Source organism: Bufo bufo, chromosome 3 (assembly GCF_905171765.1).
Source record: "Bufo bufo chromosome 3, aBufBuf1.1, whole genome shotgun sequence".
NCBI lineage: Eukaryota > Metazoa > Chordata > Amphibia > Anura > Bufonidae > Bufo > Bufo bufo.
The window spans coordinates 320,487,614-320,631,792 of record NC_053391.1 but is presented as its reverse complement, the minus strand read 5'-3'; the positions used below and the strand labels follow the sequence as shown (position 1 = coordinate 320,631,792).

General features: G+C 45.2%; 1 protein-coding gene across 3 annotated transcripts; it reads left to right on the top strand.

Annotated features, from left to right (window-relative positions):
• The first annotated feature begins 47,605 nt into the window (after positions 1-47,605).
• L3MBTL3 (L3MBTL histone methyl-lysine binding protein 3) lies at positions 47,606-141,623 on the top strand. 3 transcript variants are annotated; one of them, XM_040424355.1, is made up of 22 exons: positions 47,606-47,698; positions 48,961-49,063; positions 49,260-49,386; positions 49,467-49,527; positions 65,904-66,075; positions 77,055-77,109; positions 78,734-78,822; positions 80,080-80,184; positions 81,852-81,987; positions 83,522-83,613; positions 83,728-83,879; positions 84,689-84,765; positions 89,101-89,186; positions 89,525-89,635; positions 113,365-113,479; positions 117,210-117,309; positions 117,404-117,568; positions 120,350-120,445; positions 131,283-131,338; positions 132,783-132,949; positions 140,447-140,509; positions 141,202-141,623. In XM_040424355.1, the coding sequence occupies exons 2-22, from the start codon at positions 48,974-48,976 to the stop codon at positions 141,328-141,330; spliced, it is 2,244 nt and encodes a 747-aa protein (XP_040280289.1). In that variant the 5' UTR covers positions 47,606-47,698; positions 48,961-48,973; the 3' UTR covers positions 141,331-141,623. The 3 variants fall into 3 exon arrangements, with proteins under 3 accessions (XP_040280289.1, XP_040280290.1, XP_040280291.1); XM_040424356.1 differs by having other exon boundaries at positions 47,634-47,669; XM_040424357.1 differs by lacking the exon at positions 47,606-47,698 and adding an exon at positions 47,730-47,811.
• Positions 141,624-144,179: the final 2,556 nt, after the last annotated feature.

Here is a 144,179-nt window from a genome sequence, read left to right as displayed (position 1 = left end):
ATTAACCCCTCAGGTGCCGCACCTGAGGGGTTAATTGTGCGTATCATGGCCCCCTGTAAGAGATCGGGTGCTGCCAGGCAGCAGGGGGCAGACCCCCCCTCCCTCCCCTGTATTTAACTCATTGGTGGCCAGTGCGGCCCCCCCCCCCCTCCCCTGTATTTAACTCATTGTGGCCAGTGCGGCCCCCCTCCCTCCCCTGTATTTAACTCATTGGTGGCCAGTGTGGCCGGCCCCCCTCCCTCCCCTGTATTTAACTCATTGGTGGCCAGTGCGGCCCCCCTCCCTCCCCTGTATTTAACTCATGGTGGCCAGTGCGGCCGGCCCCCCCCTCCCTCCTCTGTATTTAACTCATTGGTGGCCAAGTGCGGCCGACCCCTCTCCCTCCCTCCCCTGTATTTAACTCATTGGTGGCCAGTGCGGCCTCCCCTCTCCCCCCTAATTAAAATGACCGACCCCCCATCATTGGTGGCAGCGGAGATTCCGATCGGAGTCCCAGTTTAATCGCTGGGGCTCCGATCGGTTACCGTGGCAGCCAAGAAGCTACTGCAGTCCTGGCTGCCATGGTTACTTAGCAATTTTAGAAGCATTATACTTACCTGCGATGTCTGTGACTGGCCGGGCGCTCCTCCTACTGGTAAGTGAAAGGTCTGTGCTATAAGAAATGCGCCGCACAGACCTTTCAGGTACCGCACCTGAAGGGTTGACTGCCGCTGATCGCAGCTCCCTGTCATAGAGGTCGTGTGCCGGCTATTTGATTCCGGCACCCGCCTCCTGTATTCGTATTAACAGGTCAGTTATCTTCATTGGTGGCGCAGTGGCCACAGCCCCTCCCCTCCTCCTCCTGTCTCTCTTCTTACTGGCGGAGGCGGCGGCAGCAGCACAGAGGGGAGGGAGAGACTCCTTCTCCACTGCGCTGCTGAGACGAACATTGGCGGCGGGGCAGAGAACTATCAGCTCCGGTGCCCCGCCGCTGTATTCAACGGCAGAGCTGCGGCGGCGGGTATAGTCGCAAATGGCGACAAGACTAAAAAGTCTTGTCGCCATTTGTAAATTCTAAGTAGCATTCTAAGCCCCATTTTGGTCGCCATCTGGAGCCCTGGCTACTGGCACATGATGGGGGGCACTCTGGCTACTGGCACATGATGGTGGGGGGCTCTTATTACTGGCACATGATTGGGGCATCTATGGGGCTCTTATTACTGGCACATGATAGGGGGGCATCTATGGGGGCATATCTTACTGGCACATGATTAGGGGCATCTATTGGGGCACTTATTACTGGCACATTATTGGGTGGCACTATAGGGGCATCTACTGAGGCTAAAAAGAAGGGGTATTTTATATGAGGGGCTCTGTATAGGGGCATTTTATACTGGGACACATTATGGTGAGTACTATGGGGAAGGGGGAGAGGAGCACTATGGGTCATCTACGGGGGGCACTGAGAAGGGGTATTTGATATTGGCACATTATGGGAACATTAGCTCAACTGGGGGCATTACAAGGGGGTATGTTTTGCAGTTTATAAGGAGAATTATTTCTACTGGGGGGGCATTATGGTGGGCTTTATTACTCCCCCATTGTATGACCCCCTAGTAGCAGCACCAGCCTCTCCCTGCTCTGCTATCCCTCTGCCCTTTCTCCAAATCCTTATTATTAAATCTTTCTCATTAGGATAAAGCACAACATCAGTTCCACCGAGCCCCCGGCCAAAGTGTTGAAGTGGTGTCAGCGATCCCCAGGGCCAAGCCAAGTAATTGTAAGTTTTCATGTGGAGTATGTTTATGTTATACACATATAGCCTACACTGTGCCACACAATATACAGTATACCTCTACACTGTGTAGGGGTTATACTGTTTATTGTACAGCATGGCACAGAGGTTATATTGTCCGGCATGATGTAACCTCCATACATTTATGTACAGTATACAGTAATTATGATTTTTTTTTGCTCTCAATAAATCTTGTGTTAAGCATAAAAAAAAGATTTTTACCAAGAAACTGCACTGAATCTGACTTAGTTCGATGGGTGACATATACCCATTTTTGGTGTGAGATACACGTGCACTTTATATGTGACAAGGAAATTAATATAGTTAATCTGTCTATTAGTTCGATGGGTGACATATACCCATTTTTGGTGTGAGATACACGTGCACTTTATTCGTGACAGGGAAATTAATATAGTTCATCTGACTGTTAGTTCGGTGGGTGACATATTCCCATTTTTGGTGTGACGTACACCTGCACAGCATATGTGACAGGAAAATTAATATAGTTAATCTGTCTCTATTAGTTCGGTGGGTGACCTCAAAGAATGAGGAGAGCATCAAATAAGGGACATGTCCCTGGTCGTGGTGCTGCTGGTGCTGGTGGAGCTCCTGTTGCAGGGAGAGGACGTGGTCGATCTCTGCCAGCTACACGCCCAAATGAAACACCTTCCTCAGGTGCACGTAGGCGACAGGACATTCAGCGTCATTTTGTAGGCCTGAATACCGGTGTACGAATGGTGAGGCCAGAACAAGTAGAGGCGTAGAGATTGGATGGCTGACAGTTGCCTCCAGTTCCTTCACATTGTCTCCCCACCCGGTCTCTGCTGAAACCGCAGAGTTGGCACCTGCAGCCCATGGGCATCTGTCTTTCACCTCACCCCCTTGCGAATCAGCCAAGCAGTCTGATCCCCAAGTCATGCAGCAGTCTCTTATGCTTTTTGATGACTCTGTTGACTCTGTTTCCGTGGCCATCCACCTATCCTTGCCCCAGAAGTATAAAAGATTGAGTACACTGATGCCCAACCACTTATGTTTCAGAATGTGGACATGGAGGACCACCGCAGCACGTCTTTGATGATGATGACAAAACACAGTGCCAACTACTGCGGCTTTCTGCCATGTGCAGACTTGCAAGGAGGGCAGGGATGAAGAGTGAGTGGAAGATAATGTGGAGGATAATGAGGTCCCCACATGAAATCAAGGTAATGCAGTGACGTGTGCAGTCGGAGGAAGATGTGGTGGTCACATAGCGCCAGCCGCACAGCAAAAGAGGGAGCAGGGTGCAAAAGCAGAGTGGCCCGTCCCCTAGCCAGTATGCCTGCTACTGCCCACCGCACCCAGGTACTGAGCACACCAAAGCCAGCTCCAAGGAGTTCCCTGGCGTGGCAGTTCTTCAGACAATGTGCGCGAGTGGTTTGCACGCTGTGCAATCAGAGCCTGAAGCGAGGTATAAATGTTCTAAACCTGAGCACCACCTGCATGACCAGTCATCTCAATGCAAAGCATGAGCTGTAAGTGGAGTACACACCTGAAAAACCTCAAAAGATCTCGAGTTCCTTTTGCTCCCCTCTTCTGCTGCAGTCTTGGCCTCTTCCTCCCCCTCTGGAGTGACCGTGGCACCTGCCACCCCGCAAACAGAGGATGTGGCAGCAACACCAACCACCGTAACCCAGCCTGTCCACACTGTCCAGGGGCGTACATAGAAATCCTTGGGCCCCATAGCAAGAATCTTAATGGGCCCCACTAACTCCGTCCACTGGCCCATCCCACCACCTGCCCTGGCTTCTCCCCTGCCATACCCCCAGCAGTTGCAGCCGTGTAGACATTAGGAGCTACTTTCACACTTGCGTTTCTATTTTCCGGTATTGAGATCCGTCATAGGGTCTCAATACCGGGAAAAAACCTGCTTTGATTGTCCCCATTCATTGTCTGAGGGCACTGTCCACTATAAGCAGCACACAGGCACAGCTCATTGGGGTGCTATGGTGGTGCTGGCATAATAGTATACCAGTGCCACCATAGCCCCCCTTGCCTTATGAACTGTCAGAACCTCCTAATGCATACCTCAGCTGCTGCAGAACATATAAAGCTTCGTTCACATCTGTGTTGGGCCTCATTCGTGGATCAGGTCATATATGCTGGACACAATTTTATAGCCTGGAAGATGGAAACCTGACAGATCTCATCATAGTCAGCGGGATCCGTCAGGTGTTGTCGTCCATGAAGTGCCAGATCCGGAACTGCAGTGATTTTCGTTGTTGTGCTCCTATGATGGCAGAACAGCGACCGTCACCAGCACAGAAGTGAACAAGTAATATACACCTCAGGCTGCTGCAGAACATTATAATAGTGACAAGGGAACTACAAGTCTCATCATCACCAGATTATTATTGGAAATTAGGGAGCAACACAGGGAGAGGTGAAAGTGGAGAGAACTACAACTCCCAGCATGTCCAGCTGTTATGATCAGATACAAGTAGATATTACACAGAGTATAAGGCCGGGTTCATATCACCGTTTAGTTTCAGTTCTCTGATCCGTCAGATAAACAGAAAAAATAAAGAAAAAAAAATGATCCTGTATTTCAGAGCATCAGTTCTGCACATTTGGCATCCGTTTATGCCATTTCTGTCGAGATCCGTTATTTAGACAGAAAAAAGTCCTGCATGCAAAACGGAAAACTAAACTGTGATGAGAATCCAGCCTAAGAAAAGAGAACTACAACTCTCAGCATGTCCAGATTATAGGACATCATCTAGTTGTACCAGGTAAGAGCTTTAAAAAGAAATAACTATAACCCCCAGTATGGCCAGACTTATTATGGGTCATCAGTATACATTCCAAAGAGGGGGTATAAGAGGAGAGAACTACAACTCCCAGCATTACCAGCCTGTACTAGGGCATACGTTTAAATTACATTGAGAAACATATAATACGACAAAACTACAACTCCCAGCTTTTCTAGGATGTTATGTTATCCCAGAACACCACTAACCTCTCCTTCAGGCACCACACAGAAGCTCCGCCCCCTCACAGCGATATGCCACAGGTCTTTCACCAGTCCTCTGCACTGGTCACATGATGATGACATCACCAAAGGTCCTTTAGACTTCTGCTGCTCTGCTATTCATTGGCTTCCTGCACTGGTCACATGGTTGATGACATCACCAAAGGTCCTTTAGACTTCTGCTGCTCTGCTATTCATTGGCTTCCTGCACTGGTCACATGGTTGATGACATCACCAAAGGTCCTTCGCCACCTCTTACTTTCTCAGGTAGCCATACAAGTGTAATTAGTGGGCGGGGCCTATCCTCCACTGCGGGCCCCCTTCCCCCAGGGGCCCCATAGCAGCTGCGTGGTCTGCCTCTATTGGAGGTACGCCACTGACACTGTCCCATGGAAGCATTCAGCTGTCCATCCCCCAAACACTGGAGAGAAACAGGAAGTACCCCCCTACCCACCCGCGATCCCTGGCCCTGAATGCCAGCATTTAAAAATTCCTCGCCTTTGAAATGCTGTCATTCTGTCTGCTGGAGACAGAAACTTTTAAAAACCTTATGGCGGTGGCTGTCCCACAGTATGTAGTTCCCAGTCACCACTACTTTTCCAGGCGAGCCATCCCTGCCCTGCACAACCAAGTGGTGGACAAAATCAGGTGTGCACTGCGCAATGCCATCTGTGGCAAGGTCCACATAACTACCGATACGTGGACCAGTAAGCACGGGCAGGGACGTTATACCTCCCTAACTGCACACTGGGTAAATGCAGTGGCGGCTGGGCCTGAGGCGGATAGCAGTTTGGCGCATGTCCTACCACCACTGAGGATTGCAGGACATTTCTCATTACCTCCTGTTGCATCCTCCTCCTACTCAGCTTCCTCCTCTGCCGCCTCCTCATCCGGTCAGCGTAACACCTTCACCACCAACTTCAGCACAGCCAGGGGGAAATGACAGCAGGCTGCTTTGAAACTCATCTGTTTGAGGGAAAAACCCTACACCACGCAGGAGCTGTGGACGGGCATGGAACAACAAACTGACGAGTGGTTGGTGCCGCTGAGCCTCAAGCCTGGCCTGGTGGTGTGCTATAACGGGTGAAATCTCATAGCAGCTCTGGGGATAGCCGGTTTGACGCACATCCCTTGCCTGGCGCATGTGCTGAATTTGGTGGTGCAGAGGTTCCTGAAAAATGACCCCGATATGTCAGAGCTGCTGCAGAAAGTGCAGGCCGTCTGTGCGCGCTTTAGGCGTTCTCACCCTGCTGCTGCTCGCCTGTCAGCGCTGCAGCGTAACTTCAGCCTTCCCGCTCACCGCCTCATATGCGACATACCCACAAGGTGGAACTCCACCTTGCACATGCTGGAGACAATGTGCGAGTAGCAGCAGGCGATAGTGGAGTTACAGCTGAAGCACGCACGGGTGAGTCACTCTGCGGAACAGCACCACTTCACCACCGAGTGGGCATCCATGCAGGACGTGTGTGCCGTGTTGCGCTGTTTCGAGTACTCCACCAACATGGCCAGTGCCGCTGACGTAGTCCTCAGCGTTACTATCCAACTTCTATTGTAAGAAATTATTATATATAAATATATATTAAATATATACTATATACAATACACCCTCTTACTGGGTCTGATTCGAAGTTGGATGCGAGTGAACGTATAAAAAAAATATATATTGTATAGTGTGGAAAATTGATATAACAATATTATTGATGACTATGGAGTTACAGTGGAACAAAAAGAAATATTACATATAGAGAGACTTACACACACATAACAATAATTACAATTACAAGAAGAAAAAGAGAAGGACAGCACTACCTGTTGAGATGTTTTCACTCAGTCCATTTAGTGGCGTTGCCAGCAGTGTCGGATCCTGACCTTGGGTCCCCAAAGTACCAAATTAGAAGAAGAAAACCGCAGCATTCCAGCTTCTCAATATATTTTGGTGTTTATTCCTCAACCAACATGCATGTTGGGTGAGGAATAAACACTGAAATATATTCAGAAGCTGGAATGCTGCGGTTTTCTTCTAATTTAATAATTACAATTACTTCACCAATCAAGATGACAAAACGTATGCAACAGACAACTCCTTAAATCTTACAGTACATGTTTACCACACATGGCCTTTTTAGGTCTGTCCACCAGTTTCCTCTCCTGTCCCCTTCCAAGTTTCTCCCAGCCTCCTCCAGATTTTCCTTCAGCTTCCCTCCATATACCCCAAAGCATGGATCTTTTATTCCTTAAAAGCTCTCAACCCCAACCTTGCCAATGCCCCATATCGGTTATCTGAGAGTCTGTGGGCCTGCCCAGAAACTGAATCTTGGTCAGCCAGTTATTTTAGCATTTTATGTTTCAAAGAACATTTATTGTTTTTTTGCATAAGTAAGCGAAAACTTACAATGATGATTGACAGAATATGTTACATAGAACAATTACATCTCTTGGAGGTATGCATATCATTTATCACAATTTGTAATATATCAGGATAGCAATGATTTACTTCCGAACTTGAGGAATAAGCACATTAATCCATCGAACCTGCATTAGATTTTAGCATTTTATGACACTCTGCTCTTATTCACAACATTTTGGGTGCCTTTTGTAATCAGCATATGTAAGAGATACAGGATATTCCAGGACCTTTATCTGTGAGAATCAGAGTAAGACAAAAGGAGCTAGATACATACTAATGAAGAATACACATGTACAGTCACCTACCCGTCTTTGATTCACACAAATAAATCCCTCAGAATCTATAAAATGTAATGCATATATTATTTCCAAAACTTGTATTTCTTACAGATTCCCCCACTAGAGGGCGAAAAAACTCATAGAGGAAGGAGCCTTCTAAATACATAAAATATAATCCATAAAGATAAATTGACATGTGCGTTTGTTGTAATGGGGTTGCACTGATATTTTGGGATTGGGCTGATACTGTTGGAAGTGATAAGAATTACTGAGACAGACTTAACCTGACAACCATCAATATACAGTAATATCATGTCCTGTGAAGTTACATTTGTACCTATTAATATTATTCACAGACACTTCAATGTATTATTTGCTCCATCTGTGACCTCATAAGACCTCATACCACACAACAAAGTCCACACTCTCTTTAATACACTTGTGACCACCACCACCATTAGGTGAGCTCACACTGTTCCTTTAAGGCTCCTTCCGGTCATCTGCTAGGATCTCACTTGACTGTGCTTGTTCCTTTATTCGGTGCCACTCACACCGTTAAGTCCATTTCACAGTCTTTAGTCCATCACAGCCGTCTTATCGGACATATTTTTGCTCACTGACGCACTCATGTTGGAGCAGTCACTATTCAGGTTGGAGCAGAAATGCAAACATATTCACATACGAAACATCACCTGTGGTACAAGATAACTGGATACTGGTGGCTTCATAAATTATTACTAATCTAACCCAAATTAGGGTATTGTATTACCAGCCAAGTTCTACTATAAAGACACAAAACAATTTATTAAATAAAAAGAGCTCACTTTCAGAAAAGACCTTTTGAAGAGACCTTGCGAAATTTAGAGAACCCATAATATAGTGTAAGTGTACCATATAATATTGTGTATGACGTTTCATATACTTGATTAACAAACTACTGTGTAATTATAGCTCTTGTGTGACCTACAGACAACCAGACAATTAATGTTGATAAGTGCAAGATAATGCACCTGGGGCGTAAAAACCCAAGAGCAGAATATAAAATCAGTGATACAGTCCTAACCTCAGTATCTGAGGAAAGGGATTTAGGGGTCATTATTTCAGAAGACTTAAAGGTAGGCAGACAATGTCACAGAGCAGCAGGAAATGCTAGCAGAATGCTTGAGTGTATAGGGAGAGGCATTACCAGTAGAAAGAGGGAGGTGCTCATGCCGCTCTACAGAGCACTAGTGAGACCTCATTTGGAGTATTGTGCTCAGTACTGGAGACCATATCTCCAGAAGGATATTGATACTTTGGAGAGAGTTCAGAGAAGAGCTACTAAACTAGTACATGGATTGCAGGATAAAACTTACCAGAAAAGATTAAAGGACCTTAACATGTATAGCTTGGAAGAAAGAAGAGACAGAGGGGATATGATAGAAACTTTTAAATACATAAAGGGAATCAACTCGGTAAAGGAGGAGAGCATATTTAAAAGAAGAAAAACTGCTACAAGAGGACATAGTTTTAAATTAGAGGGGCAAAGGTTTAAAAGTAATATCAGGAAGTATTACTTTACTGAGAGAGTAGTGGATGCATGGAATAGCCTTCCTGCAGAAGTGGTAGCTGCAAATACAGTGAAGGGGTTTAAGCATGCATGGGATAGGCATAAGGCCATCCTTCATATAAGATAAAGCCAGGGGCTATCCATAGTATTTAGTATATTGGGCAGACTAGATGGGCCAAATGGTTCTTATCTGCCGACACATTCTATGTTTCTATGTGTTTGTTGAGACAGACCTTCCAAAACACATATAGACGACCAAACAACAACAGTTAAAATAAAAATACCAGATTGAATGCTGTTTCCTATACCCTTATTTTTATCATGGATGACTTTGCTGGTATCTTATTAAAGGAGCATGCCAGTGAGACCAATGCACAAAATGTAAAAGATATGCAAACTAGTGCATAATCAGAATGCGTGAATGAGACTAAACTCTGATTACAGCCAGCCACATTCTAGAGAGGAGTGATTGTCCCCAAATACAATTCTCTCCATCATATTTGTCTCACAATAGCAGATATTTTCTTTCTATACAGTACAGGCTTTTGGGCAAAAACAAAACAGCAAAAGTAAATTTAGAATTTAGCATACCTGACTGCACATTATATTAGTAAATTTAGAGGCTTCTGCTTAAAGAAAAAAAAGTACAAAAACAATACAGAAAGGTCCTCTAAAATCTAGTTATTGCCTGCAAGGAAAAATACTATTAAAAAAGCACATCTCCAGGTTCTTCTGTAAATCTCTAAGTTTCCTTAAAAGACAAAACTAGTAAAATATTAATAACAACAGACAGAACCTCCTCAAGAGAGTTCCAAATTAAGAGGCCCCTCTTCTGCTCTCTTAACACAATTTGGTGATTTTAAACCTTCACTTTCTGCTGGTCTTATCTGCAATTTAAGTTGCCTTATTTCACTCTAGTTTTTCATTTTGGGCCCTGACCACATGAAATGGAACCCAGTGAGGAGGTCTTTGGCAGCCATATTGCCATTGTCTATACTTCCACCATGAGGAAGTATTTTCCCGCTCTTTTCCCTCCATTTTAGGTTCACTCTCTTAACCTTTTGTGACCCTTGCTGCACCCTTTATAGTGTAGCAATTTCTTGAAATATGACCAGTTCTACCACAATTCCTTTCTTTTTGTGCTGGGCAATACTTTGCAAAGCACTTAACCTTATTGTCCTTTTCCTGTGACTCCCTAACAGAAAAGCGACAATACTTCACAATAGGACCCAGCCGACCATAAGAAAAGCATTTTACTGGCTTATACTGAATATAAGGCTTAAATCTACTATTTGTATCAACAGTTCTGACAGAAGACACTTGGACCCTGTTCTTCTGTGTCTCACACCTTTCTCTTTAAGATTGATCAGCCTGATTCATGCTGGAGGAAGCAGTTGGCCCAACAATATGGCTTCCTGCTGCCTTCAGCCTCTCTGTAAGCTCTTCAGTTTCAATTTTAAAACACTTGTTCTCTGCTACCATTAGCTGATTACTAACAGACATAGCAGCAGCACTTTTAGCAGAAACAGTTAATGCTTCAATATCTCTAGTTAGTACTTTCACGCGATCTTCTACATTTTCTTTTTGATCTCTCATACCTCCATATAACTCATCCAGAAACTCAACTTTGTTATGTAGAATTAAAGTTCCCCGCTATGCAATATTATATTCACAAATGTACCTCACAACTACACTCCAACCTCCAACCTGGGGCTCGCCAATTATGTAAGAAATTATGATATATAAATATATATTAAATATATACTATATACAATACACCCTCTAACTGTGTCTGATTTGAGGTTGGATGCAATAAATGAGACACAAGAGGGAACGTATAAAAAAAGATATATTGTATATTGTGGAAAATTGATATTACAATATTATTAATGACTATGGAGTTACAGTGGAACAAAAAGAAATAAATATTACATATAGAGAGACTTACACACACATAACAATAATTACAATTACAAGAAGAAAAAGAGAAGGACAGCACTACCTATTGAGATGTTTTCACTCAGTCCATTTAGTGGCGGTGCCAGCAGTGTCGTATCCTGACCTTGGGTCCCCAAAGTACCAAATTAGAAGAAGAAAACCGCAGCATTCCAGCTTCTCAATATATTTTGGTGTTTATTCCTCAACCAACATGCATGTTGGGTGAGGAATAAACACTGAAATATATTGAGAAGCTGGAGTGCTGCGGTTTTCTTCTAATTTAATAATTTGAGATTTTCCTAGCCTGTGACGGAAAATATTGATTATATGAAGACAGGAGGCGAGTATCTTATGCATTAATCCTTCTTTATTAATGCTCACAGCAGAAAAAGTATTGTTCAATTTTAACGTAAATAAACAGAAAAGAAAACTGTAGGGACTACACTTCCCAGCAGCCCTTGGTCGTAGCCACTCCCATCCTAGACTCTATAAAAGGACTGCTCTCACTTATCTCTTCCTCTTTCTTCGTGTAAGTCCCAGATATCGAAACCAGGTCTATCTCTGAACTTCGTCGTTATCTGACAAACTCTTCGGCCAGCCGGCCTAACATCTCCGTATCGGAAAATGGTTGTGTCGACAGCAACTGGTCCCAACGGGGACAAACCAACAGAACCAATTCGACCAACTGGTCGTCCGGAAGGTTGAGCATCATTCGATCAACAGGTCGTCTGCATGCCGCTGTCGTGACCTTGTTCAATAACCTGAAATAAAATGTAGAATCGTGAAAAGGGTTGGGTAGGGAGGGAAGATACTCGCCTCCTGTCTTCATATAATCAATATTTTCCGTCACAGGCTAGGAAAATCTCAAATTATATATCAGACAGGAGGCTCATATCTTATGCAAGTTCAAAGCTTAACACATTAGCATCTTAACAAGATTATAATAATAAATAAATGTAATCATCCTAAGACTGACATGGAGACATGGTCCTCCGGTCTGAAATAGAAGAGGCGAAAGACTGTCTCGGAAGACCAGTCGGCCGCCATTAAAAGGTCTGTGAGAGAGCCCCCTGTCATGACCACCTTAGTAGCCATGGCACCTCTGGAGGAGTGTGCCCCAAACGGGTAAATGTCTATGCCCGCCATTGCCATGGCCGATCTAACCCACCGCGCCAGAGTGGCGGGGATGACGGGTGATGTGGTCTTACGTAGGATATCAGAAGTTGAGACAGCCCCTGGGGTCGTAGTTCCGTAAGTGCGAGTCTCGTAGGCCTGTAGGCATCTAACCCACGCAGAGCCGTGGATGTGCAGGAAAATAGGGATTAAAACACCGATTGTAGGCCCGTCTGGTTCTACGGACCACCGTGAATTTCACGCCCTGCGGTGAGAACTGGCGTCTGGAAATGTCCTATGCCCTAACGTCTGAGACGCGTTTGATGGATATTAGGCATAGGAGGACTGTTAGCTTAAACGACAATAATTTGAGGGGCAAGGTATCATTGTCCTCCCAGCTTGAGAACATATCTAAACCTTGGAGACATCCCAGGTAGACTGGTACTTAGGGCGAGGGGGTCGTTTGAATCTAATGCCTCGTAAGAGTCTACAAATCAGCGGATGTCTGCGATTGGGAGAGAATTTACAGGGTAGTGGTAAGCTGATATGGCTGACCTGTAAATATTTAGCGAGCTATATGATTTGCCGGATCGAAAGAATCCGCCAAGTAGTTCACTATGACCGTCACAGGGGCATGTATGGGATCAACCTGCCGTTGATCACACCAACGTACCCAGAGCCTCCAGGCTGATCGATATGCCGATCGAGTCCCGGGGGCCCAGGCCAGGGCGAGGAGATCTCTAGCCGAGTTTGAAAGGTCATCGTGTGCTCTTGGCACCCCGAAACCAACCACGCCAGGAGAATCAGTGTGCCCTCCTCTACCAGAGGATGTAAGCCTTTGGTCGGGTGGGAGAGAATGTGTGGGAGCGGAGGCAGAAGCCTGGGGTAGTCCAAGGCTAGTTCCAGCAGGAGAGGGAACCATGGTTGCGCTGGCCACCATGGGGTGATCAATACGACCGTCGCCCTCTGGTTCGCAATCTGCAGCAGTACCTTGGGGATCATGGAGAATGGGGGAAACGCGTAATGCGTCTCCCCCGTCCAGGAGTGTCGGAAAGCGTCCACCGCTGCTGACCCTGGGTCCGGCCTCCAACTGAAGAATCGGGGTAGTTGGTGATTGAGGCGAGAAGCGAACAGATCTATGCCCAGGGGACCCCAAAGTAAGTTCAGCCTGACGAAGGTTGGACGGTACAAGCGCCAATCGCTGGAGTCGATGAGGTAGCGGGAATTCCAGTCTGCTACAGAGTTGGAAATGCCCGGAATGTACTCCGCCATGGGGGTGATGTTGCGAGACAGACAGAAGTGCCAAATCTCTGAGGCAATATCTGCTAGAATTTTGGATCTGGTGCCTCCCAAGCGGTTGATGTATTGTACCGCTGCAATATTGTCCATGCGTAGTAAGACGCAACAATTGGATCTTTCCGCCAGAAAGCTCTGTACAGCAAATAGGCCGCTGAAAGTTCAGCGCGTTGATGTGTAAGAGGGTTTCGTCCCTGGACCAGGTCCCTCCCGTCGAGGTCTCTCCCAAGCGAGCTCCCAGCCTCGGCGACTCGCGTCCGACTCTATGATGATGTCCGGGCGGGAGTTGAAAAATCGTTTTGCCATTCCACTCGACGGCGTGTCGAAGCCACCATTGCAGTTCGACTTTGGCCTCTGTAGAGAGCAGTATCACGTCCGCGTACGGAGACCCTGACGCAGATGGAGGATCTTCAGTCTCTGGAGGGCTCTGTAATGGAGAGGGGCCGGAAAGATGGCTTGAATGGAGGCCGCCAGCAGGCCTACCAGACGTGCCAGGATGCGTAACGATAAGTAACCCTTGCGTAGTATCGCTCTGATCTCTTTGCGGATCCGAGCCAACTTTGCGTTGGGCAGGCGGAGAACAGCCTGGTTGGTGTCTACCAGGAAGCCTAGGAATTCCATCTCTTGCGCCGGAATAAGAACCGACTTTTCTTGATTGATCAAGAAGCCTAGACTCTGTAATAGGTTGATCGTCCAATCCATGTGACGATAAGCTAGAGTTTTGGAGCATGCTATGACGAGAATATCGTCTAAGTAAATAATCAGCCTTACGCCCCTGCTCCTCAGTGATGCCACTACTGGTTTCAGGATTTTTGTGAAACACCATGGGGCGGATGAAAGGCCGAACGGCAGGCATGAAAATGCCAAGTGCGCCCCCACCATCTGAAACGGAGTAGGTGTTGGAGTCCTGATGCATGGGGACGGTGAGATATGCGTCTTTCAGATCCACCTTTACCAGCCAGTCCCCCGGCTGGAGGAGATCTCGGAGGCAAAGAATCCCCTCCATCTTGAAATGTCGATAAGCGACATGTTGGTTTAAATCCCGCAGATTTATGACGGGGCGGTAGCCCCCTCCCTTCTTCTTGACTAAGAAGAGATTGCTGATAAAGCCTGGGGAGGAAGGGTCGACTTCGATCACTGCTCGTTTGGATATCAATTCTCGGAGTTCGTTGTCTATCAGAGCAACGTTTTCTTCCGCAAATCGAATCGGGGTTGTAGGATACCTAGGTTTGGTGGTGACATAAGTTCTATGTGGAACCCTGCAACTGTGTTTAATATCCATGTATCTGCCGTAATCGCAGACCAAGAGTGGATAAAAAACATTAGACGTCCCCCAACAGGTGTGTGAGGTAGTGGAGTGTATGCGGTACTCACCGGAGTATGGGCGGGAGCGAGGGTATCCTCTGTGGCCGCGTCCTCTCCACGGTCTACCACGGGGTGGGAAAAAAGGTGCTGCTTGCGCCGTTGTGGTATATGGAGGGGGAGCCTGAGCATATTGTGGTTGGGCCGGTCTGTGGAACGGTTTGCCGTTGTTATTGCGGCCGGTAGAACGACCCCTACTTCTACCGGCCCGGGGAAAAACTCTAGAATTTCCGGTTCTCTTAAGTGATGTCTGAGCCTTGTCGAGGCTGTTGAAAAGCCCCACAAAACTTGTTTATGTCCTTGACTAGGGACTCCCCAAACAGCATCCCCTCGGCCGCGGGCCTGGCTCTGTTTCGGCCTAAATGTGCTAATTGCGGGTCAAGCCGCATTAGGATGGAACGTCTGCGTTCGATGGAGCAGGCGAGTGTTGGCGCTGCCCCCAAGCAGATGGCCCTTTGGGCCCACCCACGTAGTTGGGTTAAGTCGACCGTGTCCTGGTCGTTTGTCACAGCCTGTTCTGACAAGTTGAGGATCTTAGTTAGTGGTCCAATAGGTCGAGGATCCGATCCTGTATGACTTAAAACGATCGGTCTATCCCCTTTTTGGGGAATTTTCCCGTCTTCATTAAATATTTGGAAAGAATGGGGTCAATGTCTGGTTGTCATGACCACTTTCCTTGGGATATGCGGTCGAGGGCATTCCGCCCGTAATTTGTTACGGTTTGACCGCTCAAGTGACCTACGTGCCCAGAACTCCACGTACTGGGACACGTGGGGGTAACGGGGACCACTCTCCAGAACGGGGGTGGGAGATGGCATCTGGGTTGAACAAAGGTTCTCCCAGAGCATCAATAATTTCTTTGCCCTGGTTATCAGGGGTGGCGTCGTGTAGGATCGCCAATGCCCCAGCATCCTCTTCTTCGTCATATTCAGACTCGGAGACTCCGGATCCGTCCGACTCATCGGATGAATCCTCGTCTGACTCTATAACGTAAGAGTCTGGTTTGGCCCGTTTTAGCGGAGCCGTGCCTCTTGTTGACTCCCTGAGGCCCAGGGGTTGAAAAGAGTCTGCAGGATGCTTGGGGTGGCAGTCCGTGAGGGGAGCTGCTCTATGCATATTGTTTGCTTCCCCTGCCGGGGAGTCAATGTGCCAGCAATGCATGTTCCTTCTTATGCAAGGATTTGCCCGCCTTCATGCGCGGCTCACCGTCTTGTGGCGGCGGTAACGGGGGCAGGGATTCTGGCCTGCTGCGTATCGGGCTTTTGTGTAGCTGCAGCCCGTGCCGCTTGCACTGATTTATTAATAATGTCCTGCAATTGGACAGGGCTCAGAAGTTGAGCTGAGCCCAGCATCAACTCATCATCATGGGTAGTGATGGGGCCCCCCTTCTGCCATAGTGATACAGAGATATTTTAATGTTCTGGCACTGTCAGGTGAGGGAAATAGTTTGGTATATATTTTAATTTACCTAACTCAAAAGATAAGCAGCTCACTAGCTATCTAGATCAGGCTCCTACCTCCGACCACTGGCGTTGACTGGCCTGCGGTGGGAGGTGAAGCTAGTGAGATGGATTTCCTATTGGTTGTTGGCTGAGAGGGGGCGGTCCGGAGGTCCGCCCCTCCGTGTCCTGCTTAGCCGCGATTGGGCTGCGTGTCCGTCCGTCTGAGAAAAAGAGCTCGAAGGGAGCGGGAGCGCGCGCGCACGTAGTAGGTGCGGGCTCCTGTGAAGAGGAAGCCGCGCCCGAGTACAGCAGTCGAATGCCCCGAGCGAGATGACGCTTAGCAAGATGGCGTCATCTCGCGAGGAATGCGGGCTCCGTGAGGGGTTATAGGATCGGAACCCGGAGGGGAGAATAGCGTCCGCACGGTCCGGGTACCAATCAAAGGTTAGGACAACTGTAAGGGGGGGAACTGAACGGTCGTTTGGTGACAGTATCCGCCCTAATTCCGTAAACAGTGTGAGGCAGCTATGAAGTAGCAGCAAACGGGAGAGGGGGAAAATGAAAAAGGGGGGGGGGGGCCCCGCTTGCGAATCCCGAAATTAGGAATAAATTAAGGAATAAAGCATAGCAAGTAGTAGAACGATGTCTACTAGCATACAGTATAAACAATAGTGCTAAAATGAATCGTAGTACTTATCTGTCCTATGCCGTGAGCAGAAAGAAAGAGGAAGAGATAAGTGAGAGCAGTCCTTTTATAGAGTCTAGGATGGGAGTGGCTACGACCAAGGGCTGCTGGGAAGTGTAGTCCCTACAGTTTTCTTTTCTTTTCTGTTTATTTACGTTAAAATTGAACAATACTTTTTCTGCTGTGAGCATTAATAAAGAAGGATTAATGCATAAGATATGAGCCTCCTGTCTGATATATAATTACAATTACTTCACCAATCCAAGATGACAAAACGTATACAACAGACAACTCCTTAAGTCTTACAGTACATATTTACCACACATGGCCTTTTTAGGTCTGTCCACCAGTTTCCTCTCCTGTCCCCTTCCAAGTTTCTCCCAGCCTCCTCCAGATTTTCCTCCAGCTTCCCTCCATATAACCCAAAGCATGGATCTTTTATTCCTTGAAAGCTCTCAACCCCCATCCTTGCCAATGCCCCATATCGGTTATATGAGAGTCTGTGGGCCCTGCCCAGAAACTGAATCTTGGTCCAGCCAGTTATTTTAGCATTTTATAAAACTCTGCTCTTATTCACCACATTTTGGGTGCCTTTTGTTCTCTCTACCAATCAGTATATGTAAGAGATACTCTGATTCTCACAGATAAAGGTCCTGGAAAATCATGTCAGACAAAAGGAGCTAGATACATACTAATGAAGTATACACACGTACAGTCACCTACCCATCTCTGATTCACACAAATAAATCCCTCATAATCTATAAAATATAATGCAATATAATGCATATATTATTTCCAAAACCTGTATTTCTTACACTATGTCTCCTTGAAAAAACACTGGGCGATGATGGAAGAGGATGTGGCAGAGGGATCATTTCCACGGTTATCAGGCCAGTCATTCACAAGTGGCTCGTAGGATCGGTTCCTGCACCAACAGAGGCCAGGTAAACAACTGTCCAGCTGGGCACAGTTCTGTAGTGATGAGGAGGAGGAACCGTGTTCACAGCAGGGTGGCACCCAAAGCAGCTAATGGGCATCAATGGAGCATGGCTGGGGGATACAGAGGACACAGACGATACACCCTCCCACAGAGGACAGCTTGTCTTTGCCTCTGGGCCGCCTGGCACACATGAGCGACTACTTGCTGCAGTGCCTGCACAACGACCGCCGAGTTGCCCATATTATAACCAGTGCTGATTACTGGGTGGCCACCTGCTCGATCCCTGCTACAAGGACAACGTGCTGTCCTTAATTCCGTCACTGGAGCGTGATCAGAAGACAGCGGCGGACTCAGTGGAAGCACAAGGCGAAGGCAGAGGAGGAAGAAGTTTGCCAACGCAGCTGGGCACCGCCAGCACCTTAGAAGGGAGGGTTAGCATGGCCGAAATGTAGAAAAGCTTTGTCAGCTTCCACAACAACCAGCACCACCAGCTGATACGTAATGTATTAGCAGGAGGCAGCATTTCAGCAACATGGTGGAACAGTACATGTGCACACGCCTACACGTTACTGACTGATGGGTCTGCCCCATTCAACTTCTGGGTCTCCAAAATTGGGCACATGGCTTGAGCTTGCCCTCCTTTATGCCTTGGAGGTGCTGGCCTACCTGCAGCAAGTGTATTGTCCGAACATGTGTTCAGCATGGCAGGGGGGTAATCACAGACAGAGCAGCCACCTGTCCACAGCCAACGTGGTCAAGCTCACGTTCATTAAAATGAACCAGGCATGGATCCCACAGGACTTGTCCGTACCTTGTGCTGAGTAGACAAGTATACAGGTTGCACGCAGCCATTGTTATACTCCAGCGCACTTTCTCTTTGTATTCTCTTTTCTATTTCCCAATGTTTTGGGGTCTTCCCAAATGTATTAAAAAATGAAAAAAATAAAAATAAAGGGGGGGGGGGGGGAATAAATAAAAAAAAAACTGTGTTGGCTACTTCCACCTCCTCCAAAACCCATACCTTGTAGTGTACGCCAAAGATAATCCCACTCCACACTATCAAAGGCCTTAGCGGCATCAAGTGACAATATAGCTCTATCTCCCCTATTGTCCGCTGAGACCTGCATGCTGGTATAAACTCTGTGAATGTTAATAGAGGTGGATTTTTGAGGCATGAAACCCGTCTGATCTAGATGGATAATAGTAAGAATCACATCGGCCAACCGCTTTACTAAAACTTTGGCTAGTATTTTGACGTCTGACGTGAGAAGTGAATATGGGCCTATATGAGTCAGGGAATCTCCGGTCCTACCAGGCTTCGGTATCACTACAATGAGTGCCTCTTGCATAGAGTCTGGGAGGGTGCCCACCTTAAACCCGTCCAGCAGCTTTGGGGCAGCAATACTCCTTGGAATTTCTTTTAGGCCTCTACCGGAATGCCATCAGACCCTGGGGCCTTGTCATTGGCCATCTCTTTTAATGTCTCCTCCAATTCCTCCAGTTTATTGGAGCTTTCAACTGCTCCCTCGCCACCGCCGATAGTTTAGGCAAATTCGCTCCCCACAGAAATGTTTGCATCTCTCCCCTCACAGCAAGAGGTCTTAGAAGTATAAAGAGAGGAGGAAGAAGCCCTTCAGGACATTCTAGAATTTCCTCCATACTCCACAAGCCTTCCCCTGGGAATCCACAATTTAGTTATACATGTCGCTCCCTGTTGGGCCCTAGATATAACTGATAGCATATGGCCTACCCTTTCCCCTTCTATAAAGGTTGTTTATAAAAAAAAGGTGTTTTCTGTCTTCAGTCTGGAGCAAATGACATCTTAGGCTACTTTCACACTAGCGCTTGATCGGATCCGTTCTGAACGGATCTGATCATATTAATGCAGACGGAGGCTCCGTTCAGTACGGATCCGTCTGCATTAATAACTTAGAAAAATTCTAAGTGCGAAAGTAGCCTGAGCGGATCCGTTCAGACTTTCAATGTAAAGTCAATGGGGGACGGATCCGCTTGAAGATTGAGCCATATGGTGTCATCTTCAAGCGGATCCGTTCCCATTGACTTACATTGTAAGTCTGGACGGATCCGCACGCCTCCGCACGGCCAGGCGGACACCCGAACGCTGCAAGCAGCGTTCAGCTGTCCGCCTGCCGTGCGAGGCGAGCGGAGCGGAGGCTGAACGCCGCCAGACTGATGCAGTCCTGAGCGGATCCGCATCCATTCAGACTGCATCAGGGCTGGACGGAAGCGTTCTGCTCCGCTCGTGAGCCCCTTCAAACGGAGCTCACGAGCGGACAGCAGAACGCTAGTGTGAAAGTAGCCTTAATTGCTCCTGGGCTTTCCCTCAGTGCCATACTGGTGGACTGTGAGGGCACTGCAACAAAGGCCTCCTCCGCAGCCACAATAGCTTTATGGGTCCTAACATCTACTTCTCTAGATCAAGTTTTATGTCTACTAATGGCCTTAATCAAGATCCCTCTCAAGTATGCCTTCATAGCCTCCCAAACTGCATGTGGAGATGCCGAACCTGCGTTAAAAGTGAAATACTCCATATTACCTAAGATCTGCCAACCAAAATGCGTTGCATCTCCAAATCTGGGCCCCGACCTGCTCCCCCGGTCAAGACCAACTCCACCCTCAATAGGCAATGATCCGATAGAGCCTCTAGGCAGATAATCAGACGACCAAACTAACGGGAACATCACATCGCATGCTAGCGGTTTGCTCTCCGGTATGAGAACAGAACGGAATGTATTTTGGAGCATTCCGTTCTGTCAGCTTACATTTTGTATGACCCTATGACGGATCTCAATACCGGACAATATTAACACTAGTGTGAAAGTAGCCATATTCTTGAGGGGTCCGTGCCCGCCTATAGGTGAGGCGGGGTGCTTTAGGGATAATTTTGTTCAGAATCGGATCCTTCTTTAAGATGTACCAGAATTTTACCAGGACAGATTTAATTACATTGTATTTTGGTTATATGTCATTATAAAGTTCCATTGATATAATTTTCTTGTTTAGTATGTTTCGGTTTTGGTAGCAGGCATTCTGACCGTGTTAATTCGGCTGCTCTTATGTATGCACCAGTGATCACATTGTCAGGATAATCCCTTCTCATTGAACCTAGAGGATAAGGTTTTACTTTGCTCTCTAAAAAGCTCCTCGAGGGTACTACAATTGTGTCTGATTCGTTGAATTGACTGATGGAATGTTACATTTCAAATTTTTTGTATTGTGTGCTCTATAATCCAGATAGCTGTTACCCATATGAGTACCACTTGTCTATATGAATGTACTCACCTGATGAAGATGACTTAAGTTTCCCCAAAATGCGTTGTTTTATTCTGGATATACAGGCCGTCTTTAACAAGGGGCAAAACGGGCAGCTGCCCCGGGCCCAGTTGCTCCTGGGAGGCCCAAGGCAGCTGCCTCTTGAGCCCTGCTAGCCACTGCCCTGGGTGTCAGGCTGTCAGCTACACAGGGGGTGCTGCCATGCCATGCCTACCGGCACTCCAGGCAGCGTACTGTGAGAGCTGTGATTCTCTAGGACCTTAGATGACATCATCACCATGTGACCAGTAACCTAGCAATATTACTGGTCACAGGGCTATAAGGTCATCAAGGTCCTTTCTACCAGGAGTGTTGCTGTAGAAGTTTGCCTTAACTGTGGAGCTTTTTTTGTGAAGATTGTGGAGTGCTATACTGCTGTACTGTATAGTGTGGGGGGCTGTATACTGTATACTGTGGGTGCTGTATATTGTGGAGTGCCATACTGCTGTACTGTATACTGTGGGGGGCTGTATACTGTGGGTGCTGTATATTGTGGAGTGCTATACTGCTGTACTGTATACTGTGGCGGGCTGTATACTGTGGGGGGCTGTACACTGTAATACCTGTGGGGGTGTATATTGTGGAGTGCTATACTGCTGTACTGTATACTGTGGGGGGCTGTAATACTGTGGAGGCTGTATACTGTGGGTGCTGTATATTGTGGAGTGCTTACTGCTGTACTGTATAGTGTGGGGGCTGTATAGTGTGGGGTGCTGTATCGTGTATAGTTGGGGTGCTGTATACGGTGAGGTGCATATACTGCTCTACTGTATACTGTGAGGTGTTGTATACTGTGGGGTGCTGTATACTGTGGGCTGCTATACTGTTCTACTATATACTGTGGGGTACTGTATAGTGTGGGGTGCTATACTGCATACTGTGTGGTGCTGTATACTATAGGGTTCTATACTGAATACTGTGGGTTGCTGTATACTATAGGGTGCTATACTGCATACTGTGGGGTGCTGGGGTGCACTGTAACAAAATAGGGTGAACCGAGCCCTGGTCTCTTTCCTGCAGAGTGGTGCCCACTTCCAGCCTGAGCCCAGCTGCCCAGAGCACTGATCCTGAGCTGCTGGAGTCTTCAGAATTGGAAGTATTTACAGTCATTCACTGTACTCTACCAGATGTGTGGATTTTTTGTGTGTGTGTTGTGGTGGAGGGCGTGATTGCCTGCTAAGGTGTGGGAAGGCGGGATCCAGGGGGCCCAAGTAAATTTTTGCCCAGGGTCCAATCAATATTAAAGACGGCCCTTTGCATATACTATACATTCTACAATAAAGAAGAATCATTTGATGCACAATCCATCTGTACCGATGTTCATTGCGCCAAAATCAGGATTACCAGCTTTCATTTTATCTCCTTGAGAGATTGGGCCTCTCTTCATCCTGCGGCAGCATACCCGGCATCCGGATTGTTTTCACCATACAAGCCTACAATAGGGTTGCGCCTATCTATAGCACAACCCTCCAAGGTGAGCTCCATTTTGCTTTAGCCATCTATAATATTGTCTAGAACATAATTGTATGCTTCTTTTTGTGTTCCAAACAGCTTGGACACGCCTATAATAATTATTACCGTACCCTTTAGACGTCCAGATTTATAGGAAACAGCAGCACATAGGGGATACAAACCCACTAGGTAACATCATCTAAAACCATGGATTACTTCATGAATAGATTGGAACAACCGGAACGATTGATCACTCAGTGCACCCAAAATCCATCCAAGTGCAACGTGGAACTAAATCCGGAGGAAACCGCAAGTATTGACAAAAAAAACTCTATTGAACATGTTTACTAGACTAGAAAAACTTATGCTAAATGAGATTCAACACCATCTCGACGCTACTTTTCTAGAAATATATCTGCAGGAAAAAATAGTTTTTTTGGCCGGCGATAAAACCATAGCATGCTGCGGTATTATCTCCTTCCTGATCAGTCAAAAAAACTGAACTGAAGACATCCTGATGCATCCTGAACAGAATGCTCTCCATTCAGAATGCATGGGGATAAAACTGATCAGTTATTTTCCGGTATAGAGCGGAACCGTCTTCCAAATGCTTTCAGTGTTACTATGGCACCCAGGACGCTATTAAAGTCCTGGTTGCCATAGTAGGAGCGGGGATCGGGGGAGCGGTATACTTACAGTCCGTGCGGCTCCCGGGGCGCTCCAGAATGACGTCAGAGCGCCCCATGCGCATGGATGACGTGATCCATGCGATCACATGATCCATGCGCTTGGGGCGCCCTGACGTCACTCTGGAGCGCCCGGGGAGCCGCACGGAAGGTAAGTACACTGCTCCCCCGCTACACTTTACCATGGCTGCCAGGACTTTAGCGTCCCGGCAGCCATGGTAACCATTCAGAAAAAGCTAAATGTCGGGTCCGGCAATGCGCCGAAACAACGTTTAGCTTAAGGCCGGATCCGGATCAATGCCTTTCAATGGGCATTAATTCCGGATCCGGCCTTGCGGCAAGTGTTCCGGATTTTTGGCCAGAGCAAAAAGCGCAGCGTGCGTTCACTCAAAGTGCTCCTGGCAAGGGTTATTGCCCAACATCTGCTGCCCTTCAATATTGTGGACTGCAATCCATTCCAGCAGATGTTGGAGCAGGCCCAACCCAGATGGTGTGTCCCCAGCCGCCATTTCTTTGCCAGGACCAGCGTCCCTTCCCTACACCAGCATATTGTGCAGCATGCAGTCAACAACAAGGTGCATATCAGCTTCACAGCCCATTGGGTGTCCCTCCGAGGCGCCGGGGAGGGATCATCAGATGTGGCGGCATCTCAGTTTGTGGTGCCGCCCCAGGGTGTCCAGGAGAGAACAGATGCTCTCCCTCAAGCCATTATTTCCTGCTGCTAAGCCCCCCAGCAAGCATCCCTGTAGCTACACAAGTGTGGGGCACGTTCGCTGCCAGGCCGTGTTCCAGCTTGTGAGCTTAGGGGAACAGAGACACACTGGACCTGATGTTCTGGCCGCCCTCCAGGCTCAGGTCCAGAAGTGGCTGACACCCCGAAGGCTCCAGGCAGGTATGGTTGTCTGTGACAACAGCAGCGACCTCCTTGCTGCCCTCCATGCTGAAAGTCTAACACACGTGCCCTGCATGGCATATGTCCTCAACCTTGTGGTACAGAAGTTCATATGCACATACCCAAGGTTCAGCGATATTGTGCAAAGGGTACGGAGGATAGCCAGCCACTTCCGACGCTCCCCAACTGCCACCCCGTCCCTGTCCAAACTGCAGCAGGACAACAGCCTGCCACTTCACAGGCTGATTGTGGACAGTGTGACGTCGGTGGACTCCACCTTCCACATGCTGGAGAGGTTGTGGGGAGCAGCGACGGGCGTTGGAGTACCTGCTGGACCTAGGCACTTCTGGGCCCATCACACCATCCCCTACATCACCAATGCGGAGTGGGGGCAGGATACACCAGGTCTGCCATGTGTTGGCCCCATTCGAGCAGGCAACGGGGAGCATGTCGGCCTCAAAGACGTGCTCCCCATAGTGTTCCTGCTGGACAGGACACTAGAACGCCTGCTCGATGCTGGGGAGAGTGCCTTGATGGAGCAAGAAGAGGCAACACTGCTCCATCAAGACCAAGCCCAGGACCACGAGGAGGAGGAAGAATATTTTGAGGAGGTTTTTGACGTCCAGGGTCTGGGCCTGGTCAGGGGGAAGAGCCGCTGCTGGGGGCACAGTTAGTCCGGGGGTGGGGCGACTCCCAGAGGAGAGCAGCAGCAGCAGGAGGACCAAGACGTCACGGTCATGGGCAGCCAAGAAGAGTCAGAGCGGCTGTACTCTTCCCCCATGGCTGTCCACATGCTGAGCTGCCTCCGGAGGACCACCCGGATCAGGAAATTAAGGAAAGGGATGATTTTTGGTTGGCCCACTCTTTTAGGACCCTCACTGCAAGGGGAGAAACTGGAGCAGTTCATCCCAGCCAGTCAGTGGGATGCTGTATGCAAAAACCTGCGGGCCTGTCTGCTCCTCTGGCTGCAGCAGGCCAACCCTCTGCCTCACGCTCCAGTTCTCCCCGCTCATCTCACCCAGCAGGTGGGGGGCCCAAGCAGCTCCCTCCAGCCGAGCAGGTGATCTTATGGGTGAGATGAGGCTGTTCTACCAGCCTGCGCGATCCAGTAGCAACAGCAGTCACCACCAGCGGCTGGCCCGCATGGTGGCTGACTACGTGGGGTCCGTTGGTGCTTCTGACAGTATGAGCACCGACGACCCCATGGAGTACTGGGTTGCCAGGCTGGACACCTGCCGTGAGTTCGCTCAGTATGCGCTGGAGGTACTGTCTTGCCCTCTCTCCAGCGTTCTATCTGAGCGGACATTCAGCGTGGCAGGTGGGGTGGTCCCGACAAGCGGACCCGTCTGTCCACAGACTCCGTAGATAGACTGACATTTATCAAAATGAATGAGTCCTGGATCGGCGGCGACTTCTTGGCCCCCGCCGTCGGTTCAGGGCGGTGAAGGTTCCGTTGTTAATCCCTCTCCTTGGCTCTCCCGCCAAAACATTGTTGTCTTTTAACTTCTGTATATATTTCTGGATGACTTTATTTATTTATTTATTTATTTAGGGATGAATTTATTTATATATTTATTTATTTATTGATGACTATATATATTTCTGTATTGATGAATTTATTTATGTATTTATTTATTGATAGATTTATTTATGTATTTATTTATTGATGACTTTATTTATATACACTGCTCAAAAAAATAAAGGGAACACTTAAACAACACAATGTAACTCCAAGTCAATCACACTTCTGTGAAATCAAACTGTCCACTTAGGAAGCAACACTGAGTGACAATCAATTTCACATGCTGTTGTGCAAATGGGATAGACAACAGGTGGAAATTATAGGCAATTAGCAAGACACCCCCAATAAAGGAGTGGTTCTGCAGGTGGTGACCACAGACCAATTCTCAGTTCCTATGCTTCCTGGCTGATGTTTTGGTCACTTTTGAATGCTGACGGTGCTTTCACTCTAGTGGTAGCATGAGACGGAGTCTACAACCCACACAAGTGGCTCAGGTAGTGCAGCTTATCCAGGATGGCACATCAATGCGAGCTGTGGCAAGAAGGTTTGCTGTGTCTGTCAGCGTAGTGTCCAGAGCATGGAAGCGCTACCAGGAGACAGGCCAGTACATCAGGAGACGCGGAGGAGGCCGTAGGAGGGCAACAACCCAGCAGCAGGACCGCTACCTCCGCCTTTGTGCAAGGAGGAACAGGAGGAGCACTGCCAGAGCCCAGCAAAATGACCTCCAGCAGGCCACAAATGTGCATGTGTCTGCTCAAACGGTCAGAACAGACTCATGAGGGTGACATGAGGGCCCGACGTAAAACAGGTGGGGGTTGTGCTTACAGCCCAAACCCGTGCGGACGTTTGACATTTGCAGAGAACACCAAGATTGGCAAATTCACCACTGGCGCCCTGTGCTCTCAACGATGGAAGCAGGTTCACACTGAGCACATGTGACAGACGTGACAGAGTCTTGAGACGCCGTGGAGAACGTTCTGCTGCCTGCACTCCCTCCAGCATGACCGGTTTGGCATTGGGTCAGTAATGGTGTGGGGTGGCATTTCTTTGGAGGGCTGCACAGCCCTCCATGTGCTCGCCAGAGGTAGCCTGACTGCCATTAGGTACCGAGATGAGATCCTCAGACCCCTTGAGAGACCATATGCTGGTGCGGTTGGCCCTGGGTTCCTCCTAATGCAAGACAATGCTAGACCTCATGTGGCTAGAGTGTGTCAGCAGTTCCTGCAAGACGAAGGCATTGATGCTATGGACTGGCCCGCCTGTTCCCCAGACCTGAATCCAATTGAGCACATCTGGGACATCATGTCTCGCTCTATCCACCAACGTCACGTTGCACCACAGACTTTGCAAATGCTTTAGTCCAGGTCTGGGAGGAGATCCCTCAGGAGACCGTCCTCCACCTCATCAGGAGCATGCACAGGCGTTGTAGGGAGGTCCTACAGGCACGTGGAGGCCACACACACTACTGAGCCTCATTTTGACTTGTTTTAAGGACATTACATCAAAGTTGGATCAGCCTGTAGTGTGTTTTTCCACTTTGATTTTGAGTGTGACTCCAAATCCAGACCTCCATGGGTTGAAAATTTGATTTCCATTTTTTTTATTTTTGTGTGATTTTGTTGTCAGCACATTTAACTATGTAATGAACAAAGTATTTCAGAAGAATATTTAATTAATTCAGATGTAGGATGTGTTATTTTTGTGTTCCCTTTATTTTTTTGAGCAGTGTATATATAAATAAAAAGAAAATATGAATACCGCAGCACTTCCAATAAAGTGACTGTCACGGCCATGGCTATGACCGTGACTCCTGAACCGCATGCGGTTGTCAGCGGTTTTCTTTGGTGTTCAATCACAGGTGAGGGCTGTGGTATTTGCCTCACCTGTGGTTGCCGCTGGCAACAGTGTGTATGTGGCAGCGTAGCAGGCTGAGCTGTGCCTCCCTCGAAAGAGGGTGAAGCATGTACCGCCCTCTGCGGAAGGGTTACATGCGCGCTCTTCGGAGGGAGAGCGTTCTGGGGGTTTCGCCTCTGACGGCGCGGTGAGTGGCGTTTCCCCGCCTTCCCTTCACCGTTGCCTCGTTTGGCGTCCCCCTGATTTTATAGCACTAGGGTGTTTGTTTGGTGTGCGAGTTGCACACCTTCGAAAGAGGGTGCAGCATGCAGTGCCATATCCTTGTGGCCTGCATGCGCGTTCTCCGGAGGGAGAGCGTATCCTGGGGGTTCTCCGTTAACGGCACGGTTGGTGGCTTATTCCCCGCCACCTTACCTTCCGTGTCCGTGTTGGGGATCCCTCGTCCCTCTCCATGTTCCCATCTCTGGTCGTCTGCTGGCAGCACTCCGTAAGTGGTCCGGCTGCGTGCTGGTTAGGAGTGTCTGCTGGCAGCGACTGGAGTGGGGACGTGAGTGGAGAGTCCCCTCGTCCACTCTCAGTGGTTCCATTTCCGTGTCGCTGGTGCGGGCTGCAGGCCTCGTCGGACTGGCTGTGTTGTGTGCTGGGAGAGGATGCAGCTGACAGCGACTTTCTGGAACCATGTCCTGAGAGTGGACGTCCCCTTCTCTCATCCCCTTGTGTGAGTCCCTCACGTGTCTTTTTTTTGGTGGGGGGCTTTGAGGGGTGGGAGTGTCACGGCCATGGCTATGACCGTGACTCCTGAACCGCATGCGGTTGTCAGCGGTTTTCTTTGGTGTTCAATCACAGGTGAGGGCTGTGGTATTTGCCTCACCTGTGGTTGCCGCTGGCAACAGTGTGTATGTGGCAGCGTAGCAGGCTGAGCTGTGCCATTGCAGCTCGCTACGTTGTGCATGCGGTTTTGAGTTGTGTGTATGTGTGCACTTCCTTTTTATGTTATTGTGTGCACGTCTCCTTTAAGTGGTGTTTTCCCTTCCCTGGTGTTGGAAGGGTTAATCTCCTTCCTAGTGTGTGTGTGCACTGGGTGTGTCCGACTGTGGGGTGTGGCTTCTTGGCCTATAAAGCCTCACTGCTTTTGCAGGCCTGCAGGTTGCTTCAGCCATGCTTAGCTGAGAGCAGCCTCATGTCTTTATTACCTGCCAGTAAGAGCCACCCCTGTGGTCATAACCATAATGTCGCTTTAAGTTATTTCTAGTTATGTGTGATGTCCGTGTGATGTTTTATATGTGATTCTGTGCAGCTATGGATCTGGGTCCCTGTGTGGGGATGCGTTTGTGATCTGCACCCTGCTAACACAGGGATCCAGTCAGCAAGGCTGTGGCAGGTAGGTGGAACTCTTTGTTCACCTGCCATATCCATAGAGCTGTTTATGTCTCCCCTTTTCCTGCAGCTTGGCCGTTGAGACTCCTGCTCCTCCGTGTCTAGGAGGAGTGGGCTTGTCTTACTCAGCTCCTAGGTGAGGGTCATCTTGAGGGCTAGCAGGGACTTTTAGGTTCGGAGCATGAGCCCTCCTACCATCAAGGTTGGCTCATGTAGCTAGGAGCCAGGGTCAGGTTAGGGATGCGTTTAGGAGGTGACCTGCTCCCTAATCCTGTCTTCATGGCCAAGCAGCCGTGACAGTGACATGTGCTTTATTCACCAATAAGGCGCAACGTTTCGGTTCACTCATGGAACCTTTTTCAAGCAGTGATAACAAACAATGGTGCCAGTACAGTATAAAAGGAAGTGCAATAATTAATTATTCAATGCATCCAATTAGTGCAAGATAATCCAAAGGTTATAAAAATACATTAAAAAACATGATCATATCGCATATACACTCACCTAAAGAATTATTAGGAACACCTGTTCTATTTCTCATTAATGCAATTATCTAGTCAACCAATCACATGGCAGTTGCTTCAATGCATTTAGGGGTGTGGTCCTGGTCAAGACAGTCTCCTGAACTCCAAACTGAATGTCAGAATGGGAAAGAAAGGTGATTTAAGCAATTTTGAGCATGGCATGGTTGTTGGTGCTAGACGGGCCGGTCTGAGTATTTCACAATCTGCTCAGTTACTGGGATTTTCACGCACAACCATTTCTAGGGTTTACAAAGAATGGTGTGAAAAGGAAAAACATCCAGTATGCGGCAGTCCTGTGGGCGAAAATGCCTTGTTGATGCTAGAGGTCAGAGGAGAATGGGCCGACTGATTCAAGCTGATAGAAGAGCAACGTTGACTGAAATAACCACTCGTTACAACCGAGGTATGCAGCAAAGCATTTGTGAAGCCACAACACGCACAACCTTGAGGCGGATGGGCTACAACAGCAGAAGACCCCACCGGGTACCACTCATCTCCACTACAAATAGGAAAAAGAGGCTATAATTTGCACAAGCTCACCAAAATTGGACTGTTGAAGACTGGAAAAATGTTGCCTGGTCTGATGAGTCTCGATTTCTGTTGAGACATTCAAATGGTAGAGTCTGAATTTGGCGTAAACAGAATGAGAACATGTATCCATCATGCCTTGTTACCACTGTGCAGGCTGGTGGTGGTGGTGTAATGGTGTGGGGGATGTTTTCTGGGCACACTTTAGGCCCCTTAGTGCCAATTGGGCATCGTTTAAATGCCATGGGCTACCTGAGCATTGTTTCTGACCATGTCCATCCCTTCATGACCACCATGTACACATCCTCTGATGGCTATTTCCAGCAGGATAATGCACCATGTCACAAAGCTCGAATCATTTCAAATTGGTTTCTTGAACATGACAATGAGTTCCACTGTACTAAAATGGCCCCCCACAGTCACCAGATCTCAACCCAATAGAGCATCTTTGGGATGTGGTGGAACGGGAGCTTCGTGCCCTGGATGTGCATCCCTCAAATCTCCATCAACTGCAAGATGCTATCCTATCAATATGGGCCAACATTTCTAAAGAATGCTATCAGCAATTTGTTGAATCAATGCCACGTAGAATTAAGGCAGTTCTGAAGGCAAAAGGGGGTCCAACACCATATTAGTATGGTGTTCCTAATAATTCTTTAGGTGAGTGTACATATTCCAGTATTATTAATTTAGCAAATCTGACATATCACTTTATGTGGTAATAACTTTGGAATACTTTTTCTTATCCAAGCCATTCAGAGATTGTTTTTTCGTGACACATTGTACTTCATGATAGTCATAAATTGAGTCAATATATTTCACCTTTATTAATGAAAAAATCCCAAATTTACCAAAAATTTAGAAAAATTCGCAGTTTTCAAAATTACAATTTCTCTGCTTTTAAAACAGAAAGTGATACCTCATAAAATATTTATTACTTAACATTCCCCATATGCCTACTTTATGTTGGCATCATTTTGGAAATGTCATTTTATTTTTTTAGGACGTTAGAAGGCTTAGAATTTTAGAAGCAGTTCTTAAAATTTTTAAGAAAATTGCCAAAACCCACTTTTTAAGGACCAGTTCAGGTCTGAAGTCACTTTGTGGGGCTTACATAGTGGATAGACCCATAAATGACCCCATTGTAGAAACTACACCCCTCAAGTTACTTAAAACTGATTTTACAAACTTTATTAACCCTTTTAGCGTTCCACAAGAATTAAAGCAAAATGGAGATCAAATTTTAAAATTTCACTTTTTTGGCAGATTTTCCATTTTAATCAATTTTTTTCTTTAACACATCGAGGGTTAACAGCCAAACAAAACTCAATATTTATTACCCTGATTTAGCGGTTTACAGAAACACCCCATATGTGGTCATAAACTGCTGTATGGGCAAACGGCAAGGCGCAGAAGAAAAGGAGCACCACACGGTTTTTGGAAGGCAGATTTTGCTGAACTGGTTTTTAGATGCCATGTCCCATTTGAAGCCCCCCTGATGCACCATTACAGTAGAAACTCCCAAAAAGTGACCCCATTTTGGAAACTAGGGGAGAAGGTGCCAGTTTTATTGGTACTATTTTTGGGTATATTTTTTGATCATTCGTTATAACACTTTATGGGGCAAGGTGACCAAAAAATTGGTTGTTTTAGCACAGTTTATATTTATTTTTACAGTGTTCACCTGAGGGGTTAGGTAATGTGACATTTTTATAGAGCAGATCGTTACGGATGTGGCGATACCTAATATGTATACTTTTTCTTATTTATTTAAGTTTTACACAATAATAGCATTTTTTAAACAAAACATGATGTTTTATTATGTCCATGTTCTGAGAGCTATATATATATATATATTTTTTTTTTGCGATTTTCTTATGTAAGGGCTCATTTTTCCCGCAATGAGGTGACGGTTTTATTGGTACCATTTTGTGTGACATATGCCTTTTTGGTCACTTGGTGTTGCACTTTTTGTGATGTAAGGTGACAAAAATTGCTTTTTTGACACTGTTTATTTTTATTTTTTTACGGTGTTCATCCGAGGGGTTAGGTCATATGATATTTTTATAGAGCTGGTTGTTACGGACGCGGCGATACCTAATATGTATACTTTTTTTTTATTTATTTCACTTTAACACAATAATAGCATTTTTTAAACAAAAAAATTATGTTTAAATGTGTCCATGTTCTCAGAGCTATAGTTTTTTTTATTTTTTGAGCGATTTTATTATGTAGGGGCTCATTTTTTGTAGAATGAGGTGACGGTTTTATTGGTACCATTTTGTGGGACATACGTCTTTTTGATCACTTGGTGTTGCACTTTTTGTGATGTAGGTATATCTCAATCAGTATTTTGTGGAAGCAGGTATATCACAGACCTCAATCAATATTTGGTAGAAACAGGTACCATATTTTTCTCCCCATAAGATGCACTTTTTCTCCCCCCAAAATGGGGGAAAAATGCCCCTGCGTCTTATGGGGCGAATGCTGTCAGTTTTACATCGCAAACTGCGATGTACGAGCGAGCGGGGGAGGGACTGGGAGGAGGAACTTGGGGCCGGCAATAGCGGCGGGGCGGGGCGGGTGCAGTCAGTGTACTATAGCCCCGCCGCTCCGGTATACTAATATAAAATGTCTTATTCAATTAATAGTTATTAAACATGCCCCCAACTCCTAATAGTACCGTATATCCTAACCGCTTCTGTAGAATGCAGGCAGGCCGGGCGGGCGGCAGCGTAACTCCCTGATGTCACGTGCCTGCGCCACCTACTTTATGAATGAAGCAGGCGGCGCAGGCAAGTGACGTCAGTGAGGGACGCGCCGGCCGCCCACCCGGCCTGCCTGCCGGCATTGTACAGAAGCGGTTAGGATGTAAGGTACTATTAGGAGTTGGGGGGCATGTTTAATAACTATTAATTGAATAAAACATTTTATATTAGTATACTGGAGCGGCGGGGATCTGTGGATGACATTTTTATGGGGGACATCTGTGGATGGCACAGTTATGGGCTGGGGGGGGTCTGTGGATGGCACTGTTATGGGCTGGGGGGGGTCTGTGGATGGCACTGTTATGGGCTGGGGGGGTCTGTGAAAGGCACTGTTATGGGCTGGGGGGGGGTCTGTGGATGGCACTGTTATGGGGTGGGGGGTCTGTGGATGGCACATATATAACAGTGCCATCCACAGATCCCTCCTCTTACAGTGCCATCCACAGATCCCCCCCTGTAACAGTGCCAGCCACAGATCCCCCCTCTAACAGTGCCATCCACAGATCCCCCCCCTGTAACAGTGCCATCCACAGATCCCCCCCCTGTAACAGTGCCAGCCACAGATCCCCCTGTAACAGTGCAAGCCACAGATCCACCCCATAACAGTGTCCGTCACAGATCCCCCCCCCATAAGTGTCCGTCATCCACAGATCCCCCCATAAGTGTCCGTCATCCACAGATCCCCCCCATAAGTGTCCATCATCCACAGATCCCCCATAACAGTGTCCGTCATCCACAGATCCCCCCATAACAGTGTCCGTCATCCACAGATCCCCCCCATAACAGTGTCCGTCATCCACAGATCCCCCCATAACAGTGTCCGTCATCCACAGATCCCCCCATAACAGTGTCCGTCATCCACAGATCCCCCCATAACAGTGTCCGTCATCCACAGATCCCCCCATAACAGTGTCCGTCATCCACAGATCCCCCCATAACAGTGTCCGTCATCCACAGATCCCCCCATAACAGTGTCCGTCATCCACAGATCCCCCCATAACAGTGTCCGTCATCCACAGATCCCCTCATAACAGTGTCCGTCATCCACATATCCCCCCATAACAGTGTCCTTCACAGATCCCCAGTAATAGTGCCATCCATAGACCACCATTAGTTCCAAACCCACCAAAAGCACACCTTTTGGTTAAAAATAATTTTTTTCTTATTTCCTCCCCAAAAACCTAGGTGCGTCTTATAGGGCGAAAAATACGGTATATTGAACCCCTTAATCAGTATTTTGTGGAAGCAGGTATATCGCAGCCCTCAATTAGTATTTTGTGGAAGCAGGTATATCAAACCCCTTAATCAGTATTTTGTGGAAGAAGGTATATCTCAGGCCTCAATCAATATTTGGGGGAAACAGGTATATTGAACCCCTTAATCTGTATTTTGTGGAAACATGTATAACGCAGGCCTCAATCAATATTTGGTGGAAACAGGCATATCGAACACGTTAATCAATATTTTGTGGAAGCAGGTATATCGCAGCCCTTAATCAGTATTTTGTGGAAGCAGGTATATCGAACCCCTTAATCAGTTTTGTGGAAGCAGGTATATCGCAGGCCTCAATCAATATTTGGTGGAAACAGGCATATCGAACACCTAATCAGTATTTTGTAGAAGCAGGTATATTGCAGGCCTCAATCAGTATTTTATGGAAGCAGGTATATCGAACCCCTTAATCAGTTTTGTGGAAGCAGGTATATCGCAGGCCTCAATCAATATTTGGTTGGAAACGGGTATATAGAACCCCTTATTCTGTATTTTGTGGAAGCAGGTATATTGCAGGCCTCAATCAATATTTGGTGGAAACAGGCATATCGAACACCTTAATCAGTATTTTGTGGAAGCAGGTATATTGCAGGCCTCAATCAGTATTTTATGGAAGCAGGTATATTAAACCCCTTAATCAGTATTTTGTGGAAGCAGGTATATCTCAGGCCTCAATCAATATTTGGAGCAAACAGGTATATCAAACCCCTTAATCAGTATTTTGTGGAAACAAGTATATCGCAGCCCTCAATCAGTATTTTGTGGAAGCAGGTATATCGCAGGACTCAATCAATATTTGGTGCAAACAGGTATATCGAACCCCTTAATCAGTATTTTGTGGAAGCATGTATATTGCAGGCCTCAATCAATATTTGGGGGAAACAGGTATATCGAACCCCTTGATCAGTATTTTGTGGAAGCAGGTACAGTACAGACCAAAAGTTTAGACACATCTTCTCATTCAAAGAGTTTTCTTTATTTTCATGACTATGAAGGCATCAAAACTATGAATTAACACATGTGGAATTATATACATAACAAACAAGTGTGAACTGAAAATAGGTCATATTCTAGGTTCTTCAAAGTAGCCAACTTTTGCTTTGATTACTGCTTTGCACACTCTTGATGAGCTTCAAGAGGTAGTCCCCTGAAATGGTCTTCCAACAGTCTTAAAGGAGTTCCCAGAGATGCTTAGCACTTGTTGGCCCTTTTGCCTTCACTCTGCGGTCCAGCTCACCCCAAACCATCTCGATTGGGTTCAGGTCCGGTGACTGTGGAGGCCAGGTCATCTGGCGCAGCACCCCATCACTCTCCTTCATGGTCAAATAGCCCTTACTTTCAAAGTTTTCCCAATTTTTCGGCTGACTGACTGACTTTCATTTCTTAAAGTAATGATGGCCACTTGTTTTTCTTTACTTAGCTGCTTTTTTCTTGCCATAATACAAATTCTAACAGTCTATTCAGTAGGACTATCAGCTGTGTATCCACCTGACTTCTCCTCAACGCCACTGATGTTCCCAACCCCATTTATAAGGCAAGAAATCCCACTTATTAAACCTGACAGGGCACACCTGTGAAGTGAAAACCATTTCAGGGGACTACCTCTTGAAGCTCATCAAGAGAATGCCAAGAGTGTGCAAAGCAGTAATCAAAGCAAAAGGTGGCTACTTTGGAGAACCTAGAATATGACATATTTTCAGTTGTTTCACACTTGTTTGTTATGTATATAATTCCACATGTGTTAATTCATAGTTTTGATGCCTTCAGTGTGAATCTACAATTTTCATAGTCATGAAAATAAAGAAAACTCTTTGAATGAGAAGGTGTGTCCAAACTTTTGGTCTGTACTGTATATATATTATATTATATGTTGTTGCTGGTATTTGTAGTCCTTCTGTGCTACCCAGTCTTCTATCTTACTGTCCTCTATCAATAGGTGTCTTTTTTCTTCACCTACCCAGCTTTCCCAAGCCCTGTTTTTCTTCCCTCCATTCCCAGTCAGTTTTTCCCCTGTTACTGGGCAGTTTTTCTATTTTTAGCATCCTATCGCCGCTACTGCTTACTTACCTCACGGTCTCTGGTAACATCGCCAAGCTGGTGTTAAAGCTACGCGCGCTTTTTAGTCACCTCAGACTTTGTTTTCAGTCAGCCGGTGTTCAGGTCTCTTCAAACTGCATTTCTTCCCCGCTCTGACTAGCCTAGTCAGCCATCCTCTGGCACCCTCTAGTGTTCAGACGCCTACAGTATCCTTATTCAGTGTTTGTCTACTGCCTAGCTTTATCTATTTCTTCTATCCCCATGTCTGCTAGCTGTGCTTGTGGCTCAATGGTTTGAGCAGCCATTACTAATGATTACAATAGTGTGTGGGAGACTAGCGTTCTCCCTCAGAAATCTGTTCATTTAATTAATTCATTTTATTATTATTTCACTATTATTCCAATATAATTTTTTTATTTCACTAATAATTAGTAATTATTTTGTTCATTAATTAATTAGTTATTTCTAATTATCCTCGTTTCATAGCAATATATATATATAGATATTTCCTATATGGCCTTTTATTTTTTACTATGTCTAAAGAGGATACCCTGAAGACTCCTGGCATGCCAGGCGTGGAAATGAATGAGAGCGTACTCCAATCCCTAGTGGATACATCTGTTGCTAGATCTGTTAACATTGCTGTTCGTACAGCTATGAGCTCTATGCAAGACGCCATTACTAAGTCCGTAGCCCTAGCTATCGCTCAGTCACAACCCACTCAGTCTCCTCAGAAAGGTCCTTCTACCCCGTTGGACCTTTTCTGGTCGGCGGAGGATTCTACCTCCCATCTTATGGAAGGCATGAAAAAAGATAAAGCCTCTTACAAAAGGTGACATTTTAATACCGATTCCCTGCCGGTGAAATCCCTGAAACGGCATAATAAAGGGGATCAGGTTAATCTTACTGCTTTTTCAAAAAGCAATAACTCTGCTGCCGAAGCAGCATTATCAGCACCCTCTTCCCCTGAGGAGGTACACGTAAAGCGGGTTAATAAGGCTTTCAGGGTCAAGCCTGATTCTTTCAACCTTGCTCCAGACTCCTCTGACACTGATTCAGATGGTTCGGACCTAGAGACGGACTCACTATATGAGGACATCTCCGATGACGGAGATTACTTTTTGAAAGAAGGGTCTGAGAACCCTGTACTTTTGGACGGGTCTGGTACACCTTTTTTCGACCCCAGGATGATAAAACATCCCAGATCTGTGGAATGGGTCCCCCATCCACAAGTATCCAAATTTCTATCCTTGTGGCTAAAAAAGCCGTTGGACAGAACGGCAAGAAACAAATTGCGTTCCGAATGCACTCTCCCACAAAAGATAACAGACACCCCAGAGTTGGACCCAACGTTAGTGAAATTTCTTTCAAAGAGGGAAGAACCACAAAAAAGGGGTGGATCGTTCAAAGCCATCCAAGATAGACTCCTTGACGTGACAGGCCCGTTAACAAAAATCCTGGACCTCTCTGACATCGCCTCTAACACCAGTGAATCTATTGATCTCCCGACTCTTAAAGGATGGGCGCAAAGGGCAATTTGTCTGCTAGGGAATGCCAATGCATCCATTTGCGCTGAAAGGAAGAGGTCAATCCTCATGTGCCTAGACCCACAATTGATCCACCTGGGCACTTCTGAGATTCCTCCCCATCAGATGGCTCTCTCTTTGGAGATAGCTTTGTTAAAGAAATTAACAAATATGTGGGGCTGTTTTCATCTTTAGAAAAGGCTCCGACGTCTTTGAAATGTGTATTTCACGGACGTGTTTTTGGCAGGGCTAGGAAACGAAGGGGCCGGTTTCCCAGACGCCAATTCCAAGGAGGTCAATATTACCATGGCCCTCCCCGTACAGATAGATTCCCTATCCCATCTGCCTCCTATACAACAACTCCTTTCTTCCCCCTCCAGAGGATGCCCATGGAGGGCAAGAGGACAGAGGGGCTTCTCAAGGTCCAGACCCGCTAAAGGTAAGCAAGTTTCTTCTTTCAGTTTCTTCCCATCTTCCCTTAGGAGGACGAATTGCTTATTTTATCTATGTTTGGGCTACGATAACCACAGACTCATGGATTCTAAACACTGTGGTGGGTTATCAAATAGAATTCGTATGTCCACCAGTACAAACTCAGAGACCTGATCCCATATTTTTCTTAAAAATAGACAGAGATCTAGTAAGATAGGAAATAAAGGAACTGAGTTCCAAAGACGCAATTACACAAATCCCTTGGCAATCCCAGGGTTATCTGAACAATATTTTTCTGGTCAAAAAGAGAGACGGCGTCACAGACCAGTCATCAACCTAAAAACTCTCAACGATTATGCTTTCTACCGCCACTTCAAAATGGAGGGCATTTATCTATTGGGAGACCTACTAATACAACATGATTGGCTTGCCAAGGTAGACCTGAAAGATGTTTACCTCACGGTGCCTATGCACCCTCTATCCCAGCCTTACCTCCAATTCATGTGGGAAGGTCGAAATTCCAATTCTCAAGTCTACCATTTGGTCTCTCTTCGGCCCCCATGTGCTTTACAAAGCTATTAAAACCAGTGGTCGCCATGCTCAGATCCTGAGGTGTTCGTCTAATTATTTACCTAGACGACATGCTCATCATGGCTCAGTCTCGGTCATTAATTCTACTCCATATTCAATGGACTCTATCTCTCCTGACGAACCTGGGTTTTCTTATAAATCATGAAAAATCTATTTTGAATCCTTCAAAAGAGATAAAATTTTGGGGTTTCCTGATCGACACTTGATCAGCTATCCTAAGCCTTCCATCCAGGAAGTTGAAGATGATCCGGAGAGAAATCCGATCTCTACTCATCAAGAAACTAGTATCTCTGCGAGCTATCGCTCGGGTAGTGGGCCTGTTGTCAGCTTCAATCGAGGTCATATTTCCTGCAACACTACACTACAGGGCTCTTCAACGTCTAAAGACTCGCCACTTACAAGAAGGTTTAATGTATTCGGACGAGATAACCTTAACCCCAGACACCAAGGAAGAACTCCTGTGGTGGTTACAACATATCCAGGCCTGGAATGGGAAGGCTATCTTCAATTCAATCCCGGACATAATAATAGAGTCAGATGCCAGTCTCCAGGGCTGGGGGGCTCGTTGCGGCTTCCCACAGGAGGGAAGTGGTCCGCAGAAGAGGCCTGTCTTCATATCAATTGTGTCAAACTTCTGGCTGGATCCTTTGCCCTCAAGAGTTTCACGAAAGACAAGTCACACTGTTGCATTCTCCTGAGGATGGACAACATCTTAGCAGTGCAATATGTCAATTGCCTTGGGGGCACTAGATCAGAGCATCTGGCCAACATTGCCAAGGAATTCTGGCACTTTTGCCTAGACAAGAACATCATTCTCCGGGCCTTTCCAATTCTATTGCAGATTGGAATTCCCGCTTCCAGGTCGACAACAGCGACTGGAGAATGGATCCTCTCCTCTTCAAACATCTTCAATCTCTTTGGGGTCCTTTTCAGATGGACCTTTTTGCGTCCCGTCTGAATCGGCAACTCCCTCAATTCTTCAGCTGGCGCCCAGATCCAGAAGCTGTAGGCACCGATACTCTCCTCCAAATTTGGCCCTCGGGGACTCTGTATGCATTTGCCATAATCCTGCGAGTCTTTTTTCATATACACATATGTGTGTAGAGCTGTATGTATGTAACTGAACTGTGCAAGTAGCAGAGCTGTATGTGTGTTGTGTGTATAGCAGAGCTGTGTGTGCACCAAAACTGTGTGTCGCAAATCTTAAAAATAATCTAGCAGAACAAGAAGCACAGCATGGAGCAACAGAGCAATTGAGAAAAATTTATTCGGATAGGTACATTTAATGAGGTGACCACATGCACCATTGCTGGTTGTTACAATGGTCAGCAGATGACATGGTAAAGGTAACAGGAGCTGACCAAAACTATTCACCCCCATGCTACACCCTACAGTTACTGACCTTGAACCCTCCACTTCCGTAAAACACCAGTAAAAAACATTCCCTTCAAAAAGGACCTAGAATATATTTTTTTCTAATTTTCTGTTGTCTATACCTGGGGTACGTCTTGTAGTCTGGTGCATCTTATAAAGTGAAAAATATGTTAGATATACTTGTGTTGCCACTGCCACAATTCAATGGCGTAGCTATAGGGGGTTGCAGCAGTCACAGTTGCGACCGACCCCTAAGTCAAGGGCCCACAGGGCTCCCCTTGCCAGTAGCACACTGCTAATTATTATATATTTCACTTTTTAAAGATGAAATATGTCTTATAAAGTGAATACTAGTGAGCGCCTCCATTACAGAAGTGCTCACTAGTATGCAGGAGGAGCGGGGAGTGAGCGCTGTACTCACCCCTCCTCCCTGGTCTCCTTTGGCCCACGCCGCTGTTTCCTGACTGCATACAGGATGTACACTGCGCACTATAACACTGCAGGCAGTCCGGTGACAGAAGACACTGCAGGAGAGGACACTAGATATGGAGAGCAGAGGCACAGCAGGAGAGGAGTCTGAGGATCTGATATGGCGGTTTGATCTAAAAGGAAGGGGGTATTTTTTGTATTGTCACACATTATAGGGGGGCATTTTCTACTGGCACACATTGTAAGCAGAATTATTACTATTAGCGGAACCATGGTAAACATGGCTACTAGGGACTTTGGGGAGCACCATTACTGTGGGGGACACCCTGGCACAGTCACAGTGAGGAAGTCGGCACCAGGAGCGCCACCTTCACTCACTGCGCCTGCGCCTAATACAGAAGTGAATGGCACAGGCGCGGTATTTCCTCAACGATGCATGGAACTTGGACATCAATCAAGAGGAGCGGGGCAGGCAGAACGGAGCACCTGGGCGGGATACATGGTTAGTTTTTCGAGCCTCTAGGTGCTGAATCTACGCCCACATAGCACCTAGAGGCTCATTCGCATATTGTAAAAGTGTGTATTTTAGCAGAACGGCTGCAGAAACAAATGTAAAAAACACACTGTTATGTAGTGCTGACCAGGGCTTTTTTCTCAGAGAAAAGGTGGTGGAACTCACCCCCCCTCCCCTGGCCACGCCCCTACCAACCCTAGGACCGCCCCCCTACCCGCCCCTAAGACCGCCCCCTACCCACCCCTAGGACCGCCCCCTCTACCCAACCCTAGGACCGCAAGTAAAATTTGGGGCGGGGGGGGGGGGGCTATAAAAGTCCAGCCCAGCAAAGAAACCCCCCAGATGGGGATGGCACTGGATCTGGGGATGGCACTGTTAATGGGGGGATCTGAGGATGGCACTGTTATGGGGTGGAGGATCTGGGGATGGCATCCACAGATCCCCCATCCTATAACAGTGCCATCCACAGACCCCCCCCCATCCTATAACAGTGCCATCCACAGACCCCCCCCACCCCATAACAGTGCCATCCACAGACCCCCCACCCACCCCATAACAGTGCCATCCACACCCCCCCCACCGCATAACAGTGCCATCCACAAACCCCCCCACCCCATAACAGTGCCATCCACAGACCCCCCCACCCCATAACAGTGCCATCCAGAGACCCCCCCACCCCATAATAGTGCCATCCACAAACCCCCCCACCCCATAACAGTGCCATCCACAGACACCCCCACCCCATAACAGTGCCATCCATAGACCCCCCCACCCCATAACAGTGCCATCCATAGACCCCCCCCCCATAACAGTGCCATTCACAGACCCCCCCCACCCCATAACAGTGCCATCCATATACCCCCCCCCCACCCCATAACAGTGTCATCCACAGACCCCCCCATTGCCGCTCCAGTACAGTTATACAATGTGTAATGAAATGAATAATGATTCCTGCTGCCCCTCAGTAGTATAACATTCAATGTATTTGTACTCACAGCCGGCTACTGACATCGTAATCCAGGCCGGCCGGGTAGACGAGCGGCAGCGTCACTGACTGACGTCACGTGAGTGCGCCGCCTACTTTATGAATGAAGCAGGCGGCCCAGGCAGGTGACGTCAGTCAGTGACGCTGCCGCTCGTCTACCCGGCCGGCCTGGATTACGATGTCAGTAGCCGGCTGTGAGTACAATACATTGAATGTTATACTACTGAGGGGCAGCAGGAATCATTATTCATTTAATTAAACATTTTATAAGTCTCTACTGGAGCTGCGGGGCCGGAGCACAGTGAACGCACCGGCCCCCAGCTCCTCCTCCCAGTCCCTCCCCGCTGATACATCGCAGCTTGCGATGTCAAAAGGTGGCGGAACGCCGTTCCGGTGCATTCCGCCAGAAAAAAAGCCCTGGTGCTGACATTAGCACATCGCTAATGTCAGTCAGCTACATAACACAAATTCTGATGGTAGAAACCCTTTAACATAAACAGAAAATCCGCACACACAAAAAGTGACCTAAACCACAATAAATCATGCAGATTTCTTGTGGATTTTTTGCATACAAACATGTGCAAGTAGCATTAGGGACCAACATATCAAACTCAAATAGAAATCTTAATTCTATTTGTGATTTGTGCAACAGGGTTCCCCTTCTCCAATTCTTCCTAATTTTCTGCAACACTGTGAAAATCAAACCTGCAGGACGACTGTTGTGAAACTGTCTGAAAAGATGAGACAAAGTACCCGTATTTTATCGCCCTATAAGATGCACCAAAGTGGGGGGGAAATGTCAGCGTGTCTTATGAGCGCTCATGCTGTGCGGCATCAGGTCACAGCACAGCGAGTGGCAGGAAGAGAGCTGGATGACAGGAGCAGCAGCAGCGGCCAAAGCAGGAGGGGAAAGTTGTGTTATTTCTTTCTCTGATCTGAGCATCGGGGTCGGAACTGAGGTCTAAATGGGGGTGATTCACATTGGGCTCTGATCTGAGGTCTGATTGGAAGACTTATTACCTTGGAGATCTGATCTCAGGTCTGATTGGGGGACATTAATATGGAGGTCTAATTGGGGGACATTAATATGAAGGTCTGATCTGGGGACTTATTAACATGGAGGTCTGATCTGAGGTCTGATCCGGGGACATTAATATGGAGGTCTGATTGGGGGACTTATTAACATGGAGGTCTGATCCGGGGACATTAATATGAAGGTCTGATTGGGGGACTTATTAACATGGAGGTCTGATCTGAGGTCTGATCCGGGGACATTAATATGGAGGTCTGATTGGGGGACATTAATATGGAGGTCGGATCTGGGGGACATTAACATGGAGGTCTGATTGGGGGACATTAATATGGAGGTCTGATTGGGGGACATTAATATGGAGGTCTGATTGGGGGACATTAATATGGAGGTCTGAATAGGGGTCTTATTAAAGGGAACCTGTCACCGGGATTTTGTGTATGGGTTGCTAGATGGCGCTAGCACATCCGCAATACCCAGTCCCCATAGCTCTGCGCTTTTATTGTGTAAAAAAAACGATTTGATACATATGCAAATTAACCTGAGATGAGTCCTGTATGTGAGATGAGTCAGGGACGGGATTCATCTCAGGGTAATTTGCATATGTATCAATCATTTTACACAATAAAAGCACACAGAGCTATGGGGACTGGGTATTGCGGATGTGCTAGCGGCCATCTAGCAACCCATACACAAAATCCCGGTGACAGGTTCCCTTTAACATTGGGGGGCTGTTCTGAGTTCTAATTGGGGGTCTTATTAACATTGGGGCTGAGCTGAGGATTGATTAACATCGGGGGTCTGATTGGGGGTCGGAGCTGAGGTCTGATGAATTGTATATTGTACCGACCGGCAGAATAAGCTTATCATGTCATTTTTAGTGTATAGTGAACGCCATAAAACAAAACCTATATTCTAATAAATAAGATAAATTTAATGGTGCCATTACAAAATACAATTTGTCTGCAAAAAATAAGCCTTAAAAGGGTATTCCTATCTCAGACATTGAAGTCATATCACTAGAATATGTTCACCAATGTCAGATAGGTGCGGGTTCCACCTCTGGGACCAACTCCTACCTTCAGAACGGGCTCCCCAAAGTGAAGGATTGGCTCGGCTATTTCCGGAACTCCCATACAGGTGAATGGAGAGGTGGTGGTGTATACGTGGTGCGCTCTACATTCACTTCTATGGGAGTTCTGGAAATAGCTGACAGTGCTTGCCCAGCTATCTTCGGAACTCCTGTAGCAGTGAATAGGGAGCATGCAGGTGGACTGGGAACTTTAAGTGGCCCTGGAAAAAAACTAAAAGTGGCCCCATGTTGTAGGCGGCCCCGAGTGATAGAACGTGGAGCAACACATGTAGGCAGGGACAACAGAAGCATGTGCGGTCAACAGTATTATGGTGCAGCACAAAACACTGCCCCAGCAAAACCAAATACCACAGTGCAGCACAAAACCCTGCCCCAGCAGGACCAAATACCACAGTGCAGCCCAATATACTGCCCCAGCAGGACCAAATACCACAGTGCAGCACAAAACACTGCCCCAGCAAAGCCAAATACCACAGTGCAGCACAAAACACTGCCCCAGCAGGACCAAATACCACAGTGCAGCACAAAACACTGCCCCAGCAGGACCAAATACCACAGTGCAGCACAAAACACTGCCCCAGCAGGACCAAATACCACAGTGAAGCCCAATATACTGCCCCAGCAAAACCAAATACCACAGTGCAGCACAAAACACTGCCCCAGCAGGACCAAATACCACAGTGCAGCACAAAACACTGCCCCAGCAAAACCAAATACCACAGTGCAGCACAAAACACTGCCCCAGCAGGACCAAATACCACAGTGAAGCCCAATATACTGCCCCAGCAGGACCAAATACCACAGTGCAGCACAAAACACTGCCCCAGCAAAGCCAAATACCACAGTGCAGCACAAAACACTGCCCCAGCAGGACCAAATACCACAGTGCAGCCCAATATACTGCCCCAGCAGAACCAAATACCACAGTGCAGCACAATATACTGCCCCAGCAAAACCAAATACCACAGTGCAGCACAAAACACTGCCCCAGCAAAACCAAATACCACAGTGCAGCACAAAACACTGCCCCAGCAGGACCAAATACCACAGTGCAGCCCAATATACTGCCCCAGCAGAACCAAATACCACAGTGCAGCACAATGTACTGCCCCAGCAGAACCAAATACCACAGTGCAGCACAATATACTGCCCCAGCAAAACCAAATACCACAGTGCAGCACAAAACACTGCCCCAGCAGGACCAAATACCACAGTGCAGCCCAATATACTGCCCCAGCAGAACCAAATACCACAGTGCAGCCCAATATACTGCCCCAGCAGGACCAAATACCACAGTGCAGCACAAAACACTGCCCCAGCAGAACCAAATACCACAGTGCAGCACAATATACTGACCCGGCAGAACCAAATACCACAGTGCAGCAGAATATACTGCCCCAGAAGAACCAAATACCACAGTGCAGCACAATATACTGCCCCAGAAGAACCAAATACCACAGTGCAGCACAATATACTGTCCCAGCAGAACCAAATACCACAGTGCAGCACAATATACTGCCCCAGCAGAACCAAATACCACAGTGCAGAACAATATACTGACCCGGCAAAAACCAAATACCACAGTGCAGAACAATATACTGCTTCAGCAGAACCATATACGACAGTGCAGCACAAAACACTGCCCTAGCAGAACCAAATACCACAGTGCGGAACAATATACTGCTCCAGCAGAACCAAATACCACAGTGCAGTACAATATACTGCCCCAGCCGAACCAAATACCACAGTGCGGAACAATATAATGCTCCAGCAGAACCAAATACCACAGTGCAGTACAATATACTGCCCCAGCAGAACCAAATACCACAGTGCAGCACAATATACCGCCCCAGCAGAACCAAATACCACAGTGCAGAACAATATACTGCCCCAGCAAAACCAAATACCACAGTGCAGCACAAAACACTGCCCTAGCAGAACCAAATACCACAGTGCAGAACAATATACTGCCCCAGCAGAACCAAATACCACAGTGCAGAACAATATACTGCCCCAGCAAAACCAAATACCACAGTGCAGCACAAAACACTGCCCTAGCAGAACCAAATACCACAGTGCAGAACAATATACTGCCCCAACAGAATCAAATACCACAGTGCCGCACAATATACTGCCCCAGCAGAACCAAATACCACAGTGCAGAACAATATACTGCCTCAGCATAACCAGATACCACAGTGCAGCACAAATACTGACCCAGCCACAGTATTCAACTGTATCTCTGTCCTGAGGAGGCCAATACAGTTGAATACAAGGGGGACACTCGCGGCTGCCGGTCAGCTGCATAAGTATTTGATTCTCCTACCAATAAGGGCTCATGCATACGAACGTATTTTCTTTCCGTGTCCATTCCGTTTTTTTGTTTGCGGATTGTATGCGGAACCATTTATTTTAATGGGTCCGCAAAAAATAACGGAAGTTACTCCGTGTACATTTAGTTTCCGTAGGTCCATTCCGCAAAAGGAATAGAACATGTTCTATTATTGTCCGCATTACGGACAAGGACAGTACTGTTCTATTAGGGGCCAGCTGTTCCATTCCGCAAAATATGGAATGCACACGGACATCATCCGTATTTTTTGCGGACAGCAAAATACATACGGTCGTGTGCATGAGCCCTAAAGAGCAACTTTCACCGTTTTTTTTAACTGAGTACCTTTACAAGGGGAGTACCCTCCACTGATGCTGCCAGCATTTTTCTTTTTTTGAAAGACCCCTGTGATCCCAGGAAGTTTTGGCGCCCAATATGTTAAGCATCGTACAGGGAAGAGGAGATGGCCAAGTTTTTCAGTGGGTCTCTCCTTCTCCGGTCTAAACGCAGCGGGCCGCTTCACAGCCATTGAGGAACAACAGCTCACTTTCTCGTTAGCAGAAGGAAACGTCCACTGAGAAACGCGGCCATCTCCTCCCCCCTCTACCGATGCTTGGCATTAACGTATTGGGCACCAAAACTTTGGGGGACCACAGCAGAGCAGACCAGGGGTCTTTCAAAAAAAGAAAAATTCAAAAAAAATCAGCTGAGTGTACTCTCCGTGTAAAAAAAACGTGAAAGGTCCTCTTTGATTAGTGCTGAGAGCATCAGATTGATATGATTCCGGCCATGAGAGGGACTCTGGTGGCCCCCCGAGAAATTTCCCTGTAGGGTCCATGGCCAGTCCGCCCCCGGCGGTGCCACATTCTTCATTTTGGGAAGCCTGTTGTGGCAAGCCAAAAAACGAAAAATGATAAAGTGAAAATTGGTGAGGTCCTTAAGGGGTTAAAGCTCATTTTTGGCACTTTGAACCTTTTTAAGGCCACACCAGCACAGTGTTTGGTGAATAAAGCTGTTCTGCCGTTGTTTCATGTCTTTCCTATTTTTCTAGCCAGTCGCTATGGAGGGAGGTTTTTTGGGCGGTCAGTGGTTTAAAAAAAAAAGTTCTTTCCATTTTGGGGCCACAGTCCCCATTGGACAGCACAGCGGCGAGCACCGGGGCGTCACCACAGGCTCCCGGGGGAGGGAGAGGCCCGGCTGGTTTGGAAGCAGAGGGCTGTGGAGTCGTTGCCTTGGAAATAAGAGCCGGGAAGGCGGGTACTAACTAGGGCCGCCCCTTGTCGCCATCTTATGGTGGAAGAGGCGGCTCTGGGACAGAGGAGTGGTGAGGAGTGATGCCCTGCAAAGTGAAAGGGGAGTTTTACTTTGCACTTAGAAAATACGAGAAGACTATTTTGCCGGCGCGGGCTGCAGATAAGAGTTTTTCCTCAGAGCAAATGACTAGTTTGTCCCGGAGAGCAGAGCGGGTGAGCTCTGCTGTGACTTAGCGGCAGACATTCTGTAGTGAGGGACGCTCTGCCTGTGTGGGTGATGCAGAGTGACTTAGGTGCTGCTTTCGGGGACTGCAGCCATGTCTGGACTGCATTTATGGAGGACTCTTTCACTATTGGAACTCCGTTGCTTCATCTTCTCACCTGAGGGACTTGGCGCCCTCTAGTGGCCAGTAATGGTCACTGCAGCCTGTGAAGTCGTTATATAAAGTGGACGTGGGCTGAGGCGATACAGGCGTGAGCCGCCGAGATCAGGGGCGGGGGGTTATTAACTTCACTCTTATCTAATTAGGAAGTATCTTGTCTGTCAGCATTTTCCCGCAGAGGGGAGGCCAATTGTAATAGTGAAAGTTCACTTTGTTCTCAGGCTAAAGATTTTCCCTCAAAAGTCTGTCATTTATTATATATATATATATATATATATATATATATATGATAACTTTGCTAATTATGTCTGTTTTACTCACAGAGTTGTCATTTTGCAAAAGTGTTGGCAGCCATATTGGTTGTCACTTTTGAACTGGCTTCACAGAAACTGTCTACAACTGGCGGCGTCCGCTTGTAGCTGTATTTTCACTGACTCCAGCCCGTTTTTCTGTTCTGGCATTCTTCATTTGCCCGGGGTCGGTGCTGTTACTTTTTGGAGCCTGATACTACTGAATTGTGAGGTGTCCATAGTGTCAGTCAGTGGCTGAGACCTTCCATTGACAATGGCTGATGGAGACAGCCCACCTGACACTTAAGTAGTATCGGGGGCTGAAATTAACGGCACTGATTATGTGCAGAGGGGCTGCAAAACTATACAGTTCTGTGAGGACGTGACCAGCCCTCACTAATGGGCATCTGTCACCACAATTCTGGACTATTATCTGCTATAATACATGTATAGTACTGCACATAAGAAGGAGTCCAGACTGCCTTTATTTATTTTCTGAAGTCGCCCCGCTATCAGCCCTGAAAGCTCACAATCACAGATGGAAATCACTGATCAGACACTGAGCAAACACTGACTGAATGTGAAAGTGGTGCAGCCTGTGCATGGATTTCTGCAAACCCCATTCAGATGAATGGGGCAACAAATCTGCCACATGTGGATGTATCCTAACATGCTATGTCTGTCTTCAGGTGGTAAAGGGAGATGTCTCTGGGATCTGCTTCAGACTTTGACCTGATGAATGCTCTGGATTGGAGCAACGGCATTGCTACTCTTCCTGGAAGTCAACTACAGGTCAGAAACCTCATAAACCTTCTCTGGTCATTTAACCTTCTGATATTCCTCCCCTCATACTTAAAGGGGTTGTGCAAAGATATTGATGATCTATCCTCAGAATAGGTCATCCATATCAGTTCCGTGGGGATCCGACTCCCCCACTGCACAACCCCCCTTTTATGTGTCTGGTAAAATGGTTGGTTTATGTTCCTAGTTCCGCCTCAGTGAGTTTGGGACTTTGGAGATCATTACAGATTCTGACAAGACCTTGGACTCTTCCGCCAATATCCAGGATACAGGGAAATCTGTTCAGAGATCCACTTGTACTATCCCTGAACAAGGTATGGATTGGTTATGATCTTTTGTGATTGGAGCTTCGTCGGCGATATATGATGAATCACTGACTCTTTAATTTCCTCAGAAATGAAAAAAAGTGAAGAAAAACCTGATAACGCGGTGAAAAAGGAAATGGTAGAGGACGAGTAAGTTTGTAGATGCAGTTTTCTCACTTTATGAGGTGTCATATTCTTCCAGGTATTTACATTTGTTATCCCCTGTCCACAGCATTGGGATAACCAACTGAATGGGGGTCTGACTGCTGGGACCACCACTAATTGCGAGAATGGGGATCCAGTTCCCCTAAATTAATGGTACAGCTGCCGCTCCATTCATTCTCTAAGGTATTACCAGATATAGTACTGTACTCCGGCAGGCCTTTAGAGAATGCATGAAGCAGCACTACACATGCTTGACCAGCCACTCCAGTCATTTGGAGGGACTTGGGACCCCCATATTTGTCTTTGCTGGGGGTCCCAACCATCAGATCCCCACCAATCAGGTACTTATCCACTATTCTACGGATAGGTGATAAGTTTATATTTTGGGACAACCCCTTTAAACAGGTTGTCCAAAATCTAAAAAAACATGGTAGCAGTAAATTTTAAAATTCTTAAATCTCACCACTAAGGGCCCATGCACACAACCGTATTTTTGGTCCACAAAAAAAATGTGGATTTATTTCAATGGGGGTGTAAAAAATGTCCTTTCCTCCGTCCCGCGAAAAAAAGATAGAACGTGTCCTATTCTTGTCCATTTTGCGGAAAAGAGTTGGCATTTTTAACATAGAGCAAGATGTGTGGAATGGGAAAGTGTGGGACACGCGCTGCTGGTATCCGTGTTTTGTGGACACACGATTGAGCCATATAGAGAACGGAGCAGGGAAGGTGGTGGCTGGAGGACCACCAAGCGCTATCCCCATAGAAGTGAATGGGAGCGCACCGCGCTTGCGCAGCCACTGCTCCTATTCATTTCTATGGGGCAGACAGAAATGGCCAAGCCAGCGCTTGGCTGTTTTTGGCAGACCCATAAAAAAGAATGGAGGGAGGCTGCACCCACCAGTTTCAGGGCTCCGTTCTCGGTGTAGGTGCGGGTTCCAGAGGTGGGACCTGCACCTATTAGAAAATGGGAACATATCGTAGCGATATTCCCCCATTGTTTGAGATGGGAATACCCCTTTTAAAAAAGTTGTTCAGGATTTTGATATGGATCGGCAGGGATGTGACACCCTGCACCCCCTGCAATCAGCTGTTGGCTTTTAGCTCTGGCGCTACACAGCTCTGTCCATTGGGTAGTGGATGGAGCTGTGTAGTCACAGCGCTGCTCCCATTGAGGTGAATGGGAGCAGCACTGCAGTTACCACCTCCTTCCACTACATAATGGACAGGGCTATGTAGTACTGTTGCTAGAGCTCAAGGTAACAGCTGGATGATGATGTTTAATACCTCAGTGACCAGGCATCGAGTCTTGGTCTCACAAGACGAATTTCTTATAAATTTCAGAGAGAAAGTCAGTTTCAGATAAGGGGGTAGCTGGTAACTCTAGAACAAGGCATTTTTCTCTGATAAGATATATTACAAAGTTTCTTATGTTCACCTGTACCATTGTTTTTTGCAAAGTTGTGTGAAAGTACAATGACAATTTAAATGTATATTTTTCCCTTTCATCCTCCATGACGGCATACCATGAGAGATGACCCGCCTCCAACCAGGTAGGGACAGGAAGTATAAAATAGACCCTCCTCCAGCATATCCTCAGTGTCTTCCTGTCCCTCCAGGTGGGAGACGGGTTACCACTCATGGCATTTGCTATGGGTACACTTCTGTGTAGGCAGGCAGAGGTGGGGGAAAAATTTGAGGATGCCTTATTGCACATGAGGGGGCAGGCAGCACCAACCTCCTATATTGGAGTTGGTTTTGGTGCTGGAGGTCTAAGTATGTAGAACCTGTTCCTTACCTCCTTGCTAGCGTACTTAGTTTAGGTCTTGAAAAATGTTCCTCATCACAGCACTTCCTCCGGTGCATAGTGATGACGTCACAGGAAGTCCGATGCGTTCCACAGGGACTTCCGGTTTGCGTGACGGCCGTAAGGGGGTGGAGATTAATTTGGCGCGGCAGATCAAGACGGAAGTCGTCCGCTGATCTGAGGTCTGCAGGTAAGGAGAGATTTAAGAGGGCATGCAGAGCAAGCAATATGTCTGATATTGTGGCTGGACAGATGGAGCCTTCTGGGGGTGCAGCTGCAGTAAGTCACATCCAGTGGGGGAAGACTATGGAATTTTATTACCCTTACTAATATCTCTATCTCTATCATCTCGTTGTTTGACAAAACTGTCAGATAGAGGGTCCAAGAAACTCTGTAAATCTTGCACGGCTAACATGGCCAAAGACTTAGTTCATCTCTAATGGATGGGACTAAGGGATGTGATTAGAGAGGAGATGCGGTCAGTTTTGTCTGAACAGTCCACATCTAACCCTGACCCGACGATGCATAAAACTAAGTCGCGGGGTAAAAATTAGGAAGTCCTTTTCTTCGAACCCACATCAGGATTCAGATAGTGATGATTCTGTTGATTCTTCATACTCAGACACAGAATTTAGAAGCTTTCTATTTTCTTCAGAAGATACAAATGAATTGATAAAAGCAAATAGGACGACTATGGATCTTTCTGATGAAAAAATTCATAGGTCTGTTCAGGATGAAATGTATGGGGGTCTCGAGCACAGAAAAAAAACGGGTCTTTCCAGTGCATAAAAATGTTAGAAATTCTTAAAAAAGAATGGAAATCTCCAGATAGGAAATTATTTATTTCCAGAACCATGAGGCGTAGATTTCCCTTTAATGATGAGGATGAGACTCTGTTAACCTCTTGCCCCAAAGTCGATGTTTCCCTTTCAAAATTCTCTTCCCTTGAATATATGGGATCATTAAAAGATCCTATGGACAAAAAAGTAGATTCCACTCTAAAAAAAAAAAGCCTGGGAAGCTGCTACGGCCATATTTAAGCCCAATTTAGCTGCAACTTCAGTATCTCGATCTTTGAAAAAATGGTTACAGCAGTTAGAAGTCCTGCTTAAAGGGAGTCTGTCACCTCCATATGGTCATATACAGTGCTTACATGGCTCTGTAGCAAACCTATACAGGATTGTAATGGTACCTTTGTTCTTTTCTTTAGACTTGCACCAGCAGGAAAAACAAAGTTTAATTCATATGCAAATGAGGGCTCGCAAGTGCCCAGGGGTGGCGTTCAGTGTGTAGGTGCCCAGGCTGCTCTGCCTTCTTTTCACTTTACTCCTCCCCAGTCTCTGCCTTTGTCCGCCCTCCAAGTCTCTTGCCTCATTGATAGGGCAAAGGCAGAGACTGGGGAGGAGTAAAGTGAAAAGAAGGCAGAGCAGCCTGGGCACCTACACACTGAACGCCGCCCCTGGGCACTTGCGAGCCCTCATTTGCATATGAATTAAACTTTGTTTTTCCTGCTGGTGCAAGTCTAAAGAAAAGAACAAAGGTACCGTTACAATCCTATATAGGTGTGCTACAGAGCCATGTAAGCACTGTATATTGCCATATGGAGGTGACAGACTCCCTTTAAGGAAGGTAGACCTTATGATACCCTACAAGATTATTTCCCTCTTTTATTAAAAGCGGTAGACTTCTTATCTGATGCGACAGCGGAGTCGGTTAGAATAGCCGCCAGAACCTCTAGTCTATCGGTAGTAGCAAGGAGGGGGATGGACGGGGATGTTGCTTCAAAAATAAAATTGTGTAATTTGCCCTTTCATGGCAGCTTGATGTTCGGGCAGGATTTAGAAACTATATTAGAAAAAGCAGCGGATTCTAAAAAATCCTTTCCAAAAGAAACAAATAAAAGAGAATTTCCATTTTCTAAGGCTAAGAAAAGCGGTCCATTTCATTCCAAAAGAACAGACAGAGGAGGACAGTGGTCAAAAGGGAAAAATCAAAATATGGGAAGGAACAGAGGTTTCATGTTCACCCCCAAAAACGCGGAAGCTTCAAAACAATGACGCCAAGTTTCAAGTGGGGGGAAGGCTACAATTTTTCCTAAAAGACTGGGAAAATATCACCCAAAATGCATGGGTGCTAAACATCATAGCATCGATATTACCTTCCGTCTTCCTTCCCCGGAACATTGTTTCAGGGTAACACCCATTCAAAAGACATCTCTCCTTCAGGAATCTCTCGAAGAAGGTGTCTGGAATCTTTTATCTCAAAGAGCCATTATTCCAGTACCCTATTCTCAACTAGAAAAAGGATACTACTCAACAGTGTTTTTGGTTAAAAAAAAAGCCCAGTGGGAAGTTCCGGTTGATCCTAAATCTAAAGAAATTGAACAAATTTATTAAATACGAAAGGTTCAAGATGGAATCCCTAAGGTCAACCATAAACTTATTTAAAAAAGGCGATTTCTTAGCCTCTATAGATTTAAGAGATGCATATTACCATGTACCAATATGCAAAGAAGCTCAGATATCTGCGGTTTGCGGTATTTCTGGGGAAAAGGTTGTATCATTTCCAATTCCAGGTTCTTCCCTTTGAGATCACCTTGGCGCCGAGAGTGTTCACGAAGGTGATGATAGAAGTCATGGCACATTTAAGAAGACGAAATATCTTAATAATACCCTACTTAGACGACCTTCTTGTGGTAGGGAACTCAGAGGAAAATCTAGAGACAAATATATCAAAAACAAGTCAGATTCTGTCCCAATTAGGGTGGATTGTAAACTGGGAAAAGTCAAAACTCTCCCCTTCACAGAGACTAATCTTTTTAGGCGTATGTCTGGATTCCATACTTCAAAAAACGTTTCTTCCGGCCGAAAAAGTATCAGAAACGATAAAAAGAGTATCAAGATTCACAGAAATGGCAAGTTATTCAGTCAGGGAAAGCATGAAACTGTTGGGCTCCCTAACATCGTGCATTCCTGCAGTAAAATGGGCCCAATTCCACACTCGTACCCTGCAACAGTGGTTACTAGGATGTTGGAACAAAAAGCAAGAGGCCTTAGATCAGATAATCCTAATTCCTCCTTGGGTAAAAAAAACTCACTCCAGTGGTGGTTAAACCCGGACCACCTAAAAGGAGTAGATTGGTTCCCTGATCAGATTCAAACAATCGCCACCGACGCAAGTCTGTGGGGAGCTTATTGCTCCCTCCATACCTGCCAAGGACGATGGTCCACGGATCAGATGAGTCAGTCATCAAATCAGAGAGAACTCTGGACTGTTTGGGAGGCATTAAAAGCTCTGTCTCAGGATATAATAGGGAAAGATATACAAATAAGATCTGACAATACAACGGTAGTAGCCTACCTAAATCATCAGGGAGGAACAAGGAGCGAAATTCTGGGCCAATTGGCGGAATTTTTTTTTCGTGGGCAGAAAGTCTTGTAAATTCCCTATCAGCAGTACATCTAAAAGGATCTTTGAACGTGTAAGCAGACTTCTTAAGTCTAGTACCTCGAAAAACAACAGAATGGAGCCTGGAGAAGCGGGTCTTTTCACAAATAACCTCAATGTGGGGGACTCCGCAAGTAGACCTTTTTGCTACAGCACAAAAATACAAAACTCAAAGTTCTTCTCTCTAAATCCCTTCGACGGAAACATAGGGGTGGATGCGCTGGCACAAAAGTGGGAATTCCGCCTAGCGTATGCGTTTCCTCCTCGCGTTAATTCCCAGGGTATTGAGAAAGATCCGACAAGAAAGGGCTCATGTAATACTGATAGCCCCACTATGTTTCAATAGAACAAATTTGTAGGGCAGCAACATGGTCCAACCCTCATACCTTTTATAAAGCATTATAGGGTAGATACTCTGTCAAAGCAGGAGCTTTCCTTCGGTAGGAAAGTTTTAGAAGCCGTTGTCCCTCCCTAGGATAGTATTGATCTGAGATATATCATGGTATGCCGTCATGGAGGATGAAAGGGAAAAACCATATTACTTACCGGTAATTTCCTTTTCATGAATCCTCCATGACTGCAGGGATTCCCCCGCCCCCCCCAAAAAATATATAAATAAACAAATATATATATATATATATATATATATTTGTTTATTTATATATTTTTTGGGGGGGGCGGGGGAATCCCTGCAGTCATGGAGGATTCATGAAAAGGAAATTACCGGTAAGTAATATGGTTTTCACCTGTTCTAACACAGTTCGTTAAATCGGTAGCTACCCAAAAATGTATTCACTAATTCTCCTATGCATTGATATTCCAAATATGTAAATATGTGTACACTGGGCTACTTTTACTAATTCTGTCTTATATTAAGACAGTGTAAATTTAGGCTAGACAGTCTAAAGATGCACCAGATTTATCACAGTGGCTGACGCTTGTTGATAAATTTGGGTTGGCACGCTTTTATCACTTGGTGCCCATTGTTGCATCACGCCCCCTTATCAGACTGGCAAAAAAAATGTCCAGAATTCTTGGATTTTTTTTAAAAATAAAACATCTCTGCCGTTGTTCTCAATACACTAGTGACCTGTTAAAATAATCCTAATATATAAAAAGCAAGCTGTGTTGCCAAGGACACACGTCTCCGAATACATTCAGCAGTCAAATGGAGTAACCACTTCAGCCAGTCAGCAATAGGAGGAAGCAGTCATACATGGTGCTTAACAGTAACTTCTGAGGCATAGCTTCTCAGTCTGTTTCTCCTCTCCTTGCATGGACTATTCTGATAAATGTGCTGGTTTACATGTAAACTGTATTTAACCCCTTAAGGACACAGCCTTATTACACCTTAGGACCAGGCCATTTTTTGCAAATCTGACCAGTGTCACTTTAAGTGCTGATAACTTGAAAACGCTTTGACTTATCCAGGCCGTTCTGAGATTGTTTTTTCGTCACATATTGTACTTCATGACACTGGTAAAATGAAGTAAAACAAATATTTTTTTTTGCCCCAGAAAATACCTAATTTAACAAAAAATTTAAAAAATTAGCAAATTTCTAAGTTTGTTTCTCTACTTCTGTAATACATAGTAATACCCCTAAAAATTGTGATGACTTTACATTCCCCATATGTCTACTTCATGTTTGAATTATTTTGGGAATGATATTTTATTTTTTGGGGATGTTACAAGGCTTAGAAGTTTAGAAGCAAATCTTGAAATTTTTCAGAAATTTACAAAAACCCAATTTTTAGGGACCACTACAGCTCTGAAGTCACTTTGCGAGGCTTGCATAATAGAAACCACCCATAAATGACCCCATTCTATGAACTACACCCCTCGAGGTATTCAAAACAGATTTTACCAACTTTGTTAACCCTTTAGGTGTTGCACAAGAGTTATTGGCAAATGGCGATGAAATTTGAGAATTTCATTTTTTTTGCCTAATTTTCCATTTTAACCCATTTTTTCCACTAACGAAGCAAGGGTTAACAGCCAAACAAGACTGTATCTTTATTGCCCTGACTCTGCCGTTTACAGAAACACCCCATATGTGGTCGTAAACTACTGTACGGCCACACAGCGGGGCGTAGAGTGAAAGGTGCGCCATATGGTTTTTGGAAGGCAGGTTTTTTTGACACCATGTCCCATTTGAAGCCCCCCTGATGCACCCCTAGAGTAGAAACTCCATAAAAGTGACCCCATCTAAGAAACTAAACCCCTCAAGGTATTCAAAACTGATTTTACAAAGTTTGTTAACCCTTTAGGTGTTGCACAAGATTTAATGGAAAATAGAGATACAATTTCAAAATTTCACTTTTTTGGCAGATTTTCCATTTTAATATTTTTTTTTCAGTTACAAAGCAAACCAAACTCATTATTTATGGCCCTGATTCTGTAGTTTACAGAAACACCCCATATGTGGTCGTAAGCTGCTGTACGGGCACACGGCAGGGCGCAGAAGGAAAGGAATGCCATACGGTTTTTGGAAGGCAGATTTTGCTGGACCGGTTTTTTTGACACCATGTCCCATTTGAAGCCCCCCTGATGCACCCCCAGAGTAGAAACTCCAAAAAAGTGACCCCATTTTAGAAACTACGGGATAGGGTGGCAGTTTTGTTGGTACTAGTTTAGGGTACATATGATTTTTGGTTGCTCTATATTACACTTTTTGTGCGGCAAGGTAACAAGAAATAGCTTTTTTGGCACTTTTTTTTTTTTGTTATTTACAACATTCATCTGACAGGTTAGATCATGTGGTAATTTTATAGAGCAGGTTGTCACGGACGCGGCGATACCTAATATGTATACAATTTTTTTTTTTTTATTTATGTAAGTTTTACACAATGAATTAATTTTTAAAACAAAAAAAAGTTTTAGTGTCTCCATAGTCTAAGAGCCATAGTTTTTTTAGTTTTTGGGCGATTATCTTAAGTAGGGTCTCATTTTTTGTGGGATGAGATGACGGTTTGATTGGCACTATTTTGGGGTGCATATGACTTTTTGATTGCTTGCTATTACACTTTTTGTGATGTAAAATGACAAAAAAATTGCTTTTTTTTACACCGTTTTTAATTTTTTTTACGGTGGTCACCTGAGGGGTTAGGTCATGTGATATTTCTATAGAGCCGGTCGATACGGACGCGGCGATACCTAATATGTATACTTTTTATTTTATTTATGTAAGTTTTACACAATGATTTCATTTTTGAAACAAAAAAAATCATGTTTTAGTGTTTCCATAGTCTAAGAGCCATAGTTTTTTCAGTTTTGGGGCAATTATCTTGGGTAGGGTATGATTTTTGCGGGATGAGATGACGGTTTGATTGTTACAATTTTGGCGTACATACGACTTTTTTGATCACTTTTATTACCTTTTTTGGGAAGTAAGGTGGGCAAAATTTCAATTTCCTAATAGTTTTTATTTTTTTATTTTTATGGCGTTCACCGTGCGGGGAAAGTAACATGACCGTTTTATAGATCAGGTCGTTACGGACGCGGCGATACCAAATGTGTAGGGAATTTTTATTTTTTAATCAGCGATAAATTATTTTTACTTTATTTTCACTTTTTTTTGACCCAGACCCACTTGGTTCTTGAAGATCCAGTGGGTCTGATGTCTGTATAATACAGTACAATATATATTGTACTGTACTGTATTTTACACTTTGTCTGAACAGATCTATGCCTTTTAGCACAGATCTGTTCAGCACCATGGACAGCAGGATGCCTGAGAAGGTGTCCTGTTGCCATGGGAACCTTCCCCGTCTGCTCAGTTGTGGTCAGAACTGCGCAGACGGGGAAGGGTAAGGACGGGGCTGTCTGGGGGATCTCTCCCTCTCCCATCGGGGGGCTGCAAAGGCACTGCAGCCCCCCGATGGGAGAGGGAGGGAGCTCCCTGAGCTGTTAACCTTTTCCATACATCGGTCCGTACGGACCGCGGTATGGAAAGGGTTAAACGGCTGACATCGCATCGCAGATGTCAGCCGTTTATACCAGGGTGTCAGCAATGTGCTGGCACCCTGGTATACCCACTGTACACCAACAAATTTTCTAGGGGAGGCGGGCGGGGGATCGCGATCCCGCCTGCCGCACCTCCCGCACTGTCCGCTCCGCCCGCAACCCTCCCCCTGCACCTCCCACCGGGCTAAAATCACTCGGGGTGCAGGGGGGGGGGATACAGATAAATTTGAGCAATACTAAAGGGATCAGAAACTGCAGAAATCGCAGCAAACCGCAGGTCTGAATTGACCTGCGGTTTGCCGCGATCGCTGACATGGGGGGGGGGTCACGGGACCCCCCCGCGCATTTAGCCTAGGTGCCTGCTCAATAATTTGAGCAGGCACCGGGTTCCGATCACTGCCAGCCGCACGGCAGTGATCGAAAATACACAGGGCGTACATGTACGCCCTGTGTCCTTAAGTACCAGGGCACAAGGGCGTACCTGTACGCCCTATGTCCTTAAGGGGTTAAAGGGGTTGTCTCATCTTAGACATTTGTGGCATATAGCTAGGATAGCTCCCCCGTGCTGAGATCAAGGGAGCCATTAGGTTGCTATGGCAGCCTCTGGCCTTCTGAAGGCTCTGAGGCCTTCCAGAGCGATGTTCCTATGGCATAGAAACACAGTGAATCTCCTATAGGCTGCAATGTTAAATCATTGCAGTTGAGTAGCGATCAGACTACTTCATGTTAGTCTCCTAGGGGGACTTAACCTCTTCACGACCGCAATCTGTATATATACGTGATAGCTGCACATACCCCGTGCAGCTATCACTGGTATAGACGTCAAGCCAGCTCTTTAATCCAAGCGCTGCAAAACGCTTGGATTAAAGCTTCTGCCCCTGCCCTGCTGCTGTCACGGACAGCATACAGTCTAGTAATGCCAGCAAGGGGCCAATCAGACTGGCCCCTTGCCGGCAATCGATCCGATTGGTTAGTCTGTGCAGACTAACCAATCGGATCGCGGCAGTGTTAAAATGCCGGTTTCAGGCTCTGATCTGCGCTCTGCAGATCACAGCCTGAAATCGGTAATGTGTCCTGAAGCCCCCGATCTGTGCCCCCTTCTTGTTCTTGTCCTTCTTACCCTGCCCCCGATGCGGTCCGCCCCCTCCTGCCCCGATCTGTGCCCCCTTCTTGTCCTTATTCTTACCCTGCCCCCGATGCGGTCCGCCCCCTCCTGCCCCGATCTGTGCCCCCTTCTTGTCCTTCTTCTTCTTACCCTGCCCCCGATGCGGTCCGCCCCCTCCTGCCCCGATCTGTGCCCCCTTCTTGTCCTTATTCTTACCCTGCCCCCGATGCGGTCCGCCCCCTCCTGCCCCGATCTGTGCCCCCTTCTTGTCCTTCTTCTTCTTACCCTGCCCCCGATGCGGTCCGCCCCCTCCTGCCCCGATCTGTAATAAGTAAAATGCTGCCACCGATGCGGTCCCCCTTCTGTGTGTGATAGCGGCGGCTCCATTCCTGAGCCGCCGCCATCAGCAGCGTGTGTCAGCTCTATGCTGACACTGCTGTAACCGCATAGATGCCGCAGTAGCGGCATCCATGGGGTTAATAGAGGGAGGGTCTCCCTCTCTCAACCATCAGGGCTGCTGCGATCGCAGCGCCCGATTGTTGCCATGGCAACCGGACACTTTGCAAAGGCGTCTGGTTGCCATGGCATAGGCCTCCGGTGCTGCCACCTACAGGCATCTGATTGTATTATACTTTGCAATGCAAAAGCATTGCAAAGTATAGTACAACCATCAGCCCCACTGGATCTTCAAGATCCAAGAGGGAACTGATAAAAAAAAAATTGAAAATAATAAAAGTAAAAATAAATAAATAAAAATGTAAAAAATAAATTTCCTTTTCCTATAAAAAACTAACAAAAACCAGACATATTAGGTGTCACCGCGTCCGTAGCGACCATCTCTATGAATATATCACATCATCAACCCCGTCCAATAAACACCATAAAAAATAAAAACGGTGTAAAAAAATAAGCCATTTTTGTCACCTTACATCACAAAAAGTGCAACACCAAGCGATCAAAAAAGGCGTATATACCCCAAAATAGTACCAATCAAACCGTTACCTCATCCCGCAAAAAAAGCCCATATTTAAGACAATCGCCCAAAAAATAAAAAAGCTATGGCTCTTAGACTATGGAGACACTAAAACATAATTTTTTTGGTTTCAGAAATGCTATTATTGTGTAAAACTTAAACAAATAAGAAAAAGTATACATATTGGGTATTGCCACGTCCGTAACGATCTGCTCTATAAAACTGTCACATGACCTAACCCCTCAGATGAACGCTGTAAAAAAAAAAAAAAAACTGTTCCAAAACAGCCAATTTTTTGGCCACCTTGTCCCATAAAGTGTAATAATGAATGATCAAAAAATCTTATGTACCCAAAAATGTTACCAATAAAAACCTCAACTCTTTCTGCAAAAAATGAGCCCCTGCACAAGATGATCAGTAGAAAAATAAAAAACATATGGCGTTCAGAAAACCAATCCAGCAAAATCTGCCCTCCAAAAACCATGCGGCGCTCCTTTCCTTCTGCGCCCTGCCGTGCGCCCTTACATCAGTTTACGACCACATGTTGGGTGTTTCCGTAAACCGCAGAATCAGAGTAATAAATATTGAGTTTTGTTTGGCTGTTAACCCTTAATGTGTTAAAGAAAAAAATGTAATAAAATTGAAAATCTGCTAAAAAAGTGAAATTTAGAAATTTCCTCTCCATTTTCCTTTAATTCTTGTGGAACACCTAAAGGGTTAATAACGTTTGTAAAATTGGTTTTAAGTAACTTGAGGGGTCTAGTTTCTACAATGGGGTCATTTATGGGGGTATCTACTATATAGGCCCCACAAAGTGACTTCAGACCTGAACTAGTCCTTAAAAAGTGGGTTTTGGAAATTTTCTTAAAAATTTTAATAATTGCTTCTAAACTTCTAAGCCTTGTAACGTCCTAAAAAAATAAAATAACATTTCCAAAATGATGCCAACATAAAGTAGACATATGGGGAATGTTAAATAATAAATATTTTATGAGGTATCACTTTCTGTTTTAGAAGCAGAGAAATTGAAATTTAGAAAATTGCTAATTTTTATTTATTTTTGGTAAATTTGGGATTTTTTCATAAATAAAGGTAATATACAGTACAGACCAAAAGTTTGGACACATCTTCTCATTCAAAGAGTTTTCTTTATTTTCATGACTATGAAGGCATCAAAACTATGAATTAACACATGTGGAATTATATACATAACAAACAAGTGTGAAACAACTGAAAATATGTCATATTCTAGGTTCTTCAAAGTAGCCACCTTTTGCTTTAATTACTGCTTTGCACACTCTTGGCATTCTCTTGATGAGCTTCAAGAGGTAGTCCCCTGAAATGGTTTTCACTTCATAGGTGTGCGATGTCAGGTTTAATAAGTGGGATTTCTTGAATTATAAATGGGGTTGGGACCATCAGTTGCGTTGAGGAGAAGTCAGGTGGATACACAGCTGATAGTCCTACTGAATAGACTGTTAGAATTTGTATTATGGCAAGAAAAAAGCAGCTAAGTAAAGAAAAACTAGTGGCCATCATTACTTTAAGAAATGAAGGTCAGTCAGTCAGCCGAAAAATTGGGAAAACTTTGAAAGTAAGGGCTATTTGACCAAGAAGGAGAATGATGGGGTGCTGCGCCAGATGACCTGGCCTCCACAGTCACCGGACCTGAACCCAATCGAGATGGTTTGGGGTGAGCTGGACCGCAGAGTGAAGGCAAAAGGGCCAACAAATGCTAAGCATCTCTGGGAACTCCTTCAAGACTGTTGGAAGACCAGTTCAGGGGACTACCTCTTGAAGCTCATCAAGAGAATGCCAAGAGTGTGGAAAGCAGTAATCAAAGCAAAAGGTGGCTACTTTGAAGAACCTAGAATATGACATATTTTCAGTTGTTTCACACTTGTTTGTTATGTATATAATTCCACATGTGTTAATTCATAGTTTTGATGCCTTCATAGTCATGAAAATAAAGAAAACTCTTTGACTGAGAAGGTGTGTCCAAACTTTTGGTCTGTACTGTATATTGACTCAAATTTATGACTGTCATGAAGTAGAATGTGTCACGAGAAAACAATCTCAGAATGGCGTGGATAAGTAAAAGTGTTCCAAAGCTATTAAACACTTAAAGTGACGCATGTCAGATTTGTAAATTTTGACCTGGACACTGGGGCATCAATGACCTTTGGTCATGAAAGGGTTAAAATAAGTGAAAAAAAGTAAAAAAATAAAAAAAAATAAAGTTTTTAAATATATTAAAAATATATATAATATATTCAAATCACCGCTCTTCCATATAAAAATTTTTTTTAGCATTGTCGTATCCCAAAATGCCCATACTATTAAAATATAAAAATATTTATCCCGTACAGTGAATGGCATAATGGAAAAAATCAAAATGGCCGATGCCGATAGGATTTTTTTAAATTTGAATAAAAAAAATGATAGAACTCATACACACTCCAAAATAGTATCAATAAAAACTACGGATCGTCCCGGAAAAAAAGACGTAAATATTACAAATTAATGGGGGTCAATATATGGCAATGAAAAGTAAAAAAAAACAGTTTGCTGTTTTTCTTAAAATAAAAAATACAAAAAAACCTATGGTATCGCTGTAATCGGACTGATCCAGAGAATGAAGGACACAGGTCAGTTTTACCACATAGGGAGCGTGGTATAAACGAAACCCATAAAAGTATGGCAGAATTGCGTTTTTTTTCTAATTTCATCTCATTTAGAATTTCTTTCCTGCTTCCCACTACATGGTATGCAATATTAAATGGTGCCATTAGAAAGTGCAACTTATCCCGCAAAAAAACAAGTCCTAATATGGATATGTGAACAGAAAAATAAACTTATGGCTCCAGGAGGACAGGGAGTAAAAAACTGAAAATCGTTGAGTCAAGAAAGGGTTAAAGGAAGTTGTCAGGATTATAAAATTATGGCCATTTTTATTAATTTTTTTGTTAGAAAAAATTGCGCCACATCTGTCTACAGATTGTTTGTGGCATTGCATCTCGGCTCCGTTCACTTCAAATGGCCCAGAGCTGCAGTAGCAGACAGCACGGGGAGAGGTGTGTTGCTGTTTCTAGAAGAAAGCAGCCATGTTTCTTTAATCCTGTAATCCTGGACAATCCCTTTAAATCTTCCTGCAGCCTCTGCATATGGTGTTACTCCTCCTGTTACCACTACTGGTATGTTTGGGGGCACGCACATTCTGTGTGGTATTTAATGCATGAGCACATGATGACCATGCAAATTGTCCAATGAGTGGTTTCTCGGGGTAATACATGAGCTTTGTGTTTCTGCAATCCCCATGTACAGATCAGTGCTTATTTCAGTGTCTGTGTTTGGAAGAACTGTGAATGTGTGTGTGTGTGTGTGTGTGTGTGTGTAGTGCCAGCAGATGGGTCACATAAGTTATTGTAGGCCAAAAAGGGCGTAATAACCATCTGCCTGGAGCAGTAAATTGCCATGGCAACCAAAAAGTTGGAAGATCTGTCCCTAAAGTTGTAAATTATATAATGAATACAAAAAGTAACGTGAGTTATTCACTTGTGTAAATTCTATTCCTTTCAGCTTACACTGGGCGACAAAGTCAGAAAGTTCTAGAAAAGCATCTATTTTTCATTATTTTCTAGTAGTGATTGACAGTCTTTAATAGGGTGAGTGAAGTGAGCTATGGATCCTAGATCCGAAGACACTTGGCTACAAACTTCATTTTAATGCTGTACGGAGATCAGTCTCTGTACAGCATTAAAATGTATGGGCTCCGGAAGGTGAACAGTTATCACCAAAGTCTTGAGACTTCAGTGAATAACTTCGGCATTTTATTATTAAACTTGAAAACCATTTTAAAACAGGCATCTGAAGTCCACATCGGTACCAACTGGTACCTCGGAACCGAAGCTGACTTCCGAACCAAGTTTTAAAATAGTTTTCAAGTTCAAAAATCAAATCCCGAAATTATTCACTGAAGTCCTGCGAGACTTTAGTGTTAACGAATTTGCCTCTCTGGAGCCCATACATTTTAATGCTGTACGGAGACTACTCTCACTACAGCATTAAAACGAAGTGACTTCAAATCTAGGATCCGAAGCTCACTTCACTGATCCCTAGCCTTCAAGTATGTATGACTGTGCATATAGAAATGTGTCAATCACTGATAGGTCCACCTCCTTGACTTCAAAGCCCAGAATGAGCAGAAATGTAAATAGGATAATTGCAGGTTATACTGAATCTTTGCCCTCAAAAATATATAAATCTGCTCAGCTCCTCCTGCACTGTAGCAAGCTGCTGGCAAATTACATTTATTTTTACAATGGTGACAGGTTTTAATGGTGCTAGGTTCCCTTTAAAGAGTAACTGTCGTTGAATTTTTTTCATAAATGGTACAAGTGAGCAAAAGAAACTTTGTAATATATATTATCAGAGAAAGATGCTTCCTTCTATCAGCTCTTTCCTGCTCCTCCTCCTCTTCTCTTAATGTCAATTCACTTCTTGGCTATGTCTTCAGTGAAGGCTGTCTGCCCACTGAAGGATCAGATTACATAGAAGTCTATGGATAGAGGAGGGAAGGAGGAGAGGGTGAAGGGAAAGGCTGCTGCACATAGACACAGAAAGAATGACCAGATTTCTTATTTCATTGCTGGTTTCACACTTAAATTGCTCAGTCCTGCTGTGTAATGTCTTCCATTATAGCTTCTTCTTCTGAGGGAGTGCCACAGACAGGGAGCAGGTATTCCTCTTCCATGTCCTGAGTTATGACTGATGATAAGCTATTCTCCACCCAACAGGTCTGAAAAGGTTGAGAAGTACAAACGGATGGCAGATACAAGTCATGTAAGGGCCAGAAATAGTGTTATCCCTCTTGTACACACACGGCAGCTTATTCTGGGAAACTACCTGAAACGACCGTTTCACAAGTTGAAGTCTGTGAGATACAGAAACAGCAGAGGGATCAGAACTGCACATCAATTTACTTTGAAGTTCTGATGGTTTGAATTGTGAGGGTAAATCCCTAAAATGGGTCATTTGTTCTATAATATGATCTCTCATTTGTTTTAGTGAAAAGAAAGTGGGCTCCTCTTTAGAAGCGCAATCAGCTACACCTACTCCTCCGACTGAACCTGCAGGTCCTGTAACCAGCACAGAGAACGAACGTCCTCAGAGGTTGCGAAAGAAGAGAAAACTTTTAATGGATTCAGGCGATGAGGAAGATCCAATTGAGGAAGATGAGGTAAAGAGAGGAATTATTTTGGACCATGTCTGCACAGAACTGAACTGTTTGCTTATGTGACCAGCTCTTTAAGGAATTTAATAAATTAGGTGGAGTGGAAATCCACTGCTGATAGCAGCCCCAGCTCCGAATGACTCAATATTGCAGACAAATAAGAAAAATGTTGTAATCTTATCAGAGAAAAATGCCTCTTTCTCTGCTTATCAAGCTCTTCACTCTGAATTATTTGCTAAATCTGTCTTGATGGACAAAGACGGACTGTCGGTTCATCGAAGGGTCAAATTACAGCTACCCATAGAAGTCTATGAAAATGGGAGGGGTGACAGTCAGCTTCTAGAGGGAGAGAAAGGCATTATTCTCTGTAAAGATATTACAAAATTTCTTCCATACAGTCCTGGACTATTGAGTTATACAAAGTCTGTTGAAAGGCTAGTGACTAAGCACTTTCTCTGCAGGAGTGTCAGTCTTTTGAAAATATTTTTACCTACAGTTTTTGTGTAATCGTCTCAAATTGGTTAGTAGTTGTTGTTGTTCCTTTAATGGGTGCAAGAAACTTTAGCTTGTGAATCTGAGCATATATTAGTTTAATACTATGTACACCACGTTCCAAATTATTATACCTATGCTATTTTTCTCAGATTTTCCTAAATATTCGATGCAAATGACAGAGTATAAATCAAATTTTATTGAACAAACCTCCCAATGATGACAGTATTTTTTTTCACAAATTAAAAAACTCAACATGAAAATGTTCCAGATTATTATGCACAACAGAGTTACAAAACATTTTATAGGCTGTAAAGGGAGGAAAGGGATGCAAATGAGCTCTTAACAAGCTCTGCCTCTAATGCCACCAGATGTAAGGCAGAGCTTGTCAAGACTCCATTTGCATCCCTTCCCTCCCAGAATTCCAGAGGAGCATGTATGGCCTATAATGCCTCGTTTCCACTGAGCGGATCGGTTCGGGTCGTTTAGAATGGAACGGGTTTGAATGGTCCGGTCTATTCTGGTGAGCGTTTCCACTGCAAATCGGACCGCCGGGGCCATACAGGTTTTAGAAAAAATGCCTCTCATGATGTCACACTAGTGCGACGAGAAACGTGATGCAGCGTCACTCAGCGTCAGCCAAACAACAACAACAACAATGGAGGTCATTCAGCAGCTCGTCTTTTCTCTGCTAGCCTTTTGGTTCGTAATAGGCAAAATTCATACCGCACTGTATGAGAGAAGGTTGCGAGCGGCAATGAGAAACACAGCCGAAAAGAGAAGAAAACTTTTAGCTTGGATGTGTAGCCGGGAGGAGAAGTATACATTTGTGCTGCTAAGACAAAGACGGCAGCGCTATAGGGTAAGCACAACTGACTGACTTACCTGAAACACACACACACACATACACTGACACACTGAAACACACACTGACCTACACACACACTGACCTACACACACACACTGACCTACACACACACACTGACACACACACACTGACCTATACACACACTGACACACACACTGACCTATACACACACTGACACACACACACACTGACACACACTGACCTATACACACACACACACTCACTGACCCACACACCCTGACCTATACACACACTGACCCACACACCCTGACCTATACACACTGACCCACACACCCTGACCTATACACACTGACACACTCACACTGACCTATACACACACTGACACACTCACTGACCCACACACCCTGACCTATACACACACTGACACACTCACTGACCCACACACCCTGACCTATACACACACTGACCTATACACACTGACACACTCACACTGACCTATACACTGACCTACACACACACACTGACCTATACACACTGACACACTGCATTTTTTACAGATGCTTCTCCTTTTGGCAAAGCAGCGCCGCCGACCAGTGATTTGGGCTTTCCCTCGTGCCAATGAGTGGTGGAATGTGACCGTCCCAGGATTCACCCACAGACAGTGGGTGCAGAATTTAAGGATGTCAGAGGAAACCTTCTCATTCCTTTGTGCAAAGCTACGTCCAGTGATGGAAAAGAAAAGCACCAACTTCAGAGCCTGTTTGCCTGTAAGGAAAAGAATTGCCATTGCACTGTGGAAGCTGGCTACCAACAGTGAATACAGGAGTATAGGTCATCTTTTTGGTGTCAGCAAATCATCAGTGTGCCGGTGTGTGCAGGACTTCTGTAAGTCTGTGTGCACATTGCTAGCGCCTGAAATTGTTCATTTTCCTAACAGGGAAAAGCTCAAAGACATGGCTGAGTACTTTGAGAACAGGTGGGGCCTTCCACAGTGTGTTGGTGCTATTGATGGCTCACACATACCAATAATAGCACCACAAGAATACCACACTGACTACTTCAACCGAAAAGGCTGGCATTCCATCATCCTCCAGGGAGTAGTGGATGGCAAGGGACTATTCTGGAATGTGAATGTAGGAAAGCCTGGGAGTTTGCATGATGCTCGGGTTCTCCGATTGTCAACATTTTGGGATTGGGTTGGCCAGGGAGGCCTGTACCCTGTTAGCACTAAGAACATTTGTGGGGTGAATGTTGGCTATTATGTGCTTGGGGACTCTGCCTATCCTTTACAAAATTGGCTCCTGAAACCATTTCCTGACAATGGGCGCCTAACAACAGAGCAGCAAATCTACAACAAGAAAACATCCAGGGCACGTGTTGTAGTGGAAAATGCGTTTGGAAGACTTAAGGGTAGATGGAGGTAGAGTTGTTGCGATACCAAATTTTTGATTCGGTTTCGATACCATGAAAAAGTATTGCGATACTCGATACCATTCGATACCACGCGAAAAAAATAAACAAAAAAAGCCACGTGCATTCCTCATTTTTAAAAATGGCGAATCGCGCAGTTTTTATTTTATTTTTTCTGTTCCGGCATTCACCACCTAGATTTTTTTTTTTATATTTTAATAGTTTGGACTTTTCTGACGTGGCGATGTAATATGTTTATTTATATATTTTATATGTGAAATTGGGAAAAGGGGGGTGATTTATACTTCATATTTTAGTGTTTTTTTTTTTTTTCACTTTTTATTTAATAACTATTTCCCCCCTTAGGGGCTAGAACCTGGGATCTTTCATCCCTTTTCCTATTCATCCTGATAGATCTCTATCAGGGTGAATAGGACTCCACACTGTCCCTGCTGCTCTGTGCTTTGTGCACACAGCATCAGGGATGTTACCATGGCAACCAGGGCTTCTGTAGCGTCCTGGCTGCCATGGTAACCGATCGGAGCCCCAGGCTTACACAGCTGGGGCTCCGATCAGAAGCTGCCACTGCACCACCAATGAGGGGGAGTGGAGAGGTCCCTGTGGCCACTGCCACCAATGATTTTAATACTGGAGGGTTGAGAGGGGCCGGCGCACTGTGCCACCAATGATTTTAATGGGATGGGGGGATTGAGGGGGGGGGCACACTGCACCACCAATGATTTTACCCCTTTATACAGGAGGCGGGTACTAGCAGATCAGCGGCAGTTAACTGCCGCTGATCGCAGCTCCCTGTCAGGGGCAGGGTGCCGGCAATGCGATTCTGCTGCCGGCACCCGCCTCCTGTATGTGTTAAAGACTGACTACTGTATATGAGTCCAGACTTTCACTATTAGGCCACACAGAGCGGCGCCCAGCGATGTCTCAGCACTCACCATTTAGTCCTGGGCGCCGCTCCGTTCGCCCGCAGTGCCCCCTTACTGTCTCCTCTCCTGCTCCACATGCTGCTGATTACTATCGGAGCGATGGGAGGAGACATCAGCTTCACTAGTGGGCGTTCCTTCTCCCTGGCTGTAGCGCTGTCCAATCGCAGCGCAGGGAAAAGGAACGCCCACTAGTGAAGCTGATGTCTCCTCCCATCGCTCCGATAGTAATCCTATCATTGGTGGCGCAGTGCGCCCGCCCCTCCTCCGCCCCTCTCTTCTCATTGCCGCCCCTCCTCCACCCCCTCTCTTCTCATTGCCGCCCCTCCTCCGCCCCTCCTCCGCCCCTCTCTTCTCATTGGTGGCAGCGGCAGCAGCACAGGGGGAGGGAGGACAGCTTCCTTCTCCCCGTGCTGCTGAGAGAGAACATGAGCGCGCCGATAGCAGCGCGCTCATGTTCAGAGATACTAGACTGCGCAGAAGCGCAGCCCAGTATCGAAAAAACGGAAATCCCGGTATCGTATCGATACCGGGACAAAAGTATCGATTGGGTATCGAAATTTCGATACCCGCAACAACCCTAGATGGAGGTGTCTTATGAAGAGGAATGACAGTGACATTCAACTTACCAAATCCATGGTCCTAACGTGCTGTGCTCTTCACAATCTTTGTGAAAGTCATGGAGAAGACTTTGACCAGGATTGGAATACATCTCCAGAAGAGCCAGTACCAGTAATAGCAGCACAGGATATGGAAGAAGAGTGCAGTGAAATACGTCAGGCTCTGATGAGGCACCTTAACGTTAACGTTGTTACCGTGAATAATTAAAATCTTTAATTACTTTTTGCTAAATGCTAAATAAAATCAGACATACTCAGAGAAGTCGTTCTTGTTTTTTATTCCACAAAAAAAATCATCTTCCTACATATTTTGTAAAGGCAAAATTTTGATAATGTAGAAACATTGTTTACAATAAAGAGCTTGTAAAGGTTTGTTTTTTATTAAGCTAGTGCAGGGATATGCAATTAGCGGAAATCCAGCTGTTTTGCAGAACTACAAGTCCCATCATGCTTTTGCCTCTGGGTGTCATGCTTGTGACTGTCAGAGTCTTGCTATGCCACATGGGAATTGTAGTTCTGAAACAGTTGGATATCCACTAATTGCATATCCCTAAGCTATTGCATTGTTGTTTTTTTCTTCAATTTCACTTCCAATAAATGTTTTTTTTTTGTTTTCTTTGTATGAATTTCTAACTTCCTGTTCCTCCTCAGTAAGCTGTTCAATAAGCTGTGCTGACTGACTAAACACAGCTCAGATGATGTTGTCAGGTTTACTGAGAAGGAACAGGAAGTGAGAAATTCAGACCAAGAAAAAAAACATCTAAAAAGGAAATTAAAGGAAAAGGTAAACCAAAAATGCCAAGTATATTCGCAATTACATCTACAATGCAAAAATGAGAAGAAATTAAGCGATCGGGGGTGCCCTTTGTTGAAATCCAGGCTCCACCGTCCAAGGGGGGTGATAACGCAAAGGAGGCAGAAGGGAATCAAAGCAGCAGCACAAAGAAAGCCATGTGCAGCAAGGAGCAAATGTGTCCAATCTTGTGTGATCGCTGATGGCTCAAAGGAGCCTATTAAAAAAAAATCTAACCTTTAAAACCCACTCTAATTATATATTTTTAAACGTAAACATGGGTACAGGTCCTGTGCTGCATGAAAGGCACTAATGTCTGGGTGGTGACCTGGGTTGACGATTGGCTCCAATCACTTGAACAAGCTGACCAAGGACACCGAGGAAGGCCTGGTTGAAGGTAGCCAACTGCTCCATCTGCTGCCGGGCAATTTCTGCCTCCTGGCGCATAGCTTCCTGTGCATCCTGACGTACTGCTTGAAACCGCCTCTCAGAAAGGTTATCCATTCTTTCCAGCTGCCTTTCTTCTGCTGCCCGCATATCCTCCATGACTGTGCGCAGATCCAACTGTAACCTTCTCCTTTCACCTGTAATATACAAAAGACCGAAATATTGCTTTTGGTAACATCTGCCAAACCAATACTGTAAGCTCCTTTCTCATCTGCCCCACACTGATTCACTGCCACACCTCTGTTCCCCCTGCTCATCTGCTACACCAATACACAGCACTGCTGATCTGCCCACTGCTGAACCCCCTTCTCATCTCTTCCACCACTGTACCTGCTGCTAATCCCCCCTTCTCATCTCTTCCACCACTGTACCTCCTGCTAATCCCCCCCTTCTTATCTCTTCCACCACTGTACCTCCTGCTAATCCCCCCCTTCTCATCTCTTCCACCACTATACCTCCTGCACATCTCCCCCTTTTTATCTATTCCAACACTGTACCTCCTGCACATCTCCCCCACAGCTGATCTCCCCCTTCTTATCTATTCCAACACTGTACCTCCTGCACATCTGCCCCACTGCTGTTTTAGTTTAAGAAAATGCACAGTTAAAAATTTATTTTTTATCATCATGTCTTACCATTGTGCCTTGGTGCATTGGGAGTACTCTGTAGTTGGCTACTCTGTGGTTGGCTTGAGGAAATACTGCTGCTGTTGCTGCTGAAAGACATTGAAGGTCCATCTTCTGATAAGTTTGATGCATCAGTGGAGAGTCCATCAACTGTTTCTGAAAATAAACATATGGTTAGATATTATATTTTAAATGGTAAGCAGAGCGATATTCTAAGCGAAGTTTTAAAAAAAAAAAACTTACCAAAGGGGTCTACCATGGATTCGAGAATTACAGTTGCAGAGTCCAGACCTCCCTCCCTGCCTTGGTTTGCTGGCCGATGACCGTAAATGGCGTCCATGGCGTCGTACCACCTCCAAGCAATTGGACAGTTTCCACTACGGCTGTTGGCGTCCTTAATTTTTTTATATTGTGCTTTAAGCTTTTTAAGCTTTGCCCTACACTGGCCCGACGTCCGTTCAAATCCCTCGGCTGCCATCCGCTGCGAAATATCTTTATAGACCTTTTCATTTCTCACTGATCCATCAAGCTCACTCTGAATAACGCCATCGCCGATGATTGCTAAGAACGTAGATAGTTCCTCAGATAACCAGACCCTGCTGTTGTTTGCTGGCATCCTTCTCCTTTATATGGACTAATAAGGCGACGTGGTGATTGTTTGGCGCTTTGCTTTGACGTCAGCATTGATGTTTTCTGACCACCAATCAGTGGAAAGTACTGTGTGACGCCAGTAGCTCCGCCCTAACCGTACCGTTCCATTTTCTATGGACCCACATGAGAAGCAGGACCCTGAATGGCGCGGTTCGGTTTTATGGCACGCTTTCATAATGGAAACACCCAAAATAGCGTACCGTACCGAACCGATCCGCTCAGTGGAAACGAGGCATTTGTCTCCTCACGCTGATTTAAGGTGCTCTCTCCTTAAGGAGAGTTAGTTCCCCCCTTGCTCGGACACAGGCCTCTCACCCAGTCAAGCCAGTACACTCTCCACTGCACTGATGAGGGGCAATCACCCCCTGAAACAGCTGTCTGCAGATGAGGTGCTGGCTTATTTACTATCCAAGTCATGTCTCAAGGCTTAGTTAAAGAGCTGAACATTGACTTATAGGATAGCTGCCCTTACATCTGGTGGCATTAGACACAGAGCTTGTTAAGAGCTCATTTGCATCCCTTTCCTCCCAGAATTTCCAAGGAGCTTGTATGGCCTATAGGTTGTAAATAAATGAAAATGGTTATTTGTTGAATTTGCAGCATTAAGCGGTCAAATTTACTAAAATTAAAAGCCATTTCAATCAAAAACATGTTAACAGGCCATATTGCACGTTAGCATAGAACCAGAGGTGCACTACCAATGCGGCGAGGTGAGGCAATTGCCTCAGGAAGCACCATGTAGGGACAAGTAGGGGGCAGCAGAAAGGCCTTGGGCAATGAATGCTTTCATTGTGGAAGTGTTCATCTCTTCATATTCAACTGTAATGTTTTCCAAGTATGCCTTTAACAGTAAGGCCTTCAGTTTTCGCCTCAGGCAGCAGATAGGCTAGGTTCACCCTTGCATAGGACCCCTTCTTTGATATAACCTTCACAATTTTTGCATCTATTGAACTTTTTGGAGAGTTCAATGGATTGAAGTCAGGGAAGGATGGTGGCCACACCATGAGTTTCTCACCTTTTTTATGTCCATAGCAGCCAATGACTCAGAGGTATTCTTTGCAGCATGAGATGGTGCATTGTCCTTCATTAAGATGAATTTGCTACGGAAGGCACAGTTCTTTTTGTACCATGGAAGAAAGTGGTTAGTCAGAAACTTTATCTTTTGCCGAGGTCATTTTCACACTTTCAGGGACCCTAAAAAGGGCCTACCATCTCTCTCCCTATGATTCTGGCCCCAAACTTGACTCTGACACCTCCTTGCTGACGTTACAACTTTGTTGTAGTTTTCCTTTGATTTGGCTCACCTGGCAAACTTATTATCACAGGTGTTTGAGATGAATTTCAGTGATCCAAAGAACCCTGCGACACAATACCTCCATGAGTTTAATTGAAAAACAAAAAAATGCATCTTTATGACACTTAAATCCAATTTGCATAATTATTTGAAACGTGGTATAAATGGAGAGTCATTAACTCCTTCCAGACATACGGCGTATATATTTGGCACAGTGGGAATTTAGTTCCTGAATTCCCCAGTATATGTATCAAGTGGGCACAGAAGCTCTATTCGCTCAATCAGGACAGGGGCCTGCTGTACTGCTAGCATCAGTGATAACTATGATGCAAACGGTTTAAACCCTTAGATGCCACAGTCATTGCTGACCACAGCATCTAAGAGGTTTACAGAGGAAGGGGGCTTCCTGACTCAACCCATCAGCTTCCTCCCATGCAGCTTTCAGGTCTGCCAGCTACGGAAGCCTATGAGGCCCAGTCCCAAAGTTTTCTTTGCATTACTGTACTGCATTGAACCAGCCATCAGACCGTTAAAAGTTGAAGTCCCCTAGTGAGACTAAGGGTACTTTCACACTAGTGTTTTTCTTTTCCGGTATTGAGTTCCGTCATAGGGGCTCAATACCGGAAAATAACTGATCAGTTTTATCCCCATGCATTCTGAATGGAGAGAAATCCGTTCAGGATGTCTTTAGTTCAGTCACTGAACGGCGTTTTGGACGGAGGAAATACAGCAGCATGCTGCGGTATTATCTCCGTCCAGAATTCCGGATCAGTTGCTGGAATGCAGGCATTAATTTACATTGAAATGTATTAGTGCCGGATCTGGCATTAAAAATACCGCAATGCCGGATCCGTCCTTCAAGTCTGCGCATGCGCAGACCGGTAAAAATTTTAAAAAATATATAACCGATCCGTTTCTCCGGATGACATCCAAAGAGACGGATCTGTTCTTGCAATGCATTTGTAAGACGGATCCTCATCTGGATTAGTCTACAAATGCTGGCCCTCAGCCCTCAGCCCCTGACTAAGCCTTAGGCGAAACCCGGGTCGGGCATGTTTTTATGAAATGCTTTTTACTCCTTGAATTTTGTAAGTACAATAAATTGTATATTTGCTTTACCACTTGGGTATTGCACCATGTGCTTCTTTTCTTTGTGAAGGAAGGTATTGGTGCTATGTATTGAAATTTGGTGCTATGTATTGAAAGTTTCGGTTGGTGGCAAGACGCTGCAGGAGAGGTCCATAGGAGTGGAATGTGAACAACCATCTGTTGGATCGAGTGTCGAGTCTGCACTGTGTCCTAAACTGCTGATATTAGCGCGGTCCCTGAAATTGCTTGTGGATTTTACAAATGCTGACCGTTTGCATGCAGATTGCCGGATCCAGCAGGCAGTTTCGGCAACGGAACCGCTTGCCGGATCACTCTGCCACAAGTGTGAAAGTAGCCTAAAAATAAAAAATAAAGTTTCAAGTGTAAAAAAAAAAAAAAAAACCCTCATCAAGCTATTTACTATTATAAAGAATAATATAGCCATATCAGTTATTGCCACTGCTTTATAAAAATAAAAATATCATGATTTTCCATGTCAGATGAACGCGATAAAAAAAAAAACTACGCTAGAACAGCTAACCTAATATGAAGCAATAAAAAAGTCATATACATCACCTCATTCCACAAAGAATGAGACCATCGCCAGAAAACATTTTTTTTAAATGGTTCTCTGAAAATGGCGACACACTTTTTTTTTTTTTTTTTTTTCCCAATGGCAGAATTGCCTCATTTTCTTTGTCCTGCTTACCAAAAAGCTAAATAAAAAACTATCAAAACTTGTATGTACCCCAAAATAGAGCCAAATAATAATGGCAACTCATCCCACAAAAAATAAGCCCCCACACAGCTCTGTCGAGAGAAAAATGAAGAACGTATGGTTGTCAGAAAATGGCTGTACTGGCACCCAGAGGCTGACTGAAAGCAACATGGCACCCATAAACCAATCCATCAAAATATGTTGCAAAAGCCAAAAAGGGGTCTTTCTTTCCGAACCCTGCAGCGTACCCACATTTATGGCATTTCTGTATCCAGCAGAACCTGCCTAATAATTTAAGGGCCGTGGTGTGTCTCAGATGGCACCAGCTGGGCACTGCATATTAGGGACTGAAATGCAATATCTGTGGATGATTTTCATTTTGCATACCGGTAGTCTGCTGCAGATTAATTTCTGCAAAATACCTGTGGTGTCAAAATACTTCCAAAATGGGTTGCTTTTTCTCCTGTTACCCCCTTATGAAAATGAAAAATATGGAGAAATAAAATTTTTCAGTGTCTAAATTCTTTGAAACACCTGTTTTGTCAAAGCACTCACTACACCCCTTAAAGGGCTTCTGTCACCCCACTAAACTCATATATTTTTTTTTGTGTACTTATAATCCCTATCCTGCCATATTGCCATACATTGTTATTAATAATTTTCGTTCAGTAGATTTAGCAAAAAACTTACTTTTATGATATGCTAATTACCTTTCTACCAGCAAGTAGGGCATCTGCAGAAAACCGCCCCCTCCTTCTGATTGACAGGGCCAGCCGCGATCTCCTCCTCCGGCTAGCTCTGTCAGCATTTCAAATCCCGTGCCTATCTTCATTCGGCGCAGGCGCTCTGAGAGAAGGACGCTCGCCTCCTGAGCACTCCCTCAGTGCGCCTGCGCCGATAACGTCTTCTCTTTCGGTGACGTCATCGGCGCAGGTGCACTGAGGGAGTGCTCAGGAGGCGAGCGTCCTTCTCTCAGAGCGCCTGCGCCGAATGAAGACAGGCGCGGGATTTACATAGAGGTGGATATGTAATTTACATAGAGGTGGATATGTAAATGTAATTTTTTCTTCAATAGGAGAGACTGAGAGTGTACCAGAAGAGAGGAAAAACTGCCAAGCAAGTAAAAGCAGGTAGAGTATTGTGCTGCTCTTATCCCTTTTTTTTTAATTTATTTTTTAATAGGATTTATTTGTAATTTTACAAATTATAATTTACGGTATAAGAAAGAGCCAGTGTGGTTCAGGTCACATAAATTTATGGTGATTGTGGTATCAGCTTGGGTACACGGACACTTCCAGATCCTGAAGCTGTGTCCACAAAGTACAGCACTCCACGTTAAAAATTCAAATTACTATTGAAAATCTATGTGTCCAAAACAAACCACTTGTGCATTTTGGGCAGCAAGGCACTTACTCTTACCACACACAGTAAAAGCATTGTTGGACTTTTTTAGATCTGTCCTCCCACTTCGCTAGCAGGTGAGTAGATCATGCCTGACTGAGGTAAGTGGAACCCTCCCCACTTCACTTGCAGGTGAGTATATTTTGCATGACTGATGAGGTTGACAGCCAGGCGGTGCTTTGTACTTGCCGTACTACCAGTGTCCTCCCCTTTGAGTGTTCAAAGACAAATCCCAGATACCATAGAAATAACATTTGGAGAGAACCCTTGATTGGACTTAGAGGGGTTTTCCGTAATTTTTATTTTAGAGACCCATCCTCAGGATTGGTCATAAATATCAGATTGGTGGGGGGCTAACACCTGGCACCCCTGCCGATCAGCTGGTTGTAGGGAAGGCTGCTCTCTGTGCGAGCATAGCCGTCCCTTGTTTGTTTACCTGCTCGCCGTCAACATTGCAGTGGTGAGCAGGCGTAACTGCAACCTGTCACTTCTATGGGACGGCTCCAGCCGTCCAATGTTATTTCTGTGGTCTACTGATGCACAACAAACCTCTGCTCCAGTCATACATGATATACTCACTTGCAAACAGAGAAGCTTCAATCTAAAAAAAAAAAATAACTCTGCGATCCTGCACTGTTAATGCTATGTATTATGGCTAGTAAGTGCTCTCCATGAAACGTGTAAGTGGTTTGTTTCATGGACCTATGGATTAAATGAAAATTTGACTTTTTAACACGTAATGCTGGACTTCTACATATTTAGCTTGGGGACAAAATTGCACACATTGCCTCCAACCTTGACTCAGTCACCACCCATTTACCTCACAACTTCCCCTTTTACCTTTTTAAAACTCTATAATATACATGAAAAGTAAATACTAGACACAATATGGGCACTCGTTCAACCCCCTATTTGACTTGCAAGCAACATTTTATAATCTATCCATGGCCATTGTCAAGGCCAAAATGAGTTGTGTACCAAAGGGGTTAGCTTTACAGGGACAATTAAGCCGTAGATCCCAGTGCTGTGAAATGTATATTTATACATTGGAACAAAAGAGGTTAAAATATTTTTCAAGTGATTAAGGTTAGGGTGATTCTTTATATTCCGTGCCATAATGACAATTTTCCTGGCAGAAAGGAGCAAATAGGCAGAACAGCCTAACATAGGAGGAACCTTGTATAAGTTCAAGGTACAAAACTTGACACAAGCCATAAGTTCCTATAAAACGTGTTTGTGCTTTAGAGGTTAAGCTATTTTTAATCTTACGCTTTGTTTCCCAGTAATGCCATATATTAGCCCCCACATGTTTTATAATATTTTAGTTTTCTATTTCTCTTTTTGCTAATTAAGCATCTGCACAGAAGAAGAAGCTCTGGAACTGGGTTTCATACCTGGAAGAGGAGAAGATGCCAGCTGCGCCACTAAAGCTCTTCAAAGAGGTAGCATTTGTACGACTCAAGATTAGCTCATGTATGCTTATTAGTGCAAGCTTGTAAGAGGGGTATGTGAGTAAAAATTCAACAAATCATAATTGGAATGGCTCTTAAAGGTACCTTTTAGACAGGCCAATTATCGTTAAATCGAGCGAAACTGCATGATTCGAGCAGTGTAAAAGCAATGAATGATAGTGACAATTGGTAGATTTCTCATTGGTTCGATCGTTTGTGTGGGCACAAAAATCATCGTTGGATGTTAACGATTTCATACGTGTAAAGAGGAATCATTCACTGCACGCAGGATTACAGACGATTACACTGTGGATGTGTTTCAGCACGCCACGCAAGTTATCGCTTTGTCTTTGCAACTGTTTGCTTTACAAACAATGGAATACACATTCGAAATTACTTTTTTGTGAACGATAATCCGCGCGTCTAAAGGGTCATTGTTGAAACATTCACTACACCAAGAAACGACTCGTTTGTCGCTCAATCGTTTCGATCATCACCTCGAGTAAGGGCCCCATACAGTCTTTTGTTGGCCTAACCCGCCAAGAACGGTGGGCTCAGCTAACACTCTAAAGAGTGTGGGGAACCCCTGGCTCTCTTCAGAAGGATCGATCAAAATGAATATTTTTGCCCAATCCTTTTGTTCTCTCCCCATAGAATACACATACATGTGTATGGGGAAGCCGGGAAGGAGACGGGAGAGATGTGTATGGGCAGCCTTATATTTGTGTTCACTTTACTCCGCAATCTCCAATATTACTCTTAGTCTCAAATGCTTTAACATTGAATCAAGCACTTAGAAAATCAACAGAAGAAAATACTTTCTTTTTCTTCTTGCTGCATTTGTGTTTGGTAATCAGTATCTAGATTTGCGATTTCTCATTTTGTCTTTCCTAAATTACTGATGAGAAGAAGGGCCCAGATTTACCAATGTGTCTGCAACAAATATCTAGGATTTCTATGTGTTTCCATCCCACTTGACAAGCTGTTGGGGCTTAGCTGAAAGGGGGTGGGCCACACTGGAAATGGGGGACCTAAGATGTGCCAAAATTGTAAATGGTTGGTACAGAGTCAGAAAAGTGTCTATGCCTGCACCACATTTCTCATCCAGCCTGAGCCCCTGTGATAAATCGGGTGCAGGTCTAGAAAGCCTGTCTAAGCTTCTGCCATCTGTAGGATTAGTAAATCTGGGCCAATGTTTTGTTACCTATTAGCAGCACTTTTAAACTTTTTTTTTTTCTTTGCTTTCAGCATCAGTCGTTTCCTCAGTCACGGAATAGCTTTAAATTGGGATTAAAGTTAGAAGGACTAGATCCAGAACATCCATCCTTGTACTGTGTCCAGACTGTTGTAGAGGTGAGAGCCACTAAGTTTAGCTGCCAGCATGTCATGTTGTCTATTGCAGTAATAATGTGAACGTTATATAGGTTTTTCTGGACAAAAACATTGATGTTTGATTCATCCTGGTAAGCTTCAAGGGAATGGACTAAGCTGCATACCAGACAGCCTCCTATACAGATGAGCTTTAGACAATGTAGTCTACTTAGACAATTATGTTGAAGCAACCCCTTTATTTTTCAGATTGGAATTGATTCCAGGGTTGGGCATCTACCAATTAAACAATGATAGCTTATCCTAAGAATAGGCCATTGATGTTTGGCTTCTAGAAATTCCTGTAGCTCTTTCATGATTGGGGGTGTTTGGGCCTTGATGCCCAGAGCAAAATTTCACCTTTTATGATTGCAGCATTCTAAAAATGATTTTTTTAAAATTTATTTATTATTAAAGCGCCATTCATTCCATAGCGCTGTACATATGAGAAGAGGTATACATACATAATACAGGCAATTGCACTAATCATAAACAAGACGAGTTACAAACTGGTACAGAAGGAGAGAGGGCCCTGCCCGTGAGGGCTTACAATCTACATGGTAATTAACACATGCCCAGTGACACTTTTGAGGCTGTTGACATCAGGAGCGGGTGGATCGCACAGGTGGTACTGCGCCTGCGCAAGATTTCAGCCGGACGAATTGAAGATTCCAGGTGCGTGGCTTGAATGAATTAGTTGACGTAGCAGAGGGGGCGGCGCCGTTAAACTAGGGTGTGGGACGATACTGCATAACGAGGAGGCGTGCTTTGGCTCTAAATAAAGGTGGTCTAGGCACTGTGGGGGGGTGTTACTGGGCTCAGAGGGTGAAGGATAACGCCCCTCTGGGCCCCTACAGGGTTCTTTTGCATAATACAAAGATCGCTTTTTTTAGCAAAATGAAAGCATGAATATAAGAAAAAAAAAAACACTGCAGGAGATAAGGTATTTTATTAAACATGGCAATGGTGACCGCTTAATATGGTCAAACCAGGTGACAGATTCCCTTTAAATGTATTTTATTGCCATACTCCTTCCATTTTCGGATAGTGGATTGAACAGTGCTCAGAGCTTGGGATATCTTTTTATAACCTAACCCTGCTTTACACGTCTCCACAACTTTAACCCTGACCTGTCTGGTGTGTTCCTTTGTTTTCATGATGCTGTTTGATCACTAATATCCTCTAACAAACCTCTGAGGCCTTCACAGAACAGCTGTAGTTATACTGAGAATAAATTACACACATGTGGACTCTATTTACTAATTAGGCGACTTCTGGAGGCAATTGGTCACAGTGGATTTTATTTAGGGGTATCGGAGTACAGGGGGTTGAATACAAATACACACCACACTTTCCAGATTTTAATTTATTAAAAGTTTTAAAACCATTTATCATTTTCTTCACACATACTTGCTACTTTGTGTTGGTCTATCACATATAATCCCAACAGAATACATTTAAGTTTGATGGGTGTAACGAGAAAAAATGTGGAAAAGTTCAAGGGGTGTGAATATTTTTTCGAGGCACTGTACATTCTATGTAATAGGAACGTATTACTGCCAAAGCAGCTGATGCCAATTGTACAGGACAAAGAAGATTGGTGGTTTTGGGTTCAGAGAGGTAAGATTTACGAAATGTTTAATTTCTTATAGGTTCAAGGCTATCGAAACAGACTTCATTTTGATGGGTATCCTGACTGCTATGATTTTTGGGTTAATGCTGATTCTTTGGATATACATCCTGTGGGATGGTGTGAAAAAACTGGACATAAACTTGTGCCTCCAAAAGGTGACTGACTGCAACAGTTTGTTTTTGACTGAACAGCTTCTTTACCTTGAAACAAAATGTCAGAAACTTTTCCAATCTTTGAAATGTACATAGGGATGTGTACATGTCCTATTAGCAGTGTGTGTGTGTGTGTGTGTGTGTCGGGGGGGTTCGGGTTACTAAGCTAAATGTGCCAGAATTCTGACAATTGGCTCCATAAAACTAGCATACATGGTTTACACCACAGACACTTTTGTGCCCCACTCAGCAAAGGGGCTTGTGGCTTAGCAGGAAAGGGAAGCGGCTTAACAGGAATGGACCATGGCTTAAAATGCATCAAAAGGTTAGTGAAAGTTAAGCAAATAAGGTTGTGTAAAGTTAGAAAAATATATCTAAAGATGCACCAAATGTATCATTCAGCATGAGCCACCACGGTCTAGTCTGTTTACACTCTAGAAATTAGACAATATTACTAAATCTGTGCCACTGTAGCAGATACCTCTGTATTTCCCTAAAGGGCAGTTTAATGGATTTTTTTTTTCTGCTATCAATATAAATTCTGCATGTAATAGTCCTGGACACAGAGGGGCCTCAGCACTTAAATGGGTTCTTCATGAATAATTAGGTTTTAGCAATTGGCAGCAGCCTGCCTCATTAATCTGAGGATTCACACTTCCCTGGCCCATGCTGCTTCAGTTCTCCACACTAGCTCCAGTGTGTCCATATTTAGGTCTATGGAGTGTTTACATATAGCTGCTTGTGGCATACACACATGTTCCACTGCAGCCAATGACTGGCTTCAGCGTTGACATGGCCAGAAGTGGCACATGACCACTGAGGCCAGTCATTGGCAGCAGTGAAACATGTGCCCATGCTATTGCTGCGCCGGATGTCAACACAGTGGGGGCTGGGACATGGACACATTGGGGCAGTGGGGACCAGGTTAGTATGAATCCTAAGCTTAGTGAGGCAGGCTGCTAGCAACCGCTAAAAGTATTATTATTCACAGTTGGGCAATTATCGGGAAGGAGCATTCCTAAAAAACGTTCTTCCTGATAATTGCCCTGTGTATAATTACCGCCGATCACCGGATTAGCGAGCAGATGCTGAAGCGTCAACTGAATCTTTGTTCTGTGTAAACGGTGATCTGCTCAGAAACAATTAATATGTATGGGAATGAATGATTGCTCCTGCTGCAGAGAAGGTTATTGCAAATTCAGCTCTCCCCTCCTGTGACAAGTAGGCAATTAATGGGAATCAATGGTTCACTCCTGATAATTTCCTGCCTCGTTGGCCCGTGTAAAGGCGCCTTTACTTATATGCTTTTTCGAATCTCCAATTACTTTTTATTTTGGTTACTTAAAAACCTGAATGAGACTCCTGCTAGGATAATATCCATTGGCAGAAGAAAAGTTTTCAGGGCTCAATCTTGTGTATAATGCAGTTGCAATCATTCTTTAATTTTCTTCATCTTTTAATGTTTTTGGCTAGCTTACATTTATTAATTTGTCATTCTTGTTTTGGTAACAGTCGGGGTTCTTAATTGTGTTTCTAGGTTACAAAGATGGAGAGTTTAGCTGGCCCTCATATCTGAAACAATGTAAAGCTCAGGCTGCCCCAAAAACATTCTTTAAAAGTTACAACACGGTGAGAAGGCAAATTTAATATAGTCCTCGTCATCATTTATCTGTTCACCCTTTCCTGGAATCTACTTGTTACACTAGTATCATTCTATATCTTTTTTTTTTTTTTTTTTCCCAGCCTGTTACTCCGTCTGGGTTCCGGGTGGGTATGAAATTGGAAGCTGTGGATCGGAAGAATCCTTCCTTGCTTTGTGTGGCCACAATTTCCGATATTGTGGAGAACAGATTGCTCATTCACTTTGACAGCTGGGATCACAGTTATGATTACTGGTATTGTGTTCATATTTATGTGATAATATATACTTCCTGCTTGCAAATATATTTTAATAATTATATATAATGAGGTCTTAATTAATTCTCAGTCCTGAGGTTGTTGGCCTATCCACATCATGTTTGTGGTATTTCATGCTATATTCATATCTCAGACAGGTACATCTATTAGTCTGTTCCGGCAGAGAAACAGACTACCAGAGTTACCGTATCCGACATGTCCGAACACTGCTGGATCCTCTTTGACTCGAATGGGATACGATGGAGATTTGGTAGGTTTCCAGAATAAATGCTGGCTTTCGGCTGGACAAATACCGCTGTTTGCAGCCATATTTCTCTGTCTGAAAACCTGCATTTATGCCGGAAACCTGCTGGATCCCTGTTGGTTCCCATTATAGGGATCCATTGGTGTGGCAATGTCCTGCTATGCCAGCTAAGGTTACTCTGGTATCTGATCTGCTGGAACAGACTACCGGATGTACCTGCTGGAGATGTGAACGTAGCCTTAGCTGCTGGAGGGAAAATGTTACCATTCTCTGCTGCATACCTAATCCCATGCAGTTTTGTCAATTTGTGTCCCACTGTTTGTTTCCAATGACTTAATTTGATTTAAACCATGACATTGAAAAAATATGTGAAGGCTGACTATATCATTGATGTTTTCCTTAGAAGAACTAAGGAAACTTTGTTACCTACATCTATAATTTATTATATGAAATTCCCTGTTTAGTCTTTCACAGATCGGGAAGTCATAGTAAGATCTGAATAAACAAATATTTGAATAGCTCTTATTAGTTGCTCTTTCCTAGGTGTGATGCTAGCAGTCCATACATCAGACCAGTCGGGCACTGTCAGGAGGCTGGTATTTCACTGACTCCCCCACCAGGTAATGTTTTAATTTTTTAGTATTTAAAATTTTAAACTCGTTTTATTAAAGATTAACCATTCAGGTATGAATTAAGTAGGATAATGCACAGTAATTTCCCACGCAGCGGAGTAACACGACATGATATAAGCACAGAGTTAGGCAAGATACAGGGCATACAGTTTGAATCAAAATAAACCATGTGGAAGAGGACTTGAGAGTAGGTGCATACAGCTTCATGCAATGATAAGACTCTAATCACATCTCCTTTAACACAAGCTTAGATTATCAATCGCTGAGTACATATGTGAATTTTGCAAGGTTAACGTGGAGGAACACCACTCTCCCCAAACTTTCTGGAATTTTTGCGGACACTTCCTGTGTTTAAAGACAATGTTTTCCATGGACACTGCGTGATTAACTAGGGACTTCCACTGACCCAGAGACGGTGGTCTGTCTCCCATCCATCGGAGCGCAATTGCCTTCCTGGCTAGGAATAATGCTTCCCCTAAAAATATTCTGTTGTAATGGGACCACGACTCCTCATCCAGTATACACAGTTTGGGACAGAAAGGGATCGCGACAGGAACCATTGTAAATAGCACCCCCAGGACCGAAGTCCAGAAGCGGCGGCTATAGCTGCATTCCCAAAACATAGTGCCGACTTTTGGCATATCTGTCGAGCATCTGTGGCACCTACTATGGGAATTCCTTCCCATCTTATGTAGCCTGGTTGGAGTGAGGTAGCTCCTATGCAGAATAAACATCTGAATCAATCTATTATTAATAGAGGGTGAAACCCTGGTCGGAGTAAGAAACGCCTCACTCCAATCATCTTCCGTCAGGGAGGGTATGGACAGCTTCCATTTGTTCTCAATGGCAAGAGGGTTCATTGTCATACGGTTGCATAGCAGGTGGGTGTACAGGATGGAGATAATCCCTCTCGGTCCCTGCGATCTCAGCACTCCTATCAAAGGGTATTTTGAGATATCCCTCCCTGCCTCTCTAAGCTGGGCCTGCAGGGTGTGTTTTAATTGCAAGTATCTGAAAAACATATTGCGGGGCACACCAAATTTATCTTGGATCTGCGTGAAGGACCGTAAGTGCCCACCCTCATGCAGGTCTTTCAGTGTGCAGACCCTGTGAAGCCTCCACATGTCAGCTCCATCAACCAGTTTCAGATGGGCAAGCATGGGATTATCCTACAAGGGGATGACGTCAGGTAAATCCTTATATTAATGTAATTTAGAAGCCTGCCATACTTGATGTGCTAACCTGTGAAGGGGCAGCAGGCGACCGCGAGGGCAGTGTGAATTCTCCAGGACTGGCCAAAGAGTACCCAAATGCAAGTATTCCTGTAAAAAATACTCTGCATGAGACAAATCCGCTGATAACAACCAAGGCCTCAGGAACTTCAGCTGACCAGCCAAGAAGTCCGGGAGAGAGGCACCCCCTTGCATCTTAGGCCTCTGAAGCACAGCCAAGGAAAGTTTCCTTCTAGCTCCACCCCACACAAATGAGGCAATCATGGCATGAACACGATCAAAGAAGCCCTTAGATATGGGAGCGCAAGCATGAGCTAGGATGTATAGGCCTTTGGGAAGTAATATAATTTTAACTAGATTCAATCTTCCCATAATGGAAAGGGGGAGGGATCTCCACGACTTGAATTTGTCTACAAAGAGAGCCACCAGGGGTTCAATGTTCAAAGTGTATGATAGTTGCGCATTTCTAGTGATTACTATCCCTAGGTACTTAAAACGATCCACCAGGTTGTGGTAGTGAGAGACGGCCAAGTGTGATCCCAGAGAGGCATAATAGCTGATTTGGTCCAATTTATGCGCAACCTCGAGAATCTACCAAACTGTTTAACAATCTCGATTGCTCTAGGGAGTGATGTCTCGGGGTCAGACATAAACAGAAGCAAATCTTCTGCATAGTCCTATTTTATCCACCCTGCAAGCCATGGAGACACCCGTGTAGATCTGATCCTGCCTTATTCTTAGAGCTAGATGTTCTATAGCTACCGCGAATAGCAGAGGCGACAAAGGGCATCCCTGCTTCGTGCCTCTATTCAGTGGGAAGGAGCCAGAGTGATGGCCATTTATTAATATATCTGCCCTCGGTCGTTTGTATAATATCTCAATTCATCTAATGAATTTCGGACCAAAGCTCTTCAACACAGTAAGCAGAAATGTCCACTCAATCGAATCGAAGGCCTTGGCAGTGTCCAAGGAGGCCATAGCCCAGTGCTCACCCTCAGCCGCCCCTATCTGTGCAATCACTTGGGCCCTCCTGATGTTGTCAGAGGTGGACCTGCCCGGCATGAAGCCAGACTGACCACTGTGCACTACTGAAGTGACCACTCTATTGAGACGAGTTGCCAGAACTCTAGTGAGAATCTTATAATCTAGATTCAAAAGAGAAATAGGACGGTATGATCCGCATTCCAGCGGGTCTTTATCGGGCTTCAGAATAACCACAATTGTGGCGTCATACATAGAATCCGACAAACATCCACGGGTATGAGCAGTCTTGTATAATTTGTGGAGTTGTGGGCCTAGTATGTCAGTGTATCTGAAGTATACTTCTATTGGGATGCCCTCTGGGACAGGGGCCTTCCCAGCAGGGAGGTCTGTGATTGCTAGTTTAATCTCCTCCAAAGTGATATCCTCCTCTAAGACACCTCTATCCAGATCACTCAGCCGAGGGAGAGGCACCTCAAGAAGGTATTCCTCAATCTCGCGCGCTGTGTAAGTCACAACGGAATCATATAGATCTGTGTAAAAGCTCTCAAAGCATTCTAGGATACCATCCGCTGACTCCTTCACTAGCCCATCAGGGCCCCTAATTCTGATAACTGGGGGGGACATGTTGCTGCCACGCGCTAAGTGCGCAAGGAGCTTGCCAGCCTGATTGAGAGAATGATTTACGGTTACTTTTTTCTGACAGATGTATCATGTATAATCTGCCTCTGTTAAGCCATTCTAGTCTATTCGTCTCAGTTGGGGAGGATGTGAAAGCATTTTCTGCCTCCTTGCATCTAGTGTGTACATTTTTAGTATTTTTACACATATAGAGCTCTCTGAAGAAACTTGGTGCCTTCTTGTTACATTCAGGCACGATTGCCTGCATTTATTGATAATGATGCATTACTAATGGGAGAAGGTAGTTGGAAAAACTTTAACTGAATTAGTTAACCCTTTCGCTGCTAGTATAATTCCCACACTCTTGAAAACCTGACTTGTAAATTAAAATGTTACCTTATACCCTTTTTATATTTTTGAAAAATACACCTGGCACATTGTGTAAATGCCCCCTACTACTCATGGGTGCCTTTTATGCAAGAATCAGCACATATCCTCTAATTGGTTAGTGGGTTGACAACATGAAGAAAAGTTTCTGTATCCCTACCAGTGGTTAGTAAACAAGTGGAGAGATGTCAACTGGCTGTGAAGTTTCTTCTTGATGTTACATGCAGCTTCACCCTGGCACCCCTACAATCAGCTGTTTGAAAAGGCACCAGAGCCTCTTTCAAGGCAAGAGTACAGAGCTCCATGGCCTCTTCTTAGGCTAGTGACGTTAGGTTCTTTGGTAACATGGCCTATGTGCAGCTCAGTCCTATTCAAGTGAATGGGGCTGAATTGCAATACCAAGCACAGCTTCTAAGCAATGTACAGTGCTGTGCTTGGTAAGTTTTGAGAAGGCTGCGGTGCTCACTGAAGCTGATCGACCAGGTCTCGGGCCCCCACCGATCAGGTATTAAAGGGGTTCTCAGGGCTTTTAATATTGATGACCTTTCCTCAGGATAGGTCATCGGTATCAGATCAGCGGGGGTCCGACACCCGACACCCCTGCCAATCAGTTGAATCAAGGGAAGGTACGCGCAGTGCGCACATGCTGTCTCCCTTCTCTCTTACTGCTTGCCATAGACATAGTAGCAAAGAGCAGGAAGCCTTCCTTTCATACAGCTGATCTGCGGGGGTGTCGGTCCCCTGCCAATCTGATATTATTGACCTATCCTGAGGATAGGTCATCAATATTAAAAGCCTAGAGAACCCCTCGAATACAATTGTTTCAGCACTTGCCTTAGTCGTAGTACTGGACTTGCCAGACTTGGGTGAAATGGTTTAAAGTATCAGAAGAATAATAAACTGCCTATAAGGTGGGGGAAAAAAGCAAAGTTACTCATTATAAGAAAAAATTCTAGATGAGTTTCCTTTTAGTTTTCCTGAGTTTTCCAGGATATAGTTGGATATTATCGGTGTGGAATCTGCACCAAAAATTCTAAAGTCTATGAACGAATTTACCCTGATGTGCTGAGTAAGTCATAAGATCTATTTTTACACTCTTTAGAATATAAAGATCCTAAAATCTTCACCTGGGAAGCATATCTGGAGAAGACTGGCGCTCAGGCAGCCCCAGCAAGGGCATTCAAAGTGGTAAATATTTGCTGGAATATGTATAAAATAAGAAAGCCATTGCCTGTTGTTTTGGTCCAGCTATTACGGTATATCCTAGACCTCTGGTCTGCTAGAATTGCACTGTAATAATTTAACTGGATCTTAGTGTGTTTTCTCTGCTATATATAAAAAAAAAAAAAGTAAAATGTCTGCCAATTTTCTGTATTCTGTGCTGTTCGTAAAGCCATTTGCTATTTTACCCTATGGGCTGTTTACCTTTTTTATTTTTATTTTTCTTCACATCATTCGTACACAGAAACAGTTCCACTGTTTTAAATCATTGAATGTTTGCTTTGTCTTTCCATTCTTGTTTTAAGCGCCCACCACATGGGTTCCAGCCACAGATGAAACTAGAGGCTGTTGACAAGAGGAATCCCATGTTAATTCGAGTTTGCACTGTTATAGAAAGAGAAGAAAATTGCATCAAGGTAACTCTGACAGATCTATCTTGAACAACATGTCCACCTTGAATTGTCCCCTCTCCTCTCTTCCTTTTTTTCCGTATTTGACCGTTAACAATCTGGCTTCTGACCCCACCACTCTATGAAACTGCCCTTACCAAAGTCGCCTATGACCTGCTAACTGCCAAAGCCAAAAGCCATTACTTTGTTTTTCTTCTTGACCTATCCTCTGCCTTTGACACAGTTGACCACTCCCTTCTAACACAAGCTCTCGCATCTCTTGGCGTTACGGACTCTGTATCACATCATACCTTACAGACCAGACATTTAGTGTCTCCCGCTCACATAGCACCTCCTCACCTCTTCCTCTCTTGGTCAGTGTCCCTCAAGGCTCTGTCCTAGGACCCCTTCTCTTCTCAAACTACACCTTCGGCCTGGGACAGCTCATAGAGTCCTATGGCTTTCATATCACTTCTATGCTGAGGACACTCAAATTTACTTCTGTTCCAGATATTACCACCCTACTATCCAGAATCCCATAATGCCTATCTTCTATAGCCTACTTCTCCTCCTCTCACTTTTTAAAACTTAACATGGATAAAACAGAATTTCTCACCCATATTCATTGGGGGACACAGGAATCGTGGTATAGGTATGTCCTCTAGGAGGCGTTGACACTAGTAAAAGCTGTTGGCTCCTCCCCTGGCAGCTATACCCCCTCCAGCCTGGAGAGAGAGCTTCAGTCTTTTCTAGTGTCAAAAAAAAAAAAAAAAAAGCATTTTAAGGTGGTTGCCTAGCCTCCCTGTTCTCCCGGGGGAGCATGCCAGCATTGGTCCGCCACGCTGCCTCCTCCCCCACAAGAAGACAAGGTGGACCAGGGCAGCCTCGCTCCCCTGCATCCTGCCATCAGAAGGGTCACCCATCCAAGTCCCTCTTTCAGCGTCCTGCCACTACGGTGCCATTAACTGAAGGGGTGACCCTGCTGGAGAAGAGGAAGGGTGAAGATGGCGGCTGGACATATAAGTGATGCCTGCTCCCGACTCAGGTTTTTCTTCTCCTGGGGACATGCTGTTCGAAGGAGAGGTTGAGAATTCTGATTTGGACATGGATACGGAGCAGCCTTCCAAGTTGGCCTCCACTGTGGATAGCCTCATTGCTGCCATCCGTGACACCTTCTGGGTGCAGGATGATTCCCCCCCCACTGACCAACAGGGGGTATCCTTCTTCTGTCCAAAACAGGCCTCGAAGGTGTTTTCTCGCCATAATGATTTTTCGGCAGTGGTTTCAAAGGCTTGGGATCATCCAGACATGCGTTTTTCCACCCCTAAAAATCTGGATGTCCTATATCCTTTCCCAGCGGATTGTGTCCTGGTGGGCATCCCCTCCTAAGGTCGACCCACCAGTGGCACGGCTTACCAAAAATACGGCTATTCCAAAGTATTTATTAAGGAGCATTTAAACTAGGAAAGGGGGGCAAAAGGGTGATAGTCCAGCAGTCCGACTGCCCCCCGGAACAATGCCAGTAGCACGTAGGTTAAGAAATGACAAGCTAAGAGTCTTGTCTACAAATGCTCGCAGTTTAGGGAATAAGCTCAATGAACTTGAGTCTATAATGGCATCTGAGAATATAGATTTAGTTGCTGTTACTGAGACATGGTTCAATGGGAGTAATGACTGGGATATAACAATACCAGGGTTCTCTCTATATAGGAAAGACAGAGAAGGCAAGAAAGGGGGAGGGGTGGCCCTGTATGTGAAAGATGGCATAAAATCGAATTTAATACAAGTTAGCAAGACCAATTTAGAGTCAGTTTGGGTTACCTTGCAGCTTGATAATCATAAGGTAACTCGTGTAGGTGTGATATATAGACCACCTAGCCAAGTCAAAGAATTAGATGATCTACTAGTTGAGGAAATAGCTAAAATAACATTGAAAGGGGAAGTTATCATTATGGGAGACTTTAATCTTCTTGATGTAAATTGGAAAACCAAAATGGCTAGTTCTGCCAGGAGTACAGATATTCTAAATTCCCTAATGGGATTATCTCTACAGCAAGTAGTTGAGGAGCCAACCTGGAAGGAGGCCATTTTAGATTTTAGTATTCACAAATGGGAATTTGGTATCTGATATTACTGTAGGGGAAAGCTTGGGATCTAGTGATCACCAGTCAGTGTGATTTACTATAAGTACACCACACAAAAACAAAGGTTTTAGATTTTTGAAAAACTGACTTTTCAAAAATTAGATTAGTGGTATACGAGTCCCTATCAGATTGGAACAGTTTCAATGGAGTCCAGGAGAAATGGGACTACTTAAAAGTGGCACTATTGAAGGCAACAGATAATTGCATTAGGGTACTTTCACACTTGCGGCAGAGAGATCTCCCTCTGTTACTCTCCTGTCTGTTCTCTCTGCCAAACCCTTCGCCGGCTCCCCTTTGCCCAGAGAAACAAGTACAAAATACTTACTATGACATACAAGGCCATCCACAACCTGTCCCCTCCATACATCTGTGACCTGATCTCCCAGTACCTTCCTACATGCAATCTCTGATCCTCACAAGACCTCAATCTCTACTCTACTCATCTCCTCTTCCCGCAATCTCCTCCAAGATTTCTCTCATGCAACCCCCGTACTCTGGATCTCTCTACCGCAGCATATCAGATGCTCACCTACCTTGGAAACCTTCAAAACAAACCTGAAAACCTGGCTCTTTAGAAAAGCCTACAACCTACAGCAACCCTGCTGCCACTATACCGCCATGATTACCAGTTTTACCCTCTGTTTCTTTCTCACAGCCCTCCTAGGCAGGGTCCTCTCTCCTTCTGTACCAATTTGTAACTTGTCTTCATGCTTATTCAACTTTTTTTTTTTTTTTTTGTATGTATCCCTCTTATATGTACTGTGACATGGAATGAATGGCACTTTAACCCTTAGAGGACTCAGAGATTTTCCATTTTTGCGTTTTTGTTTTTCAGTTCACATAGCCTTATAAGGGCTTATTCTTTTGCGGGACAAGTTGTACTTTCTAGTGGTGCATAAACATTTTTTATTAAGGGAAAAGACTTCAATAATCATGACAGTACAATTGCTGTAATTACATAGTCCTGAGGATTACATGTTATGTCAATAAATAATCCTGTTACCCAGTGCGTTTTCACAATAAAAGAAATGTCATGTTTCACATGTACAGCAAAATATCCTTCAAGAAATGCTGATGGACATATGAGTATTATCTCAACCATCCCTAATTTTATTTTTCTCCCCATAAAACCTCCCTCCCCCCCTATCTCATTTAAAACCAACTAACCCCCTGCTTGAAGTCGAACACTAATATCTTCCATGAGACCTAAATGGATTCCACCAAGGTCCTTTATCATCATGCACTCTCCTATTCCTCTTTAGTAAAACATGTTTAATGCCTTGCTAAACGTCCTAACGTTCCCCTCAATTGTTCTTTCAAGTACCACTGAATGAGCGTGAAGGATTTTATTGTATTTTCTATTTCAGAATCAGACAAAATTTGTGTCATGAATTCTCGCCATCTTTTCAAAAACTTGCCTCCCTTCCTTACTCCTTTCTGCTTCCCTGCGTTCGAGCGCCATCAAACCTTTCAGGTTTACTAAAATGTCATCCTTAGAGGGAATCAAAGGTTGCAGCCAAAGTTGTAATATGTTTCTTTTGGTCACCATACAGATTGCATGTAAAAGAGCTGGCAACCTTCTCTCTGTAGAGACCCCATCTCTGGTCTCTTCCCAGTAATGGAACAGGTATACCATGGAGTTCAGTGGGACTACCAGATTCCAAATGCCCACCATCCCTTTAGTATCTTATCCCCAGCTTTTGTATCTTTTAGTATTTGGGCCCAAAGTCGAAAAGCCTGTTGCGGCAATCCATCTTCCCATCTTTTCTTTATTTGGAAATACAAGAGAGAAATCGATTGGGGGGCCTGATCCTCCCAGTAGTATCCTATCAAAGTCTTTTTTAACTGTTTCTTTAGAAACATCTACTAGTCTATCCGTCAGGAATTTCTTGACCTGCGCTATTGTATGGTTTGGAAAGAGTCAAGATGATGTGCGCCCCTCACTTCCTGACATGTTCGCCATCTATGTTCAGTTTCGTGCATCATTTGTTGGGCTGTTACAATTCCCTTCCGTCTCCATTCCTTAACAAGAGCACTGTCTCTACCCTGTCCAAATTCTGGGTGTCCCCATAAGGGCAAATATTTTGATACTCTATGACCTAAGTGAAAGTTGTTTCTGAGAGCTCTCCAAGCTGCCCAGGTGTGCCGGAACAGTATTGAGTTTCGTAGGTGCAAAGGTAGGCCCTTCAGATTTGTGTGTAGTAATGTGCAAAGGTCCCAAGGGGCGCATAAGCTACTTTCCAAAACAAAATCTGAATGGAAGCTCGTGTGTCTTATCCAGTCTATAATATGTCTGAATAAACACGTTAGATTATATACTCTTATATTAGGTATGTTCATTCCTCCTTTGATTTTAAGAGCCATGAGCTTCATCAAACTTATTCTAGGTCTCCTGCCCTTCCAAATGAAGTGTGACATCTCACTATATAGCCTAGTGATATCTCAATGTTTAATAAGTAAAGGTAGCGTTTGGAGGGGATACAATAGTCTGGAGAAGCTCATCATTTTGATCAAGTGTATTCTGCCTAGGAGAGATAGTGGCAAGTTCTGCCATTTACGCAATTCTTGTGTCACTCTATTAAGTAAAGGAGTAGAATTTAAACGGTACATAGAATCATTCTTCCTTCCTATTTTAATTCCCTCAAACTGTCCCTTGGAGTTCAAGAAGCGAACTAGGGGCTCTATGGCCAGATTGAACAAGAGCGGAGACAGGGGACAGCCTTGCCTAGTTCCCCTATGTAGGGTGAAAGTGTCCGACAAGAACCCCTGTCTGCCTATCCTGGCTATTGGGTTTGTGTACAATTGTTTTAGGTATAACCTAAAGGAGCCTTTTATTCCAAATTGGTCTAGAACCCTCCCCAGCCATTCCCAGTGTATGTTGTCAAATGCTTTTTCAGCATCTAGAGTGACCAGGGAGGGTGCAGTTTTTCCTTCTTTTCTCCTACCTACCTCATCTAGGACCGACAAAACTCTGCGTATATTCGTAACCGCCGAGCACTCCTTTATGAAACCTATTTGCATAGGACTAATTAGCTTTGGAAGAATGCAAGCCAATCTGTTTGCCATTAATTTGGAGAGGATTTTCAAATCCTGGTTTGAGGGAGATCGGACGGTATGATGCAGGATCCTCGGCCGGTTTCCCTTCCTTTGGGATCAAACGTATATGTGCCACATTCATTTGTGGCATTAAATGCTCCCCCTTCAATAGTGCATTTCCTATGTCTGTTAACAGAGGCGACAGTTGTATTTTTAACACCTTATAGAAATCGCCTGAATATCCATCTGGCCCTGGTGCTTTGTTACCGGGCAACTGGGAGATTGTATATTGCATTTCTACTTCCGTAATAGGAGCATTAAGTAAAGCTATGTCCTCAGCCGTAATACTCGGTAGATTTGCATCCTCTAGGAACTTTGGTTCTTCCTCTCTATTATTTAAGGGCTTACAATACAGATTGGAATAGTAATTTTTTAAATATGTTCAGGATTTCTGTCGGTTGTGTCACTACACTTCCTACCTGTCCACGTAGATGACTTATTGGGGTTGTTAGACGTCGGCCTTTAGCCAAACTAGCCATTAGTCTACCTGCTTTGTTTCCGAATTTGTGTAGATCTAGTTCCCATTGGGCTTTAAAGAAACTCTCCCTTCTCATTGCCCATATTTCAAACTCTCTCTTGGCCTCCGTCCATTTTTTTTTTTAGTTGTCTGATTCTGTAAAAAGTCTCCATCGATTTTGAACCTCCAAGCTACTTTTTAAGATACTGAGCTTTAGTGGCTTTTTTAAGTCCTGTGACATATGCGATCATCCTACCTCGTAGCAGTGCCTTGACTGCCTCCCAGTATAATATAGGATTTGACCTGTGTGTTCCTGATTAAGTGTACTATATTCCAACCACCATCCCCTCAGTAATTCTACAAAGGTCTCATCCTGTACCAGGAAGGACGGCAACTTCCAAATATATTCCGATCCTCTCGGTTCCGTATCTTCCAGCATCAGGACCACCGGTGAGTGGTCTAAAATCACCAAGTTCTCTATGGATACCTCTCTAACCCTAGATAAAAGTTCTGCCTTCGTCAACCAGTAGTCAATTCGGGACCAGGAATTTTGCGCATGAGAGAAGTGGGTGAACTCCCGTTCATCAGGATGAGAAACTCTCTATATTTCAACTAGTGCCGTGTCATCCATAAAGGAAGATAAGAACCCCCTTCTCCCATTCGCATTTGCCTCCGGCCTATTTAACGTTTTGCGATCTTCCCTTTCAATCACTGTGGAATTCATGTCGCCTCCCACAATCTTATCTACTGTTGCGTCCTGTAAGATTCTATCCCTTAAAGATGCAAAGAAGTGTTTCTGTGCTACATTAGGTGCCTATACAGTACAGAGCAAAAGTTTGGACACACCTTCTCATTCAAAGAGTTTTCTTTATTTTCATGACTATGAAAATTGTAGATTCACACTGAAGGCATCAAAACTATGAATTAACACATGTGGAATTATATACATAACAAAGTGTAAAACAACTGAAAATATGTCAGATTCTAGGTTCTTCAAAGTAGCCACCTTTTGCTTTGATTACTGCTTTGCACACTCTTGGCATTCTCTTGATGAGCTTCAAGAGGTAGTCCCCTGAAATGGTTTTCACTTAACAGGTGTGCCCTGTCAGGTTTAATAAGTGGGATTTCTTGCCTTATAAATGGGGTTGGGACCATCAGTTGCGTTGAGGAGAAGTCAGGTGGATACACAGCTGATTGTCCTACTGAATAGACTGTTAGAATTTGTATTATGGCAAGAAAAAAGCAGCTAAGTAAAGAAAAACGAGTGGCCATCATTACTTTAAGAAATGAAGGCTATTTGACCATGAAGGAGAGTGATGGGGTGCTGCGCCAGATGACCTGGCCTCCACAGTCACCGGACCTGAACCCAATCGAGATGGTTTGGGGTGAGCTGGACCGCAGAGTGAAGGCAAAAGGGCCAACAAGTGCTAAGCATCTCTGGGAACTCCTTCAAGACTGTTGGAAGACCATTTTAGGGGACTACCTCTTGAAGCTCATCAAGAGAATGCCAAGAGTGTGCAAAGCAGTAATCAAAGCAAAAGGTGGCTACTTTGAAGAACCTAGAATATGACATATTTTCAGTTGTTTCACACTTGTTTGTTATGTATATAATTCCACATGTGTTAATTCATAGTTTTGATGCCTTCATAGTCATGAAAATAAAGAAAACTCTTTGAATGAGAAGGTGTGTCCAAACTTTTGGTCTGTACTGTATATTGTATAGGCTGAGGTTCCTATCTGCTTTTCTCATTGTCTGCACCAACACCCTTCCTTCCTTGTCTGCAGTTTGCCCTTGTATCTTGTGGACTAGCTTTTTATGAACCAGAGTGATTACGCCAGCTTTGCCATGTATCGCCGGAGAACCATAAACCTTCCCCACCCACAACTTTGACATTCTCTGAAAATCATCTTCTGACAGGTGTGTTTCCTGCAAAAACGCAATGTCTGCACCCAAGCGTTTAAGATGATGTAGTACCAGCATGCGTTTCTGCGGGGAACGTAGGCCCTTAACGTTCCATGTAATTATCTTTATCATTGTATATCAAATGGATCGTTTCTCCGTCCCATTCAGTGCATGGAAGTATAAACATCTTCAGCAGGAAAACCCCAACATAATAACTCCCAAATAATACATATATGAACTCCATTAACTATCTATCTCAAGACCTAAAATTATACTTTCTGTCGTGGACTTCTCTTTTTTTCTGGTAATACCCTCCACTCCACAATCTCCCCTTCTGTGGTTACTTAAAGAGCGAGTACTGCAGCGTATTAGTCCCTCCTACCGGGTTCAATCTGGTGATGACACTTTCACCAAACCGCCCGATGATTGTCATTTTCGATAACTTCTCAAGTTATTTGAGGAAGTAATGGCGCCCTCAGCTCTGCGATTTCAATTTATTCTGTGTCTTTTCAGGTGAAAAGCGTTGTGTGTTTTGTGATACTGGTCTCTCTTTTCCTGATGTGGTGTTCCTCTCAGAGAGATATGGGCCTTGGGCGAAAAAAGCAGCTGCATCTGAAGCGTTTTCAAAGTTCTTATACACACCATCCACACACTTAACCCGTAACACTGCTGGATACAGTAGTTGGAATCTTTTATTCCGCTGATATAATGACGTACATATTTCACTGAAGCTTCTCCTTTTTTTTGTAATCGTAGTCATTAAAGGGATTCTGTCATGACATTTGAGGCCTATAACCTAAACATATGGCCAGGTCCCTACTAATAACCTGAATCCGAAACTGTCCTTATTAAATGTGCCTGTGGCTCTATTAGCACATAAAACAGGTTTCACCTACCTAAGGTGCCCAAGGGGACGTCGCTTCATACAGGGTGCCCGGCTGCAGCCATCTCCGTCTGGTGCCCAGCGCTGCCTTCCCACTAGAAATCGCCGCCCTCCCTTTCTATAGCGCCACCTCCCTCAGCCAGATTCCGCGCGTGTGCACTAGGTATAACCTGATGCGCCCGTGCGGACTCCTGGCAGCGGCCTCGTTGAGCGAAGTGTGCATGCGCCGTCCGGTGCACTTCGCTCAGACCTGCCTTGACCGCCCTATTGCAGCCATCCTCTCACAGCCTCACAGGATCTGGCTGAGGGAGCGGACGATTTCGGAGGCGGTGCTGAGGTGAGGGAGGCGGCTCTATAGAAAGGGAAGGCGGCGATTTCTAGTGGGAAGGCGGTGCTGGGCACCATACGGAGATGGCTGCAGCCGGGCACCCTGTATGAAGCGACGTCCCCTTGGGCACCTTAGGTAGGTGAATGACAGGTTATAAAAACCTGTTTTATGTGCTAATAGAGCCACAGGCACATTTAATAAGGACCGTTTCGGATTCAGGTTATTAGTAGGGACCTGGCCATATGTTTAGGTTATACAGGGAGTGCAGAATTATTAGGCAAGTTGTATTTTTGAGGATTAATTTTATTATTGAACAACAACCATGTTCTCAATGAACCCAAAAAACTCATTAATATCAAAGCTGAATATTTTTGGAAGTAGTTTTTAGTTTGTTTTTAGTTTTAGCTATTTTAGGGGGATATCTGTGTGTGCAGGTGACTATTACTGTGCATAATTATTAGGCAACTTAACAAAAAACAAATATATACCCATTTCAATTATTTATTTTTACCAGTGAAACCAATATAACATCTCAACATTCACAAATATACATTTCTGACATTCAAAAACAAAACAAAAACAAATCAGTGACCAATATAGCCACCTTTTTTTGCAAGGACACTCAAAAGCCTGCCATCCATGGATTCTGTCAGTGTTTTGATCTGTTCACCATCAACATTGCGTGCAGCAGCAACCACAGCCTCCCAGACACTGTTCAGAGAGGTGTACTGTTTTCCCTCCTTGTAAATCTCACATTTGATGATGGACCACAGGTTCTCAATGGGGTTCAGATCAGGTGAACAAGGAGGCCATGTCATTAGATTTTCTTCTTTTATACCCTTTCTTGCCAGCCACGCTGTGGAGTACTTGGACGCGTGTGATGGAGCATTGTCCTGCATGAAAATCATGTTTTTCTTGAAGGATGCAGACTTCTTCCTGTACCACTGCTTGAAGAAGGTGTCTTCCAGAAACTGGCAGTAGGACTGGGAGTTGAGCTTGACTCCATCCTCAACCCGAAAAGGCCCCACAAGCTCATCTTTGATGATACCAGCCCAAACCAGTACTCCACCTCCACCTTGCTGGCGTCTGAGTCGGACTGGAGCTCTCTGCCCTTTACCAATCCAGCCACGGGCCCATCCATCTGGCCCATCAAGACTCACTCTCATTTCATCAGTCAATAAAACCTTAGAAAAATCAGTCTTGAGATATTTCTTGGCCCAGTCTTGACGTTTCAGCTTGTGTGTCTTGTTCAGTGGTGGTCGTCTTTCAGCCTTTCTTACCTTGGCCATGTCTGTGAGTATTGCACACCTTGTGCTTTTGGGCACTCCAGTGATGTTGCAGCTCTGAAATATGGCCAAACTGGTGGCAAGTGGCATCTTGGCAGCTGCACGCTTGACTTTTCTCAGTTCATGGGCAGTTATTTTGCGCCTTGGTTTTTCCACACGCTTCTTGCGACCCTGTTGACTCTTTTGAATGAAACGCTTGATTGTTCGATGATCACGCTTCAGAAGCTTTGCAATTTTAAGAGTGCTGCATCCCTCTGCAAGATATCTCACAATTTTTGACTTTTCTGAGCCTGTCAAGTCCTTCTTTTGACCCATTATGCACACCTAATATAGGGTGTTGATGTCGTTAGACCACATCCCTTCTCATTACAGAGATGCACATCACCTAATATGCTTAATTGGTAGTAGGCTTTCGAGCCTATACAGCTTGGAGTAAGACAACATGCATAAAGAGGATGATGTGGTCAAAATACTCATTTGAATAAAACAAATTATGTATACCACTCTTAGTGATTTGTTATAAGTGGTATATAGTTACACCCAAATCATGCAGAAAAAATATTTGTAAACTGGGAATATTTAAAACGTAACCTTTACTAGGTCATTTAAAATAATATGTCACACTAGGTGAGAGACGACAAAGACAACAAAAGGTTCCTCCGCTGCATCAATTCATATTCATATTCCGTTCAGAAATAGTAAAAAGAAAAGATGGGTGGATCTCACCTCGTCTGGGCGGGGTCCAACTGTGAAGGATGGTCCTGGCGATGGTCTAACCACGGACCAATGTGACCAGGTGCTGTTGTGGTATTGGCACGATGTATATCCTGGAAGGCCCTATTATGGCTTTCCTGCCTGCCTAGGGGTATAGGGACTCAAGCCTGCCTACCACAATGGAGCACCCGCCCCGACAGGGGCGACCCCACGCCGAGCCTTTCCCTCAGTATGGGTCTATAAACCTAATAAGCCCTAATTATAACGCCCTACATGCCATGTTTCTGTCACTTCTGGACATCATCAGGGGACTCCGTATGTATATTCCAGGGCAACTACAAGTAAAAGTTATAAACAGACACTCAATACAGGTCACCAATTATTGAGCACCGCACGCAAAGTGGCTGGTTAACAGCCACACTTTACTTACTCAGAATCAAGGTGAGTTTGGCCTCGTATTCTTTGGACAAGGTAAAAGATGGCTCTTGTCCTCACTGATGCAGGGGAAGTGTCCCTTGTCAGTCCATGTCTCACCCAACATAACAGTAGTTTGGGTGAGCATTAAATGGTCGTTAGCCGCCTCCTCTTATACCTCTACCTCCGATGTGTGTACGCCCCCCGTGATCATTTGACTCACCTGTCCAGGTATCGTGGAACACATGTATTTCAACGTGGAACGCACGCCGCTCGCGTGCGTTCCACCGGACCGGAAGTCAGCGTCACATGATGCGGCTAAACCGGAAGTGAGGTCGGAGCCTAAGTCAGAGTGTTGCCGTTGCATAGCAATAACCGGGGGGCTACTACAATAAGGTAGGACAAGGTTTTTTAGACCAGAGCTCAACATACCCCCTACGCAATCGGGCACCACAACAACAACAATCCCAGGCAGTAACAACAGTGCCGGCCCAAAAATAATTAATCTATCCGATTACACCTTAACAAACATTGAGACCAAGGTTCTGGAGAAGGGCCTCTCCTTTGTCCCAACACCCAAATATAACCCATTTAAAACTATTGTAGATTTGCATCTATTCGCGCGCAAACTGCGCTGGTATAAGCATTACTGTAACATCGAAAAGAAACAGAGCGCAGAAATGGGTGTTCCTCGAGACATGATATCTGATGTCAAATTATTGGAAAGTCTGTCGGCAGCTGATGAACCAGCATTGGGTGAGGGCCCTTTTACACTTTTTAAAAATAAGAGTAGAAGGACACCGCCTATAGGCGAGACGAACTGCGTGGACGTTTTCCTTAAACTTGTCAGTAAAGATCTTGAGACCAGACATATGTATTCAGCACCTCAGAATTGTACTCAGGATGAACTGTGTGCACTTGATAACTTGTCTAAAAATAAGGGCATTGTCATCAAGCCATCGGATAAAGGTGGGAACACAGTCATCCTGAGTACAAAGGATTATGAGGAAATCTGTGAGACTCTACTAGCCCCACGGGACTGTTATGAAATTCTACCAGGTGATCCAACTCCTGTGTATAAAAAAAGAGTTAAAAAATATACTAGACAGGGCAAAATATGCCAAACTCATCAGTCAAGAAGAATATGAATTTATGTATCCAGCACACCCCCAAATTGCCACTTTTTACAGTCTTCCCAAAGTGCACAAAGGCTATAAGCCTCTAAAAGGGCGCCCGATCGTATCAGGCATTGATAGCCTGAGCCAAAACCTAGGAATATATATAGATAAGATTCTGGCACCATTCGTTCTCTCACTGTCATCCCATGTAAAAGACACTGGGGACCTCCTACGACAGTTAGAGGGTATACAGCTGGATGAGGGCTGCATTTTGGGCAGTGTGGATGTCGAAGCATTATACTCATCCATCCCACACAAGTGGGGCCTTCATGCTGTATCATACTTTCTGTCATCTAGGGGGAGACACTTTCAGGCACATAGTGCCTTTGTATTAGAACTACTTGAATTTTCATTGAGGAGAAATTACTTTCTCTTCAATGGACGTTTCTTCCACCAGCTCAGGGGCACCGCGATGGGGAGCCCATGTGCCCCATCGTATGCTAACCTGTTCCTGGGCTGGTGGGAGAACACTATTGTATTCAGGGATGAATGCGCGACCGAGCTGCAGCATGTCCAAAAATGGGCTCGCTTTATTGATGATGTTTTCGTTATCTGGAAGGGAAGCATGGAGACCTTCTCGGCATGGGTTCGACAACTAAATCAGAACGAGATTGGCCTCCATTTCACATCTGAATGTGATCCATTCAAACTTCCTTTCCTTGACATCACAATAAATCTAAACCATCAGGGATCGATGGAAACATCAATATATCGTAAGCCTACTTCGACCAATTACCTCCTGAGGTAGGAAAGTAGCCATCCATACCCCCTCAGGAAGGTATGAGGGGTCAGTACCTGCGTCTAAGACGAAATTGCTCTAAGCGCTCGGATTTCGTGAGACAGGCGGGTGATTTAAAAACCTGCATTATGGACCGCGGCTATCCAGTGGGTGTGCTTACACCAGCTTACCAGACCGCCCTGAACAAGGACAGAGTGTCTCTCCTGACGCCAAGAACAGATGCCCTTGCAAACAATAGCCCCAGTGATGACAGAGAGATCCGTCTTATTAGTACCTTTTAATGGTTGTTCCTCAGGTATCAGAGATATCATCTCAAAACATTGGCACGTGCTCTTAATGGATCCTGATGTTCGCGGGGCCATAAAGGGGCACCCCAGCATCACTTATAGACGGGCAGAAGCATCCGCGATATGCTGGTACACAGCCACTATACATCAGGGCCCAAGCCTAGGACTTGGTTGGAGAGAGGCATCAGTGGAAACCACAAATGTGGTAGATGCGTGGCGTGCCCCTTTATGGCCAAAGCAAAGTCATTCAGGAGTAACAACACAAATAAAGTCTATACAATTACGGACTTTATTAACTGCAGAAGCACAGGTTTGGTGTACAAGATTACATGCGAATGCGGCGAAGAGTACATTGGGAAGACTGGTAGGGAGTTTAGGAGGAGAATAGGAGAACATTTGAGCGATATAAGAAACGAAAAAGACACATCAGTGGCACGTCACGTTAACACCAAACATGGAGGGAGACCGGACTGCCTATCCTTCTCTGGAATTGAAAAAATTCAACCTGGCACCAGAGGAGGTGATTTTGATAGAAGGATCCTGCAATGCGAGGCTAAATGGATCTTCTATCTCAAAACAGTCCATCCATTTGGGTTAAACGAACAGCAAAACTTTTGCTGTTTTTTGTGACCTACATTTAAAGCTCAACAATCATGGAGGGATATTTGCCGTGTCCCTCCTCTCATCGTGTGTGCCCAATATATGGACGCATGGGATGGGATGATGGACAAGACTGTAAATAACAGAGAGGGAATCCGCCAACGGCGGCTTCCATTCCCCTCTTCCCTCCCCTCTCCCCCTCCCCCATAAGTGTTCAGGATGACCCTCAGACTAGATGCTGTACTACCTGAGCATATGGGTTATGATGGTGGATATATTTTACATTCCATTGTGATAATATATAGTCCAATTGATAAAGAGTGGGCTTTTTTGACTGGATAATGACCCCCAGTTCTATTGCTGTCACCTTTTAAACCATGAGCGCAAAGGACGCGATGGTGGATTCACCTAAAATATAGCATTACAATATGATTATGCTCAGGATTTCTGGTCTAAGAATCGGTCAGTGTTCGAAAGGGGAGGAGCTTGTGCACGGTGGTCATGCCAATTTATATCTGTAATGCGATTGTGCATTTATGAAAATGACAGGCAAGGTATCAGGTGCCTGCTACGGAGGCCAAGCGTCATGAGCCTAGCAGTTGCTATGCAACGGCAACGCTCTGACTTAGGCTCCGACCTCACTTCCGGTTTAGCCGCATCATGTGACGCTAACTTCCGGTCCGGTGGAACGCACGCGAGCGGCGTGCGTTCCACGTTGAAATACATGTGTTCCACGATACCTGGACAGGTGAGTCAAATGATCACGGGGGGCGTACACACATCGGAGGTAGAGGTATAAGAGGAGGCGGCTAACGACCATTCAATGCTCACCCAAACTACTGTTATGTTGGGTGAGACATGGACTGACAAGGGACACTTCCCCTGCATCAGTGAGGACAAGAGCCATCTTTTACCTTGTCCAAAGAATACGAGGCCAAACTCACCTTGATTCTGAGTAAGTAAAGTGTGGCTGTTAACCAGCCACTTTGCGTGCGGTGCTCAATAATTGGTGACCTGTATTGAGTGTCTGTTTATAACTTTTACTTGTAGTTGCCCTGGAATATACATACGGAGTCCCCTGATGATGTCCAGAAGTGACAGAAACATGGCATGTAGGGCGTTATAATTAGGGCTTATTAGGTTTATAGACCCATACTGAGGGAAAGGCTCGGCGTGGGGTCGCCCCTGTCGGGGCGGGTGCTCCATTGTGGTAGGCAGGCTTGAGTCCCTATCCCCCTAGGCAGGCAGGAAAGCCATAATAGGGCCTTCCAGGATATACATCGTGCCAATACCACAACAGCACCTGGTCACATTGGTCCGTGGTTAGACCATCGCCAGGACCATCCTTCACAGTTGGACCCCGCCCAGACGAGGTGAGATCCACCCATCTTTTCTTTTTACTATTTCTGAACGGAATATGAATATGAATTGATGCAGCGGAGGAACCTTTTGTTGTCTTTGTCGTCTCTCACCTAGTGTGACATATTATTTTAAATGACCTAGTAAAGGTTACGTTTTAAATAATCCCAGTTTACAAATATTTTTTCTGCAAAATACTCATTTGCCTAATAATTCTGCACTCCCTGTAGGCCTCAAATGTCATGACCGAATCCCTTTAAACAGCAATATTTTGTGACCCCTGTATGTCAGCGGCTCCTTGCGGGCCCTAAAGGCACGTATTATGTCCTCTTTATCAGTGAAGTCCAAGAACTTCATAATGACTTGTCTTCCCCTCAGAGGGCGATCCGCACGATCTTTGGGTCCTGTTGACTGGCTTTGTATCGATCCCAATCTATGCGCCCTTTCTACTTTACGGGGAATGGACAAGCCAAGTGCACTAGGGAGCTTAGATTCACATATGGATCTAAGGTCTGACCCCGTTATATCTTCAGGCAACCCCACTAATCTTAAATTACTGCGGCGGGAGCGATTCTCAAGGTCTTCAACCTTATCCCTCAACTCACTCACCGTCCGTTGTAGTTTCGCAATCTTTGTGTGGGTGCCGCTCAGGTCGTCTTCCATGCAAGAAGTTTGCTGCTCGAGTTCATCGATGCAGTATCCCTGCTGGTTATACGCTTCTTGCAGCTCTGTAAGCGACTCTTGTATGGTTGCTGCGAGTGTAGTTTTGAGATCTGGCGCTAGATGAGCTGCCACTTCAATTGCCAGTCGCTTAAGATCTGTTGCCCGAAAGCAACGTGGGTCCAAAGAAATCCTCCTGTGAGGCTGGCAGTTCTTGGTTCATCGGAACACTGTGCTGCGCCTCTCCCTTCTCAGTCGCCATTTTGGCCTCGTGCTGTGGCTGCTCGAGCTGTGACTCGTCGCCGTCACGCGGTTTCTTTCCACTCCGCAGTAAGTACCTCTCCATGCAGGAAATCTGTTGTTGTGGTTTTCTCCACACTATGTGTGGATATTAGAACCCGTGGGCGGCGATCAGAGAGCACTATTGTTGTGGAGAGTAGCGGAGCTCCACTAAACGCGTCTCCTCATACCAGCGCCGGAACCGGAAGTCTAGTTTTTATTTAATTTTTTAATTTTTTTTTTACACAGTACACTATGCGGTAAAATTGACCTGTTATCTTCATTCTCCAGGTCAGTACAGTTACGATACCACACTAGTATAATTTTCCTTGCGTTTTTAATACTGAAAAAAAAAATTTAAAACCTTTTGAAAAAAAATATAAATAAAATTTTATCACCATATTCTTTTTGTAATAAATCTTTTTATTTAAAGTTTTTTTGTCAGAATGAACATGGGGTACATCTTCAGACATTCAATTACTGTCAATTATTCAGCAAGTCAGATATTACAATAAGGTAGAGACATATAGCTCAACATACACAATAAATTTAACAGACTGCATTTCGCACATGGATGTAAGAGACCAGTCCTGGGGACTGCAATAAAAGAATGAATAAGGTCCATTTCTCGTACCCAGAACCAGCAGCTGCATAACAATGTGATAGGGAAGACTGATACCCCTAGGGTTACCACCCTGTTAGGAGGACCACCCAGTCCCCATCCACACAGCCCCACAAGGGTGAGGCGGCGTGGGCAGGAAGTGAGTGGCATAGTTGTACGTTTTCCAATAAAAAAAATTTGGCCCTCTGGGCTTTCAAATATTGTTTCCAGGGTAACCATAGCTTGAGAAAGAGGTCGTGCCTCCTAGCTGCCCAACCCACCAACTCCTCCAGCCTATAAATTTGGTTTACTTTGTCAAGCCATTGCTCTTTAGACGGGATAACTGTACTGAGCCAGTTTAGAGGAATAAGCAAACGAGCTGCTTGCACAAGAAGAGTGGGTAAATTGGACTTGGCCGGGAACCACGACTCATTGGGTAGCCAAAGCAAGACCGTTTCTGGGGTCAACTTGATATGCGTCGCGCACAATTGATTGACCTCGCCTTCCACCATTTTCCAAAACCCCTGGACCATAGGGCATTCCCAGAAGTTATGCAGGAGGGAACCAGGTCCTTGCCCGCATCTCCAACAATTGTCGCTTTTAGGCTACTTTCACACTAGCGTTCGGAGCGGATCCGTCTGATGTTTCATCAGACGGATCCGCTCCGATAATGCAGACGTTTGCATCCGTTCAGAACGGATCCGTCTGCATTATTACTTAGAAAATTTTCTAAGTCAGAAAGTAGCCTGAGCGGATCCGTTCAGACTTTACATTGAAAGTCAATGGGGAACGGATCCGCTTGAAGATTGAGCCATATAGTGTCATCTTCAAGCGGATCCGTCCCCATTGACTTACATTGTAAGTGTGGACGGATCCGCTCGCCTCCGCACGGCCAGGCGGACACCCGAACGCTGCAAGCAGCGTTCAGGTGTCCGCTCACTGAGCGGAGCGGAGGCTGAGCGCTGGCAGGCGGATGCATTCTCAGTGGATCCGCCTCCACTGAGAATGCATTGGGGCCAGACGGATGCGTTCGGGGCCGCTCGTGAGCCCCTTCAAACGGAGCGCACGAGCGGACACCCGAACGCTAGTGTGAAAGTAGCCTTAGCTAGGCCCGCTATAAATAATTTTTTCGGGTAGTTTTACCACCTGGTTAACACTTTGAAGGAGTGTTCCTGTATGCGCACACATTTGGAAAACCCATGTGATTTGTGCCTTATTGTGACCAATTCTGCGTCCGTAAAGGACCTTTTTAGCTTTTTCTCCCAACTCCTAATATACGCAGGTTGTTTCGGCAGAATTTCTGATAGCAGAGAGTGATAAAGGAAGGAGATCCACCTAGGGCGCTTAGCTTGAGGATTTATGACCCTTTCCAACCATGTTGGGTCTTTGGGCACCTTGCTCTGGGGCATGATCCTCTTCAGAGAGAGCGTTAATTCATGAACATCCAGGAAATTTCCTGTGGGCAATGCCCCAGAGCAATAGACCGGGATATTGCCCTTCGAACCCACCTCCAAGAGGATGTCTTTAAGGGATTTACCCCTAAAACTGGACCAAGTCGGGAACACTAACCCTGGATGGTAAAACATAATAAGGGATCAGGTGAGCTGGTAAGTAGATAGGGGGATCTGACAGGACCCGGGTCCCTCCCTGTAAGGAACACATTACTGAGTATATGCCTTTCGTAAGACCAGTAAATGCTGAGTGTGGCGGTGAAATTCCCCACAATCCCGCCCACTGCTGGTCATTCAACGAGACCTTTTCAATGTCATATAACCCAACGGTGAATGGCCCTCCATACACCGTGAGATCCACCTCCTCAATTGAATCGCCTTGTAGTACATCTGGGCATCTGGCATCCCAAAGCCTCCAAGAGAGCGAGGGAGGGTCAGATGTGTGTAGGATATTCAAGGTCTCTTTGCTTGCCATAGGAAAGAAGAGAAGATGGATCTCACCATACGGAAGAACTTTTGAGTTAGGAAAATAGGAACCATTTGCATGAGGTACAGAAGTTTGGGCATCACATAAGAGTTCTGCAGATTCTTCCTACCCATCCAGGAGACACATGGGGTGGAGAGGGAGGACAGCATCTTCTTGATGTCGCCAATCAAAGGGGTATAGTTAGCTCCATACAGATCTGAAAAGTCCCTGGTCAAGTATATGCCTAGGTATTTCAGTTTGGACGATTGCCACTGGAAAGGCAGCGTCCTTTTCAGTTTACTGACCAAGTCTGGGGCGCAGAAATATTGAAGGCCTCTGATTTAGAGTAGTTCACCTTAAAATTAGATGCAAACCCAAATTCTCTGACTAACTCTAATAATTAGGGGAATGCTGTATCTGGGTTGGTGATCAGGATCAGCAGGTCATCCGCAAATGCTGCATTTTGATGACAAACTCCTCCCACTTGTAAACCTTGAATTTGTTTGTGCTCTCTTATGGCTTGGAGTAACGTTTCCATAATTAGTATAAACAATGTAGGGGACAGGGGGCACCCCTGCCTAGTCCCATTCGAAATCTCAAAAGGGGCAGACAGTGTACCATTAACCCTAATCCTGGCACTGGGGTGTTTGTAAAGGGACATGATTGCTCGTGTAAATTGGCTCGGTATACCAAACTGACTTAGGACAGACTGGAGATAGGCCCAGCACACTCTGTCAAAGGCCTTCTCAGCGTCAGTACTGAGTAAGACCAGGGGAACCTTTTTTGACACTGCGTGCTGTACAGCATGTATAAGTCGCATAGAGTTGTGATTACCCTCTCTACCCTTAACGAACCCAGTCTGTTCAGGATGAACCAGGCCAGGGATTAGAGGGCTTAGTCTACTAGCTAACACTTTTGCCCATATCTTAACGTCCACGTTTATCAGGGATATGGGGCGGTATGAGGCACATAGTCTGGGGTCTTTCCCGTCCTTAGGTAAGATGGTGATCGTGGCATTGAGAGCCTGTTTAGGGAGCGTCTCGCCTAAAAGGAGTGCGTTACACCAGGCTGTCAATCTGGGGATTATGATTGGGAAGAATTTTTTGTAGTACCCTATAGGGAGGACATCTGGGCCTGGGGCCTTCCCCAAAGGAATAGACTTCAGGGTTCCTGAAATTTCTTCCTCCAAGATTGGTGACATTAATTGATCTTTAGCTTCCTCTGAGAGAGTAGGTAGTTTAAGTTTGGACAGAAATCTATCTAATGCGGTCGACTTAGGTGATTCTCCCCCAGCTACTGTATTATCGGGTAAGTTATATAGTTGGCTGTAAAAGGACACAAACTCACGTGCAATTTCTTTAGTTTCCGCAGTCTTTTGGCCCTTAGCTGGTTGTAATGGAGTGAATATACCCTGAATCTGTTTTTTTAATAAGGTGAGACATCATTTTGTTGCCCCTATCCCCATAAGCATAAAACTTGTATTTGGCGTATTAGTATTGTTTGGCATATTGGACATTTAAATGATCTTTGAGTTGTTGGCGCAGGGACATCAGATCTGCATGTGCCTGTTTATACTGGGACCTTTTTTGGATCTTCTCAATATTGGAAATTTTCACTAAGAGTGAGTCTAATATTTTTTGGCGCTCCCTTTTCAATCTAGCTCCAAGGCTAATAAGTTCACCTCGTATGAAGGCCTTATGGGCCTCCCAAGTGTTTGAGACCGATGTATCCCCTGGAGGGTTTTCTATAAAATAATTGCTTAGTTTTTGGGAAATAGCTGAAACATCTGCTGGTCTGTCTAGTAATATTTCATTCAGTCTCCAGACCCACTCCCGCTCAGGTAACTCCTTGAAGGAGATTGTAGCAGAAATCGGTGCATGATCCGACACTGTTATAGCACCTATATCTACACTCTTAAGTGCACATGCTAGATTGGTCGGAATTAGTATGTAGTCTAATCTCTGAAACGAGGAGTGGGCCAGAGACTGGAATGAGTAGTCCCTTGAGGATGGGTTGAGGAGTCTCCATGAGTCTAACAAGGGCATGTCACTAAGAGACTTATGAATGTTGCTCAGCGATTTCTGGGAATGAACTGAGCTACCAGTGGACGAAACCAGGAGAGGATTGATGGCAATGTTTAGGTCGCCTCCCACCAGAACGACACCTTCTGCTAGTTGTTTAAGTTTGTTAAGGGTGTTCTCAATCCACTTAGCTTGGCCTTTATTAAGGGTACACTGGGAAACCTTAAACTCACCCTTGCCTGCCTCTATGCCCCTAGCAACTGTAGGTGTGAACGGGATGTTTTTGCCTATACCAATACTTCCTCCTCTGGAGGAGGATATATAAGTGCTATGGAACCATTGTTTATATTGCCGTTGGGGGAATCTAGGGATTCTATTGCCCCGCAAGTGTGTTTCTTGCAGGAAGCATATGTCCGCTCTTGCCTTCTTTAGCATTGTGAGGATTTGTGCTCTTTTCTGGGGGGTGTTCATTCCCTTCACATTGAATGAGGTGAACGTGATATCAGCCATAGTCAAACTGTGTATCTAGTCTCATTGCGTCTAAAGATCTCTGATATCTGACTGTCTGTATGAAGTGACTCAAACCAATAAATACACATAATAAATATGTACAATACTAATGTAAACTTGAACACTAATAAAGCTCCCCAGCTGTCCTTGTCAGGGGGAGAGAAAGTGGGAGCAGGAGGACTTGAACAAGGCATTCCTAACCTGGGACTACAGACCAGCCCCCAGACATAACAGATTATAGATAGAGAACCCATTTATGCTAACAAACCCCACATATGCCATAAGACTTTAACATGTCGCCGCTGGGCTGCTAATGCCCCTCACAATGACCCAAACATAGGGAACAACACAATTTAATTTAAGGGCATTGCGGCAGATAGTGCGGCCCAGACGACCAAGCTATAAAGTTGTGGATCGAGAATCCAGTGAGATGGATTGCGCGTGATTCCACCAGGTGAGATCTGGAGATCAATCTAGTGGTTTCCTCTGTCCATGTGGCTTGAATCGTCTGACCTCAGACCAAGCGGTTGTTTTAGGCAGAGGAGGTGGTTGAGGTAGCCACGATGGAATGTCCAACGGATCCATGTTGAGCAGTGGCCAAATTCTGTCGAGATCCGCTGGGGATTTGATGATGCATCTTTTGCCTTCTATGGCCGCTTGTAGGCCAAAAGGAAACAGCCAGCGGTATGCGATTTTCAGCGACCTGAGGTGATCACATAAGGGCTTGAGAATCCGCCTTTTCTGTAGTGTGGACGGCGCGATGTCCTAGGAAAAAGGTGACTGGATGGCCTTCGTGGGACAAGTCGGGGAGATCCCTGGCTCCCTTCAGGATGGCCGCGGTATCCAGGTAGCTCAGAAGACCGCACACCACATCCCTTGGCTGTTCTCCATCTTTGGGCGGTGGCCTCAGGGATCTGTGAACCCTCTCGATGGTAACGGATTGGGCCCTCTCCTCACCCAGTATGCTGCTGAACAGATTCAACATGGCTGCTGGCAGATCATCGTGACAAACCGCCTCAGGTAAGCCCTTCACCCTCACATTCTTACGGCGGCTTCTATTTTCCTGGTCCTCTAGTAGACTGAAGGCAGTGTCCAAAGCAGCGTTATGAGCCGCAATGTTTTCCTCCAAAGCTGTGCTGTGAGCCACATGTTGGAGCTGGTTTTCTTCCAGCAGTTCAACTCTGGCCAATATGTCGCATTTCAGCTTTTATGTCTGCCAGCTCTTTCATGACAGGGGCAAGAGCCCCTTCGAGAGTCTTTTTAAGGTACCTCTTTGAGAAGGTGGCTGTGTCTGCTACCGCTCCTTCATCGGTTTCAGCAGCGCTATCCGATTCAAACGCCTCTGCGTCCGTCCCCGCTGCCCGCTTAGGGCTCGGCGCCATCTTGGCTTCAGGTGCTGCAGGAATCAGCGGTTTCTTTTTAAGGAACTGCGCCATCTCTACTTGGGTCTTCTTAACCCCACTGGGATCCGGGCGGTCTCTGCTGATCTTTACCATTTTGATGGGTTTTAAAGCTTAATAACTAGCTGGGAGCCGGTCTGTGTGACGGGAGCTACAGCTCAGGCGTCTGTCTGTTTTTTCCCGTTACTCCATTTGCCGTATGGCATTAATATTGTTATATTTTAATTGTATGGGCATTTTCGCACTCTGCAGTGCCCATGAAGTTTGTTTATTTTATTTTTATTTTTTTGGTTACGTATTTATATTTTAAGGAAAGGGGGTGATTTGAACTTTTAGATATATTATTTATTTATTTTTTATATTTGTAAAAACTTTTTAAACCCTGGGTGACTAGAACTGGCAATCATTAGATTGCCCATTGTGTTCATTGATGGCTATATAGCCATCATTGAACACTTAATTTTCAATATAACAATACAGTGCTGCCACCTAGTGGCCTGTATTGGTATATTCCTCTAATAGACTCTGAAGCCTGCTTGAGGCTTTGGTCTATTAGAACAATGTAACAGGTTCCCTGATCTCAGCTGGAGCACGCTGTTACCAGAGCAGAAGCCCGTAGCTTCCGCTTCCGGACTGCTCTGATGCCATGGTCACAGCCTTATGGCTGATCGCATATATGTGCCGCGGGTGTCTGCTATTTTTAAAATAGCAGAAACCTGGCGGCTGCGGTGCCCGCTGCTTGTGCTAACAGGCGCCATGTTCAAAGAACAGACTTGTTCAAGTACGGCGGAGGTCCTCAAGGGGTCAATAGTAAATAATAATTTGTTCTTAATGATGTTAATTAATTTGTTCCTAATCTTACTCTCAAAAGGAAATGCTCCCAAAAGTTTACAACCAGAGACACAGATGTGTTTCATAATATAAGGGCTTTGATATTGATTACAATGTGGCACAAATTTACAAGCTTTTCTTCATTTTAGCTTCATTTTGATGGCTGGAGCTCACTTTACGATTATTGGGTGGATGCTGACAGTCCAGACATTCACCCTGTTGGTTGGTGTGCTAAGACTGGACACCCTCTACAGTTACCACCTGGTAAGAGATGGTTTAACTTTAATTTTTTATGTTTGTTTTCTTTTTTTTTCTTTTTTAAAGTTTTTAAAGTTTTTTTTTTAGTTTCAGCAAGTACTGAAAGTTATACAATTTTGTAATGTACTTCATAACAATTCCTCATTCTGCTTGTAGTCATTGAGTTTTGTTTACTTCCAGTGGGTAAAATTCTGTCCGTGGCCGTGTGACAAACAAGTGCACGACTGATACTTTCGTAAAGAGTTTGTCTGAATGGAGCCAGAAATTGCATGGGGGAGTGGAAGTGTAATTTATGAAACAATAAAAGTAGCATTACTTTATTCCCCTGCCGTTCCAGCGGCTCTGGTACTCCGTACTGGCCTTCTGTTTACTTTGTCTGTGGCAGTAACCATATGCTGATGTGACCACTGCAGCCAGTCACTGGCTTGAGCAGTGAATGAAAGAACAAGTGTGTTCAGTGCCTCACCTCTTCTTGGGATATGGATTAGGCCTCTTTCACATGAGCGAGTTTTCCACGTGAGTGCAATGCATGACGTGAACGCATATCACCCGCACTGAATTCTGACACATTAATTTCAATGGGTCTGTGTACATGAGCATTTTTTTTTCACGCATTAGTTCTATGTTGCGTGAAAAATTTGTATATTCTGCCTTTTTCACGCAGCCCGGGCCCCTTAGAAGTGAATGGGGCTTCATTGAAAAACGCATTGCATCCAGAAGCAAGTGCGGATGCAATGCGTTTTTAACTGATGGTTGCTAAAAGATCTTGTTTGTAAAACTTCCGTTTTTATCACGCGCATCAAAAACGCATCAAAACGCATTGCACCCGTGTAGAAAAAACTGAACGCAATTGCAGACAAAACTGACTGAACTTGCTCGCAAAATGGTGCCAGTTTCCCTGAACGCATCCGGACCTAATCCGTCACGCTTGTGTGAAAGAGGCCTTAAGGTGGTGCTCAAACTGACTGACTTTCACACTAGCATTTTTGCTGGATCCGGCAGGGTTCAGCAAAAACGCTTTAATTACTGATAATACAACCATCTGCATCCATTATGAACGGATCCGGTTATTTTATCTTTAACATAGCCAAGATGGATCCGTCATGAAATCCATTGACTTGTGTTGGGGGTCATGCCGGATCCGTCTTGCACCGCATCCCAGGATGAAAAGCAAACTACATGTTGCGGTTTGCTCTCCAGTATGGAAACGCAACTAAACTGAATGGAATGCATTTTGGAGCATTCAGTTCTGTCCCCATTGACAATGAATGGAGACAAAACGGAAGCGGTTTTTTCCGGTATTGAGCCCCTATGACGGATCTCAATACCGGAAAACTAAAACGCTAGTGTGAAAGTAACCTAACCCAATGTCAGGTAAAATTATATATTCACAGATAAACAATTGACATGTAGTAGGCATTCACTCCCACCTGAAATGACTTGGATTATAATCAGGCTACTTTCACACTTGCGTTCGGAGCGGATCTGTCTGGTGTCTGCACAGACGGATCCGCTCCTATAATGCAAACGATGGTATCCGTTCAGAACGGATCCGTCTGCATAACTGTTTTTTTTTTTTTTTTCAGATCTGATTTTTCACTTTGTGAAAACTCAAATCCGACAGTATATTCTAACACAGAGGCGTTCCCATGGTGATGGGGACGCTTCAAGTTAGAATATACTAAAAGAACTGTGTACATGACTGCCCCCTGCTGCCTGGCAGCACCCGATCTCTTACAGGGGGCCGTGATCCGCACAATTAACCCCTTCAAACGGAACTCACAAGCGGAACCCCGAACGCAAGTGTGAAAGTAGCCTAAGTGTCATTAGTGAGTATTATTTTGCATGTGGCAATAAAATGTAATAAAATAATAATGTAAAAAATAACAGGTTTGTCAGTAGGGTCCTTGCTGTGCACTAAAAATGAAATTATAAATACAGAATAAAAAAATAAAATGGTCACATCTATCTATTTTAATGATTTGATTTGTACTCCATATGACTATTCCTGAATATCATATGGTGTACAACTGAAGTCATAGTAACATATGTAGATGTGACCATTTTAATTTATTTTTGTTTATTTTTTTCATTTTTTTTTTAATTTCATTTTTAGTGCACAGCAAAGACCCTACTGACAAACCTGTTATTTTTTTTACATTATTATTTTATTACATTTTATTGCCACATGCAAAATAATAAGTAATACCCACTAATGACACTTACTGATTATAATTAGGGATTAGCGAATTTCATATTTTGAAATTCGTTTTCGATTCGGGTTGTGGTATAATGTGAATTGCGGTGACGGTTAGATTGGTACTATTCTGGGGGGCATACGCCTTTTTGATCGCTTGGTGTTGCACTTTTAGTGATGTAAAGGTTATTTATTTTATTTTTTTAAGTTTTTATTAAAAAAAATTTGACTGTGTTCACCTGAGTGGTGAGGTCATGTGGTATTTTTATAGAGCCGGTCAATACGGACGCCATGATATCTAATATGTCTACTTTTCTTATTTTCCCTATTTCTTTTATTTTTACAAATTTTTTACTTTATTTTGGGAAAAGGATGCTTTTTTTTTTCTTTTTTTTTTTCTTAAAACTTTAATTTTTTTTATTTAATTTTTTTTTTTTCCACTTTTTATATTTGTCCCACTGTAGGACTTCACGTTTTCAGGGTTTGATCCCGGTTTCAATTATACATTACATTATGTATTGTATTAAGACGCTGACAGTTGGCTAGGAAGCTCAGGCTGGATCTCCTGGGCTTCCGTAGCTGGCATCGGGGCTGCCATGGCAACCATCGGCCCCCTGCCAGCGCAGCGTGGGGGGCCGATGGAGTTAGAGGGAGCCCCCTCCCTCTGTAAACCCCGCACATGCCGCGGTTAGCGCTGACATTTTAGAGGCAATCCTGGTGTTGGTTCACAATCACTGACGGAAATTACTGACCAAAACACGGACATGTGAATGAGGCATAAGTCTAAAATTAGCTATGTCACTAAGGGGTTAAAATGCAATTGTATGCTAACAATATCTACTTAAAAAATTAAAGGGGTATTCCAGTTACCATAAATATAACTTATGTTTTAGACTAATTCATCATCAATAATTACCTAATATAATGTAAATTTAACATATTTACTGTTCAGTAGTTATAAAGTAGGTTTCTTCCTTTTGTTACCCACTTGGTTTCCTCAAAACTTACCATGGCACCGACCTGTAGTTCTGAGCCTTTGTTAGGTCGAGCATGCTCACTGCGTTGCCATCAGTTTCTAGCTAAATGTCTTGTGAAATAAAGAGTGTTAGTGCGCTGGTGATTACTGAGTAAAGGGGGCGTGACCGGACTGTACATCAGGCAGCCAATCAGTAAACATCAGCACTCGTGAACCAGCACAAACTCACAGCAGAAAGCTAGGCATTGTGGGGATTGTAGTTCTGTGAGGAAATATCAGGTGCCATGATACTCTGTGTGTTGCAGGCTCACACAAGAGCTAGACAAATGGATTGCAAGGTAAATTGAAGCTCTGGTTATATGTATAGGTGGGTACTGGTTGGGGGCACAGCTTGCAGCCTTAATGTAGTTTTAAAAAAAAATTAAGTTACTTTACCGGAATACCTCTTTAAAAATCTACAGTGAAAAGTTACTTTTTCTGGAGGGTTTTTATAAGACAAATTCTGAAAAGTTCAGTTTAAAAAGTAACTAATTTATAATCTCTGGAAACCATTTTCCTTCCAGGTGTTGCAGACATATCCCCAGCTCCTGGACAAGGCTGTCCCATTGCTGGATGTAAAGGTATTGGACATGTGCGAGGACCAAAATATGGCACCCATTACACGTATGTACACATCTGCATAGGTTAAGAGGATAATGAGCTAGATACATTTCTGTATTTTTAATATTGTATTGCTTCTTGTTGTGTTCTATTATAGTGCAGTTGGATGTCCTTACTCAGAAGTAAATCTCAACAGAGAGATTTTCTTGCAAGATCGTCTTAGTGGAGAACGACCACTACTATCTCACCACACAATAAAGGCTCGGAGATCAGGGACACCCAACCCTGTTTCTGACCCTCCACCTGATTCTCCACATTCCAGGTAATTTTTAAAGGAAATGTCTCATTTATCTAATTTTAGATTAATTAGTTATATTTAGAGGGTGCCTATCATCAAAGCTTGCGACATGTCACTATAGGACAAATACCTTATTAAATTACGCAAGCCCCTCCACTTAGTCTGTCCCCAGTCAAAAATGGTGCAGATCAGCAAGAGACTAACCCTGTGTTCTCTGAAGGATTTATGTTTGCTTGTTTCAGGAACATGCAAAAAATCCTGCAGACTAACAAACAGTGGGGGCAAGATCATCCTGTGTTTTGATTTAATTTTTTTCTGTTTTTTAAATGCTGTTGTCATTGAAGAGGTTGTCCGCTTTTTACTATTGACGACCTATCCTCAACATAGGTCATCAATATCAGATTGGGAAAGGTCCGACACCTGGCACTCACGCCAATCAGCTGCTTGAAGAGAAGGCAGCGCTCATACGAGAGCTGCCTTCTCTGCTCGGTTTACCTGCTCGCCGCAGCAATTGCAGTGGTGAACAGTGTAATTACAACTATGGTGTCCCCATTTACTTCTAAGGAACATCTCTGTCTGCTCAAGTGAATACTACAGACCGTCCCATGGAAGTAAATGGGGACACCATACTTGTAATTACACCTGCTCACCACTGAAATTGCTGGGGCAAGCAGGTAAATAGAGCAGCAGCTCTTCAACCAGCTGATTGGCAGGGGTGTCGGGAGTTGGACCCCTGCCAATCTGATATTAGGTAATCAATAGTAAAAACTGGACAACCCCTTCAATTATAAATAAATAAAAAACTTCCCTAAACAGGGCTCCAGATGGCGACCAAAATGGTCGCCAATGCGACTTAGAATTGCTAAATGGCAACAAGACTTTGTAGTCTTGTCGCCATTTGCGCCTAGACCCTCCGCTGCTCTGCCTCTCACACACGAACTGACATGGCACGCGCTGCTGTCAGCACGTGCCATATTCTTCTCAACAGCACAGGGGAGAAGGAGGCAGTCCCTCCCCCTGTGCCGCTGCCACCAATGGCTGGGTGGAGGAGGGGAGGGGCTGTGGCCACTGCGCCACCAATGAATACATATCCGATACCCGGCACCCAGCCTCTATGACTGTGCTCTGCGATCCGCCGCTATTAACCCCTCAGGTGCCCCCCCCCCCCCCCAAGTATTATAATCATTGGTGGCAGTGGCAGTTCCGATCGGAGCCCCAGCAGTGTAAGCATGGGGCTCCGATTGGTTACCATGGCAGCCAGGATGCTACTGAGGCCCTGGCTGCCATGGTAATCTCTCTGCTGCTGTGTGCACTATGCACAGAGCAGCAGGGAGAGTGTGAAGTCCTATTCACCCCAATAGAGCTCTATCAGGGTGAATAGGACAAGGGATAGATCCCAGGTTCTAGCCCCTAAGGGAAATAGTTATTAAATGAAAAGTAAAAAAAATGCAAAAAAAACCCAACAAAATATTAATTTTAAATCACCCCCTTTCCCAATTTTACATATAAAATATATAAGGCTACTTTCACACTAGCGTTGTTTGAATCCGGCGTTCAATTCCGTCACCGGAACTGCCCGCCGGATCCGGGAAAACGTGTGAAAACGGATTACATTTAAATCCTGATCAGGATTTTGATCACAATGAAAAAATGCATTGGAAAAAACGGATCCGCCATTTATGGACTTTTTTTTTCTAATTTTTCGTGTTTAACATGCAAAAGTTGGATCCGGTTTGACGGAACACACTACACCGGATCATGCAAGTCAATGGGAAAAAGGCCGGATCCGGCGTTCAGTCAAAGTGTTCCGGATTTTTGGCCGGAGGTAAAAATACAACATGCTACGGTTTTCTGAAAAGCCTGATCAGTCAAAAAGACTGAACTGAAGACATCCTGATGCATCCTGAACGGATTGCATTAGGATAAAACTGATCAGTTCTTTTCCGGATTTGAGCCCCTAGGACGCAACTCGGCACCGGAAAAGAAAAACGCTAGTGTGAAAGTACTCTAAAAAATAAAAAAAAATTACATATAGCCACGCCCGAAAAAGTGCGACCTATTAAAATATTTAAAAATATCTCCTATGCGGTGAACGCCTTAACAGAAAAAAAAAATTTAAACGTGCAATTTGCCATTTTTTTGTCACCTTGTCCCGACAAAAATTAGGTTAGGACTGTTCTATTATGGTCCAGACGTTCCATAAAATCTGGAATGCACGCGGCTTTTTTGGTGTTTTAATTTTTTTTACGTGGTATCGAGTATCGCAATACTTTTTTATGGTATCGAAATCAAAATGTTGCTATCGTGACAACCCTAGGTAAGACATGTGTGGTTTGTGTTTTTTATATATATTTTTTTATTATACCATAATTATATGTATTTTAAATTTGGCGACTAAGCCAATGGCTCCTTGATATTTTTTTTTTTTAGTCTGGAGCCCTGCTAAAGGTGACCATATTGCCATATTGGAGGCACACACTTCCTGCCCAAATTATCTGTATAATCAGTATAGCAATGTGTGCGTGCTTTATGGCAGCTGGAATAATTGGAATTCATTGACGGTATACAGAAATGTCATAGGTTTAAATGTTGCAGTAGTGTGCTAGTGGCCAGCTACCCTTTTTTTTAAGTGAAATATGGTAAAACCCTGCTGCAAAAAACTGCTTAGCAAAACCATGGGAAATGCATTCAGTTGTGTCGTGTGTTAATGCTGCAACATGTAGACCCAGCCTCATTGGCTGTATCAGCAGTGTGTTAGCATTTAATTTATATTTGAAATCCTGTTTCTCCTTTCAACTTGTTCAGAAAGTCTCCTACAGATGAGCAGTGGGGGAGAGGTAACATGTGGGAGATGGCAGAATGGCTAGACGATGAAGCTGACACAAAGCCATCAATTAAAAAGTGAGCGTTACATGATTTGTTTTTAACCTTTTATATTTTAATGACAAACATATCAACCTCTGAGATGTTACAGATAGACAGAGGTAGGTAGGTAGATTATATACATTAGTATATATTGAATACAGGTTTATCGAAAAAATCATTTGTACCTGGAATCAATCCCATGTAGATCATACTTGTAGGCTATATGGGACCTCCCATTACATGTATGAGCTGGTAGAATTGCAGTCATGTCGTACTATACCAACTACATATTTAGTACTTAATGCACATGACCGTGGTTTCGGTCTGCATCTGATCTGCATATTTTGTGGATTGAATGCGGACCCGTTCATTTTAATGGGGCTGCAAAAAGCATCCGCACTTCCGTTCTGCAGCCCCACAAAAAAAAAAAACATGTCCTGTTCTTGTCAGTTTTGCCGACAAGAATAGGCAGTTCTTACAGAGGGCAGGACGTACTGTTCTTTAAAAAGTCTGTATTTTGTGGACCGCAAAAACGGCTACAGCCTTGTGCATGAGGCCTAAGCTTGATCTTCTTCTGGATTACATGGGTACATAAGAACATGATGTGCGGCTAGTGGAGTAAAACTAGCTATAAACTAGCTTGTTGACCTCTCATCAGGATAGGTTATCAGTATCTGATCGGCGGGGTCTGACACCTGGCACCCCCACTAATCAGCTGTTTGAAGAGGAGGTGGCACTCCATGCCAGCGCTGCTTCCTGTTCATTACACTGCCCGTAGTTTCGGAAGCTACAACTGTTCAGTGTAATCAAAAGTACTCACTCCATTCATTGTACTTGTAATTGCACTACGCCACCGCTCCACAGGAGACGACGTGTAGAGTAATGAAGAGATAGGAGCGCCGCCTCCTCTTCAAACAGCTGATTGGCTGCGGTGCCAGGTGTCTGACCCCCCCTTCCCTCCGATCAGAAATTGATGACCCATCCTGATGATCGGTCATCAATATAAATGGCAGGATAACGCTTTTAAAGGCATATAAAATTGTCCCTGTGAATGGAGTTTGACACCTAAGCATGCTGAAACCTTTTTATCTGTTATGCTGTATTTAAAGACATTTCTGTTTTAGTACGTAATTGTATTCCACATGAAATTATAATTCTGGAAAATTTATTGTTATGACTCTGTTGTGCTGTTCCCTTATAATTCCTAATAGAAATTTATGAATAAGGGTACAAGAGGTTATTATCAGTAGGAGGAAACACCCAGCTGTACCTGTATTCATAAGTTATAGGAGAAATAACAGAGGAACTGCACAACATTCAGTTCCAGAATTATGTGAGAATGCAAGTATTTACTAAAACAGACATTTCAAGAGAGCTGACAGGTCTTCTGTAAAGGATAACTTTCATATATATATTTTTTTTAATATAATTTGGATTGGTCTCATTACGTTTCACATTAGTGCCCTAGTTTATACTTTTGGCTAGGTATTAAATTACCATGTAATTCCTGCATGTTCGGTCCTCCCTCCGGCATTTTAGCTTTGCCGCTAAAAGAGCGTTGTTAGGTGTCCTCCGTCTCCCAGCTTCTTCATACAGAAGACAGAGGATGTAGAGGTCCTGTACACTGCGTGCTTGCTCCTGTCTGAACCCGGAAGTTACTTCCTGCATAGAGAGCTGTAAATCACGTTCTACTAAGCATTACACCAGGTACCCAGCCACAAGTGTAAAAAAAGGAAATATTACCTAAACCCCTGCACTGAAGTTCAGCAGCGCGGCTCCGATCCCCTCAGTGAGTGTTGAGGAGATCGGGCCGTGCTGCTGTGTTTCTCTGCCCCGATCTCCCCTTCAGGATGGCCGAGCCAGAGCAAATAGTTTTTTCAGACAGGGAGGCAGTCCATACCCCCACCCCTCCTCTCCCCTGCAATTGAACAGGATGGCAAAGCGGTTTAGTAGATTGTCAGCTGTAACATACAGCTGACAATCTACTGTAACGGCCGACATCAGTGGATGTCTGCCGTTTAACCCCTGCCTCTTGCGGCTGTCCGTAGGGACCGCTGTATGGAAGGGGTTAACAGTGAGGAAGCTCCCCCGTCCCCCCTCCCCTCCCGGCTCTGCGCTGCTGTGGCAGTGTCCGGATTCCTCAGAACAGAGGGATGGAGATCTTTTTATGTGTCCAAGCTGAAATCACGCGCAGCAATATAACCACTTGATAAAATGTATGGGCTCTCAGGAGGAAGAGGGCGTGTTGAAGTGTGGACAACTCAGATTATTGAGTTGAGTTGAGGCAGCGCGTTCCTTAGACTAGCACAATGCATTCTGGGTAGTGAGGGAAGGCGGGCTTAGCCTCAGGGTGAGGGCATCGGTGGCCATCTTAAGAGGAGAGGCAGACTGAAGTCTGGTGAAAAACGGTTGCTATGGACGGAATCTTCTTAAATATGGGGTATGTGAGGGAAAAAAATTAGTGATTATGGATTATCACCTCAGTAGTAACTACATATGTGAAAATTTAATTTTGAGTTAAAATATGACAGTTATCCTTTAACCCCTTAGTGACCAGCCTGTTTTGGGCCTTACTGACCAAGCGCTTTTTCTCGCCCAATTCCTTGGGGGACACAGGAAACCTTGGGTATAGCTCAGCTCCCTAGGAGGCGTGAAACTAAGTAAAAGACTGTTAAGCCCCTCCTCCAGCAGCTATACCCTCAGCCTGGAGAGAGAGACTACCAGTTTTTTGCTTGGTGTCAAGGAGGCAAGACACTCTCTGCACTGCAGAGCTGTCTTTGCTAAAGATTTTATTTTTTATTTTTTCTCTTTTATAGTATTTTCAATTTTTGCTTTTTTTCAACAGGGACAACAGAGTCGCATTAGACCTCTCTGTTTTCCCGGGGTTGAGCTGCGCCAGTGCCGGTTACCTGCACTGCTGCCTCCCCCACAGAAGAAAAGGAGGACCAGGGCAGCCCAGCTCCCCTGCATCCCGCCAGCACAAGGGTCGCCCGCCTACAAGCCCCTCTCCAGCCTCCTGCCACTCCGGTGCCAGTGGCTGAAGGGGCATCCCTGCTGGATGGACAGAGGGTGAAAACGTCGAATGGTGAGATGGCTGTTCCAGCCTTTCCTACCCCCCCCTCTGTTAGGGCTCTGACTTCTGCTGTCCCCTCTGCCTGGCCTTCATTATCACGATTACAAGACGCCCGGTCGGCTTCCCCCCCCCTTTGTGTGTGGGGCAGAGCTGAGCAGTGCTCGCTGGACTGGCAGCAGGGGGAGGGTTACAGCGCAAGTTACCTCAGGGTGGCGGATTTGATGCGGCGGCCGTGTGGGGCCGCCTTTGTTATTCTCGGACAGTGCTGCCGCTGTGTTTAGCTGCGGCTGACATTTTCTTGTCCGGCTACCGGTGTGTCGTTCGCCTCCGTTTATGAGGGAGGCGGACGGGTGGCAATATTCTGCGGGACTTCGGTGGTATATTTTTTGAATCGCGCGCGCGCGAAAGTTTCAGCGGGGGGCAGAGCTTCGTGCCGCTTCCCCTGTGCATGTTAGGCTTCAGTCAGGGGGCGGACGTCTTTTCTTCCCGCTCCTCGCTAGCCCCGCCTCCTCTTCGTGCCTGCCTGCTCTCAGGACGGATCGTTACCTCAGGTGTTGCTGCTGCTGTTACCGTCTGCTCCCGCTGTGACCTGGTAGGACTGTTGACCCCTTCTAGCACTGCAGCCCCCTGGCCTGGACGCTTTTATTTTACTTTCAGCCAACATGTCTGACCCCTCAGCGCCTGCTGGACATTGGTATCATACCTGCACCGCATGTAAGGCGCCCCTTCCTCAAGGGCAGCCTGACCCGCATTGCTCGGCTTGCCAGGCCCCATTACAGGGTCCGCCATCTGTGGTGTCACCCCCTGGCCTCTTGGATCCCCCTGACTGGGCTAGATCCCTTTCCCAGGCTGTGGTCAGTCTCACTAGCGTTGTGGGCCGCCTTGCAGATGCATTGCCCTTATTGCAGCCGGATAATTCCCCTGCTGGGCCCTCCGGGTCCGCTATCTTAGCTGACCCGTCTGAGTCCCTCTCTCCAGGCGGCACCTCCAGAGCCCGTCAACCCCACAAGCGGTCCAGGGCGGAGCGCCTATCATCCTTGGATGCTTCAGTATCACCCCCCAAGGGTGCGCTCTCAGTCAGGCCCTTCCTCCTTACAGGATATGCCCTCTGAAGGGGAACTAGTTGATTCAGATTGGGATATGGACTCGGCCTTGCCTTCAAAACTGGCTTCTGCCGTGGGCCATCTTATTAACAATATTCGTGATACCTTTAAGATTCACGATGATCCTCCTGATTCTGAAAAAAACTGTTTCCTTTTTTCGCCAAAAACAGGCGTCTGCGGTTTTTCCCCTCCACGCTGACTTCTCGTCGGTGGTTTCTAAGGCCTGGGCCCGTCCTGATGCCCGTTTTACCCCGCCTAAGAAGTTGGATATCTGTTATCCTTTCCCGGCGGATTGTATTACAAACTGGGCATCACCACCTAAAGTCGACCCCCCCCCCTGTGGCCCGTTTGGCCAAAAGCACGGCCATTCCCGTAGCAGATGGCTCCTCCTTACAATCCACTGAGGATCGCCGTATAGAGGCCATTACCAAAGGTATCTTTGCAGCCTCCGGTTCCGTCCTCAGGCCGGTCTTCGCTTCCGCTTGGGCTGGAAAAGCGGTTTCAGAGTGGGCGTCTCAGCTGGATCAGGAGCTTGAGTCCGACGTCCCCATTCAGGACCTCCGTGCTCTAGCCCAACTTATCGTTCAAGCCGGTAAATTCGTCTGTGAGGCATCCCTTGATGCGGGGGCTCTCGTAGCCCGTTCGTCTGCCCTGGCCGTTTCGGCTAGGAGGGAGCTTTGGTTAAAGGTTTGGACGGCGGACTCCACGTCAAAGCGGTCTCTTACTGGCCTTCCCTTCACTGGTTCTCGATTGTTCGGGACCCGCTTGGATGAAATCATCTCCGAAGCCACGGGGGGGAAGAGTACGCATCTTCCCCAATCTAGGACTAGGAGCACCACTCGAGGCCATCCCACCTTTTCTCGCTTCAGGTCTTCCCGCAGGGCTCCCGCACCTCGCACCACTTCAGGTCCATCCCCTAGCCCTGTCCAAGACAGACGTAAGAAACCTTTTTTTCGGACCCAGCCCTCCTGGCGCAAGTCACAGCCTGCTCGCCTTCCCGCGACCAAGCAGAACCCTACCTGAAGGTGCGCCCCCACCCACCCGGGTGGGGGGACGACTCCTCCTGTTCAGGGACTTCTGGCAGGCGCACGTCTCCGACGCCTGGGCTCTCGAGGTTGTGTCTTCCGGGTACAAACTCGAGTTTGCGTCCCTCCCCCCAGTTCGGTTCTTTCGCTCCCGGGTTCCCCGGGATCCCCAAGGGGCGGCCGATTTCTTTACTGCCACTCGCACCCTTCTGGACAAAGGGGTCATCGCTCCGGTTCCTATGGAAGAAAGATTCAAGGGGTTCTATTCGAACCTTTTTGTGGTCCCCAAAAAAGAAGGCTCGGTTCGTCCCATTTTGGATCTAAAACGGTTAAACCGTTTCCTTCGTCTTCAGCCATTCCGGATGGAGTCTCTCAGGTCGGTGGTGGCCTCTCTGGAAAAAGGGGAGTTCCTGGCCTCTATCGACATCCAGGACGCCTACCTTCATATTCCGATCGCTCGGTGTCATCAGTGCTTTCTGCGCTTTGCGGTGGGGTCCGACCACTACCAGTTCGTTGCTCTCCCCTTCGTGCTGGCGATGGCCCCTCGCGTTTTCACAAAGGTCCTTGCCCCTGTCCTCGCCTTACTTCGTTCCTGGGGAGTTTTTCTTCTTCCTTATTTGGACGATCTCCTTATCAAGGCACCCTCTCTGTCACTGACATCCGCCAGTGTGGACCTCTCGCTACAAACCTTACGCCGGTTCGGTTGGATTATCAATCTTCCCAAATCCTCACTTGTTCCATCCAGGCAACTGATCTTTCTGGGGATGCTTCTGGATACGGATGCAGCGGAGGTTCGGCTTCCGTCAGAAAAGCGCCAGCTCCTTCACCGGTCAGTTCGGAGCCTTCTGATCCACCGCCATCCTTCCTTCCGGTTCAGCATGCGGGTCTTGGGACAGATGGTGTCCTGTTTCGAAGCAATCCCCTACGCGCAGTATCACTCCCGCACCTTTCAGACTGCCATTCTGTCCGCCTGGGACAAGTCCCAGGAGAGTCTGGATCTGCATTTTCCCCTTCCCCCCCAGGTTCGCTCCTCGCTCCTCTGGTGGTTGCGGACCCCTCTCCAAGGGAAGTCCTTTCTGCCGATAACTTGGTTGGTGATTACCACCGATGCCAGTCTGCGGGGTTGGGGCGGGTGTTTTCTCCTCGGTCCGTACAAGGCACTTGGTCTCCATCGGAGTCCAAACTGCCGATCAACGTTCTAGAGCTGAGGGCGGTTCTCCTCTCACTCCGGCATTGGACTTCGCTGCTTCAGGGTCACCCTGTTCGTGTCCAATCGGACAATGCCACGGCTGTGGCATACATAAATCATCAGGGGGGCACTCGCAGCGCGGCAGCGATGAGGGAGGTGTCTTTAATCCTTCGCTGGGCGGAAGTTCATGTTCCAGCCCTTTCGGCCATTTACATCCCGGGGGTGGACAATTGGGCGGCGGATTTCCTCAGCCGGACGACGATCGACCCGGGCGAGTGGTCTCTGCACCCCGACGTCTTCGAGTCTCTTTGCCTCCGTTGGGGTCGTCCGGACGTGGATCTCATGGCCTCCAGATTCAACCACAAGCTTCCCACCTTCATGGCCAGAGCCAAGGATCCGGACGCTTACGGCGCGGACGCGCTCGTCCTTCCCTGGACGGAGTTCTCTCTCCTCTACGTCTTTCCGCCCCTGCCTCTTCTTCCACGAGTCCTTCGGAAGATCGCGGCGGAGGGCACGCCTGCGATCCTAATAGCCCCGGATTGGCCTCGTCGTCCTTGGTACGCCGACCTTATGCTGCTCCTGGCAGACGCTCCCGTGCCTCTGCCTCTAAGAGAAGATCTCCTCTCTCAAGGGCCGATCTTCCACCAGCATTTAGGGTCGCTACGTTTAGCGGCGTGGCTATTGAAACCGCAGTTCTAACGCGGCGGGGGTTTTCTGCTGACGTGGTCCGTACCATGATTCGTGCGCGTAAACTGGCATCGTCCAGGATTTATTACCGAACCTGGCGGGCCTATTTGAAATTCTGCGAGACCTTAGGTGTTCATCCCCTTCGGTTTTCTCTCCCCACGATTTTATCCTTCTTGCAGTCTGGTCTGGACTTGGGTTTGGGTCTCAGTACCCTGAAGGGTCAGATCTCAGCGCTTTCGATCCTCTTCCAGCCCCCTCTGGCTCCGCTCGGCCCAGTTAAGACCTTTCTTCAGGGGGTTGCTCACTATGCTCCCCCGTATCGCGCTTCCGTTCCATCTTGGGATCTTAATGTTGTGCTGACGGCTCTCCAATCTTCTCCTTTCGAGCCTCTGCGTAAGGTTTCCCTTCGCTTGTTGTCTTGCAAAGTTTTTTTCCTCGTTGCCATCACGTCTCTGCGGCGTGTGTCTGAATTGGCGGCACTTTCTTGCGTAGAACCCCTCTTGGTTTTTCCACCAGGACAAGGTGGTTCTCCGCCCGGTTCCGGATTTCCTTCCGAAGGTGGTGTCCGCTTTTCACCTAAATGAAGACATTGTCCTTCCTTCTCTGTGCCCGTCCCCGTCTCATCCTCGGGAACAGGATCTTCACCGTCTGGATGTTGTTAGGGCTCTGAGGATCTACTTGGATGTGACTAGACCCTTTCGGCGCTCGGATTCTCTATTTTTGGTTCCAGAGGGTCCGCGCAGGGGGCTGGCGGCATCTAAGGTGGTTATTGCCCGCTTCATCAAGATGGCTATTGCTGAGGCTTACCGTGCTAAGGGCAGGGAGCCGCCCTTTGGTGTTACCGCTCATTCTACCAGAGCGGTCGGGGCTTCCTGGGCTCAGCGAAATCGAGCTTCGGCTGAACAATTGTGTAAGGCGGCCACCTGGTCTTCTTTGCACACTTTCACCAAGTTCTACAGGGTGAACACTTATGCATCGGCGGATGCTGCTTTGGGCCGCCTGGTCTTGCAGGCGGCGGTGCCTTAATGCCGACGGTGCTTTAATTCATCTTGGGTTGTGGTCCCTCCCTTTTTTTGGACTGCTTTTGAACGTCCCAAGGTTTCCTGTGTCCCCCAAGGAATTGGGCGAGAAAACGAGATTTTTGTATAACTTACCAGTAAAATCTCTTTCTCGCTCTTCCTTGGGGGACACAGCACCCACCCATTGTTTTGGTTGCCCTGACGGGTGTTTTGACTTGTTGGTGTTATTTTGGTTGATCCTTGCCTTGTTTTAACTACTTGGGCACATAACTAGGGGTGCACCGAAATTCCGGCAGCCGAAAATATCGGCCGAAAATGTACCTAATCCATTTCGGCCGATATTGTTACATATCGGCCGAAAATATGGGGTGTAGGATTTGTCACCCACCATCTGCGGGCGGGCGCCGGGCGGGCGGTTTACTGCATCTTTATTTTACCTTACAATCGTGACGCTCCAGTAAGAACTCTGCAGGCAGAGCGGCGTAACGTCACTTACTCACGTGACGCGCCTGATCCGCCTCCTTCATTCATAAAGTGGGCGGAGCAGGTGCGTCACGTGAGTAAGTGACGTTACGCCGCCCTCCGCTCTGCCTGCAGAGTTCTTACTGGAGCGTCACGATTGTAAGGTAAAATAAAGATGCAGTGAGTGATGCTGTGAGCAGCAGGGCCGGGGCTGTTATGGGTAGGGGGATCGGTCTATGGCACTGCTATGGGGAGGGGGGATCTGTGCACTGTTATGGGGAAAGGGATCTGTGCACTGTTATGGGGAAAGGGATCTGTGCACTGTTATGGGGAAAGGGATCTGTGCACTGGTATGGGGAAAGGGATCTGTGCACTGTTATGGGGAAAGGGATCTGTGCACTGTTATGGGGAAAGGGATCTGTGCACTGTTATGGGGAAAGGGATCTGTGCACTGTTATGGGGAAAGGGATCTGTGCACTGTTATGCCCATAACAGTGCACATATCCCCCCCCTCCATAACAGCGCCACCCACAAATCCCCCTCTCCATAACAGCGCCACCCACAGATCCCCCTCTCCATAACAGCGCCACCCACAGATCCCCCTCTCCATAACAGAGCCACCCACAGATCCCCCTCTCCATAACAGCGCCACCCACAGATCCCTCTCTCCATAACAGCGCCACCCACAGATCCCCCTCTCCATAACAGCGCCAATCATTAAAAAAAAAGTTTTTTAAAAGTATTTGGGCAAAAAGGCAGTTTCGGTTTCGGTTTTCGGTCAAGGGCATCCTGAATTTTCGGTTTCGGACCAGAATTTTCATTTCGGTGCACCCCTACACATAACTGGTAGTCTCTCTCTCCAGGCTGAGGGTATAGCTGCTGGAGGAGGGGCTTAACAGTCTTTTACTTAGTGTCACGCCTCCTATGGAGATGAGCTATACCCAAGGTTTCCTGTGTCCCCCAAGGAAGAGCGAGAAAGAGATTTTACTGGTAAGTTATACAAAAATCTTGTTTTTTCCTTTTTTCATCATCTCGTTCCAAGAGCTATACATTTTTTATTTTTCTGTCTATATAGCTTTTATGAGGGCTTGTTTTTTGCGGGACAAATTGTAGTTTTTATAGGCGTCAATCTCCCCCAAACATACGCGGGAGATTTCTTTATTTTTTGCAATTTTTTTTTTTTCATTGAAAAGCGTATTTTCAATTTAAAAAAAGGCGTACGTTTTTGTTTTTTTATGGGATTTTTTTAAATTGAATAAATGTGTTTTTTTAGCACAGCCTGCTGGAAATTAATCAAGGCAGGCTTGGGGCCTTCATAGACCCCCAGCCAGCCTTCACACACATCAGCACCCCGCAATGGCATTTGCAGAGTGCCGATGGGAGACAGAGGGAGTCCGCTCTCTCTGTCAGCACTTTTCATGTGATGGCGCCATTGCCCGCGGCATGTAAAGTGTTAATACAGCCCGGATCGGCACTCCTGCCGGTCCGGGCTGTTAGAGCAGGGCCGCAGCTCTCATGTGAGCACTTAGACTGGGCAGCCGTGAAAAAGTGACGCCCGAGCCTAAGACCCCTGTGATTTCCGTAAAAAGGCGTATGGGTAGTCACTAAGGGGTTAAAGTGTAGGTACAGTCTTGCATATATTTGGCATGTGCCCTTTTCTGGTGTCTTTCATTTGCATGCAGCTAACATCAGCAATTCTTAAAGGGGTTGTCCGCTTTTTACTATTGATAGGTCATCAGTATCAGATTGGTGGGGTTCAGACACCCTGCACCCCTGCCGATCAGCAGATCTTCTGCTCGCCACAGAAATTGCAGTGGTGAACAGGTGTAATTACAGCTATGGCATCCCCATTCACTTCTATGGGACAGCTCATTCCTATGCGCTTGAAAAGACAGAGCCATCCCATAGAAGTGAATGGGAAATCGTACTTGTAATTACCTTGGTCACCGCTGCAATTTCTGCGGCAAGCATTTAAATAGAGCAGAGAAGGCAACTCTCGTATGAGATCTGCCTTCTCTTCAAATGGCTGATCAGTGGAGGTGGCGGGATTTGGACCCCTGCCGATCTGACATTGATGACCTATCCTGAGGTCATCAATAGTAAAAAGGGAACCTGTTAAAGTGCACTTTAGTCTGCAGGCGGCATGGTATAGAGCAGGAGTGGAGCAAATTGATGCAGTTTTATGGGAAAAGATTTTGCATTGTAGTCATCTAAACTCTCGCAAAGGGAAGTCTGCCAGTCATGGCGTTGGACCATCCACATGATCATTACTTTGTTATAATTGCCATGTTTGATTTGATAACCTTCTTTTCTAGGGGTGCACACACATATATCCGTCTGCAGCTGATTAAACAGGAAACAGATGGCACAGGTATCTATCTGTATTATATGTATCTAGTGTCAGAGCCTTAGGCTAGGACTCCATGCCGACAGTCAAGTTTTGCAACTTGTTGTTTTTCTTGTTGCGCTTGTCTTAGTTTTTATTAGGCTACTTTCACACTCATTAAGATAACGCATCTGTTCAGATAATACAACCGCCTGCATCCGTTCAGAACGGATCCGTTTGTATTATCTTTAACATAGCCAAGACGTCTTGAACACCATTGAAAGTCAATGGAAGACGGATCTGTTTTCTATTGTGCCAGATTGTGTCAGTGAAAACGGATCCGTCCCCATTGACTTACATTGTGTGCCGTTTGGCTCAGTTTCATCAGACAGACACCAAAACGCTGCAAGCAGCGTTTTGGTGTCCGTCTCCAAAGCGGAATAGAGACTGAACTGATGCAGTCTGAGCGGATCCTTTTCCATTCAGAATGCATTAGAATGCAAACTGATCCATTTTGGACCGCTTGTGAGAGCCCTGAACGGATCTCACAAATGGAAAGCCAAAACGGGAGTGTGAAAGTAGACTTCGTATAAGAAAATAACATGTGACATTCATCAGTATAGTGTATTTGTCTTTAACCCCTTAAAGGGGCTGTCTGGGAATAATTACTTTTTATCTAATGCCCACAGCCTGCCTCCTGGAATAGAAAATTCATACTTGCCTGCTCCCTGCTGCCCCAGTCCTCAATACTGCCTCCCCTGTGTCCATGCTTGGAGTGTTTATATCTGGCGGCTTTATAGGCATTGTCACATGCTCCGTTGCATCCAGTGACTGGCTTCAGTGGTGTTGTGGTTACAAATCTCTCCCTACCGCTAAGCCCCACCCCTTTTCCGCCACTTCAGAAAAGTATTGAGAAGCTCAAAAAGTTGCAAATGCTCCTCACAGTTTGTATTTTTTGCACATCTTCTATACTTTTTTTGCACTATGAAATGATCGTTGATGCGACATCTTAATAATTTAGGTAAATTTGCCAAATGCACTGTCTTTGCGTAGTGCTAAGGTTATAACACAGTTTGTAACTTTTAAAGGGGTTATCCAATTTCACAAACAGCCCCCCATGTGTCAGGCCCCTCAGAGGGAATATACTCACCCCGCTCCCTGCGCCGCTCCTGGTCCCTGCTGCTTCTCTCTGTACACGGATGAAAACATCCGGTGTAAGGGGGGGAGCAGCCAATTGTGGGTGATGCTAGGGAGGCTCGTCCCCGTCTGCCATTGGCTGCTACCCCCCTGACACCGGATGTTTTCATCCGTGTACAGAGAGAAGCAGCAGGGGCAGTGCGGGGACCAGGAGCGGCGCAGGCAGCGGGGTAAGTATATTCCCTTTGAGGGGCCCGCCACATGGGGGCTGTTTGTGAAATTGGATAACCCCTTTAAGATCTCTTCATGTACTGAGTGTTAAGTTCACTTGGAGTGATGTGGTTTTCCCTAGATTGTGAGCTGAGTCTTGAGCAAGCGCTTCATCAGTCAGTGTTTATGACATCCTTGTCCTCTGATCCCAGCCATCGCATTCATCTGTGCTGGGAAAAGCAATGTCATCTTCTTCCCGAAGTGTCAGCATATACTGCCAAGACTGTCAGAAAGTGGAATGCTGAAGAAGTAAGATTCTATATTATTTTAAAATGTGTTTTCCCCCTTCTAACTCTTGCAGATGAGGCTGGAAATTAAATAAGTTCCAGCAATTGCTTAGAGGAAAATGTCTCATATTTCAGTCCTGACTGGTCTGTTTTAGTAAATGCTTGCATGGCTCATAACTTAATAATTCTGGAGCATATTTGTATGTAACTTTGCATTGTGTCGTTCCTTTATTCTTCTAGAAATGTCTGAATAATTTGACAACTGGGTGTTATCGTATCTCTTGTTAAAGGGGTATGTTCCTGCACAGTCTTGTACTTTCAGCACAGATTGGAAAGTGTCCGAGTGTGTAGGGTAGGGATACATCCCCAAGTGCCAACACGCAGTGGTCAACATATGCATAAACTACCAGGTGGCATAACAGAGGAATGGAACAGCAGAAAGTTCTAAAAAATATAACTCAAAATTGTTGTATTTACTAAAGTAGACACGTTTGGAGTGATGACAAAGCCAAAGGGTTATCTGGGTGTTTAATAGAGATGCCCTATAATCAGGATAGGTCATCAATATCAGAGGAATCCAGTGAACGCTGCATCTCATCACAGCTTACCAAGCACAGCGCTATCCATTACATAGAAGCTGTGCTTTGTATTGCAGCTGATGCCCATTCTATTGAAAAACACCCTTAGACCTCATACACACTTGAATGGGTCCACAATCCGGAGGTGCGGAACGGAGGCACAGAAGCACTACGGAGTGCTTACGTGGGGTTCCTCTCCCTGCCTCTGCACCGCAAGATATCTAACTTTTTTTTTTTGTGTCGATCGGATGGCGGATGTTGTCCGTGCACTGAGGGCCGCAAATTGCGGTCCCCAATGCACTGAGCAGCAGTGTGCATGAGGCCTTAATTTGATTATTTAGATAGATATAGATATACTGTGTATGTGTGTGTGTATGTATGTATGTATGTATGTATGTATGTATGTATATATGTATATATATATATATATATATACACACTGCTCAAAAAAATAAAGGGTACACAAAAATAACACATCCTAGATCTGAGTTAATTAAATATTCTTCTGAAATACTTTGTTCTTTACATAGTTGAATGTGCTGACAACAAAATCACACAAAAATAAAAAAATGGAAATCAAATTTTTCAACCCATGGAGGTCTGGATTTGGAGTCACACTCAAAATCAAAGTGGAAAAACACACTACAGGCTGATCCAACTTTGATGTAATGTCCTTAAAACAAGTCAAAATGAGGCTCAGTAGTGTGTGTGGCCTCCACGTGCCTGTATGACTTCCCTACAACGCCTGTGCATGCTCCTGATGAGGTGGCGGACGGTCTCCTGAGGGATCTCCTCCCAGACCTGGACTAAAGCATCTGCCAACTCCTGGACAGTCTGTGGTGCTACGTGACGTTGGTGGATAGAGCGAGACATGATGTCCCAGATGTGCTCAATTGGATTCAGGTCTGGGGAACGGGCGGGCCAGTCCATAGCATCAATGCCTTTGTCTTGCAGGAACTGCTGACACACTCCAGCCACATGAGGTCTAGCATTGTCTTGCATTAGGAGGAACCCAGGGCCAACCGCACCAGCATATGGTCTCACAAGGGGTCTGAGGATCTCATCTCGGTACCTAATGGCAGTCAGGCTACCTCTGGCGAGCACATGGAGGGCTGTGCGACCCTCCAAAGAAATGCCACCCCACACCATTACTGACCCAATGCCAAACCGGTCATGCTGGAGGATGTTGCAGGCAGCAGAACGTTCTCCGCGGCGTCTCCAGACTCTGTCACGTCTGTCACGTGCTCAGTGTGAACCTGCTTTCATCTGTGAAGAGAACAGGGCGCCAGTGGCGAATTTGCCAATCTTGGTGTTCTCTGGCAAATGCCAAACGTCCTGCACGGTGTTGGGCTGTAAGCACAACCCCCACCTGTGGATGTCGGGCCCTCATATCACCCTCATAGAGTCTGTTTCTGACCGTTTGAGCAGACACATGCACATTTGTGGCCTGCTGGAGGTCATTTTGCAGGGCTCTGGCAGTGCTCCTCCTGTTCCTCCTTGCACAAAGGCGGAGGTAGCGGTCCTGCTGCTGGGTTGTTGCCCTCCTACGGCCTCCTCCACATCTCCTGATGTACTGGCCTGTCTCCTGGTAGTGCCTTCATGCTCTGGACACTACGCTGACAGACACAGCAAACCTTCTTGCCACAGCTCGCATTGATGTGCCATCCTGGATAAGCTGCACTACGTGAGCCACTTGTGTGGGTTGTAGACTCAGTCTTATGCTACCACTAGAGTGAAAGCACCGCCAGCATTCAAAAGTGACCAAAACATCAGCCAGGAAGCATAGGAACTGAGAAGTGGTCTGTGGTTACCACCTGCAGAACCACTCCTTTATTGGGGGTGTCTTGGTAATTTCCTATAATTTCCACCTGTTGTCTATCCCATTTGCACAACAGCATGTGAAATTGATTGTCACTCAGTGTTGCTTCCTAAGTGGACAGTTTGATTTCACCGAAGTGTGATTGACTTGGAGTTACATTGTGTTGTTTAAGTGTTCCCTTTATTTTTTTGAGCTGTGTGTGTGTGTGTATGTATGTATATGTATGTGTATATATATATATATATATATATATATATATATATATAATATATTTTAGGGATCGACCGATATTGACTTTTTTAGGACCGATACCGATAATTTGTCAACTTTCAGGCCGATAGCCGATAATTTATACCGATATTCTGGGTATTTTTATTTTTGAGGGAAAAAAAAATTTCCTACACAAATCTGCTGAAAATTAATGTTTATTGTTAACGTGTATTATTATTATTATTTTTTTTTGTAAATCTTTTTCATTTATACTTAATATTATTATTATTTTTTTTTTTTTAACTAACTTTTAGCCCCCTTAGGGACTAGAACCCTCGTCCTATTCCCCCTGATAGATCTCTATCAGGGTGAATAGGAGCTCACACTGTCCCTGCTGCTCTGTGCATAGTGCACACAGCAGCATGGAGCTGACTATGGCAGCCAGGGCTTCAATAGCATCCTGGCTGCCATGGTAACCGATCGGAGCCCCAGGCTTACACTGCTGGGGCTCCGATCGGAGGAGCAGGGGAGAGGGGATACTGTGGCCACTGCCACCAACGATTAATACTGGGGGGGGCCGCACCAATCTTTTTACTATTGGGATGGGGGTGGGGGGCGCACTGCGCCACCAATGATTAATACTAGGGGGCTTGAGGGGGGGGGGGGGGCGCACTGCGCCACCAATGAAGATACCTCTCTTTCACATACAGGAGGCGGGAGCTGGCTGCAGAGTCACATAGCCGGCTCCCGACCTCTATGAGCGGTAGCTGCGATCCGCGGCACCTAAGGGGTTAACTACCGCGGACCGCAGCTGCCGTTCATAGAGGCCGGGAGCCGGCTATGTGATTCTGCAGCTCCCGCCTCCTGTATATGAATTAATGAAAGACTCATCTTCATTGGTGGCGCAGCGGCCACAGCCCCTCCCCTCCTCTTGTCTCCTCTCCTGCCATTGGCGGCAGCAGCATCACAGGGGGAGGAGACACTGCTTCCTTCTCCCCTGTGTTGCGGAGAGAACACAGAACGCGCTGAGGGCAGCGCGTTCTGTGTTCCCAATACGTTATCGGTATATCGGCAAAATAGATGCCGATACCGATAACGTTCAAAATCCTCAATATCGGCCGATAATATCGGTAAAACCGATAATCGGTCGATCCCTAATATATATAAATATATATAATTATATATATATATATATATATATATACACTCCTTGACAAAGTAAAATGCAACTTTATATGTGTGAATGTAGTGATATATGTAAGTGATAACAATATTAGAGCAAAAAGATATGTTTATTGGGAAAAACTGTACAATTAAAAGGAGGCTCTAGTGCCCTGTCGGGCCACCTTTTAGTCTCGATACAAGATGAGATACGGTTGGGCATGGGGGCAGATAGGTTCTGTACGGTATCCTGCGGCACATTTGTAGATGGCTGAAGCTGGTGTCCCAGTTGGTTTCATAAATGCTCAATCTTGCTGAAAAATGGCAGCTAGATGCCCCGCCATAACATTTCTATGTAGGGATGTATGTATATGTATGTATATGTATGTATATGTGTATATGTGTATATATATATATATATATATATATATATATATATATATATATATATATATATTTATTAATATTAATATTATAATATAATTTTACAGTGGATATAAAAAGTCTACACACCCCTGTTGAAATGTCAGGTTTCTGTGATGGAAAAGTGTTACTATGGCAGCCAGGACGCTATTAAAGTCCTGGTTGCCATAGTAGTAGTGGGGAGCGGGGGAGCAGTATACTTACCGTCCGTGCGGCTCCCGGGGCGCTCCAGAATGACGTCAAAGCGCCCCATGCGCATGGATGACGTGATCCATGCGACACGTCATCCATGAGCGTGGGGCGCCCTGACGTCACTCTGGAGCGCCCGGGGAGCCGCACGGACGGTAAGTATACTGCTCCCCCGCTCCCCACTACACTTTACCATGGCAGCCAGGACTTTAGCGTCTTGGCAGCCATGGTAACCATTCAGAAAAAGCTAAACATCAGATCCGGCAATGCGCCGAAACGACGTTTAGCTTAAGGCCGGATCCGGATTAATGCCTTTCAATGGGCATTAATTCCGGATCCGGCCTTGCGGCAAGTGTTCAGGATTTTTGACCGGAGCAAAAAGCGCAGCATGCTGCAGTATTTTCTCCGGCCAAAAAACGTTCCGGTCCGGAACTGAAGACATCCTGATGCATCCTGAACGGATTTCTCTCCATTCAGAATGCATTAGGATAAAACTGATCAGGATTCTTCCGGCATAGAGCCCCGACGACGGAAATCTATGCCGGAAGAAAAGAACGCAAGTGTGAAAGAGCCCTCAATTGAAAAACAAACTGAAATCTTTTAGGTAGAGGGAAGAAAAAATATAAAAATAAAATAATTAGGTTGCATAAGTGTGAATACTTTGCTGAAGCACCTTTTGATTTTATTACAGGACTCAGTCTTTTTGGGTATGAGTCCATCAGCATGGCACATTTTGCCCACTCTTCTTTGCAAAAACACTCCAAATGTGTCAGACTGCGAGGGCATCTCCTGTGCACAGCACTCTTCAGATCACCCCACAGATTTTCAATCGGATTCAGGTCTGGGCTCTGGCTGGGCCATTCCAAAACTTTATTCTTCTTCTGGTGAAGCCATTCCTTTGTTGATTTGGATGTATGCTTTGGGTCAGAAGCCTGAATGTTTTGTGCCAATATTGACTGGTATTTGGAACTGTTCATAATTCCCTCTAGCTTAACTAAGGCCCCAGTTCCAGCTGAAGAAAAACAGCCCCTTGGCATGATGCTGCCACCACCATGCTTCACTGTGGGTATGGTGTTCTTTTGGTGATGTGCAGTGTTGTTTTTGCACCAAACATATCTTTTGGAATTATGGCCAAAAAGTTCAACCTTGGTTTCATCAGACCAGAACACCTTTTCCCACATGCTTTTGGGAGACTTCAGATGTGTTTTTGCAAAATATAGCCTGGCTTGGATGTTTTTCTTCGTAAGAAAAGGCTTTGGTCTTGCCACTCTACCCCATAGCCCAGACATATGAAGAGTACGGGAGATTGTTGTCACATGTACCACACAGCCAGTATTTGCAAGATATTCCTGCAGCTCCTTTAATGTTGCTGTAGGCTTCTTGGTAGCCTCCCAGACCAGTTTTCTTCTTGTCTTTTAATCAATTTTGGAGGGACGTCCAGTTCTTGGTAATGTCACTGTTGTGCCATATTTTCTCCACTTGATGATGACTGCCTTCACTGTGTTCCATGGAATATCTAATGCCTTGGAAATTCTTTTGGACCCTTCTCCTGATACCTTTTAACAATGAGATCCCTCTGATGCTTTGGAAGCTCTCTGTGGACCATGGCTTTTGCTGTGGGATGCGACTAAGAAAATTTCAGGAAAGACCAACTAGAGCAGCTGAACTTTATTTGGGGTTAATCAGAGGCACTTTAAATGATGGCCGGTGTATGCTGACTCCTATTTAACATGATTTTGAACACAGCTACAACCCCATTTATAAGAGGGTGTGCACACTTATGCAACCATATTATTTTATTTTTATATTTTTTCTTCCCTCTACCTAAAAGATTTCAGTTTGTTTTTCAATTGAGTTGTACAGTTTTATAGGTCACATTAAAGGTGGAAAAAGTTCTGGATTGATTTATCTTTGTCTCATTTTTTTACAGCACAGAAACCTGACATTTTAACAGGGGTGTGTGTGTGTGTGTATATGTATGTGTGTATGTATATGTATGTATGTATGTATGTATGTATGTATATATATATATATATATATATATATATGTGTGTGTGTGTTTGTTATTTTTTTTCACTCTTATTTTTTTCATTTTGTACCTTTTTTTTTGTTTTTATAAACCTCCTCATTGACTGCCATATTTGGGGCACAGTCTTCATTTCTTATTGTCAGTACAGCAGGGTGTGAACCCTTTATGAAAGATGTGTTGAATATGAATTAATTGACATAGTCTACAACATTTCTATTATAGTCTCCAGGACAGGCATTAAGTGTCTGTGTAGAATATATATTATTTCTTGCTTGTTGCTTAAAGGGGTTATCCCATCTTAGACAATGAGGGCATATCGCTAGGATATGCCCCCATTGTCTGATAGGTGCGGGTCCCACCTCTGGGACCTGCACCTACAAGGAGAACGGAGCCGGGGCGCAGTTCCCCGCCTCTCCCATTGAAGTGAATGGGAGCGCACCGCACATGCGCGGCCACCGCTCCTATTCATTTCTATAGGGCCGACTGAAATAGCCGAGCCAGCGCTCGTCTATTTTCGGCGGCTCAGTTTCTCCACCTCTGGGACCCGCACCTATCAGACAATGGGGGCATATCCTACCTTGTCTAAGATCAGGCATCCTCAAACTGCGGCCCTCCAGCTGTTGTAACACTACAACTCCCACAATGCCCTGCTGTAGGCTGATACCTGTAGGCTGTTCGGGCATGCTGGGAGTTGTAGTTTTGCAACAGCTGGAGGGCCGCAGTTTGAGGATGCCTGTCTAAGATGGTATAACCCATTTAACATGCCCGCCCTCTAATAATAATGCAAGGATTCTGCTCATCCTGCTCCGCTCTATACTGAAAAGATAAAAAGTAAACTACAAAAACAGGAGGAGTCAGCCTAGAGTTACTGTTCTTTAGTGGCCTGTGTGAAAATTGGAAGATTTAAAAAAACATGGACAGATAATAAAAATTAAACGCCAACACAAATGGTTAAAACAAATGTATTTAGAATATAAACCTGATTTAAATGTAATTTTGTTGCGGATACGATTCCTGTTTGATAAATAAAGGTGTGTGAGAGTACATAATAGCAGTGAACACAGCCTCTATATCCAAGGCCACCGTTACTATTCTTTATTTATTTTGCAGGTTGCTCTGTTTGTCCAGCAGCTGCCAGGCTGTATGGAACAAGCATCTGTCTTCAGAGAAGAGGTATAATATTTCACAATAAATTAGTATATAACTCGCTGATTAAGATTTTTGGGGATAACATTGGAAAAAATCACAGCAATTCTGCTAGTGTGTTTTGCATTTTATATAATGCCGTTCACCTTTATTCTATGCATTAGTAACGCTTTTCTCATGTCCCTCTTTCTAACTGCTTAGATGTCATCATAGTGGGTGCCTGTTTGTCAATCAGCACGTTACCTTGTGATCACATGGCCACAGCCTCTGAGCCTGTGTGATCCATTATATATATGTATGTCATAATGCCTTGAGTTAAAGGGGTTGTCTGTGTTCATAAGCTCCACTTCACTCCTTTACCATGTAGGAGTGAAGCATCTGAGAATTTCCTTGCCCCGAATTTCCCCTTGCCTTGTGTTGCATCGCACAGGGCAAGGTCTGTTTGTTGTGAGCCAGTGACGTACCGGGCTTCATATCAGTATGCTAGGCAGGCACTTCCGCCTAGCAGTGAGCCCAATGATGTCACCGGTAAAAATGGGCGGTGTATAGCGCTGTAAATGATTGTTTTTTTTTAACATAAAAACCTGATTTAAACAGTGGGTCATTTTCTGACTAGAGATCCTCTTTAATAATGACATGGACAGGGCCACTTGTATGTTTAACGCTTGATGTTGGTAACATTCTCTAACCACAATTTCATATTTTATGGATTCCTACAGCAAATTGATGGCGAGGCCTTCCTCCTGCTTACTCAGACAGACTTGGTGAAGATCTTGGGACTCAAATTAGGACCTGCTTTAAAAATCTACAACTCTATTCTTATGTTCCATAATTTAGCCCAGAACTAATGAGACAGTGGTCAGTGAGAACAAGACTAACAAAAGACAACCCAGTATTATACACCTTATGCAAGACTTGAACAGTCCTGAACTGCAATCAGCCCTGTTATTTGGACAATGCGCTTTGTTTGCTCCATTGCTATGAAACCTGCTTCATCAGTGTGCAGATTAGGAGTCCTCTAGCATTGAAGAGCGTGATGAATCTGCTGCTGTGGTGCCTTACTGCTTTTATTCCTAGTTTTTTGTTCACTAGGGGTTAATTTCAGTTTTCTCATCAAAGAAGTAAAATGTTTCTGTTGTCACCTCTGTGTCTTTATTTCAAAGTCCTCTATTTCTATTGTAAACTGAAGAATAAATTCAGGGATTGACGAGAGTGGGTAACTAATTTAAGCAACCGGTTTTCTAGATTTAAACAGAACCCCAAACAATGATAACCAATGGGCGTTCTAACCTCTTAAAGGGAGTCTGTCATCAAAGTTTCACCTTTTTAACCCTTCCCATAGCTTTCTAGCAGCCTTACAGTTAATAAAAACGTTACCTTTATAAGCAATCCTGGACTTATAAAACCGGCAAAAAACAACTTAGTAGCATATGCAAATGAGGGCTCGCAAGTGCCCAGGGGCGGCGTTACCCTCGTAGGTGCCCAGCTAGCTCAGCCTTATCGTCGCTTCTGCCCGCCCATCCTTTCCCTCTGACCCCCATCTACTTAATTCTTGTTTCGCCAAGATCCTGCGCACTCAGTCGGCCGGCGCATGCGCACTGAGATGCCCATTCCTTGTACGGCATCACAGTAATTAATGCGCATACGCCGGCGCATGCGCAGTTAGCCGGCGCATGCGCATTAATTACTGTGATGCCGTACAAGGAATTGGCATCGCAGTGCGCATGCGCCGGCCGACGGACTGAGTGCGCAGGCGCGGGATCTCGGCGAAACAAGAAGTAAGTAGATGGGCGGTCAGAGGGAAAGAATGGGCGGGGGGAAGCGACAATAAGGGTGAGCTAGCTGGGCACCTACGAGGGTAACACTGCCCCTGGGCACTTGTGAGCCCTCATTTGCATATGATACTAAGTTGTTTTTTGCCGGTTTTATAAGTCCTGGATTGCTCATAAAGGTAATGTTTTTGTTAACTGTAAGGCTGCTAGAAAGCTATGAGAAGGGTTAAAAAGGCCAAACTTTCACAGACTCCCTTTAATAACCAGGCCAATTCTTATTTATTTTTATTTTTTTCCGCCTTCCAATAGCCACTACTTTTTTTTAACTTTCTGTTCACATAGCCATGTGGGGGCTTATTTTCGTGGCATAATTTTGTATTTTTTAATGGCACCACTTAATTTATATCTTTATATTGGAAAATTGGGGGGGGGGGGGGGGGGGTCGATCCTTTGTCTGATGAAATTGGAAAAAAAGACCCCTCATATTCAAGTTTTTTTTGGGTTTTCTTATTATGGTGTTCACAGTGTGCCAAAAATGATGTGATGATACCAAATTTATGTAGCTTTTATCATGTTTTACTACTTAAATAAAATAACTTGAAATATTAAAAAATGTAAGATTCTCTTTGCATTACTGTATTAGGACACCCAACCTTTTTATATTTCCATCTACAAAGCTGTGTAAGGACTTGTTTTTTGGCAAGGCAAGCTGTAGTTTTTATTAATACCATTTTGGGGTACATATGACTTTTTTTATCACATTTTATTCTTTTTTTTTTTGGGGGGGGGGACAGACACAATGTGACAAAAATGGCAAATCACGCCAGATTGGTACTGACTCTAGCCCATGTGTGCTGCCATCCATCCGTGCTGCAGTTCTTGTCCGGCCGCCTTTCGGCATCTTTGCTGTGCTGCAGCTGGACCTCAGGCCTTTCCCCATTATAGTGAATGGGGCTGGGGAGGGCTTCCGGCAGCACACATGGGCTAGCGTTATGTTTCCCTGCCGGAACAGCCTGCTGGACCCTGCTAGTGCAAGTGTGAAAGTAGCCTTAGCATCTCCCAGCGTGCATTTAAATTTGTGCCTTGAACAGCTATATACTTGACTGGCCAATATAATGTGATGGCTGTCCAAACAGAAGTGTTGGTCTCCATTTTGATTTGGACAAGATCATTTGACCTCATCAAGGGCTTCCTTTTCCAGCCCAAAAGCTGACAACAGCTGACAAAACAGAAAGTAAGCACCCACAATCACTGCTGCTATATTTCATGGTATGCTGTGTCCAGGTGTACATACAACAAATACACTGTTTCCTTGCGGTTGAGGGTTTTCAAGTGAATGGGGCTGAGCTGCAAGTAGACCATGGGAACCGATAGTTGTGGCATCACTGGCCTAGAGTAAGCAACAAGAAGGCCTTCTCAAACAGCTGATCGCCACCCCTACCCCCTCCCCCCTCCCCAATCTGGTTTTGGCTCACAATAACTGATAGAAATAAATAACCAAATAACTGAAGTATGAGCTTGGCCTTAGTTATCTGTTCAGGTGCAGTTTATTACCTAGAACACAGATGTGAAAGTGCGGGACAGGAACTGAACAAAAGGGAGGGAATGACGCTCTAGCAGAAAACCATGTTGCAAAATAAAATTTTATTTCTGTTCTTATCACTTTTCCAATATATTGTCTATTAAAATCAATTTCCGGATCCATAAAGCCTTTTGGCCAACCCTTCTCTCTACGCAGCATGGCTTATCTGTCGTGTATGGCTCTATACCTGACTAACCAATTTAACTGTGCAATGGCAGTCCAGGAGGCCTTTTATGAGGTCATCACACTTGATCGCTGAAGAGCTTCATTATGACAAGTGCAGTTTTCTGTCAATGCAAAGGCCCAATGAACCTTAGAATGTCTGTTAAGATTTATTTTGATT

What these genes read in the sequence shown, in the direction of transcription:
- L3MBTL3 (XM_040424355.1), top strand. Translation starts at nt 48,974, where the DNA reads ATGTCTCTGGGATCTGCTTCAGACTTTGACCTGATGAATGCTCTGGAT. An exon ending in AAGGAAATGGTAGAGGACGA is followed by an intron (nt 49,528 to 65,903) that starts GTAAGTTTGTAG and finishes CATTTGTTTTAG; the next exon opens with TGAAAAGAAAGTGGGCTCCT. An exon ending in GAGAAGAAAATTGCATCAAG is followed by an intron (nt 89,636 to 113,364) that starts GTAACTCTGACA and finishes TCTTCATTTTAG; the next exon opens with CTTCATTTTGATGGCTGGAG.